The following is a 107006-nucleotide window of genomic DNA, read 5'->3' on the forward strand; positions in this document are numbered from 1 at the left end:
GATTTCTTATTTTCCACGCTGTTGATGTTCTAGCTGAGAGTTATAGTTACATTTAGAGTTTATTAGATTAAATAAATAAAAAAACATGCTGTATTTAGTTTAGAATTATTTATTTTTTGGTATTTTAGCTGAGAGTTAGTTACAGTTAGAGTTTATTAGATTAAATAAATAAAAAAACATGTTGTATTTAGTTTAGAATAATTTATGTTTTGGTATTTTAGCTGAGAGTTAGTTACAGTTAGAGTTTATTTGATTTAATAAATAAAAAAACTTGTATTTAGTTTAGAATTATTTATTGTTTAGTATTCTAGCTGAAAGTTATAGTTACAGTTAGAGTTTATTTGATTAAATGAATAAAAAAACTTGTTGTATTTAGTTTAGAATTATTTATTATTTGGTATTCTAGCTGAGAGTTATAGTTACAGTTTGAGTTTATTTGATTAAATAAATAAAAAACCATGTTGTATTTAGTTTAGAATTATTTATTATTTGGTGTTCTAGCTGAGAGTTATAGTTACATTTAGAGTTTATTAGATTAAATAAATAAAAAAACATGTTGTATTTAGTTTAGAATTATTTATTTTTTGGTATTTTAGCTGAGAGTTAGTTACAGTTAGAGTTTATTTGATTAAATAAATAAAAAAAACTTGTTGTATTTAGTTTAGAATTATTTATTATTTGGTATTCTAGCTTAGAGTTATAGTTACAGTTTGAGTTTATTTGATTAAATAAATAAAAAAAAACATGTTGTATTTAGTTTAGAATTATTTATTATTTGGTATTCTAGCTGAGAGTTATAGTTACAGTTAGAGTTTATTTGATTAAATAAATAAAAAAACTTGTTGTATTTAGTTTAGAATTATTTATTTTTTGGTATTTTAGCTGAGAGTTAGTTACAGTTAGAGTTTATTTGATTAAATAAATAAAAAAACTTGTTGTATTTAGTTTAGAATTATTTATTATTTGGTATTCTAGCTTAGAGTTATAGTTACAGTTTGAGTTTATTTGATTAAATAAATAAAAAAAAACATGTTGTATTTAGTTTAGAATTATTTATTATTTGGTATTCTAGCTTAGAGTTATAGTTACAGTTTGAGTTTATTTGATTAAATAAATAAAAAAAAACATGTTGTATTTAGTTTAGAATTATTTATTATTTGGTATTCTAGCTGAGAGTTATAGTTACATTTAGAGTTTATTAGATTAAATAAATAAAAAAACATGTTGTATTTAGTTTAGAATTATTTATTTTTTGGTATTTTAGCTGAGAGTTAGTTACAGTTAGAGTTTATTTGATTAAATAAATAAAAAAAACTTGTTGTATTTAGTTTAGAATTATTTATTATTTGGTATTCTAGCTTAGAGTTATAGTTACAGTTTGAGTTTATTTGATTAAATAAATAAAAAAAAACATGTTGTATTTAGTTTAGAATTATTTATTATTTGGTATTCTAGCTGAGAGTTATAGTTACAGTTAGAGTTTATTTGATTAAATAAATAAAAAAACTTGTTGTATTTAGTTTAGAATTATTTATTTTTTGGTATTTTAGCTGAGAGTTAGTTACAGTTAGAGTTTATTTGATTAAATAAATAAAAAAAACTTGTTGTATTTAGTTTAGAATTATTTATTATTTGGTATTCTAGCTTAGAGTTATAGTTACAGTTTGAGTTTATTTGATTAAATAAATAAAAAAAAACATGTTGTATTTAGTTTAGAATTATTTATTATTTGGTATTCTAGCTGAGAGTTATAGTTACAGTTAGAGTTTATTTGATTAAATAAATAAAAAAACTTGTTGTATTTAGTTTAGAATTATTTATTTTTTGGTATTTTAGCTGAGAGTTACAGTTACAGTTAGAGTTTATTACACATACCAATTAAAGTTATATCAATTAAAGCTTTAGCTCATTCACCTAATTAAAAGACTGAAAGAACCAAATTGCATACTTTAAGCACATTATTACTGAGTGTAAGCAATGTCAAAATTAAACACAAAATAAAGCAGATTTGCTTAAGAACACTAAAATCTATCAACATTTGTTTAAAAAAATATAGAACTTACAAAAACATACATCCACAATATATCAACAAAGAACAATATGTAACCCAAGAAATTCACAAATATATCAAATAGCAAGAGGAAATATTTACTTTAGGTCTGTGCTGATTCTGCTTATTATTATTGAGTTTTACTACTTTTAACCAAAACTAACCTGTTTGTATATTTTAGTTTACACATTATTATATGAAGAATAACGCTTTCTGTGTTGGCTTGTTTACTATTAAATTTTTTACACTACAAGATCTAAAATAGTCAGTGCATACATTAGTTTAAAAATAGTATAACCCAAAGGACATTATTTTCTATAAGAAATCATAAGCATAAGAGTAATTGATCAACTTGATAAACATAAAGTGATAAACATTTGCCTTAATTTATATAAATAATAATTGTAGATGTTATTATCTACTAGACAATAATTTATATTAAAAACTAACCTTTATATTTCTCTCATTTAATTATGTAATTGTTTAACTGTGTTGATATATTTGCTTTTAGTTTATGATTCAAAATTTAAACATCAATTCTTGAGGTTTAACTATCTCATCATTTCTAAAAGTATGAAGGGTAAACAGTCTAACTCACCATACCTAATCAAAATAAAAGCACATTATTAATTTGCATATTTTTAATTCTATGGTTAATTTTTATTTAAACCAAGAAGCAATCTTTTGCTTGAAATGTAATGTATAAATATCAACAACAACAACAAAAAAAAAAAGAAATTAAAAGGAAATAATAAAAAAAGGAACTGATGCACGTCTTTTTTTTATTAGATAAGTTGCAATAAGTCTTTCTCTAATTTTCTTCATGGTGGGCCTTAGATAAAAATATTTTGTCTTCCAGCTGACAAATGCTCTCATGTAACTTAAACTCAACTCAACAATTAAACTAAACTCACCAATTCCAAGTCGTCTGCTGCAGCATGGGCCCTCAGTGGCTGGTGAATTGTAACTCCGATAAAGGTCAATTTTTTTCAGCTAACCGTTATTGCAATAATATAGATCTTCCCATATTTACGAATGGTAATGTACCCAATAAGTCATTTACCTTTCGACTTCTAGGATTAACTTTTACTTCTTGGATCTTTCTTGGAAATCATATATCAAATCAATTGCAAAATTAGCATCAGCTAAGGTTGAATCTCTATCCTAAAAAAAAAACTCTATTCTAAACTACAACTCTCAATTAATGCAAAATAAGTAAATAATTAAAAACAATAAGTTTTGTTTTTATTTAATCTAATAAACTCTAACTGTAACTATAACTCTCAGCTAAAATACCAAATAATAAATAATTCTAAACTAAATACAGCAAGTTTTTTCATTTATTTAATCAAACAAACTGTAACTATAACTCTCAGCTAGAATACCAAATAATAAATAATTCTAAACTAAATACAACAATTTTTTTTATTTACATAATCTAATAAACTGTACCTGTAACTATAACTGTCAGTTAAAATGCCAAATTAATAATTCTAAACTATAACTGCTAGACTAATAAAAAAAGTAAACAATTTAAAGAAAACAAAATGCATATGCCAAATAATCTATAAAATAACATTTGAAAATCAGTAAAAAATTATCTAAATAATAATATGCTTAAAATTTGACACATAAAACAAACATAAATTATAACAGAATATCTAACACTAAAAAATCAATTTTTTTTACCTAAGCTATTACAAATCAATTAGATAATTAAACTTTGGCATCAATTCTTAAATATATTTTAAACATCAAATCTATACTTATATATCATATTGCATCATTTATGTAATTTTTAGTGATGTACCAATAAAAAAGGTTGAATGTGGCTATTAATAGAGTTTAATGTAGGTATATAAAGGTGATATATCAATATTAGGTATATAATTTGCCTAAATAAATTGTCTATGCACCAGTAGTAGTTTGGCCTTTTAGCTTATGTTGATGCATTGGGCAATGCCAATTAATCAGCTTAACTATTGGCCAATTAATAAACCATGAAAGATGAAACATAATAATAATATAAGTAATGCATATGTTAGATGAAACAAATGCATTACTTATCCTTGTAATTTTAATTTATAACCAGCTATAGTTATGAACTGAATCCAAGACAATAACCCTTCTGTTGCAGACTGTCTTAGGTTTAGAACTTCTTTAAATATATTTAAGTATTTTTTTTTGATTTTCTTGCTGATCGACCTGATTCCAATTCGTCAAGTTCATCATCATTATAAGCTTGATGTAGCTTTAAACTTATAATAAATTCATATATGTTCGGAGATATTCGACTATTCATTTCATTATGAAAAGCATTATGCCAACCTGCGCAATAAAATAATAGTATTATGTTTAAAGCTTATAGGCAACTATTAAATATCCTCAATTAATAATTATCGCTATTGAAGCAATTTTTATAAAATACATTTTACCTTTAACATGATTTGTAGTTCTGAGACCATCATTTTCAAAATGATTCCATATATTATATGGAAAAAATGCATTTGGAGAGAGCCAAGTATAATAAAAATATAGCAATAAGTCTGCAATTCCAGTAATATTAGGTGCACTATGATTAATTTCTTCCCAAAGTTCTTCATAAATATTAGAGTCTGCAAGTGGTAATGCAGCAAGACGATGAACAAGCTTTTTCACATCTTGATTGTCATAAAAACTTGATAAATCTAAATTTTGTACCTTATATAACAGATAAGTTTTCATATTATTGATTAACAAATACAAACAATATATGATATTAAGATATAATGAAAAAGTTTAAATGCTATTCTAATAAATAATTAAGTAACAAAAACCTTTTTCAATACTGCCTGCCCAAAATGAAAAAAACATCCACGAACTGTCACTCTTGGGAAAGTTATACTTAATGCAGATACAACTGCTGATTCAAAATCAATTAAAAAACATGAAGCTTCACTTTCCATATCATTTTCTATAAATAAGTAAACTTTTATTAAGTATATACCAAATTAAAAAAAGTAATTTTATAATGATATTTAATATGTTAAAACTTGTAATAAATGCAAATTTTTTTATTTTCTTTTAAACATCTTCGCTTCCAACAAGACTGCAAGCAACCACTTATTAAAGTTGGAAGTTATTGGAAGAGAAAATATGAAGATTGTATAGCAAGATAATGATTAACAGACGACTTAAAGGATTGCAAATTATATGAATCAAGAAAGCAAGATGAAGAAAGCGAATTTCAAAGAACTGATATTCGAGGAAAAAAACTAGATGAATAGGAGTTTTTGAAGCACTTAGGAACAGTCACAGAAAAATGATGAGACTTAATTGAATGACAAGTAAAACAAGAATGAATTTTAGTTAATGGCACAAGAGACGCTAGCAACTTAGTGCAGTGCCCATTATAGTACTTGTAGAAAAGAGAAAGAGAAGCAACATTACAACGATGTGATAATGGTTGGAGGTTGGCTGCATGAGCAGATCCAACTATGTTTACAATACGTTTTTGCACCTTGTCTAAAAGAGAAAGGGCATCATTAGAAGATCCGCCCCAGATATGGCAACAGTATTCCATACAAGGCCGGATTTGAGATTTATAGAGAAAGAATCAGGAGTAAAAAAGTGTTGAGTTTTTGATAAAGAGATGCAACCTTAACAGATGCTAATTTTGCAACTGATTTGATATATGGTTTCCAAGAAAGATTGGAAATAAGAGTTAATCCTAGAGGATGAAGAGTAGATGACTCATCGAGTACATCACCGTTCATAAATATAGAAAGTACTAAAATATTGCGATAACGATTAGTGAAAAAAATTGAGTTTTATCTGTATTGAAGTTCACCAGCAACTGTGAGCCCCATGCTGTAGCAGAAGTGAGATCCTTTTCAAGCTCAAATGCCCCCTCCAAGCAATCAGAGAGTGTTGGTTTCTTATCACGATAAGAATAAATGGTAGTATCATCAGCAAACAATGCCACCTTAGATGTGAGAATATCTGGAAGATCATTAATGTAAATTAAAAATAGTATAGGGCCAAGGATAGTACTTTGAGGAACCCCTGAAGTTACAGAATAAGAAGAAGAGTGCTGTCCATCGAGGAAAACTTTTATACTACTATTGGAAAGGAAGGATTTAATAATCTTAAAGATGTTGCCAGATACACTATAAGAAGAAAGCTTATGGAGAAGACCAGCATGCCACACTTAATCTAAAGCTTTTGAAATGTCATGAGTGATGGCCTTAACCTCTCCACCTTTATCTAATGCACGATAAAATCTATCAGTTATTACTGCTAGCAAATCAGCTGTAGAACGAGAAGATCGAAATCCATATTGATGGTCAGAAAGTAAGTTATTAGATTCAAGATGAGAAATTAAGTGTTTGTTAATTAAAAATTCAAAAACCTTGCTTATGAAGAAGACTAACGGGACGGTAGTTTGACGAATCAGATCGCTCTCCAGAATTTTTGAAGATAGGGATAACAGATGCTGCTTTCCAGCAGGCTGGTAAACAAGACTCTGATAAGCACATGTTGAATAGTTTTGAGAGTATAGATGACAGCTCTGGAGAACACTTCTGCAAGACAATAACAGGTATTTTGTAAAGATTTACCCTTATTATTAATACTATTAAAGATTCTCCAGAAGTCTGAGAATAGCGGGCTTTGGCATTAGACAAAACCTTTTTCTAGCAGTAATAAACAGAAATCTGTTTTTTGGAGAGTTGTTTTGCTGATAAATATGGAAGTAACGGTTTGGATTGGCAATTGCAGAAGCATAGTGCGAGGAAAACCATGGGGGAGAGTGAGGCTTGACCTGGAATCGTTGAGAGGGAACTAAAAATTTCATGCCAGCCTGAATCCACGAAGTTATGTAAGATGCGCATTTGTCGACAGGAAGACAAAAGATTTCTAACCAAGAGCCATCACGAAGAAAATCAAGGAAAGAATCCCAGTCAGCTTTACTGTAGTTGTAAGAGGTACGATAATAGGGGGATTCAGGTAATGAAGAAGAATGAGATATTAGCTTTAGAGAGATCAAACTATGATCAGAAGCACCTAAGGGTGAATGTGGAGAAACTGAGCACTGACTAGGATCAGAAAAAAGACATAAGTCGAGTAGAGAAGGTAAATGATTCGAGTTGTCTGGAAAGCGAGTTGGAAAGTTGACTATTTGAGTTAGGGATTGGGAAAGGCAAAAGTTGTGGGCTTTAATACCCGTAGAATCATCGACACTAGAGCCAAGCCACTCAGAGTGGTGAGCATTAAAGTCACCGACAACAACTATATTAGCTGATGGATAAAGAGAGAGGGCTCGGTCAAAATGATCAGAAATAACATCAAAAAAAGTGCAGTCTAGAGATGAAGGAGAGCGATATAGAACAAAGAGAAAGGCGTTAGAGTGAAGTGGTGCTAAACGAAGGCACGTAAAAGAATATTCTGAGGATTCAAACCTAGTTTCATGACAAATGGGTGAATTCTTACGAATGTAAATGCCCAGGCCAAGCATGTGACTATTGGAGTCTTTACGAATCAGAGGAAGATAACCATCAACACTAAGATCACAAGATGAGACAGCTGAACTCAAATTAGTCTCACAAAGAGCAAGTAGGTCTGGTGAACTTTGCAAGAGATAAGACTCAACAGAAGAAAAATAACTTGGAAGACCACAAATATTAGTGAATGACAGGTTTAGAGAACTTGGTGATGATGATGGTTTTTTGTGTTTTATAGTTTTTGGTACTTTATTCATTTTAAAATTTAATTGAAAAACTTGACTCAAAGCATGGATAGTACTCAGAACACTGTTTAATAGCCCAAGCAATTGCCTCATTACTATTAATAAACCCTAAGCCGTAACAAAGGGCCTCCGCAATGCACACCAAAAGTAAAAACAAGGACACCATCCATGCACAACATGGCACTGTTAATACTTAGATACTTTTTAGCTGTTGATGGAATCAGCCTCTCTGAGAGCTACCGCAGAGTTCCAGAAACCTGACTACCAGCTGGGCTCAGAACCATAAAACTGAGTTTTAGAGCTGTACCCTCATTAAGAGATAATAGAATGAGTTGCCTAGTCATACAAACAGAGACACTAGCAAAACCTATGCATTGAGTCAATAAAATCCAGCATTCAACATCCTAAACTGGAAACAATGTATTAAAAATACATCTGTGCCAGCCTAATAGATGAAGGGGTGCGAGGCTGGTCAACAAATAGAATCTATTAACCCCTTAAGTCTTTGCTTAGGAGGCCTTCTACAAGACAGTAGCCAGATGCATTTAACATCTGCCCAAGATAAGTATTTTTATTGAGACACCATCTCTAGCCTTTACTCAACCAAGAGCCCAAGGCAGAAGATGTTTTAAGTCGGAGTTTGCGTCTCCTAGCCTTTGCCTAAAAGGCGTATTCTACAAAGGCAGCAGGACATGAAGCAGATTGTACTGGGTTACATGTTACCAGTAGCAGGATAACCTGATCTGACCTGTAATGCCTGACCGTAATGCCTCCACAATAATGAAATAAAATTTACAAGTACTTACCCATAATTATTTCTTTTATTAGGTTAAACAACCTCACATAAGTTATTGTCTTTTTATCCGGCAACAAACAGTACAATACAAGAAACATCTGATCGGACATAAAGCAATGAATTGTATAAAGTTGAGCAAACAAATCTGGCGATGATTTAAATGTACCATCCATATACCATGTTTTTGAACGACATAAGCGTTCAAGGAAAACTACAGTTCCAAATATAAGAATTTTATCATCAGATCCATTATTTGTCAATAAAAAAATATTACTGTTGGAAGTCAATTCCCATTCTAACTCAAGAATTAAATCTTTTCTATGAGTTGGTTGAGGTGGAACTACTTCTCTTTTTCCCTTTTTGATAATTTCTTTTGTAGCTTGATAACGTGGGAAATTTGCTACAACTTCTTGACGTAAATCTAAACTTGAGCCGCAAGCATCATCAAGCATAATTTTTCTGTTTTCCTTAAAAATCTAAAAAGAGGAGTATATGTATATATATATATATATATATATATATATATATATATATATATATATATATATATATATATATATATATATATATATTATATAAGCTTACCTTCTTACTCTTTTATGGTATTATCTACTCAAAATAAATATTAGTTTGACAATTAAAGCATGCTAAAGAAATGTGTTACAGCAAATGCTTCATAACACCAAAAATATTTTAACCAAATAAAATATTGGTTGCCAAAAATTTTGAGTAATTGACTTTAATGGATATTTTAGATTGTGTACGTACAATAAATCTATGAGTCTCCAGAAAAAATATTATTTTTAACTTTTCTAATTAAAAAATATTGTTTTCAAAAAATTTTAAAAATACATTTTTATATAATATTTTATATAACAGGGGTGTTACTCAGTCACCCTGCTGGATTCTGTCTTACTTGAGTCGTCCATTATGATAATACGTAGTCTGATAATAAGTTTAGTATTAAACAGTAAATGTTTATTAACTAGTTAATAAACACTTACTGTAAATAAGAAACTGTCTGGTTGTCCTGTCACGCTGTTAAAAAGTATTTTTTTCAAAATTTTAGTTGCCCTTTGAGAAAAAAGTACATGAAGATCATGAAGGTACACCCCTGTATACTATCTTGTTCTTAGAATTTTTACACATCTTTATTTATTTTGTTATCCTGTCAACCCTTCTAAATTACTTTCTTACTTCACTGAAGCGAGTTCGTCCTCTGATGTAAATTAATAAAAGAACAAAAAAATATAAGGTTGAAAGTATGCAAACAATGTAAATAGGCAGAAGTATACAAAAATGGTGAGCAAGAAATATATATATTTTTGAAGATATATTTTTTGGTTTACTCGAGTTTTACTTCTTTTATGTAAATTACCTTCTCTACAGCAAAGGAGCATCACCTAGCCCATATTTAATAAATATATATACTTATAATATATTAATGTAACTATATATTTATAAATATATAAAAATGATATAAAGATCCATCATTTTTAGAGATTTTATGAACTCAAAAACTACTAAAGATATAACTAGTCAGGCATATATTAATACTTTTTAAAATATTTAATAATTGAATAAGTTAAATATAATTTTGTATTGTTAAGTAATTTCAGAAAGTACAAAAAAACAAAGTCAAACAACATTACCTGTTAATTTATATGTTGCAGTAAATTGTACAATACAATAAAAATACAATGCTAATACACAGCATAAAAATTACTTTAGAAAAAAAATATTTAAAGAAGTTACTCACTAATAACAAAAGATTACTACTTTTTGTTATAAATAGCCAATGCATATCTAAAGTTAATTGCTGTATTTCCTGATTATGGAAATCTTTGTACAGCTTCTACAAATTTATGTGTCAAGAAACCAAAAATCAATTGTGCCTATTAATTTTAAATTTATTGACACAACCAAATGTATATAAATGTATAAATAAAGCATATGATCAATATTTAAAAAGTGTATATATATATATATATATATATATATATATATATATATATATATATATATATATATATATATATATATATATATATATATATATATATATATATATAGATCTATAGTTTGTTGTCTTTGGGAAGAGCGGAAGGAAAAAACTGATTCTTACGCCAACACATACGTCACTTTTAATTACTTTTGACTTTTGTTCAACATTTGCATGTTGGACGAAAGTAAAAACCATTAATTTAATTACAAATAAATCGTTTTTTAAAAAAACCACAAAAACGCAAATTTAATTGACCAGAATGTTTTTAAAAACATTCTGAATGTTTTTAACAATATAAACAATGTTTTTATTTTTATTTTTTTTAACAAAATGTTTTTATTTTTAATTTTTTTAATAAAATGTTTTTATTTTTATTTTTTTACTGTAAATCATGCGCGGAGTGTTGCTACATCGACTATCTTATAGCCTGACTCGCAAGGGAGTGCTGCTACATCGACTGACAAGTAGCCTGACCCGCAAGGGAGTGCTGCTACATCTACTATCTTTTAGCCTGACCTGCAAGGGAGTGCTGCTACATCGACTGAGGGTTTGGTTAGGGCAAGCAGTCTATCAATTAATAAAAAAAAATTATTCTGGTCTTGCATTTTAATTTTTACTTTTTGTCAACAAAATAAGGAAAAAACTTTCGGACAACATCTTAGGGTTCTATATATATATATATATATATATATATATATATATATATATATATATATATATATATATATATATATATATATATATATATATATATATATACCCTCAGTTGATGTAGCAACACTCCCTTGTGGGTCAGGCTAAAAGATAGTAGATGTAGCAGCACTCCCTTGCGGGTCAGGCTATTTGTCAGTCGATGTAGCAGCACTCCCTTGCGAGTCAGGCTTTTTGTCAGTCGATGTAGCAGTACTCCCTTGCGAGTCAGGCTATAAGATAGTCGATGTAGCAACACTCTGCGCATGATTTACAGTAAAAAAAATAAAAATAAAAACATTGCTTATATTGTTAAAAACATTCAGAATGTTTTTAAAACATTCTGGTCAATTAAATTTGCGTTTTTGTGGTTTTTTTAAAAAACGATTTATTTGTAATTAAATTAATGGTTTTTACTTTCGTCCAACACGCAAATGTTGGACGAAAGTCAAAAGTAATTAAAAGTGACGTATGTGTTGGCGTAAGAATCACTTTTTTCCTTCCGCTCTTCCCAAAGACAACCAACTATAGATCTATATATATATATATATATATATATATATATATATATATATATATATATATATATATATATATATAACACAAATATTGTATGTGTGTGCATAAGATTTAATTCAGAATATGAAAAAATAAATACAACACAGTGAGATATAATACAAAATATAATTTACGATAATCTTCTTATAAATTTTGAAGATATTCTTATATCAGTTTATATTATTTACAAATTACATTTCTCTAGGTTGATTAAATAGTGTTTTATCAATAGATGGAACTGCATTAAAAAAACTTTAATTACTTGTGCAGAACTTATGCAAAATATTATAGAGCAAGTGTTTCTTATTCAATTTGAATAAATAATTTTTAATAAAAATTAAATGTAAATTTGCTACAAATTATATTAGAAAGTTAATTATAGTAATTTATAAAAAAATATAATAATTCAAAATTAAAAAATTTGGGCATAATAACAAAATGTATTCAAAGTAGTTTATTAGCCATTTTATATTGCTAATAATTTTTTAGAAAATTAAATTTGAATAAATAAACAAATCTGTCACAGACTGTTTTGAATATCATTTGGCTTTTTGCATAGCAGTGCAGCTGTTTTATTTTTGCAAGCCTATAATATTGAGTAGCACTTTATCAAATGAACTGAACAAGTATAAAAAAGAAAAAAGATACCTGTTTCAGATGTAAAGTCTTGAAATAAACTATTTCGCAGACCTCCGCATAACGTCAAGCCAGAACACAGAAATATCTTTAATATGGCATAATGATGGATCAAAATACCACACGTGTGAAAAAGCATATGTAGTCTGTTGCCTCTATAGCACCGTAGCAATCCTCTGGGCAACTCGTGTTGGTCTAAAAAGGTTACAAAACCTTTTGGATCACCTATGAATATCATAAAAAAGCTCATTTTGGCAATTGCAAGAAGAATGTGAAATAAAAACATGCACTAGTTATAATATTTTATTTTAACTTGAAATTTTATTCAGAAAACTAAATATATTTAAGTAAAAGAATGGTTTAGATTAGTTAGAGTACCTTTTGCATTCTTGTAGCGAAGTTTGTTCAGCTGTATAACAATGTTTGCTGCAATGCAGTCTCTTCCAAAAAGTTTCCCTTTTGAAGTCTCTAATGCTTTAAGTGAAGACTTACAAGAGCTGGTCATTGTGTCTAAGGGGTGAAGGTGACAGTTTAGTTCATTTAATGATTTCTGCCAAACAAGGTTTAACTTTGCGATTGTTGCATGGTTTGTTGCAACTCTGTCACTCATTGTATTTGTTATGTTTCCAATAATAGTGCTTCTTACGTCAGTATATTTGAGCTGATAGAAATCACTATATAACTTAGCAAGATTATCAATAGACTTTGTAAAATGACTCTGATAGTCATAAGCTGTACCGCCAGGAAGTTGATCAATAGCTACAACCATACATACTGATTCTGTTGTCAAGTGCACAGCATTTACATGAACACCCTCCTGGGTTGTTGCATCAAATTAACTTTTCCTTACGAGTAATAACTTGATTTAGATATTTAAATCTGTATGCTCTAGCCTTTGGCTTACCTTTTAAACCTTTAATATCCTCTTTATGCATTCTCTTCTTAATTGCCATTTCGTTTGCCAAAATGGTTAATCTTATTCTCATAACCTTTTTTCTGGGACTCAACTGGTCAGCTCTCAAACTGGGTAGTGGTTCATGAGAAGAGGTTTTTAAAGTAGGATGAGATAAAGGAGATAAGTGATAATTATATGATACAGATGAAACACTGATTTGTTGAGAAGAAAATGAAGAACATGTAGGAAAGTCGATTGAGGTTGCATTCGATTGCGATGTTTGTGCCACAGCAGATGCTGTTATTTGGTATGCAAAGAGCATGTTGCAGATGTCAACAAATGGTTTCGAATTTCGTGAAAAATGGTTTACAAAGACTTTCGATGTTCTAACTAGTTGCTGAATCTGACTTATACAAATTTTGATGTTAAAATACTTACCGATTAGTTCTACAGTTACTTTATATGAATCGTTGTTAGTTGCAAATATATGCAGAACATGTCCATTTCTACAGCCAATATTTAAATGAGCTGGTATTGGAAAATTACAAGCTAAATAAGGTGGCTATATGGTAAATTATGGGTATGGAAAAAGCTGAGAAAATGCTGTTTATGTTTTTAATGAATTTTATGCAGAATCATCGTAAAATAGTGTTATACAATTTTAATTTCAGCATTTTAAACTTTATTTGGCAGAATTTTGCCTTTTAACTAATTTTGGTGGGTGAAAAGAGTTACGTATCAAAAAAAAATTATTATATTACTACCTTAATTATACTTGTTAGTTTTTGTGTACATCATTTAACAATTTTAAAAAGAAAAAACCCAAATATCCTTAGTAGTAAAAGGCTATTAAAAATAAAGTTTGTATAACAGTTCTAATAAAATATATCATTATAATGAATAAAAAAATCAAAAATACTGAATTCTCCACTGTCAAAAACCGCCTCTCCCCCTAACACTATGTAACGGGAGTGGAAATACATACCTCCACAATTTTAAATATGTACCAACATGTCTTCAATATTAATGCACCTCCGGAACAGAAACAAAATTTTAAAAACGAATGAAAATCACTGGTAACTGTAAAAAAACAAACAGAATTTATAACAAAAAGCAACAGTAACAATAGCAGAAACAGTTTTATAAAGTGTAACAGTAAACTGGGAAACGTTAGTACGTGGACAGCTTTGAGGAAACTCAAAGCTGTCCACGTACTAACGTTGTGTCTGAACGTGACTTTGCTTCTTATGACCACAGGTTAAAAATGAAACCTAACATGACAACAGTAGCTGCAGCTGGTGTCACCATGTTTAACAATAATAAAACAGCTGATTGGATATATGGGAAATCCCAGGAAGAATTAGCAAGGCTAGTTTTACTAGCAAGGCGAAATAGAAAAGGATATATCAGAAAGTACAGAGAAAAAAAAGCAAACATATTGCAGTACAAAATCGATGAGATGGACAAGCGCAACTTAGAAAAGGAAATAAAGGAACAAAAGGCAAGCGAAGAAAAAGAGTTTTTGACAACAGAAATTGGGAGGGATGGTGGTTTAATTTTGTGTAAAGAGGATTTGGAGCAAATCTTAGGTACTGAAAATGAAATTGTAATGAAGTTGCAAAGACAAATTAGATTTCGAAAAAAAGTACTACAGCAAAAATTTCCAGAAAAGTGGCTACAGTTAGGAGAAAAAGTAAAAGGTGAAAATTACAAAAAATTTGGTATAGAGGCATTAAAAGCAAACCTGCTATCAATTTTTAAGTTTTTAAAAGATGCTCCAGAACAACGAGCAAATACAATAAAATGTTCAGTAATCAGACAGAATAATGAAAGACAAGAAATGTTGTTAACATTAAAACAAAAGGTCAGATTAGAGGGTGACACTAGATTAATAATGGAAACTAGAAAAAAAATAAGAGCAGGCGCATCAAAGGGAGGGGTTCCAAATTTTTTAGGAAAAAGAATTAAACATAAAATGGTAGATGAAGGTGGTAAGGATGTATGGTATTCAGGGCTCGTAGTAAGTGTTTTAGATGACAATGAATTTGATGACGAATGCGAGTTTGAGATACTATATGACAGATTTGAGGATAAATACGATATTGAGTTAGTCAAAGAGTGGATGATGAAATGTGTTGTGATAGAGGGAAAGGCTGATGGTTATGTGGAGGGCGAAGTTCGAAAAAAATAAAAATGTTGCTAATATTGTTTTTGACAATTGAAGTTGAATTTGACAATGTCAATTCAACTTCAATTTATTGCATTTATGTTTGTTATTATTATTATTCAATTTAATGTCTTTATGTTTGTAATCTGTTTGGTCATCTGGAGCGGTGTTTGCGCACCCACAATTCTTTATATGTATATTTGATTTCTGTTGGACCTCTGCAGCCATGGCAACATACTGGTAAGTCATGCTTTCTATTTTGCGCTGATGTACCGTTAATATATGTATCCTTGTGTTTAGGTGTTTGTGAGTCATTATATGTATATTTTTGTAGGTGCATCTACAAGTCATTATACGAATACCTGTCTTCTGTTCACCTCTGCAGCGGTGTTGATCTAGCGATAAGTAATTATTTGTATGTTTGTGTTTACGCACCCGTAAGTCACTATACGTACGTTTTTGTTTATGTACTGGTTAGTCATTATGTGTATGTTTGTGTTCTGTTGGACCTCTGGAGCGGTGTTGACGCACCCGTAAGTCACTATATGTATGTTTGTGTTTATGTACTAGTTAGTCATTATGTGTATGTTTGTGTTCTGTTGGACCTCTGGAGCGGTGTTGACGCACCCGTAAGTCACTATATGTATGTTTGTGTTTATGTACCAGTTAGTCATTATGTGTATGTTTGTCTTCTATCGGACCTCTGGAGCGTTATTTAGGTACAGGTAAGTCCTGCGAATTGTTGTTTTGATGTACCTTTGAGTCATTATATATACACATGTCTTCTGTTGGAACTGTGGCCTGAATTTCATGTGATAATACTGGTCATTATATGTAAGTTTCTGTTTATGTACCTGTAAGTCATTATATGTATGTCTGTGTTCTGTTGGAATTATATGTATGTCTGTGTTCTCTAGCACAGCATTCATGCACGCGTAAGTCATTATATTTATATTTATGTTTTGTTAAAGAAAAAAAAAGTTTTTACACCATGAAGGAACATATACAGTAAAAAGATGCTGAATGATTAGTCACACAAATAAGAATTTTTGTAGCACTTAGGGACAGTCACAGTAAAAGGACGAGACTTAATTGAATGATAAGTAATACGAGAATGAATTTTAGCAGATGGCATAAGAGACGCTAGCTCCTTAAAACAGCACCCTTTATAGTATTTGTAGAAAAGAGTAAGAGAAGCAACACTATGACAATGCGACAATAGTTGGTTACAGAGGCAGGTTTTGCTATTCTATAATTATTTGTATTTTTTATTTTTATTATTAAACTTGTGTCACCCTCTTATCTGAGGTTTTGTTAACAACATTTCTCTTTAATTTTTTATTTTTTTTTGAAATTTATTTGTCTTTGTAACTATTACAATTTCAGTCACATTAAAAGGATGAGACTTAATAGAATGATGAGTAACACAACAATGAATTTTAGTATATGGTACAAGAGACACTAGCTCTTTAGAGCAGTGTTTATTATAATATTTATAGAAAAGAGAAAGAGAAGCAACATTACAATGATGTGATAATGGTTGGAGGTTGGCTGCAAGAGCAGGTCCAACTATGTTTACAATGCATTTTTGAACCTTGTCTAAAAGAGAAAGGGCATTATTGGAAGATCCACCCCAGATAGGGCAACAGTATTCCATACTAGGAAGGATTTGAGATTTATAGAGATAAAGAATAAAATCCAGAGTAAGAAAGTGGCAAGCACAATAAAGAGATGCAACTTAGCAGATGCTAATTTTGCAGTGGATTTAATATATGATTTCCAAGAAAGATCGGAAGTAAGAGTTAATCTAGAAGATAAAGAGTAAATGACTCATGGAGTACATTACTGTTTATAAATATAGGAAGATCTAAATTATGGCGATAATGATTAGCTGAAAAAAATTAAGTTTTCTATAAGTTAAAATTCACCAGCCACTGTGAATCTCATGCTGTAGCAGAAGTGAGATCCTTTTCAAGCTCAAATGCCCCCTTCAAGCAATCAGGGAGTGTTGCGTTCTAATCAAGGCAGGAATAAATGGTAGCATTAGCTGTAAAACGAGGCGATTGAAATCCTTAGTGATGATCAGAAAGTAAGTTATTAGATTCAAGAGGAGAGCATAAGTGTTTGTTAATTAAAGACTCAAAAACCTTGCTTATAATTAGACCATTAGATATATCTACCTTCTTTAACAACGTCAATTACATGTTACAAATTAAAATTTCTTTATTTGATAGGTGAAATCACCAGATAATATAGGTAGTATCCAAATTGGAAACTGGGAGATTCTCTTAATTAAGTTGCGTTTTAATAAGAAAGTTTTTAGAACCATTTCCTAAAGGGATGTATGCAATAGAAGTTGGGGTAACAGAGCATGAAAATTCATCATTAGCAATCTTCAAAATTAAATCAGAAGATAAAAAACAGTAATTTGATTGGGAACAATTTCACTATTGTGGATAGAAGTAGGGGTAGAGCAAGCATCAGAAGGTAACTACTTTTAAAGTTGGAAGTTACTGGAAGAGCCAAGACGAAGTTTTTATAGCTAGATAACAATTAACAGACGACAGTAGAATTTGCCTAACCACCTCTATCTAATGCTATGTAGTACCATTCTGTAAGAACAGTTAGCAAGTCAGTTCTAAAACAAGATGATTGAAATCCATATGTTTCTTATGTCATATGCAAATAGAGCCACCTTTAAGCTTTTCAGTATGATCACTAGTTTTGGTTAAAAGTTAACCTATTACTTAGTGACACTAGTGTGAATTAAGAGCGTTTAGTGCCACAGGGTCTGTGTGTTTTGTGATTGTGATGTTATTGTTGTGATGTTATTGTTGTGATGTTTTGTGTTGATAGACAACTTGGCTTACCTTCTCGATGGTGTCTATTGTTAAAAATGATTATTAGTTTGTTTCGTTACTGAAACTTGCTACTTCTAATCATTCACTAAAAGCCAAGAAATAAGTTTTAGAATAAAAACATTTTTTTTGTTACTTTCATTTTTTTTATCTTAGGCATTTTCATTGGTTCACATAAACAATCTTAAAGAGTAAGTTTCTTATTTTATGCTTATTTAGTTTTAAATGTTTTTAATTTATATATTTTTAAAATGAATTAACAAAATATTTTTAACACGTTATTGTGTATCTGTGTTTTTAATAATAATATTTTTACATTTTTAGATATAATTTCTGCTGTTATACCTGCCTATTGCAGTTGTAAGTACTCCAAATTTCAGAAAGTTCGTTTGCTGTAAGTTATTTTCATTAAAAATTAAATTTTAACTTTATTGAAGAATCTTCTGTCTGTTAAATAGGTTATTCTGAATAATTTCGACAGATTTCAATGCCCTTTTGCAGTAGTTTACTGACCGGTCTGTAAATTAAACAATAATTTCAAAATGATGTATGATTTGGATTCCATGATTCCTTTATGCATATTTGTATGGTGTAATAATAATATAACCCCAAATTTTATTTTCAAAAACTAAGTAAATAAGTGAAAACCATCAGTCTGTAAAATAGATGATTGTGGTTAATCTCATCAGATGAATAAAAATGGGACCATTATGAAAAATTTCGAGTCAAATTTAATAACGGTTGAAAAATATCAAATATATTCAATGTTATATGCCCAAAATATATGTCCAGTTGGTATGTGCAGCCTATTTGCAGTAATTTACTGACTGGTCTGTAATTTATACAATAATTTTAAAATGATGTACTATTTGGATTCCATGCTTCCTTTATGCATATTTGTATGGTGTTATTATAATATAACCCAAAATTTTATTTTCTAAAACTAAGTAAATAAGTGAAAACCCTCAGTCTGTAAATTAAATGATTCTGGTAAATCTCGTCAATTGAACAGAAAAATTTTGGGGTATTTTATTTTCTTGTACTTGTTGGATCACTATGGAAAATTTAAAGTCAAATGTAATAATGGTTTAAAAGTTATTCCAAAGTCAATATGACACCAAAACTAAGTAAATAAGTTAAAACACACAGTCTGTAAAATAGACAAATCTGGACAATCCCGACTGAATTAAATAAAAATATTTTGGTATTTTATTTTCTTATAGTTGGTGAATCAATATGGAAAATTTCAAGTCAAATGTAATAACGGTTCAAGAGTTATTCAAGACTCAATATGACACCAAAACTAAGTAAATAAGTAAAAACCCTCAGTCTGTAAAATAGATAGTTCTGGGCAATCCCGACAGAATTAAAAAAAAAATTTTTTTGTATTTTATTTTCTTATAATTGTTGAATCAATATGGAAAATTTCAAGTCAAATGTAATAATGGTTCAAAAGTAATTCAAAAGTCAATATGATCCAAAAATACTCTCTTTTTCGGTGCCATATCACTGCAAATTTTCCATACTTAAGCCATATACCTTTCGTCAAAAAATCATCAATTTTTGCTTAAATCAAAAATTCTATAACTTTGGATCCGCTTAACTTCAAAGATCGAATGACCCCTCATTTTTTAAGTCAGGTCAAGCTCTATACAATGATATAAATTATATATGCTTTTTTGAATTATTAAAAAATCGTCTGGAATGGCTACCACTGGGTCGAAAAATACGGTATTTGGTCATGAATATTTTTTAATGAAATTTGGCAGGCACATAGAAAATAGATCTATACAGTTGACTGGAAAACTTCAAATATGTACCAACATGCCTTCGATATCAATGCAGTGCCAGAACAGGAACGAAATTTTAAATAGTAATAAAAAAACTGAAAAATTTATTACACGTAAAAAAAAACCATAATTTATTCAAGATAAAACATTCTACTTTTTTAATAAAGTCTAAGCTGATATAAAATTCTGAAAAAAAAGACAAATAAATACATCACCGACTTCGAACACGCTGTGAAAAAAAAGGTCACAATTTTTTACTTTGAAATCGGTGCCGTAAAAAGCCAGATACGCACGTACATTATCTGTGTTTTGCAGTAAAATTGAGTAAACTATAAATGAAGTAAAAGTTCGCTAAGACCCTTTTTATCTTATTTTAATAATGTTATTACGAAATTAGATTTAATATTATACTGATATACGTCAAAAATAAGGATACAACATTAAATTTAAAAGAAAATATTAACAAATTAACGGTTGTTATATAAAATACACTAGGCAGATAAGATCCGCAGCCATTTTAATAGTTCAAAGTTTTTTGAAATATTTAACGCATGCGTGCCTACCCATAGCGCTTGTAAACAACCGTGATATATATATATATATATATATATATATATATATATATATATATATATATATATATATATATATATATATATATATATATATATATCATATATTGATATATATATCATATATTATATATCATATATATATATCATATATATATATATATATATATATATATATATATATATATATATATATATATATATATATATATATATATATATATATATATATATATATATATATATATATATATATAAATCATGGATTTCTTATTTTTACCTTTTATTTACGAAATCTTGCCGCTTTTACTCCATCTGTCTAACTTTCAAAAAAGTTTAGTATTTTATATATTTAGCTTTAAAACAAAACTTCATCACTTTACAGTCTTGAATGCCACTAAAAACACATACCAAATATTTACAGATTGAAAAATATTGGTAAAATATATTTCATTCACAAGTTTATCTTAATTTATATTCTTAGTTCTTGACAAACTAGCTTAAGGTATTTTAAGTATGTTTAAAATACTTTGCTATTAAACGTAAACTCTGCATTTACTTTAATCCAAAGTAGCGGTTTTAAGATAAAAAATTTCTGTCTTTAATTAGTCGTTTATTCTACTTCAAGTCATTTCTAACTTTATATAAAGGCATATAAACAGCGCGCCATTTGTATTTTATTTAATTACCCCACCCTATCCATTGATAAAAATTATGGTTTTTGCCTTTTGATTTTGATAAAGATTTTGGTTATAGCAGCCGAGTAGTAGTGGTTAGAGTTTCGGCTTCAGAACTGGAAGTTCTGAAGCCAGAACCTGAGCGCTGTTTTTATTATCTATTGCTATAAAATAATAAACTTTTACAAACAATAATAATCATTTTAAATGGTAGCAAACTTTTAATCTTTTTTTTATTAGCCTAACTTATAACAAGTGGTTGCGAAAAGCGTGAAAACTATTTTTAGCGCAAAATCAAAAAAGCTCCCGTCGAGATAAAAAAGTTCGCTTTGTACGAATTTTCATTGAACTTTCTCACCGCGTTGTCAGTAATAATAATTATCCACTGAGGGTGAGAACTATTGCTTAGTTTTTTGTTATTGTTGAAAATTTTAATTACAACGATAAATTTTTCAAAAAAAAAAAAATTTTTTTATTAACAAATAATAAAAAATAAATAAATATTATAACCATAGAAATTTGTTTCAAAAACTAAATAGTAACAAATTTAATTTAACAAATAAGATCGAAAGTATTTATTATTTAATCAAAGGACATTTCACAGATGAAATTAAAATGAAATATTATAGATTGGAAAGTATGCTTTGTCTGCTTTCATGCTTTTCAAGTGTTAAATACGTCAAACAAGCTTTTAGACTTGTTAATTTTATAAACCAGTTTTCTCCCAGAATGCTATACCAATGAAGTCACGCCTCCTATTTTATCACACAATATAAAAGTCATTTTAATGATTCCATATATAAAAAATTAAGTTGAAAAGTACATTTATATTGTTGGAGAATCCAATAAAAAAGAAAAGAAACTTACTTAAAAATTAAAGTATACTTTATTTTGTGAAATGGCAGACTCTGTTGAAACAAAAACGGTAAGTTTGTTTTGCATGGAATTTTTATTAAATTGGTTTTAAATTACAAATCTCTTACTTTACTTCTTGTTATCAAAGTACGAATCTATTATTACATTGATTTCTTAAACAATACTAAATCATATTACTTGATCATTTAAAACGGTTATGTATAATAAATAAACCGTCTAAAAATTATAGATTTTTGATTATTTAAGTTATTGTTATTATTATTGTTGTTGTTGTTGTTGTGTTGTTGTTGTCATTATAAGAACATGACAATTTTTTATTGATTAAATACTAGAAGGTTATATATAACTAGAAACCCCTTCAATACAGTACATTAAATGTGAAAGGTTATCAAAATTTCGCAAAAAGTTTTGATAATATTTTATCAATTCTTATATAAGTTGAACCAGGCTTCTCCATGAATGGTGGGCTATCACTTACACCTGTGTAAGTCAGTTTACATGAATGAAATAAAACCCATGCAAGATGCAGCTTTTTTATTTTAAAGAGTTAAATTTATTACTTTTTTATTTAAATTTGTTAATTTTTTTTTTTTTAATTTTCAAATTAGAAAAAAAATTTCACAAATAAAAGGAGCAACAAATGACCTTTTTTTGGAAAAAAACAAAACAGGAAGTAACGCGAAACAAAATAAATTTTATAAAATAATCTATTGTTTTAATAAAAAAGTGATCTAAATAAATGCTAAACGAGAGTTAAAAAAACTTGGTCAAGTGTTTGTTCTTTTTAATAGTTTTTCTAGAAAACATTATAATAATTGAATAAATAAGTATCAGAAAAATAAACATTACTAAACCCTAATCAATTATCATAATCATTTCATTTTCTCCATGAGCTTATTTATCAAAATATCAAAGCCAAAATAAAAGCCGAATGCCCACACAAGCACTATCAGAGTGAGTGGCTCGCATTGCTGCCTAATATGTTCAAGACAGGCATTTCACCCCTTGCGCACTTATCTACTCCTGCCAATACCTGCTGAAATTTTTTTGTGAAATTATTTTTTAATATAAACAATAAATATGAAAAAACTAGGATACACAACAATCTAAAAAAAATCTTAAAACCAGTATAATCACATCAGAAAATTTTTTTTTTACGAAATATTGAGATTTACCTTAAAATAATTTAGGACATTTTTTTGGGTATTTTGCTGCTTGAGCACAAAGTAAATAATAATATTTCTGGAATTTTTTTTTGTAATCATATTTTTTTTATATTTGCCCTAAATTTGGCTTTTGTGTATTCGCGTTTTGAAAATTTTATTTTTGAACACCCCTAATATATAGGGTATATAAATATTCATTCTAACATTATTACATATTGTGTATATAAATCAGTGTTTCACAGAATGTGAAGCACTAATCTATAAATAGATGTGCGATTGCACACAATTATATGACCATGCAAAAAATAATGTATTGATGATTTGAACAAGGCTTTTGACATGTTTTCAAATTTTAAAAATGCGCTAAAAAAACTTTCTTAAATTTATCTAAAAAAACTTTAAAAAAGAAAAAAAAATCTTAATGGAAGAGAAAATAAAAAATATACTTAACTAAAGCAAAAACACAAAAATATGTATATACATATATATATATATATATATATATATATATATATATATATATATATATATATATATATATATATATATATATATATATATATATATATATATATATATATATATATATATATATATTATATATATATATATATATATATATATATATATATATATATATATATATATATATATATATATATATATATATATATATATATATATATAGAACTCTTATATGTTGTCCGAAAGTTTCTTCAATATTTTGTTGACAAAAAGTAAAAATTAAAATGCAAGACCGGAATTTTTTTTATTATTAATTGATAGACTGCCTGCCCCAACCAAACCCTCAGTCAATGTAGCAGCACTCCATTGCGAGTCAGGCTATTTATCAGTCGATATAGCAGCACTCCCTTGCGAGTCAGGCTATTTGTCAGTCGATGTAGCAGCACTCCCTTGCAAGTCAGGCTATTTGTCAGTCAATGTAGCAGCACTCCCTTGCGAATCAGGCTATTTATCAGTCGATATAGCAGCACTCCCTTGCAAGTCAGGCTATTTGTCAGTTGATGTAGCAGCACTCCCTTGCGAGTCAGGCTATAAGGTAGTCGATGTAGCAACACTCCGCGCATGATTTACAGTAAAAAAAATAAAAATAAAAACACTTTATTAAAAAAAATAAAAATAAAAAAATTTTATTAAAAAAAATAAAAATAAAAACATTGTTTATATTGTTAAAAACATTCAGAATGTTTTAAAAACATTCAGAATGTTTTTAAAAACATTCTGGTCAATTAAATTTGCGTTTTTGTGGTTTTTTTAAAAACAATTAATTTGTAATTAAATTAATGGTTTTGACTTTCATCCAACACCCAAATTTTGGACGAAAGTAATTAAAAGTAATTAAAAGTGACATATATGTTGGCGTAAAAATCACTTTTTTCCTTCCGTGCTTCCCAAATGCAACAAACTATATATATATATATATATATATATATATATATATATATATATATATATATATATATATATATATATATATATATATATATATATATATATATATATATATATATATATATATATATATAGTTCTATAGTTTGTTGGCTTTAGGAAGAGCGGAAGGAAAAAAGTGATTCTTACGCCAACACATACGTCACTTTTAATTACTTTTGACTTTCGTCCAACATTTCCGTGTTGGACGAAAGTAAAAACCATTAATTTAATTACAAATTAATCGTTTTTTAAAAAAACCACAAAAACGCAAATTTAATTGACCAGAATGTTTTTAAAAACATTCTGAATGTTTTTATAACATTTTGAATGTTTTTAACAATATAAACAATGTTTTTATTTTATTTTTTTTAATAAAATGTTTTTATTTTTATTTTTTTTAATAAAATGTTTTTATTTTTATTTTTTTTACTGTAAATCATGCGCGGAGTGTTGCTACATCGACTATCTTATAGCCTGACTCGCAAGGGAGTGCTGCTACATCGACTGACAAATAGCCTGACTCGCAAGGGAGTGCTACTACATCGACTGACAAATAGCCTGACTCGCAAGGGAGTGCTGCTACATCGACTGACAAATAGCCTGACCTGCAAGAGAGTGCTGCTACATCGACTGAGGGTTTGGTTGGGGCAGGCAGTCTATCATTATTAAAAAAAAAAAATTCCGGTCTTGCATTTTAATTTTTACTTTTTGTCAACAAAATATCGAAAAAACTTTCGGACAACATCTAAGGGTTCTATATATATATATATATATATATATATATATATATATATATATATATATATATATATATATATATATATATATATATATATATATATCTTTATTAATGTTTACATTAGTAAATGTTAACAAACAAAGAACAATTTACTTTTAATGATTATTTAAAATATACTCACACTTGATTTAAATTATAGTGTTTTTTTTACTTATTAAAAAATATCAGTTTCCATGTAAATGTAAACAAGTAAATAATTAAGCATTAAAAAACCATTTCATTCTTTGTTTTAACATTTGTACTTTTTTTTTTTTTTAAATTTGTTTCAAAAGATTAACATTTATATATTCAAAAGATTAACATAGTTATATAAATAAAAAAAAAACAGTTTATTATTAATTTTAATATTAAGACTTGTTATAAAAATTCATTAGAAGTGTTTTGTTAAATCATTAAAAAGTGTTTCGATAATATAAAAGCATTAAAGATCAAACTTATTTAATTGTAACAGCTTACTAAAACATTTGTACTTTTTTTTTTCAACGAAATTTCATTTATCTTTTCAAATGTATTAACTTTAATTATTCTTATATTAAAATTTGTTAAAGAGACTTATGTTGTCATAGAAAGTCATCGTTTATAAAAACAAAAAAATTTGTTTTTTTTTCTAATTATTTTTTAAAAAATAATTATATTATTTATTATAAAAAATACATATATAAACAATTTATAAATTAAAAAAATTATATACAATTGTCAATTATTCTTAAAAAAACACATCAGTAAGTTGTTACTTTATTTAAAAGCGTTTCGCTAATATAAAATGTTTGTTAAGAAGTTTTAATGTAATTTATCTCACCTAAGGTATAATTCAAAATATTTTTCATTCCGTGCGTTATTAAATTTTTTTTTGCTTTTTGGAATAGCAGCGGTCAAATCGTCAAAGCAAAATATGTGGTATTTTGTCATATAATGACGTGTGATCACACGTCATTATATGACGTGTGATCACACGTCTTATAATGACATGTGATCACACGTCTTTATAAGACGTGTGATCACACGGCATATCTTCATTACCACGCGTCATATCATCGTTATCTTCCTGTGAAAAACTGTAGATATACTTTGTAACATTTTTTTGCTTACCTAATTCCTTACAGGTTTTTTGCAAATAGAAAAAAACAAAGAATCCGATCTTCTTGTTCTACAGCTGATTTGCTAACAGTAATAACCGATAGGTTTTATTGTGCAATAGAGGTGGAGAGTTTAAGGCTATTGCTTGACATTTCTAAAGCTTTTGATAAAGTTTGGCAAGCTTTCTTCTGACGGTGTATCTGGTAACATCTTTAAGATTATTGATTTCTTCCTTTCCAATATTAGTATCAAAGTTGTCCTTGATGGACTGCACTCTTCTTCATATCCTGTAACTTCAGGGGTTCCTCAAGGTTCTATCCTTGGCCCTATACTCTTTTTAATTTATATTAATGATCTTCCAGATATTCTCATATCTAAGGTGGTATTGTTTAAATTATTTATCACCCTAAGGCTGAGAAGGCCATTACAGTTGAGGAGACTAGTTTTTTTTTGTAATTACAACTCTATCTTAACTCTATAACTCCAGACAAACCTCGACAAACAAGGCCGCTGCGTGGAGAAACAAGTTGAGTGCCGTACTACCAGGGATGTGGTGGGGATCAGAACTTCTTGCTTACGAAGCAAGCATTCTACCACTACACCACTACCTACCACTACACCACCATATCATATCTCATCCACTACTAAGTTCATGTCTGAAGGTGTTTTTCAGGGTTCAACTCTGGGTCACTTTCTTTTTCTTATCTACATAAATGTGTTAAGTACTCAAAAGCGTATCATTTTGCTGATGACACCAACCTCCTGATAGTACATAATTCTTTAAAAAAGCTAAATAAGTACCTAAATTATTACCTGGCATTACTGGTTCAGTGGTTGCAATCAAACAAAATATCTTTGAATGTCAAAAAAACTGAATTAGTTCTATTTAAACCTCAAGGCAAAAAAATTACTAAAAAACTTAATTTTAGAATTAGTGATAAAAAACTAAATATTGTAGATAAAATAAGGCATTTTGTGAATTATGAAACCCTTGTGAATATTTGGCATGCTACTTTTAATTCCCATCTATGCTATGGTTGTCAGATATGGGGACAAAGTTCATTCATTTAGAAAAAAAAACCTTATAAATCTCCAGAATAAATCATTAAGAATAATTCACTTTCAACCTAACAGTTTTAGTTCTGACAAACTATATAATTTTTCTAAAATTTTAAAGCTTGACAAACTTTAGTAGTAAATATATATAGATTATACTGTTTTATATTACTGTATTTAATATCATTATTACAATTTGTATTATTATTATTATTATTATTATTATTGTTATTATTATTATTATTATTATTATTATTATTATTATTATTATTATTATTATTATTATTATTGTTATACTATAATTTATATCATCATAGGTCTTTACACATTATCAGTTAACTGTTTGTAAATGTTCCGCACAATTGTATATATATATACAGTTATTATTAAAGTGAAAATATATTGATTTGATTTTATTTGATGTAGTTTATTTATGAACATCTTATGTTTACGAATATCTTATTGGTAACCAAAATCTATAAATTATTTATAATCTTTATTAAAAATATTACATTAAATACATAAGAAAAATATATATGTATATATATATATAAATAAATAGATAAGTTGTGATGAAAAAACAAAAGATTCTATCAAGAATAACAATGTTTTAAGAAACAAATTATAAGGAAATTAAATTAAAAAATAAATTATAAGGAAATATAATCTTTTTCAAATACCAAATTTAGATTCCATCAGTAATTTAGGTTTTATTGTTTAAATGATTTTTAAGACGGTTTAAAGTTAAATTTAATTACATGGTACTTTAAATTATGCTAATGTCACAGCTTAACTTTTAACGATGTAACTATCAAGGTTGTGTAAAAGGAAAATTTTGGTTTTGCAATAAAATCTCATAACAAGGCCTGACAACGGACTTTTAATCAATGTTTTGATCAATATATCTGACAACGGACTTTTAATCAATGTTTTGATCAATATATCTGACAACGAACCTTTGATCAATGTTTTGATCAATATATCTGACAACAAACTTTTGATTAATGTTTTGATCAACATATCTGACAACAAACTTTTGATCAATGTTTTGATCAATATATCTGACAACAAACTTTTGATTAATGTTTTGATCAATATATCTGACAACGAACTTTTGATCAATGTTTTGATCAATATTTCTGACAACAAACTTTTGATCAATGTTTTGATTAATATATCTGACAACAAACTTTTGATTAATGTTTTGAATTTAAATCTGAATTTAAATCTAGATATCTTACTAGTTATTAGTTTTTTTGTTTTAATTTTTTTTGTTTTAATTTAGGGCTCATATTCTGGAGGTGTTGATGTTGTTAAAAATAAACATGAAAAAAAGAATCAAAAAATCAATTTGGATGACTTGAAGAAAGAATTAGAAATGGTAATAAATAAAATAATAAATCTGATGTTTTGATTATAGCATTTGATAAACAAAGAAAATACTACATTTAAAACAAAGTTTTTTTTTTCATTTTTATTCTTATTTTAGTTTGAACATAAAATAGAATTGGCAGAACTGCTTAAATCCCTAGAAACCAATGTTGATACTGGGCTAACCGCTTCAGTTGCTGCTCGCAATTTGGAGCGTGATGGTCCGAATGCTTTAACTCATCAGAAGCAAACATCTGAATGGGTTAAATTTTTAAAACAAATGTTTGGAGGTTTTGCCATGTTGTTATGGGTAGGTGCACTTCTGTGTGTTTTTGCTTATATTATACGGTCAACAAGAGAGGAAAGTCCAGCAAAAGATGAGCTATACCTGGGCATTGCTTTAACTGTTACAGTTATTCTGAGTGGATTTTTTTCATATTATCAGGTAAATAATCAATTTAAGTATATATTTTTAAGTATATATATTTTTGGTAGTAGTTATAGAAGTTTTTAGTTTTTGTCATTGAATTCATAAAAACATTATCTAAAAGCTGTTATCAATTTTTTTATTTGAAGCAATAAACATGTTACCTTCATAATTATTAAATGGTAAAAACATTTTTTTAACCCTGTAAACTTTTTTTGCATTGAAAAAAATGTTAAAATAACTTTCAATTCATAGGATTTTTTCTAAATTCATATCATTAAAATAATAATTAATCTTTAACTTTGTGTTAATAAAGTTTGCATTTTTTATTTCCACTTTTCTTATCTTCTCCACTTTTTTCTATCGTATTTAACCCTATCAGTACCAGTCACCTGCTATGCGGGTTATGATATTTTTTAGTAAATGTGACCATGCTAAAAACAACATTTAATTACATAGCTAGGGCTTAAAAAAATATAGTTTTACGTAGCTAGGGCTTAAAAAAAATAGTTTGGCTGCCGTTTTTCTGACAAACAAAACAAGTTCTCATTTTTTAAATTCTGACAAATATTTTTTATTTATAGCTTTTTAATTGATGATAACATTTCAATTACAATAGTTTTATTGTATTTTGTCTGGTAACAAAAGGGTTAACAAAAAATTTATAATTTTCACATGTTATATTTTTCATACAAATTACATGGACAGGTGACTTTTACACAGGTGGACAGGTGACTGTTACATGGACAAATTATAAATCTGCTTCTGTACAATTGTCTACTAATATAATACTCTTTTGCACATTTACGTTGTTGCCAGATGCATGATGGGTATTATTTTGTAATAGAGTGAATTGTAAAAACCTTTTCTCTAAAATTATATTTCACATGTCTGTTGCTGTGTATCTACTAAAATTTGTAATTGTCATATTTAATTTTTATAGTTAATTTTTGTTTATTATTATTATTTCGATAAGTAATGACAGTAAAAGATTTATGGCATAACAAATTTTCATCGTTGAAATTTTTGTTGTTTTTACTATTATGATATCTTGTTACACTTAAACATAGGGGGTTACTCCTCTTTGTTTAGTTAAACAAATTTTAATCTCGTTTATGACCATAAAATTTAATCTTGTTTATGATCATAAAATTTAATCTTGTTTATGGCCATAAACTGTTTTACTATTCCCTACTTTGGTTATTTTTGACTATAAAAAATTTTGTTTAAAAAATTTTAACATGAAAAAATTTATAAATAAACTGTGTTTAGGAGGCAAAAAGCTCTAGGATTATGGATAGTTTTAAAAAAATGATTCCACAGGAAGCTGTTGTGTTGCGTGATGGTAAAAAAGTTACTATTAATGCTGTTGATTGTGTAGTTGGTGACATCACTTTTGTGAAATTTGGTGACAGAATTCCTGCTGATATTAGAATTATTGATTGCCGTGGGTTAAAGGTAAGCAAACAAATTTTTATGTTTATAAATTGATAAAAATTTTATTATATACATGTGTGTGTATTGTATATATACAAATGTGTTTTTTTTTGGTATACATATATACACGTATGCTTATGTATGTATGTATGTATGTATGTATGTATGTATGTATGTATGTATGTATGTATGTATGTATGTATGTATGTATGTATGTATGTATGTATGTATGTATGTATGCATTTATGTATGTATGTATGTATCAGTCACTCCTCAGGTTACAATGCCTACTTCATATTAGTTATTGTTAAAATAGTAAAAACTATTTATATAGTTTAAAACTAATATTTTATTCTTACTACGACTAAAAAGTAAACTTTTTATGATTTTTTTGTAAAACAATTTTACACTTACAAAAAATATTATGTCAAAAAAAAAAAAGTATATCTTACATTACATGATTTTTATATAAAGGCTCTTTAAATGATTTTTATGTAAGGTTCATTAAATGATTATTATGTGAAAATAAATTATTAAATGGTTCATAGGTTGATAATTCATCTCTTACTGGAGAGTCAGAACCTCAATCTAGAGGAACTGAGTGCTCGTCTGATAACCCTATTGAAACAAAGAATCTTGCTTTTTTTTCAACTAATGCTGTTGAAGGTACTGCCACTGGGGTAGTTGTTAGAACTGGTGATAAAACTGTTATGGGACGAATCGCTATTCTTGCATCTGGATTAGAAAGTGGTCAAACTCCTATAGCTATAGAAATTGAGCATTTTATTCATATTATCACTGGTGTTGCAGTTTTTATTGGTATATCTTTCCTTATCATATCACTTGCAATGGGTTATCATTGGTTAGAGGCTGTTGTTTTCTTGATTGGAATTATTGTTGCAAATGTTCCAGAGGGTTTGCTTGCTACTGTTACGGTAATTCTTTAATTAATTTTTAATTAGTTAAAGTTCATATTTAAATAGTTTTACATGTTTTTATCACTATTAGGTATGTTTAACATTAACTGCTAAAAAAATGGCTAAAAAAAATTGCCTTGTAAAGCATTTGGAGGCTGTTGAAACACTGGGAAGCACCTCTGTTATTTGTTCTGATAAAACTGGTACATTGACTCAAAATCGTATGACTGTTGCTCACATGTGGTTTGATAAAATGATTGTTGAAGCTGACACAACAGAAGATCAATCTGGTGTGGCACATGAAAAAGGATCATCTACATGGATGGCTCTTGCACAGATTGGAGCATTATGTAATCATGCTGAGTTTAAACCCAATCAGGATAATATTTCTATTCTTAGGTAATTTGTTAGTTTTGATTTTTTTAAATCTTTTTTAGGTTTTATTGACATTAAACTGATCTAGTTATTAAACTTGATTAATTAAACCTTTCATAGAAACCATATATACAATCGATTGCTAAATTAGCATCTGCTAAGGTTGCTTTTTTTTTGTACTCGCCATTTTCTCTCTCCTAATTCCATTCCCTACCTCTACAAATCTCTTATTCATCCCTGTATGGAATACTGTTGTCATATTTGGACTGGTTCTTCTAACGATGCTCTTTTTCTTCTAAACAAGGTCCAAAAATGCATTGTAAACGTAGTTGGACCCTGTTTATCTACTAAGCTTGAGCCTCTTTCCCATTGTCGTAAAGTTGCATCTTTTTCTCTTTTCTACAAATACTATCATGGTTGCTGCTCAAAGGAGCTATCGTCTCTAGTTCCATCAACTAAAACTTATTTCTGCTTGAGTTGTCATTTATTAAGTTCTCATTCTTTTACTGTATCTGACCCTGCATGTTCCAAAAACTTTTATTCGTCTAATTTTTTTCCCTGCATCAACTCTTTGGAACTTTTTCCCCTCTTCATGTTTTCATGACTCATAAAACCTTCAACTTTTTAAGTCTTCTGTCAACCGTTTCCTTGCTCTTTAATTCTATTCTTTTTTTCTAGTAAATCCCAACTTAATAGCTGTTACTTGCAGTCTTGTTGGGAGTTAATCAGAATAAAAAAAAAAAAAAATACTGGATCATCATAATGATTATCATCATTTAGTGGTAAGGATCTATGATTTGTTTTATTTGTTTAACATTATTTTTCTTTTTTTAAACACAGATATTTCTTCTTTTTAGAATTGCATTTAACCAATCTATTATGCATTTTAAAATTAAAAGCAATAAATAAATGTTTTGATGTCGTTATATTGGTTAAATCATTTTTTGCAAACGAAATGCTATTATTTGCTTGCTCAGCAGATTATTATTATTTGCTTGCTCAGCAAATTATTATTATTTGCTTGCTCAGCAGATTATTATTATTTGCTTGCTCAGCAGATGCTGTAGTCACTTGCAGACAATTATATCAAAGCAATTCTTAAATTTTAGATGCATGTGCTTTTTATTATGCAATTGGATCACCATCAACATTAGGCTTCTAAACATAGCTGCGACTATCCTTGCTAAATATTCCATTACATGCTTTAAAATTTGTCAATTTATTAGTATCTTGACTGCTTCAACTAATATCTTGACTGCTTCAACTAATATCTTGACTGCTTCAAGAGAGTAATAAACTAAAAACTTTAAATGCAAGAAAAAAACTTTAAGTAGTTAATTTTTTTACCTGTAATTTTATGTAAAATTTAATTTTTTTTTTTTTTTTACAAAATGGTTGATATATGCTTGTGTTGTTAAAATTTGTTATTAACACTTGTGTTATTTAAACAGTTTTAATGTACGCTTTGTAAATATTTTTAATGTTAATTTTATTTATTGTAAAATACAAGGTAGAATAAAAGCCTTAAACAATAGATAATTACTTAAACAATAGATAATTACTTAAACAATAGATAATTACTTAAACAATAGATAATTACTAAACAATAGATAATTACTTAAACAATAGATAATTACTTAAACAATAGATAATTACTTAAACAATAGATAATTACTTAAACAATAGATAATTACTTAAACAATAGATAATTACTTAAACAATAGATAATTACTTAAACAATAGATAATTACTTAAACAATAGATAATTACTTAAACAATAGATAATTACTTAAACAATAAATAATTACTTAAACAATAATAATTACTTAAACAATAGATAATTACTTAAACAATAGATAATTACTTAAACAATAGATAATTACTTAAACAATAGATAATTACTAAACAATAGATAATTACTTAAACAATAGATAATTACTTAAACAATAGATAATTACTTAAACAATAGATAATTACTTAAACAATAGATAATTACTTAAACAATAGATAATTACTGTAAAAAAGTAAAATTTATTATTATTGAACAATATATAAGTATAGTAGTGCTAGAGGTTAAACCAAAGCATGACATGCATAAATATGGGAAATATATTTTATATATTAGCTAGCTTATTTTAAAAGTACATTCTTCGAAAATAATCATTTTATAGAAAGCAAACAATGAAATATTTTAGAATCATGCTTAAGCTTAGTTTAAAGAAAAGTTTTTTAAAGTAAAATTGGTTGTTGCTGTATTTCAATAAATATTCACATTTTGCATTAATTTTTTTTCTCTTTTTTAAATATCTATAGAGTTCAAACCAAAAAAGTTTTTAGCTAAGTAGATAAATAGTCTTTTTATCACCTGTGCTAAAGTTTTTTCTCTTGTTTGATGCAATGTTTTCATCAATATTCTGAACCATTTGATTGAGTAGGTATTGCCATAGAATTATTATTTATACAAGACCATTATTTGATTGACATTTCTTATTAAAGTAAAATCATGTTCATCTTTTTGCAACTTTGGTGAAAATGAACTTGCTTAAATTATTTAACTTATTCAAAATATAAAATGTATTCTTATTGTTTTTATTTCTTTTCTCATTTTAGAAGAGACTGTATTGGTGATGCCTCAGAAATAGCCATTCTGAAATTTATTGAAAGTTCTGTTGGTAATGTCATGGATAAAAGAGCTAAAAATAAATTAGTAGCAGAAATTCCTTTTAACTCAACTGATAAATTTCAAGCTTCTGTACATGAGTTGGCTGATGATAAAAGATATCTTCTAGTAATGAAAGGTGCACCTGAAAGAATATTGGACAGATGTTCAACAATTCTTTTAAATGGAAATGAGTATCCCATAGATTTAGAAATTAAACGGTCTTATAATCATGCATATGAAGAATTAGGTTTCCAAATGTTTATTAACTATATGTTAGAGTCTTGCCAAATAAATATTTATTAACTATTTGTTAGAGTCTTGCTATTTTTATTATATAATACTTTTTAATTTAAATAAATGTGTCTTAGGCTTTATCCATATTTTTTATTTATAGGTGGTCTTGGTGAAAGAGTTTTAGGTTTTTGTCATTATTACTTACCTGTTGATCAATATCCTAAAGGATTTTTGTTTAAGACTGATGAGGAACAGAATTTTCCACTAGAAGGGCTATGTTTTGTTGGTTTGTTAAGTATGATTGATCCTCCAAGAGCTGCTGTCCCTGATGCTGTTAGCAAATGTCGAAGTGCTGGTCAGTTTTTATTAAACAAATTAATCTTCTTGCTAATTATTATTTTTTATTGTTAAAGTAACTTTTTTAAAAATTTTGTAAATAAAAAATATGTTTAGGGGTGCGCTGAGACCCTTGAACATTCAATGTTAGGTACCAGTAATTTTATGGTGTTAAGTTGCTTCAAGTTTGAGTAGATTGTTTTTAAGAAAATATGAGTTAACTCAAAAATAAAAAAATTTAAAGTTAATTTGTATTTATTTTATTTGAAAAGCAAGTTTGAAAAATCAACATATATAAACCACTTTAAATATGCCATTTTTTTGTAGAATTACAAAGAAATTTTTTTTTTTTAAACATCTTTACTTCCAACAAGGCTGCAAGCAGCCACTAATTAAAGTTGGAAGTTACTCGAAGAGAAAAGATGAAGATTGTAGAGCAAGATAATGATTGATGGACGACTTAAAGGATTGCAAATTACATGAATCAGGAATGCAAGATGAAGGAAGCAAATTCCAAATAACTGATGTTCGAGGAAAAAAACTAGACAAATAAGAGTTTTTGGAGCACTTAAGAACAGTCACAGAAAAAGGTTGACGAGTAACACGAGAATAAATTTTAGTAGATGGTACAAGAGACACTAGCTCTTTAGAGCAGTGCCCATTATAGTATTTGTAGAAAAGAGAAAGAGAAGCAACATTACGACAATGTGATAATGGTTGGAGGTTGGCTGCAAGAGCAAGTCCAACTATGTTTATAATGCATTTTTGCTCCTTGTCTAAAAAAGAAAGGGCGTCATTAGAAGATCCGCCCCAAATATGGCAGCAGTATTCCATACAAGGCCGGATTTGAGATTTATAGAGATAGAGAATAGAATCCTAAGTAAGAAAGTGTCGAGCTTGATAAAGAGATGCAACCTTAGCAGATGCTAATTTTGCAACAGATTTGATATATGGTTTCCAAGAAAGATCGAAAGTAAGAGTTAATCCTAGAAGATGAAGAGAAAAAAAGTGTGAAATCACTGGTGTCTATTTAATGTTGAGTCTAAAACTATACAAAAAGTTCAAATCATTTTATAAAAGCTGTTGTTTTAAATTATACTGCATAAAAAATGAAAAAGATTTTAATTCATCAATCATTTTTTTAAAATTTTTGTTTTCGAAAAATATTTTTTAATTAAAATGAAAAACTTTAAAAAAATTAAAAACTTTTTTATTAAAAACTTTTTTTTTTGATTATATTATGGATGCAGTATGTAACACTTTTTTTTTTCAATTAAAAAATAGAAGATTATATTTAAAAAAAAAAAAAAAAAGTATACTTTTTATACAAAAAGACAAAAGTCTAAGGAGCTAGCGTCTCTTGTGCCATCTACTAAAATTCATTCTCGTGTTACTCGTCATTCAATTAAGTGTCATCCTTTTTCTGTGACTGTTCCTAAGTGCTCCAAAAACGCTTATTCGTCTAGTTTTTTTCCTCGAACATCAGTTCTTTGGAATTCGCTTCCTTCATCTTGCTTTCCTGATTCATATAATTTGCAATCTTTTAAATCGTCCGTCAATCGTTATCTTGCTCTACAATCTTCATCTTTTCTCTTACAGTAACTTCCAACTTTAATTAGTGGCTGCTTGCAGCCTTGTTGGAAGCAAAGATGTTTAAAAAAAAAAAAAAAAAAAAAAAGTAAGTTTTAAGGTATCAAGTTCATTATGATTTTTTTGATTGTCCATTTAATTTTAAACAACAAACAAAGTATTCTTTGAAACTCGGGTTTTATTGGTTTATACAATATCGACTTTGAAGAAATGCATATCTTCTATTTTTTTGTATTAAAATTGGTTTACTCAGATAGAAAAATAATAGAGTATATTTGATATAGCATAGGCGATTTATTTTACCATATAAAGCAAAAACTTTTTATGAAACAAAATAAAGTGAATAGCTATTATTTTCCTTTTTGAGTTTGTTGTTGTATTTGAATTATAATCTCATTAATTAAATTTTTTATATATAGTTTCTTTCCTAAGTAGCAATTTTATGCAATAATATTTTGCACTCTTTATGTTAATTTAAATTCCATATGTGAATTCAAATTTATTTAATTTTAAATTTCATTAACAGTTTATTTATTATTAACAGGTATAAAAGTCATCATGGTAACTGGTGATCATCCAATTACAGCAAAAGCAATTGCAAAAGGTGTTGGAATTATTTCAGAAGGTAATGAATGTGCAGAAGATATAGCGCAACGATTGAATATAAATGTAGAAGATGTAAAAAAAGGGGATGCTAAAGCTTGTGTTATTCATGGATGTATGTTTTCCAATATTTTAAAGTTGTATTTATCTGCTGTTCTTTTTATGTTTCAATTTTTTTTTAAGTTTCAGTTTAGTTTTGAATATAGGGAATATTTTAAATAAAGGTTTAAATTTTTTTTTGAAGCTAAACTTAAAGATATATCACAAAACGACTTGGATGAAATTTTAAGAACTCATACTGAAATCGTATTTGCACGAACATCACCACAGCAAAAATTAATTATTGTTGAAGGATGTCAGAGAGTAGGTTCTATTGTTGCGGTAACTGGTGATGGTGTTAATGATTCACCTGCATTAAAAAAAGCTGACATAGGTATATGATGCTTCAATGCTTTAGGATACGAAATCTTAAGGTTTTTATTTTTATTTTTATTATAAAAAACATTCCTTTTTTTCAAGGCGTTGCTATGGGAATTGCTGGATCAGATGTTTCTAAACAAGCTGCTGATATGATATTATTAGATGATAATTTTGCTTCTATTGTTACTGGTGTTGAAGAAGGTCGCCTTATTTTTGACAACCTTAAAAAATCTATTGTCTATACTTTAACAAGTAATATTCCTGAAATTACACCTTTCCTAATGTATATTTTGTTTGGTATTCCCTTGCCATTGGGAACAGTCACTATACTTTGCATTGACCTTGGCACTGATTTAATCCCAGCTATTTCATTAGCTTATGAAAAAGCTGAAAGTGATATCATGAAGCGCAAACCAAGGGATCCTTCACATGACAAGCTTGTTAATGAGCGGCTTATCAGTGTTGCTTATGGTATGATTGGTATGGCTCAAGTAAGTTTTTTTTTCTATAAATAACAATATTTTTATCACAATAAATAATATTGTTATATCTATTGCACAGCCATTTTGTTTATAATTTGTGTAAACATCATAGTTTATAATTATTAATAATTAATGAAAGTTTGTTCTGAGTATTTGTGATGTGACATCACAAATTATCGCAATGAAATTGCAAATGACAGAGGTGTTACTTTAACAGTATAAAGGGAAAAGAAAAAAAAAAAAATTAATAACAACATTTTTATTTATAATTTGTTTTTACATTATAATTCATACTTATTTAAAATTAAAGAAAGTTTGTTCATTGAAAAAAAAAAGAACAAACAGATAAATCATTTAAAAGTTTTAAGTTTGTTAAAAAATGGTTTAAATAACAATATAAAAGTATATAAAATCCATGTAATGTATCTAAGAAAGCAATTTCCTAAAATATTTTATGTGCTTTAACTAAAAAAAACAAAAAACGAGCGCTTAATCAATGTAACTTTACTCATTGCATGTTCTCCTTTCTAGTATGACATCATCACTGTGTATTAAGTGTCGTTATTTTGACTGAGGGCTTTGGAGAGCAGTCATTTATTTTTTGCAGTTTTTTTTTCCTTTCTTCTTTTTCTGAAAAAATTAAAGCGCACTTTTCAAGAATTAAAACGTATAAATTATATTAGGAAATATATATATATATATATATATATATATATATATATATATATATATATATATATATATATATATATATATATATATATATATATATGTATATATATATATATGTATATATATATATATATATGTATATATATATATATATGTATATATATACATATATATATATATATATACATATATATATATATATATATATATTATATATATATATATATATATATATATATATATATATATATATATATATATATATAGATATATGTATATATATATATATATATGTATATATATATATATATATATATATATATACATATATATGATTTATAACAATATATAGACTAAAAAATGAAAATAAATAAATAAAAAAACAAGGGAAAAAAAACGAACAAAAATGAATTGGTAATTGCTCTTCCTCCATATTGATTTTTTATAAGCGTTATGGGGATGATATTATCACCATTTTTATGGAGATGATGTTGTCGCTATTTTAAGTTTGAAGCTCAGGAATTTTTTACACATCTTAATAAACAACATAAAAAATTAAAATTTACTATGGAAAAAGAACAAGATAACCAAGTTGCATTTTCAGATGATCTTATCAATAAGTCTGTTTCACTTTCCACCTCAATTTATCACAAATAAACATATACTAGTCTTTTTTTAAAATTTTCCAGTTTTGTTCCCTATTGTTATAAAATTAATCTTTTACGTTGTTTGATTAATAGAACATATATAATCAACAGCACATGGCTAGGATTTAAAAAATCTATCTAATGTTTTAAAAAATAACCAATATCCACCAAAAATAATTGATAATGAAATTAAATTTTTTGTTGATAAAAAGTTAAATCCATCTGTTATAAATTGTGTTGGTAACCCTAATATAAGATATTATAAACTTCCATTTATAGGATTTTACTCAAATTTTACTAAATCTAAAGTTTTAATTAATTTAATTTTCACTACCAACAAATTACAAAATAGTTTATGTATAAAAGATCCACTTCCTAAGCTGCTCAAATCCAATATTGTTTTTGTTTACAAATTTTCTTGTGCTGGATGTAATGCCAGTTATATTGGAGGAACCTCCAGACACTTAAAAACAAAGATTCATCTTACAAGTGACAAACAATCTAATGTTTACAAGCAATTAATTTCATCTGTTAATTATAATAAGTAACTCTAATTGTTTTAAAGTTTCTGCTCCTAACAAAAACAAATTGAAAATTAAAGAAGCACTCCATATTAAATGGGAATTGATGAATGGATATTAGATTATAAAATAAATTTGTCAATCTAGTTTTTTTTATTTACTTATTATTTTTTATGCTATTTACGTTATCATAATTTGTATTATAATTTTTATTGGTTTGTAATAATTCCATTTGGCTGTTAATATTTCTCTGTAATGTCTTCAAGTTTTGATTTTATATTTATATCCAGAGTTTTAAATTGTAATTTTATTTTTTGAAAATGTAGTATGATAACTATGAAACATGTCGAGATAAAAAAATATTGTGTATGTTAACTATGAAACATTAAAGATTAAATAATATATATATATATATATATATATATATATATATATATATATATATATATATATATATATATATATATATATATATATATATATATATATATATATATACATCAGGGTTTACATTAGCCCTGTGGAATTGGGAGAATATGGGAATACTGTCAATTGCAGTATTCCCATATTCTCATAAAATCAAAATTTCCAATTTGAAGATAAAAAAATTGAATGCTCCAAACAAAAGTTTGCCAAATTAAATTTTAATAATAATTCTAATAAAAATTACTGAAAATTAATTATTATTAAATATTAATAGAAAAATAGCATGAGAATTTCTAATTTTCTAATTGTGTCAAACTTGAAATAAAACCAACAATATTGGTATAACTACGCAATTGCATAACTGTAAAAATGTCTCTTGAAAAAAACTTCTTGAAAATTGTGATTTTCCCAGAGATTTTTGGGATTTTCTTGGCAACTTGCTTGTATAATTCACTTCTCAATGTTTGCAAGTAATTCTTTGCAATGCATTCTGACATCAGCAAATATTTTATAAAAAAGTTAATCTAAAAAATTAACTAATATTTCTTTAAAAGTTTTGCCTGTTTTGGCTGAAAATTCAAATAACTTATTAAGTTTTAATGCAAACTCTATTTTAAGTAGTATGTGTGCTTTTTCAGCAAAATTTATTCATAATATTGAGAAGCCATTTATATTATTGTAAGTTCTTAGTTGTTGTTTTTCTTTTTTTGTTTGGTATTTTATATCAACTGAATTAGGTGATCGCATTGACTATAATCTTTTTTTACTCATCTACTATCATTTCTTGACTAATATTTTTAAAATTAATATATGTTAAATACAAAAAAAGTTTAATGATTATTACTAACTAGAAATTCATTTAATGACTCAGTGTAGTTAGAGGGATTTATAAATTATTCAAATTCTTTTACTTGGAATTAGCATGATTTTGTCTGCGTATTATCTCTAAACAAGAGCTTTAGATGGTATAATTTTTTTTGCTTCAAGTTTTTAAAATGTTTAAAGAAACTTTTCTCTTTTTTTATATAATTTTCAAAACTTATTTATTAACTTAATTTTAATGAAAATGTTTTAAAAAAGTGCCTTAATCTACAATAGATAGCTCAAGAAATTTATAATTAAGAAAAATTGCCAATAAATGATCGGAAGAGATCAGATTATTAAACTATGATGTTCAATCCACTTAAACAGCATATTTATTTAAAATATTATTTAAATTTGGACAAGCAATCCTGATTTTAGGGAAAAAAATTAAAAAAAAAAGGATCTTCTGTCTGTTTGTTTTTTTGCTACAAACATTTTTGTGTTACGGCAAAAAATAAATTTTTTATTTGTCTTTTCATAATCCACAGACATGATCATTTAACGGAAATATGTCGTAGTCAGAAAAATATGACAGGCACAAAACATTTTAAAATCATCTTAACTACACCAAAGAGGATATATCTTTACTGCTTGCTTGTATTTAAAACATAAATTAAATACCTGTATTAAATGTTAATTAAATACGTTTAACAGCAAGAATGTTTTTTTTATTACAACAAACTGGTACTAAAAATTTAAAACACAAGAAAACTAGACTCTGCTTGCTTGAACTTAAAGTGTAAAATTAAATTTAAATATTTGAATGAACCATAGTCATAACATTTTATGACTATAAATTAAAAAAAAATTGTTGTTATTCTTCGTTGCAAAGATTGCGTGCAATCGCTTTTGATCAATATCTGTTGTAATTAAATATTTGTTGTTGTTTATTTATATGACATTATTTTTAAAATATACTGTACCTAGCTTAATAGCAAGCTACAGGTTAATGGAAACAAATTCAAAGACCTTCTTTTCTCAAATACAAAACAAAAAGTTCTCAAATTTTTCTATCACCTTTGGCAGATGTGGTTGTGACAAAAATATCCTTGACAAACCAATAAAAAGATGATCCAGTCTAAAGGTGACTATAATCAAACTTAACCAACTTTATAATAATGCCAAACTCCTCCTTATGCTTTCTGGAGCTTGACACAGTACTTTAATGAGGTCCTTTAGTTTCTCTCAAGTCAATGCTCCCATAAAATGGGAGATGTGTACCTCTAGGATGTCTCTTGCAGAAAAACCATAGAAGTGGAATGTTGAAAATGAAACTAAGGATAACAATAGTTTCAGAATGTATTTTAGTTTGGGCGCTGTAGTGTCACAGTAAACAGCAAATGCAACAGCACAGTAAACAATATCAAATCATTCCAGAAGATTGAATCTATCAGCTAAATCTAATTGTCAAAAGAGTATAAGTTAACTTTAAATCTGAAACCTAGCCCATACCATTAAACCAAGCCTGTATACTAATTCTAACTTTACCGTTTGCCTTTTCCATCCTCCTAAGAACTTTTGTTGTGTAAATTTTTTGCTATTAACTATTTATTTAATATTGTATGTGCTGTATTTATTATTATTTATATGTATGTTTTGTAATTTTTATTAGATGAATGTCTTTAATTATGTATGATAGTATACTATTTATTATTACTGTTATTATTATTTTCACTTTTATCTATTACTATATATTATTGTTATTAATATCAGTTGTTTACTTTAGATTAGTTTATTACTATTTATAAATGATCTTGAATTGTAACAACTTCTGTATTCAGAAATATATATTGATTGATTGATAACAATAATTTTTCTTGCAGACTGTCTCTGACTGTTGGCTGTGTATTGTAATTGTACAATCTCTGGAAGAAAGTATAAGACTTGGACTGTAAATCGAAAAAAAACCCTGGATAAAGAAAAAGAGATGTAGAGTACTCATCTAAAATGGAAACTTTTTTCCATTGTACTAAAGTTCAGAAGTAGAAAAGTAAAAGTCCAGAACCGGAATGTCAAAGAAAATAGTGAAAGTCATATATCGGCTTGTTTAGCATTTGCACAGCGACACAGTGTGATTGGTTGTGTTGATAAGGAACAGAAGAAAGCAATCTTAAAGAAATCTAAGTATTGGTTTTTTTTTCTTTGCTGGACGGTGGATGTGGTTAAGTTTTCAACTGAGTGTAGACATAAAGATAGATTTGATTCAGTACAGAATGGTGGCTCTATGAGTATCCTTTAGCTATTAGCTCTTTATGATCTTTTTTTTTTCTGCACATATTGATAAGCATGGCAACCCAGGTCACGGCAAAAGATCATAATTTATTCTACTGTCTGTGATAAACTCATTAATTTGATGGGTCAAAAAGTACTTATGTTTATTGTTGATGAAATACAAAAAGCAAAGTATTCACTCATCAATGGACAATCTTGGCAAAAGCGCTAACCAAAAATAAGACACGAGTGCCTAAAAAATCATACACACGTTAGTCAACACATGCTGATGCAACAAATGCTTTGTGAAAAAGTTACAAGAATATTCAATCTGCTCTAGGTACCATTGCAACTGATGAACGTGCAAAAAGTAAAACAATTGATTACCGCATTTTGCCCAATGATGATTTGGTAGAAATTTTTTCGAATGTTGCAGCAGCTTTAAGAATTTACCTCAGCCTAATGGTGGCAAATTATGCAAGAGAAAGAAGTTTCTCCTGTACAATTTGCCAGAAGTTTTCTCACAATTAAAGTGTGTAAAAAATGAATGTGGTACTAAAATTAATCAAGAGTGGCTCGCCATGCTTTTTTGATGTGTATTTAATTTGAAGTGACCAGACAACTCTTATTTGTGTCATTGCTGAACAATTTGCCAGACAAAAATCATGAAAATGTCACTTTAGTTTTTAAATACATGACTGAAATATTAAATGGCACATGCCTAACACTTTTTCTTTAGACGAAATGGCCCCCAAATGATTTGTGCCTCTGGCCCCAGGTACTCTTAATCCGTCCCTGGTGATAACTTTGATGAGGTGGTATCAAAAAGTTTAATAATAAATGAAGAAAGGCAAATATAAAATTATCAGTTTTGATATTATTATATCAAATATGAAATTATTAGTTTTTGTAAGGTTTTGTTTAGATTTTTAAAATTTAATAGCATGATAAACTTTAAAATTAGATTAAATTAAATGAAAACTTTATGACATCCATTTTTTCAGCGTGGAAACATTGCCTGCATCTAAAAATGTAAAGACCTTATTTTTTTATCAAAAATGAAAATTGCTAAAATTGAGGTCAGAAAACATTTCTTGTGTTACATATAAGCTCAGTGGACATTAAGAAAAAACATGCATGCAAAAAAAATTTTCTTAAAATATTTTTGTATATTTATATAAATATATATATTTATATATATATATATATATATATATATATATATATATATATATATATATATATATATATATATATATATGTATATATATATATATATCTATACATATATATATATATATATATATATATATATATATGTATATTTATATATATATGTGTGTATATATATATATATATATATATATATATATATATATATATATATATATATATATATATATATATATATATATATGTATATATTTATATATATATGTATATATATATATATATATATATATATATATATATATATATATATATATATATATATATATATATATATATATATATATATATTTACATTTATATGTATGTATATAGATTGATTTTTTTATCTTTATAAATTTACACGTTTAAATGTTGTAGGCTTGCGGCGGTTTTTTTACATATTTTGTAATCATGGCTGAAAATGGTTTTATGCCATCAGACTTGTTTGGAATAAGGATTAGGTGGGATGATATGAATGTTAACACTTTACCAGATTCTTATGGAAACGAATGGACCTACCATCAGCGTAAGGAATTAGAGTTAACATGTCAAACAGCTTTCTTTACTACCATTGTTGTTGTTCAATGGGGAACGCTTATCGCCAGTAAAACTAGAAAACTTTCACTGTTTAGTCAAGGAATGGGGTAAAAAAATTTTTTTTATTTATTAAAATTTGAGCACGTGACTCATTTTGTCTATACATAATATATTATTTAGAAATTGGTTTTTAAATTTTGGCTTGTTTTTTGAAACTGCTCTTGCGATTTTTCTTCAATATACTCCTGGTATAAATATGGGACTTCGTTTACGTCCTATGAATTTCTCTTGGTGGTTTACTGGGCTTCCTTACACATTCTTAATCATTATTAGTGACGAAATTAGAAGATATATTTTAAGAAGATATCCTAAAGGTTTGTTCTTTAATTTATTAAATTTTTTTCATCAAGTTAATCAAATTTTAAAAGGAACTTAAAATTAATTTCATATAATTAAACAATTGTGTGCTTTATTCATTTAGGTTGGGTGGAGCAAGAAACCTACTATTAATCGACTACACTGCATGACTACATGACCACAGCTCATAATAAGTATGACCACAGCTCATCATAAGTAAAAAATTGTTAAGTATTTATTGATTATTAGGGCGATTTATAGTCCATGCAGAATTTAATGTGTAAAAAAAAGTTTTTTGTTACATTTATTCAGTTGGTCAAACTATTTATGTAATATTTGCACGATTATGCGACAGCTTGTTCAAATTATCTACCCTTTAAACTCTTTTTTAACTATTTATTTATTTTTGTATGTTTTTAAACTTTTTATTAATACTGAATTTTATGAATACTGCGCGTTTTAGAATTTTTACATCACGATGATTTTACTTCGGTTAAAATGGATAAAAATAGTATTCAATTTTTTACTATCGTTTATTCTTGTTTTTATTATCGTTAATGTCTACGAGTATCAACTAACTAAGAGAGCATATCTTGACCTGCTTACTTTCAATCTTTAAAATTTAACAACAAATCAAGTTCATTGATTCGTTTAATTTTATGTATTGTAGTCTACTAAAGAATTTTATCCACTAATCAATACGAATATTGTTTTGCTTATAAAATTTTAATAAAAAACATAAAAATCATGTAACCAAAAGAAAAAGCGCAGGCACATCGAGCATAGCTAAAGCTTTTAGTTTCATGAATACCTGCAACCAGGTTTTTAATTGCAAAATCCTAAAGTTTTTAAAAACTTCTGGTTAAATCCTTGAAAGTTTTTTTATACCGAGTATAGAATCCCCCTATCATCGTACCTCTTGAAATTACGTTAAAACTGACTGGGACTTTTTCTGTGATTTTCTATTTGATGGCCTTTGAGTAGAAATCTTTCGTCTGCCTGCTAACAAATGTGCTTCTTGCATAACTTCTTGGATTCAGGCTGGCATGGAATCTTTCATTCCCTCTCGACGATTTCAAGTCAAGCCTCTTCTCCATAGTTTTCCTCACATTGTACTGCTGCAATTGCCAATCAAAACCATTACTTCCATAACTATCAGCAAAACAATTCTCCAAAAACAGATGTCTGTTTACTATTAGTAGAAACCATTGAAAAATGATTTCCTGCTTAGTCTCATCTACAGCTTGTGGTCCGGACAACATACATGTTATGGTCTTGCAGAAGTGTTCTCCGAAGCTGTCGTCTATACTTTCAAAACTAGTTAACAAGTGTTTATCAGAGTCTTGTTTTCCAGCCTGCTGGAAAACAGCATCTGTTATCCCCTTTTCAATAATTCCGGAGACCGACCTGATTTGTCTAACTACCGTCCCATTAGTCTTCTTCCTATCATAAGCAAGTTTTTGAATCTTTAATTAACAAACACTTAATCTCTAATAACTTACTTTCTGATCATCAATATGGATTTTGATCTTCTTGTTCTACAGCTGATTTGCTAACAGTAATAACTGATAGGTTTTATTATGCATTAGATAAAGGTGGAGAGGTTAGAGAGAGTTAAGGCTTTTGACATTTTTATAATATTATTGTAAAAATGCGATATTTGATATATTAAAATGAATATTGTAAAGTAAAAAAAATTTTCTACGTGTTGTAGATCATAGATAAACCTAGAGATTGTTGACAAGCATTTAGATTTTGCTACTGTCTTAAAAATTTAAACTTCTCTTTTTTGACAGAAATCAAATCTTTTTTCGTTAAACGTCTATCTTTTAATACGTCCTTGATTTAACACAATCGGACACTTTTTAAACTTCGCTCTACTACAGTGAACCGTCGTTGAAGAAAACCAAATTTAATATGATTTTGATGTCATTAAGCATATAGTTTACAATCTTTCTTTATTGTATCATACGCATCGTTAGTATAAATAATAATTATAATCAATGATTATCAAGTAAGGATCCTTGACGAACATTACTAAAAACAGTATTCCACGATAAAATATTGTCCTTTGTCTCCTATTAGTTAAAAGTCAAAGCGACAATCCATTGTAAATAAGATCAAAAGAAAATTTTCAAATTTTTGTCTTAAACATTCTTTTAATGATATCTATTGTTTAGCTTTTAATTTTTTAACTTTTTGCTATTCGATTTACTGGAAAACATTTTTTGCCATTTTATCAGAATAAAAAAAATGAGAATTATGTGGTTTTGCAAGTCCACTCCTCATATATGGTCTGGACCACAAGATATATTAGGATTTAATAGTTTTAATTTTTTTTAGCACAAGCTATATTCGATGTAGTTAAGGATGGTTTTTAAGAAATTTTTACGAAAAAAGTGTTTTTAAAATCTCAACATTATCGCTTATTTTTATAATATTTATCATATAAAAACCTGTTGCCGTTCGAAAAAAACATAAACAATATTAAAAAAGACAACTGGAGAAAAAAATGTTATAACTTTTTCACAAAAGTTTTTCGTGTTATTGTTATTAAAAGCTCTATACTTTATTTTCGCCTAAATTAAAATAAAACACATCATCTTGCTGCATAAGACCACATTTTAAATTTTGAAATAATACTAATTTATTCTATAATGAAAATCGCTAGATTATTTAAATTGAACGCATATATATATGTAATTTAAATTGAACACATATATAAATATATATATATATATATATATATATATATATATATATATATATATATATATATATATATATATGCGTTCAATTTAAATTTGCATGTACTAATACCATTAGCTGTATATATATTTTGTATGTATTTTATTGCAAATTTATTCTTGTTTTCAATTTAAAAAAAAACAATTAAAATTCAACGACTTAAAATGAAAATAAACAAATTTAAGCAAGAGCATCTCCGTGAAAGTATGTATGGATTTTACATGGACAATAAGCAAAATGGTAAATATTACACTTATTGTTATTTTAAAGCAGAAAAAATGCTAAAAGCAACCATATACCGTATAATTGAACGCGCAGAAAATGGAATCGGAAATCAAAGAGTTAAAGGAAGTGGTCGAGTTGCAAAAAAAAAATGACGAAAAAAAACATTACCAAGCTGAAGACCATGTTTGACCACAAGATGTCTTACAAAGACAAGCAGCTAAGCTTGTGTGCGATCAGTCTTTTATATGCAAAACATTGAAGAAACACACAGATATTAAATGCAAAAAAAACAACAAAGATTTCATTAAGAACAGAGTCACAAAAACGCAAAATAAGAACCAGATGCAGTTGATTATACGAAAAACATAAAAATCACGGATGATGAATCTTATTTCACTTTGAAGCATAGCACCATTAACAGAAACCAAAATTTCTACTCAAGTAAAACACCGCCAAGCGTAAAATATGATTCAGTTGAAAAATATGAGCAAAAAGTGTTGGTCTGGATTTGCGTTTCGGCTAAAGGTATTTCTATACCTTTTTTGTACCTTCTAAGCAATCACTCAATAAAGAATTATGCCTGAGCGAGTGCATAAAAAAAGACTACCAGTCATTGAAATTTAAGGGATATTTTACTATGCGCTATTAGTCATTAACATAGGAAAAAATCATAAAACTGATGGAGACATTTTCTGTCATTACATTTCTACTTATTTATTAAAAGACAGTAATAAACATGCTTTTTTACTTTGATTGTAGGTTTATTTAAGACAATAGTTACTGTACTAAGATTAATCGCTCATGAGAGTTGTCTTTTTTCTGTCAGGATTTTTCTGTCTAACTTAAATGTGAACTTTTATTATTATGTATTTCTTCATTTTCATAGCACTTGTTCTTTTTTCTGTTGTTTTTGTGTTTAAGTTTTTGTGTTTAAGTTGGACTTTAATTTGTTTAAAAAAAATATTTCTTAAGGACTTGTGGTGCCCCCAAACGCTTCGTGCCCAAGGCAATTGCCTTGTTTGCCTAATGGTTAATCCAGGCCTGGTGGTGGTAGACGTATGCATCTAGAGAAGAGCGAATAAATAAATTTAATGAAATGTTCTTGTATAATTATGTGTTTGTGAATAAAGTTTTAATGAAAGTATATTATAACACACTAAAAGAGAACGAAAGCCGCACTATACTTTTACAGGAAAATTTAATCTTTTTTTAGAATTAGAATTTCTATTTATTTCGTCATTTTACACATTTTACAATGTTATCTATAAATTTAAACAAATATATATAATTACAAGCTGACTGGGGCAAGTAGAAGTCAAAATGACTTATCATCAAGCCCCTTTGTGAAATACAAAAAAAAAATACAATTAAATTTTACATCTTCCAATATTACATAAAAGAGTGAAATTAATAAGTTCTTTATGAATTACAAAACTTTTTAATTCATAAAAAAACTTTTATAAGTATTTTGTTATTATTAAAATTTGTGAAAGCTTTATCTTTATTGTAATGCAAAAAATGTTTTATGATTTTATGAAAATTTTTCAAAAATGTTTAGGTATGTAACTTGCATATTTCTTATATTTTTAACGCATACTTTGAAAAAGGAAGTCAAAAATCGAACTCAATAAATATTAAATAAATATAAAAAAAGGTGTAAACAAAGGAATTCAATAAATGTAATAAAGGTTTATTGGTTAATCGGAATTAGAATAATTTACTTACAAATCTTAATCGGTGTATTGATAAAGTGAAATTAAGCAAAATTAAAGAATTTCTTACTTTTTGCTTCTGGCATACGTGAAGCAACTACAGTGTATAAATTAACTCCAACGTAATTACTTTACTGTAGTTAATTCACTAGCTAATAAGACACTAATTTTTGCAATAAAAAAATCAATTTTTTGTGTCTGACTTTGACACAAACAACTACTTTAACTGTGACTACTATTTGGGTGAGGCGGTCTTACTTTTCTTACGTCTTAGGGATGTCCATATAGTGTGTACGCTCGGATGCGTGAATCTGCAAGTAGCATATATGAGATGAGGGGAAGGGGTATATTATAAAAGTAAGGCGACACTAAATTAAAAATATTATCATAAAATGTTGGGTATATAAGTTAAAAGCATAGTTACTTTTAGGGAAATAGAGGGTAATCAAATAAGTTTATAGCAAAATGCGGGGCGGGGGTGCGAGAGAGAGTGGAAATAAAAGCGTACTTACTTTATGGACGACCCCTTATGTCTTACTTTTTGTGGCGAGAAGTCAAAATTGTCATTTATGGAATAGCCCTTATAAAAAAAAAACATCGTTAGTTTTTAAAACAAATTGTAATAACAAAAACTGTTGAAGCGTTATTTCTCATTTTGCTAACTTCTATTGAAAATTTCATAACTTTTAAGAAAAGTTTTGACAACTTAGGGTATTTATATGTAAATATAACAACATAGGGTGTAAAGTAGGGCTTGCCAAAACCCAAAAAATTTTTAATAGTTTAAGCATAAAATAGTCCGAGATTGTCAAATACAATCCCAGGACTGTTTTATCCAAATCCTTAAAAAGTACCGACTGCTTTTTTAACAGAAAAAAAGTCCTCAAAATTCAAATCACAACCCCTTAAATGTTCGACTAGCATTATTATATTATTTCATAGAAAAATATTTTTAATTACAAAAGTTATGACCATGCAAATTTTTCTCCCCCCCCCCCCCCCAAAAAAAATGAGGGGGTGTAAACTTTGCATCATAACTTTTGTAACTTACAATATTTTTCTACGATATTTAAAATTTGTTGATAAATTTTAAATTTAGTTGACGGTAGTAAAGTTGAAAACTTTACTATATTAGTGTCCTCATGTTTGGGCAAGGAGGGGGAAATGTTTTAGCGCTTTTTTGTTCCCCGGCCTCCGCTATCCCAAATTTTTGCAAAGCCTCCTCATTAGGCATAGGTATAAACATAATTAAGTTTAGAGTTTGCATAGCGTGTGAAAGTGTCCTATGTAAAACATCAAAAAATCCTGCGGGCGCCCATGTTCTCAAGTGAATATTGTATATTATAAATAACGGAAATACCGTGAACGGGAGTGACTATAAACTATCATTTTTTAAAAAGTAGCTTCGTAGAAAGCTATCCAATGTCTTGTCTCCTAATCGTACTTTATTATACTCTTTCAGCTTCAACACTTATTGGACGAATGGTCATCAAATAGTCAAAAACTATTTGAATGTACTTCTTGTCTGTTTGTTTTTAAGAAAAAGATGATGTTTTTCCTTCATAGAAAAATCTGCATTTGGTTTAACAGTAGTGAGGTCGTTATTTAAATCCAAATATGATTCATTTAGGTGTCTTTGAATACTTTCACCAGATTCCGCATTATTGTACAAAATATTTTCTACAATGTCAACAATAATTTTAATAATTACAGCTTTAAGGCTGATATTAAAAATGCCATAATTTTCTTTAACAGAAATAATAACACTAGAGTCTGTTATATAGTGTAACACGTATGAAAACATCATTCTTCTTTCTTTAATACAACTTATTAATTCATTTTTTAGTGCAATACTTAAAAAAGTGTTTTGGTTACTTAACTCATCTTGCATAAATTTTAATGTAAGATCGACTACGTATAAATTAACCTTTTTTTTTTAATTTTTACATTTATTTTTGTTCCATAGTATACATTTACGTGATTAAATAATAAAGATTCGTTAAGATTGAATATACATATAAATATAAAAATCACAAACATAAATAATAAACAAACTTCTGTAATAAGAACAGTACTTTTTTTTAAAGTCATTTAAGTTTTCAAAGTCATTAATAATTTGATTAAGTAATAAAAACTTATTCCAGATATGAGGTGAACGATAAGTAATTTTAAATTGCTCAAACTAAGTTTTGCATGAAGGCTCTAAAAGCTACTTGTGCGCAACAGGTATTTATACTCTTTCTTTTGTTTATAAAGACTATAGAAAATCGAAGGAGTTTTTTGCATTTTGCTATTATACATTAGACTTAAAACTTTATATATATTTAGTTCAAACAATGTTAGTAAAGACATCTGTTCAAAATGAGGCTATGTGAGTTCTTTTTTATTTTTAAAATTAATAACTCGTATAGCATGCTTCTGTTTACGATAGAGAGGTTCTAGTTTGCTTTGATAGATACTACCCCATGCTGTATTCCCGTTATTTAAATAACTTTGAACAAAGCTATAGTAGATTTGTTTGAGTAGCGGCTTTTTCAATAAATGGCGCGATCGGTATATTATTCCAATACTTTTAGATATTTTACTACCTAAATAGGCGATATGTCTATTCCAATTTAGATTTTCGTCAATAAAAACATTTAAAAATTTAGTAACATAATCCCTACTTATTTCTCTATTTTCAATAAACAATTTTGGAAGAGAAGATTCGTCTTCTTTTTTTCATAAGAAGGATGATATAAAGAAAACTTCGTTTTACTTGAGTTAATAGAAAGTTTATTTGCCCTAAACCATCCAAAATATTTTTCTAATTCTTGATTCATTTCTACGCGCAGTTTGTTTATAATTTTTCCGGAGATAAAAAAGTTGCTTTAATTTGCAAACATTATTGTTGAAATTCTTTTTGATGCCCGATAGAGATTGTTAACATAGATTAAAAAAAGCAACCTTTTCAGCGAAGTGTGTTTCAATGGCCAACCAAATAGATTGCAAGCTTGATATTATATTTGAAAGTAATTTTACTTTACTTTCATTAAAACCAATGTCAATTTTTAAACCTCAGACTTTTTCGAACAGTATCTTTAAGTTTTAAAAACCTTTCCAGCATGCTTAATAAACTACTCCATCTAGTTTTACAATCTAAAATTAAAGAAAGTTCTTTTCCGACGGTTTCTTTAAGGTATTTTTGCAGTAGTTTATCATTTTTAGTTGGCGGTTTTTTGAAAAGTTTTACAACTTTCCAAATTTTTGTAATTAAAGAATTTAGCTCTGCGTTTTGTAGAACAAGTTGGGTAGGGTCGTGATCTTCGTGGTTTTCTTCGAAATTTTTGAGTTCAATTTCCGAATAATCAGAATCAGATTCAACATTAAGTAATACATTACCATCATGTTCATTAATATCTTGCGCATCTGTTGAACTAATATTATAAAGTACTTTTATGATTGCCAATTGTAGGCCATGCACGATACATCACTGATGGTTTTTATTAAGTAACTTTACCGTTCTCTTGTTAACGGCAGCTCCGTCTGATGTTATGCACACAATATTTGACAAAGCTATATTAAACTCTTTAATCTTCTTTTCAATTAGTTCTGCGCATACCTCAGCAGGTGCGGATCCATGAATCCGAGTCACTTTTATATTTTTATTTTTAATCTATTGTCAAGAAAATAAATAACTTATTTAATATTTATAGTACGTTCTTAATTAGATAAAAATATTTAGCAATTAGAAATGAAAACAACACTTACATAGCAAAAAGCTTAATTTAACCGGTAAATTGCAAAAATTTACCGGTAAAAAAACTTGAACCAAATTTAAGTATTTACCGATTAACCAATAACCAGTATTACAATCGCTACTATGAACGCTTTTTGAACATTTTTGCAGCATGGAAAAAAACTGTTTGCCCAATCGCTACTATTTGTTTTGTAACAGAACATTATTTTCAGCTTCCAGTAAAAGTCGTAAGTCTTATCAAGACTATGAAGTAAATACCTTAGTTTTCTGGTTTTATACGAGTATATACGTATTTCCAAAACGGGGTGAGAATGAGCAGCCGATTTGGGGTCAACTGCTTTGAATATTCTTGCTTTTTTTCAATGCGTTTCTAATGGCCACGACGAACAATAACAAATTCAGACCCTGGATTATCTGTGATATTGGTCTCATCATAGTTGTAGATATTTTCTGTAGGTATCCTTCAACTCTTGGTATAAAGTATCAAAATATTTGTTAAGAGATTCTTCGTTTACCACAGCTCTACTATATTTACCAGTTTCAGCAACCTTATTTGGAAAATGGGTCCTATTGTTAGAAAAATTGAAACTATAGAATACAGTTGGAACCAGCGACAGATTTAACTAAGACAAAGCGGCTTAACTAAAAAAGAACAACAAGCTTTACAACAGGCGTCCAGGAGAAATTCTATTTTAACTTGTTTAAAACTACAAGGCAGCCCATTTACTAGTGGATCAGATGTCAGTGAATATATTAAAAAAGAGCAAGGTTTGATAAAATGCCAAAAACGATTGAAAAATGAAGTAATTTATTTTAGAGATACAAGTAGGTCATTGCCGCGGAAATCAACTCTATTTAAAATATGTCTATAGAAGTCTTATGTCTATAGAAGAATATACTTCTAATTTGAAGGTTTTACTTGGAAAGTCATCACAGCAATCCACAATCACCTACGATGACTTCCACAAAGTTATTTCGCACTTTCAAAAGTTAATTTTGGAAAAAACCTGTAAAAACATGGAGAATATTGTAGTTTTGCGCATTTGTCAAGTATCGAGTTAATTAGATTTTATTAACGTGTTTAACTAATTAATTAGCTTAGTCTGCATTTGCAACACTTATTGTTTTACACTTTATTATTTTGGTAAAAAATCTTTATCAAAAACTTGATTACTCTTAATAAAAAATAACTCTATTCACCTGGCCACCATTAAAACAAAATGAGAAGAGAGACCTCTTTATTAGTGTCAAAATGTATTCGACATATGTGACAACAGACACTTTTCCTTTGAACATTGTGGGGACACCAGACCTTTTATATTGATTTAACTTTGTTTCACATTGTGGTAGGACAACAGTCTATACCTCTGTAGATACTGAAAAAAAGGTCTCATACATAACTCATTTTCACAAAAAACTGGATAACCGACTTTTGTCTACTGAGGTACAGATATTAGGATTTAAAGTTTATTTTAGTTTAAAGTTTTGGTTTAGTTTATAGTTATTTTAATAACTATAAATAATAATAAAAAAAACTAAAAAAAAAAGCCTAAAGCATTTTACTTTAAAATCTTACAATGTAAGAAGGTGAAAGAAAATTTGGTTATTTAGATGCTCCTAGAGGACCTAACAGTTTTGACGCAGAACATTTAAAGAATTTCAAAAACATTTTTTTAGGTTCCTCATTGGATTAATTCAAGTATTCTATAAGTAATGAGCATAATACACTTTTCAAAGTAAATCAGAACGGATGCTAAACTCAAACAACAGTTGCATTCTGCCCAAAAGGTATTTTGACACTACTGAATTTTTAATTTCTACTTGAAGACCGAAAGTGTTGAATAATATATAATTTGAAGACCAAAAGTGTGGAATAATACTAACTAATGAACTTAAAGTCATAGCAACGCATAGACCAAAATGAGAAAAAATTTATTGATGAGCGACTTAGTTTATAGTTTTTTCTCATGTTTTATGAGTTGCAACTGATAAAATTACTAGTAACTTTATCACTATTTTGTTAGAATTTACTTTGGTCCTGCGCTTTCACAACATTTTAAATAAAGTTAGCCTCAAGGTTAACATAAAAAGAAACTAAAGATTCATCTTTAAAAACCAAAAAACATAGGTTTGTTGACTTGGTGCAATCGCAGAGTACTTAAGAATTATCCACAGCAGCAGAAATAGCACATCGTGTGTTGGATCAAGGAAATGTAGCTACTTCAAGTAGAAAAAGTACAGAAACACTAGAACAAAGATAATCTACTAATGTAGTTTGTAGTGCAAACAGTCGACAAAGTAATACTTTAACTGACACGCATTCTGAGCAAAAATATATTACCTTTGATGCTAATCCCAAAATAATGAATAGTGAGTTAAAAGACACGGTTGATATAAAAGAAAACTGTAATTTTGGTTTTTCTAATTTGCATGCTTAAATCAGTACTTTAGTGTGCTTGCTACATACTAGCTATTGTTTGAAAATAAAAAAAGGCAGCTAGAAGCTATGAAGATAAATGTTTTAAATAACATTCAAAAAACATCAAACAGAAGTTTAAAAAACTAAAGAGGCATTGTTGACAGATTAAAACTTGGCTAAGGCAATACAAAGGATGCACACAGCAAAGCAACACAGCTCGCAAGTTTTTTCTAAATTCAAAATAAATGGAAATTACAGGGTTAGACGTCAAATTAATTTTAAAAAATTTAGTGTTTATTAAGATCGCTATCTTCTGGCCGTGAAATTAATAGTGTCAAGTTTGAAGAACTTTGTTCTGAAACTAGTACTTTGTATCTAGGTTTATATTCGTGGTACTACCATTAGTGACCGCTTATCTCATAATAAGATTAATAATTATGAAATAAATGTTATGTTGGTATTTTTACACACATACCATTTAATATACATATTAAATGCAACGTTGAGCCAACGTAAAATACAATGCTGTGAAAACTGAAAAATACAACGTTGAATCAGCGTAAAATATTACATACCGCCAACTTAAAATACAACATTTTGCCAACGTTAAAATTATGTTGTTAGAGATGTCACGTTTGTAACCAAAATTTATAAAAACAACGTTGGCAACCAATGTTGTGCCAACGTAACTCGTAGCATTTTTCTAACGTTTTACCAACGTATAAGTGTTAGCTGTGTAGTTTGTGCGTAAAACTTAGAAAATAAAAATACGGAAAAAAAAAACTGCCAAAAAGTGAAAATGTTTAGTAAAAATAAACCAATTGTTTATCTAGTTATGGATTGCACCACGCCCAAAGACATTTCCAAGATATTTTACCTCTAAGTAATGCTTAGACTGTCATTAAATGTTTACATATAAAATGACTGGTTGTGTTACGAGGAAGCTTAACAGTGGTTTAAAGAGTTCAGATTGAACTCTTCAGTTAATCAAGGCTTTTAAGGACCAATTTTCTTAGAACCCAGTAAGGTCAACGAGGAAAATAGCTGAACAGATCTTAGTAAGTAAGCACCTAATCAGAAACGTAGTCAGAAAGGATTCTAAAGCAAAGTCAAAAGCCAGTATAAAGAAACAACTAAAACTTTCAAAAAAAAAAAAAGATCTGAAAGATCAAAGAAACTGAGTCTCCTGAAAAAGATATTTACAACGATGCTTTTTTCAGATGAGAAATTATTTACTGTTTATTCTGTGTCAAACAGCAGAACCAATAGTTTCATTAGTCATAAACCAGTCCAAGCAGTCCCAGAGGCCATGAGACCTAGAGGTGGCTCCAGGAGAATCTTCCAAAATACTGATCAAAAGAGTTATGGCTACCTGCATTCCCAGACTTGGCACCTCTTGACTACTCTACTTGGGCGTATCAGCATTTCCATAACAGTATCAACTCCCTAAAAACAGCTATATAGAAGAAGTGTAACATTATATTCAAGGACTATATGTAAGCCACCTGTTTCAGATAAAGAGTCAACTTGAAACTGTGATTGATGATGAGGGAGAACATATTGAATAAAAATGTAGTAAATGTCTTTCTTAACACTTTAGCCTCAAAACGTAGTATATATTGTTAGATCAAGCTAATAAAAGAAACTAGTACATTTAGGAGAAAAATTGCCAATGGTCGTCCAGTAAAAATAGCAACAAAAAGTAACATTAGAAAACTAAAAAACATGTTCAGTCATAGATCAGGGCGTTCTCAAAGAGCAGCCGCCAGAAAATGCTCTTAACCGTATGTTAACAAGTTGTTAAAAATGATTACTAACATCAAGTATAGAAAAAAAAAAAATTAAAAAAGAGCAAAAAAAGCTAGCTCGACCCAAATGCAGACAAATTTTACAGCATTATGGAAATCGTAATTTTTTTTATTGAAGATGAATCAATAAAAAAAATCGAAATGCCAGGCAATCACGTTATCTACAACTTATGCAGAAAGTTTAAACGCGCTTGTTTTTTTAAAAGTTAAGGTAAGTTTAGAGTGGCACAAAGTGAAAACACGAGGCAGGGTCCAGGTTTTATTTCTTTTTTACTTAGCCAGTTATTAATTAAAAAAAAACAACACAAGTTTGAAAAAAAAAAACACAAAATCTTTTCTGAAATTAAATAAAAAACTCAAATAATCAAAAGATTACTTAGAAAAAAGTGCAACAAAGTTTAAACGCACCTACAACTTCTTTTAATCGAAATATATTAATACGGGATATGACCCCCGTAATAGTATAAAAAGCGGGTTCTGGCTCATTTTTTTTTATTTTTTTTTATTTTTTTGAGTGAGCTAGAAAGTATGATACATTTCAACCATTTTTCAACATGTATATTATGAGATCTCTTCAACTAGAATGACATGGTATTCATTATAATTATATAATAATAATTAAAAGGTGAAACCTAAGCCTAAGCGTAAATGAAATCTACTTTGCATTAGGTCTTTCAAACCCATAAGAAGTAGTTCGAACTTAACTACGCATAATAGTAAATTACTCCTATTAAAGTAAACTTATCAATTTTTTATTATCAACCCATGAGTTGAACGAATCAGGATACCCATACTACTTTACTAATGATTTGTTTTTAAGTTTGCGAATAACTTTTTCAATCCTAAATATATCCTGATACGTTTTTTGCATCTCTTGTTCATAAAAAGTACCTTGTATTTCTTCACCATTATAGTCAGTTATTTTATACGTTGGTGGATCTGTGAACTGAACTTGTGACACTGTAAAAACTTCTTCAGTCCATCTCGGTGTGTATCCTTTTTCAAACGTTCCTTTCTTTTTAGTTATCCTGACTTTGATCGTACATTTCTATTTAGATTGAACCAAACACTATTTTCATTCTTTTTAGCGCTAGCTTCAACTGGAGTTTAATGGAAGAATGCTTTGTGTTGTTGTATTTATTTACCATTTCATTCAAGACGTCAATATATTTTCTAGTAGAATTAGCTGAAAAGTACTTAAACATTTTATCTTTCATTGTTCTATTCCAACGTTCAACTACACAACTTTTTTCTTCATTTTCAGTTAAGTATAACTCAACACCTAGAGCTTTAACATACTTATTATAAAATTCTAAGCCTTTATCTACCCATATTTTTTGACATTTTCTTTCGTGGAAGATTTTATTTAAAGCATTAGCAACATCAACTCCAGTTTTACTCTTCAGTGGAACAATCCATCCATACTTTGAAAAAACATCTATCACCGTTAATAAGTATTTTATACCGTCATTGAATTTGGAGAAAGATTGCATGTCAACTAAATCAGCAGCCCATATTTCATCGATTCCATTTACAATCACTTTTCTTTTTCTGAAATGTTTTACAACTGGTTTATGAAGTTCGTTTGCAAGTTCGTCAGTCCATGTTACTTCGCATGGGTCTGAAAGACCTACTTCTTTACCCTTTTCTTTTTCTTTGATCGTTTGTAGTTTTTTATGAGTAATTTTAACACCCAAACCAAATTTTTCTTTAGATGCTATAATAGGTTTTATAATACCTCGTTCAATTCTTTCACGTATTGTTGGATTTTTTATAGAATTCATTTCTTCGATCATAGTTTTATCAGCTAAATTTATTTTTGCAGTACCATTGAAGTATTTATAAGCAAGATCATGATGATAAGCTGCATTATCAACTCTATCTATATGTTTACTCCATTCTTTATATGCGTCAGTAGAAGTTAATCGTTCATCTAAATTAGTACCAGGACCAGCAAAGTTCATTCCAGGTAAATGCATTTCACCAGGGAACTTTGCCCATGGTAATTTTATTTTTTTAGTTATTTAATTAATTGAACTCACTAAATCTCCTCCTTTTTTTGATGATACAAATTGAGTTTTTGTTGTTCCACAAATAGCGCAAGTTCCACGTTGCATATTTCTATTGTTTTTACTCACAACATTTTGCAAGTTTGGTGTATTTGTTTTGTTTCTACATTTGACACAGTACATTTTTATATATATAAAAATTTTTATATAAAAAAAAAAGTCTTATATATAAAAATGGATATTATAAATTTGTCATGGAATGTGAATAGCAATAAGAGAAATAATAATAAGTTGTTTCCTAGGAGTATAAGAGGAATTATTGTCGGGTTGTGGAAAAACTACTTTATTATTGAATTTACTTTTGAGACCTGGTTGGTTAGACTATAATAATTTACAAGTTTTTGGAAAATCTCTTTTTCAACCAGAATACAAAATATTAAAGCAATCTTTTAAAAAAAAATTGCCAAAAGAAATTATTCTTGAGCTATTTAAGCTACAAGATCAAATAAAAAAATCAAATGAAAATCCAGATTTTGTAATTAAAGAAGTTTCAAAAAACTTAAATGAGAAAACAGATATGGAGTGTAAGTTTTTTGAAACGGAAGAAGATGTGCCAGATCCTAAAGATCTAGATATTCGTAGGAATAATTTGATGATATTTGATGATTTACATTTAACAAAGCAAAACAAGTGTGAAAAATATTATATACGAGGAAGACATAGTAATGTAGATTGTTTCTATCTTGCACAAAATTATTTTATGTTACCTAGGCAAACTATACAAGAAAATACAAATTTTATTTGCTTATTTCCTCAAGATTCAAAGAATTTAAATCACATATATAATGATCATGTTTCAAGTGATATGGGAAAAGATGAGTTTAAAAATTTTTGTAAAAAAGCATGGTCAGAACCTCATGGATTTGTTGTCATAGATTTATCTTCTAAAATAGATAATGGAAAATATAGAAGTGGATTAGATAATTTTTATTTTCCATCTAAAGTTTAAAATAATTTTTTTGTATATAAAAAATTCAAATTAAAAGAGTAACGGCTACAAATTTTTTAGGGGTTTTTATTGATGAAAATCTGACATGGAAAAAACACATTGAAAACTTATCCTCTAAAATTTCCAAAAGTATAGGAATACTATTTAAAATAAGAAGCATGCTAAATAAACATACTTTAATTCAGCTTTACCACTCTTTTATTCATTGCCATCTAAACTATGCTAATGCGGCTTGGGCAGTGGCGGATTAAGACTTTTCGGGGCCCGGGGCTATTTAAAAGTAGGAGGCCCCGTACCATTAACAACGACAAAAATGAGTAAAACAAAGATTTTCTTGAAAACGCTATCACTGATATTTATCTATATACAAATTTTATACTTATTTTATTGAATTAAGTTGAGTGATTTTTTTTTGCTTTTCTTCCCCGCAAACTCTGCAATCACATCGCTGAAATTTAAAGTTTCTAATAATTTTGACTCAATAGTTAATCTTGCTATATTAATTAAACGACTATGGACCATTGTTGATCGGTGCATGTTCTTAACTCTTTTAAGAGTAGAGAATGATCTCTCAGCCTCGCAATTTGTTATGGGAATAGTTAGAAACAAGCGATATGCTATATAAACATTTGGAAATACATCAATAATATCGGTTTCAACAATCCAATTTAAAACATCCAGAGGAATCAATGTGTTTTCAGTCTCAGATTCATCACTTTTTGAAAATATTTAACCGAATAATATCTGTACTGGTTTTTGAACATCCGCTTCGAAGATTCAAAATTAGAGTCTTTACTTTGAAAAAAAGCATACCCCTTGTTTAAATACTTCATTCGTTCATTTTCCTTTAATTGTAATGGCCATAAAGCAGGGTCTTCGCGTAGAATGGTATCTAGGAAAAAAAATCATAATAAATAAGCCTAATAAAAAAATAATAAGTGACAATTTATAGAATAAAAATATTAACTGCCTAAAAAGTAAATTGTTTGTTTAGCAGATGTTAGAGGTGTCATTAAAGATAGTAAATATTGGAGTACCTGAGTCAAGCTCATTGTTATGCATTGTAGATTCAACACTTTCAACTTCTTCAATTTCATTTGAAGGACCTTGGCAGGCTACCTCATTTTCCGTGTTATTGTTTTCATCTTTTCTTTCATTGTTTTTATTATTATCTACAGTTTGTGGAAATTGCATTATAGTTTGGTTTGATGAAAAAAATTTTGTCATTTTTGGAAGTTTAGCTACCATTTCCGCTCTCTCTTTCTTCAATCTTCTTTTACAAGCTCCACTTTCATATTTTCTTAGCATTTTAATTATAACTGTATAACCTGAAAAGTGTTAAACTGTTCTTTTTTTCTCTTTCACGAATTTAGCGCTTCAGCTATTAAATGCATTCACACAAGAACTCTTTTGTGCGGAAGTACAAAAGAATTGTAGAATTGCAATCGTTAATGCATTTTCAATAACAATATAATTATTCAAGTCATTAATAATTATCCGAAGAGAATTGTTTTTGTAGCAATTTGTACAAATGTTACATTCAATTATTGCTATAAGGCACTGCTACCAATCTAGTAATTTTTTTTTGTAGAAGTAGTTGCGCTCCATCGTTGTCAAAGACCGGAAAAATATATAATGCAGCGTTTTTGTTGACAGTTATTTTATTTTTGTGCTTTTGTTTTCAGACAATTTAGTAAATTTAACTTTGGCTCTTTTAAGTTAATAAAAGATTTAATTTTCAGAGTTAATAAAAAATTATCTACTTTGAATCAGGGCCCTTAAAATTGTGGGGCCCGGGGCTATAGCCCCTAGCCCCCCCCCCCCCACCTTGATCCGCCACTGGGCTTGGGGTAGTGTAAGTAAAACTAAATTAGAACCACTTTATCGCCAACAGAAACATGTTGCACGACTTATTAATTTTAAACATCGATTTTATCATGCTAAGCCTCTTTTAAACGAAATGAATATTCTTAATATATATCAACTTAATATTTTTAATGTATTGTGTTTTATGTTTAAATGTAAGTCTCGCACATTTCCAATTTCTTTTCACAATTTATATTCTTTAAAAGTTAAAAATAAATACAATTTGCGTAATGAAAATTTTATTCTTCAACCAGTTTTCAAAACTAATTTTGGTAAATTTTGTATTTCATTTAGAGGAGCATTTTTATGGAACAAAATAGTGTTAAAACTTTTTGATTTCTCTCATGAATGGAACTTTTTCTTATTTAAAAGAAAATTGAAAGAAATTCTTTTCTCAGTTGAAAACATTCTGATATATTTTTAAGTTTGTTTTGTTTTTTATTAATACTCTTAGGAAATATTTTATCGTAATTTATATATACGAAATCTTTTATCTTAACTTAAAGTATATATATTAACTTAAAAATATATATATATATATATATATATATATATATATATATATATATATATATATATATATATATATATATATATATATATATATATATATATATATATATATATATATATATATATATATATATATATACGTATATATGTATGTGTATTTGTGCGTATTATTTGTATGTGTATATATATATATATATTGATGTGTAAGTATATTTATTTACATGTTTGTATGTTTAAATATGTATAAATAATTATATTTGTATTTATGTGTGAATATTTGTCTATGAATTATTTAAGGATTATTTATTATTTAAAATCTGTTTAGGCGGTTCTCGATGACAAGATCTTATGATCTTCTGCGAGTATCCGCGTTCTTGTTGTAACGTTAACAAAATTGTAATTCTGACTATAGGTATTTTATTCATTCTTATATTGTAAAACTTATTTTGAATAAATAAAAATAACAAAAAAAAAAAAAAAAAAAAAAAAAAAATGTATATAATATTGAATGATAAAAGTAGTCATATAAAAGAGAAGTTTGTTCCTATTATACAACTAAGTGAAGATAAAGATTATGAAATGGCATTAGTTGGTCTTACTACATTCTACAGTTTTCCAAATGTTGATTCTTCAAATAACAATTTTAGATATAGTTCAGATAATGAAGCGACTTGGATAGATATAAACATTCTAGAAGGTAGTTATGAGATTGATGATATAAATAAGTATATTGTGGAAAAAATTACTGAAAATAGTAAAATTATTAATGGAGTTAAAACTCGCAGTCCAGTGCATAATGTCCAAATTTTCCACAATTAAAACATGTTAATGTTATCGTCTTTTTCTTCGCTTCGTCAATGTCCATTGCTACAATATATGTTCGCAGTTGAAAGATAAACCGTTGATGGTTGCCATCAAATACTGGTGGCATAATGGCAAAAATAGCTTGTTGCATTCTTGTTCTATTAAAGTTGATGAATTAAAATTATAACATATACGTGGTATAAGTCACGTAGATAAACGTGGAAAAAGTCACGTAGATAAACGTGATGAAAGTCACGCATTCATTTATGGTTTTTAATGACTATTGTTGTTTTATAATTGTCTTGGGAATTAGAACTTTATATTTATATACGATTTTATGTTATGAAGAAAAGGGTTGAAAAACGCTTAGATAGTTGTTTTTAATATATATATATGTAAACGAATACAAGAATGCAACAATAACACTAAAAATAATTTCAAAGATGAAGACTAAATTGGTTGATCAAGATGGAAATCTGATAAATTTACGAGGAGAAAAATTAGCTATTAGATTTCATATAAGAGAAAAAAAATAATCTAACTATAACAAAATGAGTAAATATACTAATATTAAAATAAATCTTTCACAAAACCAAATAGAAAAATTTAAAAATGCAATTGAATGTGGTATTGAAGCTAGTACTAAGTTATCGCATTCAGATTTAAATGATGAGCATGTATTAGCTGTAACAACAACACAATTGAATAGAATTAGAAAAGCATATGAAAAAGGTACTAGTGTATCAATTATTTTAAGTAAAACACAACTAGTACACAATTCTAAAATAGAGGGTGGATTTATTGGTGCACTTTTACCGTTTCTTGGTACTTTAGCATCAAGAGTTATACCACCACTTTCAGGAGTAGGTTCAGCAGCTGGGTCAGCTATGGTTGATAAAATTGCTGGAAATGGTATTGTGTACATGAAAAAGAAGGGGCAAGGAGTTAAATTAACATGTGCAGGATCTGGTTTATATTTGAGACCATGGAGTAAAGGAAGTTCTGTAGGTGATGGTCTGTACTTACGTGCTGAAAATGGTTATACATCAACAGGATAAGGTTTATTATTAGGACCAAATTCTCCATTTGCTAATATTCCATTTTTAAATAGGATTCTTTGATTTTCAAATTATATATAATAAAATTTATATATAATAAAATGTCAAATAGCATGCCAGTGCATAAATTTATAAACAAATATAAACAACCGGAACCATTTCCTATAGTTTTTAAACCACATAAAAATTTACAGCATCCTGCATTATTAATAAATGGAAGATATGATGTATTTGCACAACACGACATTGCAATAAAATCTCTATCACATCAATATATTCTTTTAAAGTTTGGTGTAGTAGTTAATAAAGGTGTTGCGTTAGTTTCATTAAAACATGAACTTAAATTAAAAATGTTAAGTTTACAAGATTGTATAATAGCAGAGTCTGTTGATGATATTATAGTAACAATTGTAAATAAATCTTATTCTGATGTGTTAATAAAAAAAGGAGATTTTTTTGTTCTGTTAATCTATTGTGTTAATTTTTTAATTTTTTTTTATTAAAAATGGAATACAATAATAAAATGTACAATAACATTTATTCAGCTATACCTACTGAGAATAACAATATTTACCCTGTTACTAATTCACCTGAAGAAAAATCATATTGGTTACAAAAAATTGGCGAGATTCAAAAAGAAATAGAGCGTGAGAGAGAAAAGAGAATAACGCTGAGTAAAAAATATCATAGAGCTGTAAAAATAATTTCTGCAATTGATAATGCATTACTAGCAAGCACTATGGCACTTGGAACTATTGGAATTGGTTTTTTATTAACAATCATTGCAGCACCAGTAGTTATTGCATGTGAAGGTGCAACATTAGGAGCAGGTGTGTTGTCAATAATAGGCGGACAAGTTAATAAAAAAATGAATTTAAAAGCAGAAAAGCATAAAAAGATTAAAGTGCTTGCTGATTCAAAACTAAATACAATAAGCAATTATATTTCTAGAGCTTTAGTAGATGGGCATAGAGATGACAAGGAATTTGAGTTAATACTTGGTGAACTTGAAAAATTTCTGACAATAATGGAGCAAATTAGAATAAAAGTTAAAAATTGATGAACAAACAAAGTTGTCACTAATCGACCAAGGGAGAGAAGAAGCTATTAAAGTAATTCAAAGTAGGTTTAATAAAAAAATAGTCACTTAACATTTTATTGACAAATAATAAGATATGCAACATTTATATCCGTTCTTTTTAGAATGTAGTAAACGTGAAAGAGGTTTGAATAAAAAAAAATATTCGGAACTTCATGGATTTGGAAAAGGAGGTTTTATTGTTGATTCAGGAAGTCACTCCATATTTATCACTGATTGTGGAAACTTTCAGATACCATCAACTTATAGTGATGATGAGAGAAATAAACTTTATAAACTTATTTGGAATGAAGATTTTTATTGTGTAGAAAGAGACATTTAAGAATCACTTAAACAATGAAATAATGTTAAAAAACAGGATAAATTAAGAATTATAGATAAATATGTACTTCAATTAGAGTGTGATTTCAAAGAAAAAAACTAATAAAAAGTATTTTATCAATGGCACTTATATTAAGATTATTAGAAACAAATGATATCATTTATAAAGACTTTAAGATTAAAAAGAATTGTGGAACGTTTAATATTGATTATTTAAATAGTTTGCTAAAACGTAAAACGTAACGTAAAACGTAAAACGTAACGTAAAACATTAAACACAACATAAAAGTTTATGTTGTATTTTTAATCTTTTTTATATAAAAACAAAATGTCATTTTTAAAAATTACAGACACTGAAAAGAGAGATCAAATTGTAAAAGAATTATCAGAGAGTAAAAAAAGAATACAGCAGAATGATCTAAGTGAAAAGATTGGAGATTCTAATTTGCAGATAGACTTATCAAAATTGTACAAACCATTAATTGATAGTCAAATAAAGGAGGATATATCTAAATTGCAAGATCAAGCTAATCAATTTGATCTTACGTTTTCAAATGCATATCCTCAAATACTTACTTATGGATCTAAAGAAGTACTTCTTATGGATCCGAAGGATCTAATGCCTTCTGATGAATTTTTAAAGTTGGGAAAAATTGCAACAGGCTATCGTAGGATGTATACTTATAGTAAAAAGTCTACAGACACTACATTTGGAATACATTCTAAAGAGGGTAAATTTTTATAGGAAAAGTTCCAATATTAATTAATAATGATGATATAGATATAGATGGAATAAAATACATAGGTACTCCTGGTCTTTGGGAATTACTAACAAAGTCTTATCCTAATAAAGGAGTATATAATGAAGATGATCTTCACAATTATCGAGATATAATAATACAAACAGATGCAATTACTACTGAAAACCCATACAAACCAAAGTCTTCTCGTAGTGTAAAATACAGAGAAATAATATCGCCTATTTGGAAGGACATAAAAGATAATAGGAATCAAGAGGAAAAGGAATTGGAGGTAGAGTAAAAACTATAATTCTTCCTAGTGACCCTGATGCATTAGTTGATCGGCTTTATTTGTGTATAGCTGCATGAAAAGCAGGTAACACTGGAGCAAGAAATGAAGGTGTTGCAATTTGTGATGAATTATTAGGACAAGGTGAAATCGATAGTTCACAGTATAAAGTAATACAAAATCTTTTATAACTATATAAAAAAAATATATTGTACATAAAAAAATGCTAGTTATTAATAATAGGAGATATATAAAGAAACATGTTGTTGGAGGAAGTGGTATATTTGACAGTTTAATAAATTTATTTAGACAAGCAGCATCATCAAATGAAACAAGAGTGTCATCAGCTATGTTGAAAAAGATGGCTGCTACTGATTTAGGAAAAAATGCAATAACTGCTGCTAAATCAGCAGGAAAAGAACTTTCAAAATCAGCGATTGAAGCTGCTAAATATGCTACAGTTGAAAAAGGAAAACAATTAATTGATAAAGCGTCATCAAAAATAGCGTCACAACCTGTTAATAATAAAATTGATGAATTAATTTCAAGTTTTGGAGTATCTGAAAGACCTACTTCGCATGGAAAAAATGACGAAGAAGAGGTAATAACAAATATAAATAAATTGATGATGGGGTCTGTAAAAAAAGCTCCATGCAAAGGTCGCCCATGCAAAGTATCAAATAAAAATGCTGTAAGAATAGAAGATTTAGTTAAAATGGGACGCGGCCTTCGACTTGCGTAAATTTAGCTTTCGTAAATTTTTTTATATCGTTTTTAAAAATCGTCAATCGAAAAATTTTTTTTTTATATTGTATATAAAAAAATAAAATGACAACTTTTGAAGTATTTAATTTTACAGAACCGATAGAGATAGATAATGGAATTGACAGATATGAAGAACATATATATGAACCCATTAATGGCACAAATCTAAATAGTCCTGGAGAAATAAGAATCAGCATTAATGAACAAGATTTGTTAGCACTTCCATTTAAAGCGTATCTCTTATTTGAAGGGCAACTTGTTAAAGCTGATGGAACAGCTTATGCTAATGCAGATGCAGCTTATGCTAATGCAGATGCAGCTTATGCTAATGCAGATGCAGTATTTAATCGAATAACATACCAATTATCAAACAAAGAGATAGAAGCTGTTTATAATCCAGGTCAAGCAACTACAATGTTAGGAATGCTTAATTATGCAAATGACTTTCAATTAGCACAAGGACTAAATCAATTGTGGTATAAAGATACCACATCAACAGCAGTACTTGTTGATAACACAGGGTTTGCAACAAGACAAGCATACCTAATTCAGAAACGAACTACAAAAGGGTCATTTTCATTTTGCGTACCTTTAAGACACATTTTTGGATTCTGTGATGATTACGACAATGTTATTTATGGTCTTAAACATACAATAACTCTTGTAAGACAAAGTGATGATAATGCAATTTTTAGACTTGCTGGTGCAGCTGCAGGAAAAGTTATTCTTAATAGAATACAACTTCTGATGCCAAATTTGATACCATCATGTGAAGAAAAAAAAAGACTTATTGATGAAATTTAAAATAAAGTGACCATTCCAGTAAGTTTTAGAAATCGTCAGTGTTATATTGCAAATGTTCAACAAGTTACTTTATTTAATTGGGAATTGCCCTTACATACACCTCCTGAAAATCCTAGATACGTTATTGTCGGAATTCAAACAAATAGAGCTAACGGTGACCAAACTGTCAATGCTTCAATATTTGATCATTGTGACTTGAAAAATATGTTCAATATGGTTAATAATACCAGATATCCTACTGAAGATTATGATTTGTCATTTCCAAATCAGAAAATTTCAAGAATTTATAGGGAAGCATCTATGTTTAAAGAAAAATTTTATGGGATGACCGAATTGATCGCAAACAGCAACATAAGTCCTTCTGACTATAGAGATTTATACCCAATCTTTGTTTTTGATATTAGTAAACAATCAGAAACATTAAAATCATCATCAATACCAGTACAAATTAGAGCAACATTTAATACAGCTGTACCAGCAAATACTCAAGCATATGCTCTTGTATTATCTGATAAGATAATGAAACTTAAAGCAAATGATATTAAATTTAATAAGTAAATTTTTGAAAATTAAATTTTTTTTGAAAATTATTTAAACATTTTTTTTTATATAATAAAAAATGTATTATACAAAGAAAAGTTTAAAAAGTTTATTAAAAGAAAATAACATTTCAAAAACATCTGACAATATCGCTACATTGATAATGATTGCAATGGAAAATGGGTTATTAGATAAAGAATCTATTATGGCTGAAGTGAAAAAAGTAACTGAGAAAAAATCAGTTGGAAGACCTAGAATACATCCAGTAAAAATATATATATAATCCAAATGCGATTGAGATATTAAAAGCTAATTTAGATAAAGTAGATTGGACTTGTTTGTCTAAAAATCCAAATGCGATTGAGATATTAAAAGCTAATTTAGATAAAGTAAATTGGCGATGGTTATCTGAAAATCCAAATGCAAATGACATTTTAAAAAAGAATTTAGATAAAGTAGATTGGGATATGTTATCTGCAAATTCAAATGCCATTGAAATATTAAAAAAGAATTTAGATAAAGTAAATTGGAATTGGTTATCATATAATCCAAATATCTTCACATATGACTATGAAAAAGCTCTCAAATTATTCCTTAAAGAACCAGAAAATTATATTGAGATAAAAGCGAGAAAAATGTGGAATTTTTAATTGAAATTCAATTAAAAATTTATCTTTTAATGCAATTGCAATATTATATTCTGAAAAATTAAAAAAAAAAAATTCTATATGATAAGAAAAAATATTTTGAAAAATGATATATATAATCTTGACATATAAAAATGGCAAAAATAACAGTGAAAGAATTTAAAAAAATCGCTATAGAGCGAGGAATTAAAAATTATTCTAGAATGAGAAGAAGCAAATTAGAAGAAGCGTTATCGCACACACCTGTTGAGCGCACACTAACGCAATCTACATCAGTGAGTAACACACCGATTGAACAAAGACCATCGCAATCTACAACAGGTTGGCTTATGTCATATGTACCTGATACAATTAAAAATACAGTGAATACATCTACAAATTGGCTTATGTCATATGTGCCTAACACAATTAAAAATACAGTAAATACATTGACAGCAAAAAAAGAATCAACTAAAAAAAGTAAATTTAATTCTATTGCCGATTGGATTGGGTCATACGAAAATTTTAGAATCCTTATCATCTTTTCAACAGTTAGGATCAGGTTGGAGATTTGTTTCTGTTGAAAAGATGGATATCGATTTTATTGAGTATAATCCTATTAAAGCTACATCATATATTCCATTTGATAAAAATTTAGCAACTAAAAAAGCAATAATTAATACAAAGAATGAAGATAATCAATGTTTTAAGTGGTGCATCACAAGAGCATTAAATCCAACAGCTAAAAATTCTGAAACAGTAGATAAAGAGCTTAAAAATCAAGCTGAAAAAATAAACTGGGATAAAATAGATTTTCCTGTATCATAATCAAATCACACAATTTGAGAAGAACAATCAAGATATCAGTGTCAATGTATATGGTTATGAAAATTCAGAAGTTCATATTTTGCACGTATCAAAGAATAATAATCGCAAACATTTAATAGATTTTCTATTAATCTCAAATGGCGAAACCAATCATTACTGTTTAATAAAAAACTTAAGCATATTACTTTCATCACAAACATCAAATAAACGTTGCAAAAAACACTATTGTAGAAATTGTTTGTTAAGATTTAATTCTGAAGAATCTTTATCTAATCATAAACCGTATTGTAAAACACATGATTCAGTACGTATCGAACTTCCACCACCAAATTCAACAATGCAATTTACTAATCACAATAAATCAATGAGAGTTCTGTTTGTAGTATATGCCGACTTTGAAAGTTTTATAAAACAAATTGACACTTGTGAACCCGATCCGAATGAATCTTATACTAAACAATATCAAAAACATATTCCAAGTTCATTCTGTTATTATATTAAATGTTTTGATAAAAGTTTTTATCAAAGCAGACCAGTCACATATACTGCAAGTAGTGAAACAGATGATGTTGCACAAATTTTTGTTGATAGTTTACAAGAAGATATTAAGAAAATTTGTTATATGATTAAATTTCCAAAGAATATGATATTTACTTCTGAAAGCAAGCATGATTTTAATGCAGCAACTGAATGTCACATTTGCGGAAAAGATTTGGATAATGATAAAGTACGTGACCACTGCCATATTACAGGAAAATATAGAGGTGTGCTCATCAAAGTTGTAATTTAAATTATGAAATTCCAAAATTCTTTCCAGTACTATTTTACAATTTATCTGGTTTTGATTCTCACTTATTTATAAGGAAATTATCAGGAGGGAAATTGAGTTGCATACCAAACAATGAAGAAAAGGTATATTAGTTTTTCTAGAGAAATTAAAGTCGATGAGTATATTAAAGAAGGTAAGAAGTTTGAAGTTAAACGTGAGCTTCTTTTTTTAGATAGTTATAGATTTATGCCTTCTAGTTTAGATGCTTTATCAAAGAATTTAGCAAAAGACCAGTGCAAAAATATTGGAAAATTATATTCAGGGAAACAATTAGATTTATTACTAAAAAAAGGCGTATACCCCTATGATTGGGTAGACTCTGTTGATAAATTTAATGAAACCCAATTACCAGCAAAAGAATTATTTTTTTCAAAATTGAACGATGAAGATAAAAGTGATGAAGATTACTTACATGCACAAACTGAATGGAATGAGTTTCATTGCAAAATATTTAGAGATTATCATGACTTGTACAACGTTTTAGATGTGCTTTTACTAGCTGACGTCTTTGAAAATTTTAGAGATGTTTGTATGAATTGTTATAAATTAGATCCTGCTTGGTATTATACATCACCAGGATTAGCTTGGGATGCAGCATTGAAGAAAACAAAAGTAAAATTAGAACTGTAGATTACGATATGATCCTAATGATAAAGAAAGGAATAAGAGGTGGAATCATTATGATATCCAATAGGTTAGGATGACGAATATGACAAAAGCAAAGAATCAACATTCATACAATATCTAGACGCTAATAATCTATATGGATGGGCAATGAGTAAACCACTTCCAACACATGGTTTTAAATGGATGGACGAAAATGAAATAGAAAACTGGAAATCAATTACATGTATACTAGAAGTAGATTTAGATTACCCTGAACATCTACATGATGAACATAATGATTATCCACTTGCACTTGAAAGATTAAATACCGATAAAGTTGAAAAATTAGTCCCCAACTTGAATAATAAGAGAAAGTATATAGTACATTATGAAAATCTAAAATTATATGAATTATTAGGATTAAAATTACTAAAATTCACAGAGGGATAAAATTTGAAGAAAGAGCATGGCTCAATGAATACATTGAACTAAATACAAACCTTAGAACTAAAGCAACGAATGATTTTGAAAAAGACTTTTTAAACTCATTAACAACTCAGTATTTGGAAAAACAATGGAGAACATTGAGAACAGAGTTGATATTAGATTAATAACAGACAGAAATGAAGCTATTAAACTAGCATCAAAACCAAACTTTGAAAGTAGAACAATATTTGATGAAAACTTAATTGCAATACATATGAAAAGAACAAAGTTAAAATATGCTAAACCAATTTACTTAGGAATGTGTATATTGGATTTGAACAAAACTCTAATGTATGAATTTCATTATAAATACATAAAGAAAAAATATGCTGATCGAGCAAAACTATTATTCACAGATACAAATTCTTTAGGATACGAAATTAAAACAGAAGACTTTTATTCCGATATTTCTAAAGATATTGAAAGCAAATTTGATACAAGTGAACTTAACCCAAAACACCCAGCAATTAATAATGTAGGATTTAAAGTTGGTCTTAATAAGAAAGTAATAGGAATGTTTAAAGATGAGGCTGGAGGAGCACAAATTGAAGAATTTGTAGGACTCAGATCAAAGTTGTATTCTTACAATGTACACGGAAAAGATAACAAAAATGTAAAGGAGTAAAGAAAAACGTTGTTAAAAAGTATATAACACATGAAGATTACAAAGATTGTTTATTAAATAAAAGAGATCTTATTAGGAAAATGAATGTAATAAGATCATATTCACATGAAATTTACACAGAAGAGATCAATAAAACAGCATTAAGCGCAGAAGACGATAAAAGAGTTATTTTAGAAGATGGAATACACACATTAGCATATGGACACTACAAACTAAACGAAAATAAGACAATAGGACAATTAGGAAAAGAGGTAAAGGAGCCCAAGGGGTAGGGGAGCCTAAAAATTATTTTTTGAGAAAAAAATAATTTATAAATAAAAATGGAAAATATTTATAAACTTGTCAATGTTGAAGGAATAATTCTACCTAATGAACCAATAACAAATTTTCAATTGATCAACGCAGCAAAAGTATTAAAAATAAAAAATTTAAAGGTGTATTTGTAAGAGATCAATTACCAAAAAATGCACAAAGAAAAGAATGTGGAATATTAAATACAGGAGATTCGAGTACGCAAGGATTTCACTGGATTTGCTGGTACAAAGATAGAGATAAAAAACTAAGTTTTGACTCTTATGGGCTACCACCTTCTGTTGAAATTGTTAATTATTTAAAAAGTCCTGTTTATTATAAAAGTCAAAGAATTCAATTTGGAAATACTTCATTCTGTGGACACTTGTGTCTCTATGTTTTAAAAAAACTAGATGAAGGATATGATTTTCAGAATATTATTAATAATCTATGGTAATTTTCTTCTTTATATATAAAATGCCTGTTGATAAACTCGGACGTACAACAATTTATTCAATTACAAGTCGAGTAGTTTCAAATGGATTAACAGCATCTCAAGCTGATAGTATGTTTATTAAAAGAAATGGACAAAATAATGCAACTAGTAATATTGACATGAATACAAACAAATTAATAAATGTAGCAGAACCTACAATTCCAAATGATGCTGCTACAAAGTATTATGTTGACACAATAATACTTAATCCTAGCAGTTTAGAAATAGTACCAAATTCAAGTTTAACATGCATGGGAGTAAAATCCCAGACTCTTGAACCAAGTACTGATGGAACAGCAGTTTTTAATCAAAATAGTGGTCCTGGTATTCTCAGAAAACTATGGTTAGAATTTAAAGGAACAAACCCTAATGGAAGTGTATCAAGTAACGTATTTATTAGGATATATGCAGATCATACGCTTTGCATAGGAAGTATAGCTTGTGATTTATTATTCGCTCCACTTGGTGGACCATTTTATACTAACACTTTACAAGGTTGTAATATGCATTCTAATATTGAATTAGGGGGATACTTTACACTTGATTTACCATTTAAAAATAATCTAAAAATTGAATTAAACAATAAAACTAGAAATCCACTTACATATTCGTTGCAATCTTTTATTACAATAAGTTCAACGCAACAAGCAAATATTTCATTAATACCCCCATTTATTTCAGATCTTAAACTATACTCATCCACATTTAGATATTTGAACACAACTTATGGTAATGAATATATATTATTGAACACTGCAAGTAATAGAAATGGTGTTTATTTAAAATATATTAGAATGCATGTTATCGGTAAATCTGGAAATTGGTGGGAATCAAGAGTACGGATGTATGACGGAATCGATTCTCCTAAAAATAATGACTCAGTTATTCAACCTTGGACACCCCATAACTATAGTAATTTATTATTTCCTGGATACGAAAATAATAGCAGATGTATATATTGCTCATCTGGTTTAGTAGATTTTTATTTATCTTCATGGAATGGAATTAATATTACTTCATTTGCCAATAGATCATCTGGACTATTGTGTCAATCAAAGCCAAAAATTGATTCTACAACTACTATTTCTTTTTACAGAAATTTTGGTAAAAATGACTCCATGCCTAGCGTTACTAATGGTTGAAGATTAGTAGTAACAATAAACTCTGGTGATGAGCAAGTTGGGAAATCTGGAAGTTTTTCTGAGTTAAAAGGAGTAATTAACTTTTATGCGTAGCTAAGTTCGAAGAACTACTTCTTATGAGTCTGAAAGACCTAATGCAAAGTAGATTTCATTTACGCTTAGGCTTAGATTTCACCTTATAATTATAATGAATACCATGTCATTCTAGTTGAAGAGATCTCATAATATACATGTTGAAAAATGGTTGAAATGTATCATACTTTCTAGCTCACACAAAAAAATCAAAAAAAATCAAAAAAATGAGCCAGAACCCGCTTTTTATACTACTCCCCGTTGTTTTAATACATGCTTGTATTCGCCTTGGCATTGATTCAATTAAGTTTTCAATCATCTTGATTGGTATTTCTAGCCACAGTTTGGTCAGTTCTTGTTTGAGCATTTTGTGACTAGTTAGTTGCTTTTTTGTTAGTTGATAATCCGTCCAGCTCCATAGATTATCGATCGGCGTAAAGTCTGGTGATCGTGCTGGCCAAGGCATAAGCCGAATTTTACTTTTAAGAAAATAATCAGTGATTTAATGTGATGTATGGCATGGAGCACTGTCTTGTTGAAATAACCAGTTTTGATCAGCCTAGAACAAATCGCGACTAGGGGTAAACGCGTTTTCCAAAATATCGCGATACTCATACTGGTTTAATCTTCAATCGTATATTTTATGATAGCCAACGCCAGAGCCTGATATACATCCCCATATGTCGACGGAACCACCAGCTTTTTAAATACGGCTTAGTACCCGAGAAAAAAATCCGGCCAATACTACTAGGAACCTGTTTAACTTCCTGCTAATCCTGCTAATACGGCTAATCCTGGTAAGTTTTCGCTTAATACGGCTAAACTTAATAAGTTTCCCATTAGTCATGGCTAATGAAATTCACGTTTATAAATTTCCTGCTAATCCTAGTAAGTTCCTACTAAGTACTTACCAGGATTAAACGAAATACTAAGTAAGTTCCTAGTAATTTTCAAAAATAAAAGTTCGTCTTATTTGTTATACGCCATATTTTATTTATTCACACGGAAGTCAAGGCAACTCTAAAACAGCTTTTTCAGATTCAATAGTTGACTAATTAATTTTTGTAATTCTATAGTATGAAAGCTCAAGAACATCTGAAAACGAATGCATGGCTTGCAATTTATTTATTGGTTTGTTTGCTAATGTTTTATAATGTGTTTTTTAATGTTAATTTTAACTCAAGCATTTTCTGTATCTTTCTAGCATCTTTTGTAATACAAATTCTAGCATTTTCTGATTCATAGTGATATGTATGGTGACTTGTTTTTTATTTCTGTTTTTTTTTTGTCCTTATTTATGATTTTTTATTGTTTACAATGTCACTCTTATTTTTTACTGAACAGACTAAATATATATTGACATTAAAAATTGATCAATATTAAAATCGCTGTCTTACAGAATATATTGTTCTGGTAAATATAGTACTATTTTTATATTGATCTCTTGTTAAAACAAACTATAAAACTATTGAATACTGTTATAGTTTGTATAAAATTAAAGATTCTCATTTTGTGCAGTTGTGGATTCGTGACGCCAAAACAATTGAAGCTGCTAGAAAAACCATTCCAAGAAAAGCTGCTATAATAGCTCCACAGATAAAGTATTACTATATTAAGTATTGTTGCATACATGGTGGAAAGAAATTTACAAATAAAGGCTATGGAAAACGTCAAACTTCGTAAGTACTTTTTTTATTTTATAATTTTGTTACTATTAATAAAGAATTTATTATAAATAAAGGTTTAAAAAATAAATTGATAACTTATTTATGCATAGGAAATAAACAATGTTCTAATTTAAATGCCTTATTTCATCAAAGGATAGCATATTTATTTCATGAAAAAATAACCGATTTTGAACATGTTTATTATAGAACTTATAAAAAAGAGTGTCCATCCTTCTTAAGTTTTAAAGTATCAGAAGATGGGCAAACATTAATTTTGCAAGATTTAAACAATGAACATAATCATGAAGTATCTGAAGTAAGTTATAATTACTTATAACATTTATGATAAAATGTCCTCAAAATATGTGAATTAAATTCTTGAAATATCCTGCAATTTTTGAAAAATTTTGTGACTGACATTTTCTGGAAAGGTATTGTGGTTAGAAACCATATTAGATTATATGTCGTAGGTATTTTTTGATTATAACGAATAAAATAATTGCTTTTAAAAATAGATTTTGTATAAGCACTTACCAAATCAAAGAAGACTCACTAATTATGCTATTGCAAAAGCAGAAAACTTGTTACGCTTAAAAGCTAACAAAAAGCTACTTCAACGTGAATTGTCAAAGGAGACTGGCAAAATGATAACTCTTCGTGACTTATCAAATATTGCTGCTTCTGCACACAAAAGTGATACACGAAATAATTTAACAAGTTTTGTTAAGACTTTAAAAGAAAAATACAGTAAGAAAGTCATAAAACATTTTTTGTAAAGAATTATAGTTATCATTGTTTTCATTTTATGATTTTCATATTGTTACATATATAAATATACATATATATATATATATATATATATATATATATATATATATATATATATAATATACATATATATATATATATGTGTATATATATATATATATGTTTATATATATATATATGTATATATATATATATATATATATATATATATATATATATATATATATATAGTATATATATATATATATATATGTATATATATATATATATATATATATATATATATATATATATATATATATATATATATATATATATATATATATATATATATATATATATATATATATATATATATATATATATATACATTTACGTATATATAAATATATATGCATAAATATATATATACAAATATGTTTATATATATATATATATATATATATATATGCGTTTTAGATGCTAATGTAGATGTTTTAACAGATGCAGAAGATAATTTACAAGGGTTTTTCTTCCAAGATACTTCAATGCATAATGCTTACAATGCATTACCTGAATTTTTATGCATGGATGCAACTTATAAATTATTAGAAATTTGTCTGCCAGTATATATTCTGCTATGTGAAGATGGAGCTGGTAAGTTTGGATTCCTTATTTATATAACTTTAGTTACTAATTTTGAATTTGGTTACTGCTGTGCTTTTTTTGTTAGATTTTTGAAATGTGCTTGTTACTAGAAGTATTTTTTATAGGTGAAAGTGAAATAGCTGCTGTAGGTTTGCTTACACGTGAAGATGCTGCATCTCTGGGGTATGATTTATTAACTATATCTGACTTTGATGTGTTTACTTTATAGCAGATGAAATCAATATTAAATAAAACAATCTGACAATATTAGGTGTCCTTGAGTCACACACACACACACACACACACACACACACACACACACACACACACACACACACACACACACACACACAAAATTCTTACAACAAAAAAAATGCATATACATAGAAAAAAGATTGTTTAAAAGTTATGAAATCTTTTGTACATAATTTTTAGTTGGTTCATTGAAAGATTTAATCAGGCCTTCCCAGGAGAGGCGTGCGGTCGGTCGCTTTGAGTGACCACGCATATATATATATTTTTTGAGAGTTTGGCCACGGTTTTTTAGCATATATTAATGACGCATTTTTAAAAAGGCGCTGAAAAAACCTAACTAAATTGTCGTATTATTTTATTATTTTTATTCATAATTTATTCCTATTATTAATATAAAAATATGAACATAAAAATGAAATATATATATTTATACTTATTTATAAAAATTTTTTTTTTCTTATTACAATTTTTTTTTTTATGTCTAGTAAACATTAAAAAAAAAATTTATTTATTTATATTTATTTATATTATAATTATTTATAATATATTTTTAGGTGTTGATATTTTCAGCAACCATATTTGAGACAAGTCGAAAAAATAAACAGAAAATGTGACCGAAAACTTTTTTAATCAATTTTGAAAAATATGCTCTACCGACGCGGGATGCGAACCCGGGTCTCCGCGGCGCTTTGTAATGTCTTAACCGAATGAGCTAAACATTCATATACTTATCAAGAACCTTGTAGATAATAATTCTTCTAGAACTTAGAAGTTATTTTTTGTAAAAAGACATACTTATGCGAAAAAATTTAAAATTCAAAAAAAAAAAATGTAAAATAAAAAAATAAAAATTTGTTATAAGAAAAAAAAATTCAAAAAAAATATATATATATATTATTTTTATGTTATTATTTCCTTATTAATGAAAAGAATAAATTATTTAAAAAATTACAAAATAATACAACGAATTTAATTTGATTTTTTCAGCGTCTTTTTAAAAATGCGTTATTTTTAATATATGCTAAAAAAGCGTGGCCGAGTTATCCAAAAAAAAAAATATATCCGCGTTCACTCAAGGCGTGCGACCGCACGCCTCTCCTGGGAAGGCCTGTTTAATAGTTATAATATTTCTTGGCCAAAGACAAGTCTATTCATGACAGATAAAGACTTGACATAGAGAGATGTATTGCGTGGTGCTTTTCCAGGGGTTTCTCTATTACTCTGTTTATTTCATACCCTGCGGTAATAATCATTGTTTATATATGATTAGTTATTTGATTAAGGAATATTTTCTTGTTCAGATTTGAGTTAGGATTTATTTTAAATTTGTTCAATTATTTACAGAATCTTACATATTTTGAGTTTTCTGAGATGCCAACATTATCTTGTATTTCAGAACTTTTAGTCGTGAAATTACAACTGTCAAACTTGGGATAACTAGTGGGGAACGAATTTCATCTCTAGAGTTTATTCAGAAATTAGCTTATGCAACCTCAGAGGAAAATTATGACGAATTGTTTAGACTATTTGTTTCATCAGCTCCTTCCACTGTTATAGATTATTATAACAACAATTGGCATAATATTCGTGATGAGTGGGTTTTTGGTTTGAAATTTGTCAGTGGAAACTTCATGAATAGCACCAATAACCGCCTGGAAAATTTCAACGGAAAGTTAAAAGAAGTTATTGAATGTAATAGCTCCTTAGAAGACTTTCTTGATAAATTCTATGTTGTTTTAACATCTATGCGTAATGAAAGGGATCATAAGACAATTTTCCAAATGCAAAAAGTTTCTGTTGATGTATTTGATCCCAATTCTGCTGAGGCAGCTTATAAAAAAGTTTTGACATTGTATGCTGCTCGACATGTTCTAAAGCAGATGAGCTTGCTTAAAGAAGTTACATTATTACCAGGAGAACATGGCCAATTCATAGCGAACAGCCATGAAGGTGTTCATACAGTAACTTCAAATTTTTGTTCTTGTATGTTTCGAAAGTCAATGAGTTTACCATGTTGTCACATATTTGCAGCTCGCCAGATGCTTGGGATAATTTTGTTTGATACTGAGTTGTGTTCTGAGAGGTGGAAATTACAGTACTATCGTCAACATCAAAGAGCCTTTGGTACCCCAGTCATGGTTGAAAAGTCTGCAACTGTAGATTTTCATGTTACTCCAAATATAAAAGTGTATTCTCAGCATGAGAAGTTTAAACTTGCTGTGCAAGAGACATCACTTCCTGCTACTCTTGTATCTGAATCTACAGGTCAGACACTTGAACAACGCCTGAGTCTTTTGCGAGCTTTAAGTAAAGGTTGGGCAAAGGGAAAGGTCATGGTAGTTAATGAACTTATTGAAGAAGATGATTTAGTAACATCTAAAAAAATATCTAAACAAACAGGAGCATCATCATTACCAGTAAAATTAGTTGTTTTCGATGCTATTAGTTTAACAACGTTTTCTGCAGTTGGAACCGTTAATTCAATTGACTCACCTATTAGTATTGATGTATCAACCATATCAGCTAGTATTTGTTCAACAAATACTTCTAAAATGAGTGCATCTAACAATGTTTCCTACACAGATTCAATAAATTCATTGAGATGTACAGCAAATAACAACTTTTTATCAGAGCAAGCTGAAATTGCAGAAAAAGCACCAAATCAGCAAGAAGAGTTGGACATCTGGGAGGAGTGATCCAGATGCAGGTTAAATTATAGATTTGTTGCGATGTTCTTGTAACTATGTGTTTAGAATAATATATGTAAAACAAGAAGTAAATTATTTCTAGACTTCAAGAACCATATTTTATTGTAGATTCTCGCTTGGCATGGATTCATATGCCTAAACATGTTATACACTGCGGGCGTCCTAAAGGTTCTTTCAACTCCGACAGATGAAGCAACTGTAGTAAGTTCAAGAACTTTCAGTAATTCCTTATTCACACAATCATTATGAGATTTCCACCAATCACATGGCCTAATAGTTTGATCAATGTTATCATGGAACATAAACTTTTGAAATGGTGCTGCTTCTGCTTTAAAGTTAACCAAAAGTGGAAGAAAATCTGAATTCTTTGTAGGTGCAAAGTCCATTATAATTTCTATTTCTTTATCAGTTAATTCTTTACCTCTGTATTTAGGATTAACAATATTAGCCAAGAAATGAGCTGGGGTCATTGTCTGTCGTACTCTTTTGGATAAATTCTTCTTAGCATCTTGGCTAATCTTTGGACTTAATTCCCTCTGAAGATTTTTCCATATCACTACACTGTCACCAATAGTACTAGTGTCCTGCTGCATCAAGTCTAATGCAACAGCAATTGGTTTAAGCATTTGTAACAGTTCTTCTGCACTTTATTTTACACCAAGGTTATTTATAATAGTTTTAATAATCTTTTAAATTATTGTCCTGTTTTCTTCATAAATTGTTAACAGAATCGGCCAGTGTTTTAGATAGGATTCAAGACAATCAGCCAATGTGTTCCATCTGACATCTTGGGGCATTATAAGTCATAGCCCCTCTTTTGCTTTGTATGTAGCAGCAGCAAAATTGTTGTTTCTAAAATGTTTAACAACTTGAACAATCTGCTTCTTGATGTTTGCTGCGTTATCAGTTACTGCACTGTGAACTTTACAATCAAATTGTTTTTCGCATTTGTTAATGAATTAATAGCAATGTCAACCAAATTGTCAGAAGTATGTGAATGGCCGGAAGTATGAATTGTATCTGCAAGATAGATATCTGAATTTATTGTTGTTACTGTTGCACAAACTATTGGTTCATTATGAACATTGCTCCATCCATCAATACTCATGGTCACAGACTGATCACGTAGCAAACCTGAACAGCTAGTTAAACTGTTCTGGTGAACAGTATCTAGAAGTTTTCTACTAATATTGATTTTATTAGGAGGGTTATATCCCGGGCTTAAAAAATGGATCATCTTGATCAACTTTGGATGGTCAACCATTCTGAAAGGCGAGTTAGTAGCATAAATTATTTTTGCTACCTGCTCATCAGTAGCTTCTTTTTCAGATTTAGTGGTTTTATTAAGGTATGAATCCAATTTAGTTGTCACTGTCTTGCCACTGCTTGGTCTTGTCTCTGCTTTTTTATTTTAACACAAAAAACTTGTTTATCTACATCAGATTGACTAGATTCAGTTTTCTTAACAGAGCATTGATTAGTTTGTGGTTCTTCAGTTGCCTGGTTGATATTTTCTAAGGGTTTTTTGACAAATAATAATGCTTTTGTCATCTTGAACATCTTTCAGAAAATTACATTTACCAGCACTCTTGTGGTTTCTCATTCGAGCAACCAAACTTTGCATTTGTACACCCCAGCTTTTACGTTAAGCTTTACTACCCTTTTTCCCAAACTTTGCAGGTATTTCTTCAAACCATGTCCAAACTGCATCTCCTTTTCTACCGGCATGAGACATTTTTGTTTCTAGTTATATTATTTTTATTTTCAACTGAAAAATAACAACCAGTTATATATGAATACTGTAATTAAAAAAAAATTTGATTATACTCTTATATAAAAGGAATATATTTATATTTATTATATAAATAGTAACAAAAACAGAGATTAATGTAATTAGTCAATAAGTTAAAACATGAAAAAAAAATTTAATTAGACGGTGTAAAAATCTTACAATAAATTTAAAAATTTAATGATTTATATGACTACTATATATTTTATAATGCATCATCTGACTATTACAACTAATAGTAGTTTATGCAACTAATAGTAGTTATATTTAGCTAGTGCAATTTACTATAACTTGATTAATCATCAAATAATCATTAAAAATAATTAAAATCAAAAAACTCAATTTAAATCATGATTTTTATTCGTCTGATTTAAATCATGACTTAAATCGATTTAAATCAACTGATTTAAATCAATCGATTTAAATCAAAACAACACTGAATTGTCATAACAACAATTGATTACTATCATCCTCAAAAATTGCAAAATTGATTATAAAAATTGAGTATAAATAACAAAATTTTCTTTTGTTATTTATAATATGATTTTAGTTTTAAAATACAATTTTACTTTTGCTAATATTGCCTTGATTTTTCCCTATTTACCTTATCCACCATTCATCTTCTAGGTTTAAGTTTTACTTCCGATCTTTCTAGGAAACCGCATTGAAATAATATTTTCACTATTTGGTCTTTTGCATTCAAACATTAGAAATAGACTCGGAATTGTGAAAGCAGGCAAATTGGTTTTCCTATTCAAACTATTTAATCAAATAGCATTAGAATCAATGAGTTTAATTGATTGAATCTTTGAAAATTTGTGAATAATCAACATTAAAAAAGATTTTTTCAATGTTTTAAATTAATTTAGTAATGATTACATTTTATTTTAAAAAATTATTTTATTAAAAGTTTATTTTTCCAAAATGTAATTTAAATCAAAAAAATCAGATTTAAATCAAAAAAACCTGATTTTAATCAAAAAAATCGATTTTTTTGATTTTTTTAAAAAAAATCGAGAATTTATCAACCCTGCGACAATTAGAAGTTGGTTATTATTGGCTTGAAAAATTAAGCAATTAGTAATTGCTTTGAATAAACTAAATCATCATAACATCATCATCATCATATCATCATCATCATCATCATCTTACAATCATCATCACCATCAGCGTATTAGTGTCCTACATGCAGATACCCAATCATCTGTAACTTTACTATCTTATATCAAATTGCATATTATTGATGTATAAACTGCTCTTTTTTTTACCCCAATAAATCTTTTTAGAATATTTATTACCTGGCAATGTACTATCAGTAATTTCAAGTACCATCGCATTGGGAAGTAGTGACATTTACTAAAAACCCTCTATCTCCTGAGAGTTATATTATTGGGGGTAAAATAAAGAGCTGTTATACATTATTAATGCAATCCATAAACTAATACAAATCTTAGAAAATTATAAGAAAAAAAAATGTAAGGAATTGCTCAACTAATAAATACTAAACTAATAATTATATGCCACTAAAGTAAAAAAAAAAGTAGTGACATTTACTGATACCCATATCTCCTGAAGCTTTCAACATCTTTAGCAATACATCAAGGGTCCAACACTTTGTGTTAAATAGAAATTTTCGATGACTGTTGGCTAATGATCAATAAAATAAACTTCAAATCATGAAAGTTTTACTTTATTAAAACCATATTTCAACAGCCAGCAAACTAATTCAAGTTGATGATAATGATAAAACTAAAGAAAAATAAGAATATAACAAAAAAACTTGTAAAAATAATATAATCAGAACATAATACATTCAGTACCTAACTAAACTTTGAGAAAAAAATGGTACAGTAAATACACATTTTTCAGCCTTTGTATTGGTAAACCTAAAAAACTAATCATATAGCAAAACATTTAGGAATGTTGTTACTAGTCACTGAAAAAAAGCCGTAAAACTACTTCAATTTACCAATTAAATCTAACCAATAATTTAATTAATAGATAATTTCAACAAATAATTCAGAAATAAGATTTCCAATCATTCAAATTCCATTACATTCATAAATTATTATTACTACTCTGCAAAAACTCTAAACTAATTATTTAGAAGCCAGATTATTAATGCAATCCATAAACTAATAAAAATCAGAGCAAATTATAATAAGAATAGAAATTGTAACTAATAAATCCTAAACTAATAATTATACCACTTAAGTCATGAAAAAAAGACCACTAAACTCTATATAAAACTACACAGATTATAATATGCTTGACTCATACTTTAAACTAACCATTTGCAGCTGATGAAAAGTAAAAAAGAACTCTAAACAAACTCTAAAAGTAAACTGATTATTATATGCTTGACTCGTACTTTTTATTAATTATTTGCAGCTGATGTACAATAAAAAAGAACTCTAAACAAACTCTAAAACTAAACTGAGAATTAAATGATTGGCTAAAAGTTTTTACTAACTATTAGCAGCTGATGTAAAGTACAAAAAAACTTTAAACAAGATCTATCTTTTGGTGATTTGTTTGTGGTATTAAATGTCAACGGGCCTATTAGTATTGAGAATATTACAAATTTTGAAAATATTAAAAGAATTGAAAAAATAAAAAATAATAACACTTAATAAAAATAATAATACATTTAATAACAGTTGGGAACATAATTAAACACAATTTGGCAACCCAAAAAGTATTAAAACTGCATACAAATATTGCTACGTAACCATTTGCAAAAATGGTTGTAAAACATTTAAAACAGATCAGATACAAAATATAATAATAAAGTAAAACATTTAATACCAAATAAAATAAAATAAATTATAATTGCACATCATTCTTAAAACAATTTAGCAAAAACGACAAAACCAGTATTTTGATTTAATAAACCAAGCCTCTTTCTTGCCAACACATTTTTTGTGAAACCACAAAAGGCAGGAATCACATGCTATTGAGCACCGAACGTCATTGCCCACGGATGTACTTTTTTGGCACACTGCACAAGGCCAAATTCGTTGGTGAGACTTGATATCAATTATTTCGTGGAGCACTTTCCACCCATCTGAAGTAAAATATGATTGCAGAGACAAAAGAGATCCAAGTGCACTTTCATCAAGAATTGCTGAAGAAATACAATTCACTCTTTTTTCTATACAACTACTCTGTATAAGAATACATAACTAGTATTATTAGATTGGCAGGAAGCAAAACGTTTGCTCGTACATTAAATTTAGGAAATATCAATAAATAAAATAAACTACAAGTTGTAGTCTACAAAATAGGTTATACATACTAGCATGTCTTTTAAACGGATGAAGTTTCAAAAAAGTACTGGCCCTTCATGCAACTGACGTTGTCGTTTTTTTGGTAGACCAACACTGGTTAAAGTGGAACCGTTAGGACGCCCGCAGTGTATAACATGTTTAGGCATATGAATCCATGCCAAGCGAGAATCTACAATAAAATATGGTTCTTGAAGTCTAGAAATAATTTACTTCTTGTTTTACATATATTATTCTAAACACATAGTTACAAGAACATCGCAACAAATCTATAATTTAACCTGCATCTGGATCACTCCTCCCAGATGTCCAACTCTTCTTGCTGATTTGGTGCTTTTTCTGCAATTTCAGCTTGCTCTGATAAAAAGTTGTTATTTGCTGTACATCTCAATGAATTTATTGAATCTGTGTAGGAAACATTGTTAGATGCACTCATTTTAGAAGTATTTGTTGAACAAATACTAGCTGATATGGTTGATACATCAATACTAATAGGTGAGTCAATTGAATTAACGGTTCCAACTGCAGAAAACGTTGTTAAACTAATAGCATCGAAAACAACTAATTTTACTGGTAATGATGATGCTCCTGTTTGTTTAGATATTTTTTTAGATGTTACTAAATCATCTTCTTCAATAAGTTCATTAACTACCATGACCTTTCCCTTTGCCCAACCTTTACTTAAAGCTCGCAAAAGACTCAGGCGTTGTTCAAGTGTCTGACCTGTAGATTCAGATACAAGAGTAGCAGGAAGTGATGTCTCTTGCACAGCAAGTTTAAACTTCTCATGCTGAGAATACACTTTTATATTTGGAGTAACATGAAAATCTACAGTTGCAGACTTTTCAACCATGACTGGGGTACCAAAGGCTCTTTGATGTTGACGATAGTACTGTAATTTCCACCTCTCAGAACACAACTCAGTATCAAACAAAATTATCCCAAGCATCTGGCGAGCTGCAAATATGTGACAACATGGTAAACTCATTGACTTTCGAAACATACAAGAACAAAAATTTGAAGTTACTGTATGAACACCTTCATGGCTGTTCGCTATGAATTGGCCATGTTCTCCTGGTAATAATGTAACTTCTTTAAGCAAGCTCATCTGCTTTAGAACATGTCGAGCAGCATACAATGTCAAAACTTTTTTATAAGCTGCCTCAGCAGAATTGGGATCAAATACATCAACAGAAACTTTTTGCATTTGGAAAATTGTCTTATGATCCCTTTCATTACGCATAGATGTTAAAACAACATAGAATTTATCAAGAAAGTCTTCTAAGGAGCTATTACATTCAATAACTTCTTTTAACTTTCCGTTGAAATTTTCCAGGCGGTTATTGGTGCTATTCATGAAGTTTCCACTGACAAATTTCAAACCAAAAACCCACTCATCACGAATATTATGCCAATTGTTGTTATAATAATCTATAACAGTGGAAGGAGCTGATGAAACAAATAGTCTAAACAATTCGTCATAATTTTCCTCTGAGGTTGCATAAGCTAATTTCTGAATAAACTCTAGAGATGAAATTCGTTCCCCACTAGTTATCCCAAGTTTGACAGTTGTAATTTCACGACTAAAAGTTCTGAAATACAAGATAATGTTGGCATCTCAGAAAACTCAAAATATGTAAGATTCTGTAAATAATTGAACAAATTTAAAATAAATCCTAACTCAAATCTGAACAAGAAAATATTCCTTAATCAAATAACTAATCATATATAAACAATGATTATTACCGCAGGGTATGAAATAAACAGAGTAATAGAGAAACCCCTGGAAAAGCACCACGCAATACATCTCTCTATGTCAAGTCTTTATCTGTCATGAATAGACTTGTCTTTGGCCAAGAAATATTATAACTATTAAACAGGCCTTCCCAGGAGAGGCGTGCGGTCGCACGCCTTGAGTGAACGCGGATATATTTTTTTTTTTGGATAACTCGGCCACGCTTTTTTAGCATATATTAAAAATAACGCATTTTTAAAAAGACGCTGAAAAAATCAAATTAAATTCGTTGTATTATTTTGTAATTTTTTAAATAATTTATTCTTTTCATTAATAAGGAAATAATAACATAAAAATAATATATATATATATTTTTTTTGAATTTTTTTTTCTTATAACAAATTTTTATTTTTTTATTTTACATTTTTTTTTTTTGAATTTTAAATTTTTTCGCATAAGTATGTCTTTTTACAAAAAATAACTTCTAAGTTCTAGAAGAATTATTATCTACAAGGTTCTTGATAAGTATATGAATGTTTAGCTCATTCGGTTAAGACATTACAAAGCGCCGCGGAGACCCGGGTTCGCATCCCGCGTCGGTAGAGCATATTTTTCAAAATTGATTAAAAAAGTTTTCGGTCACATTTTCTGTTTATTTTTTCGACTTGTCTCAAATATGGTTGCTGAAAATATCAACACCTAAAAATATATTATAAATAATTATAATATAAATAAATATAAATAAATAAATTTTTTTTTTAATGTTTACTAGACATAAAAAAAAAAATTGTAATAAGAAAAAAAAAATTTTTATAAATAAGTATAAATATATATATTTCATTTTTATGTTCATATTTTTATATTAATAATAGGAATAAATTATGAATAAAAATAATAAAATAATACGACAATTTAGTTAGGTTTTTTCAGCGCCTTTTTAAAAATGCGTCATTAATATATGCTAAAAAACCGTGGCCAAACTCTCAAAAAATATATATATATGCGTGGTCACTCAAAGCGACCGACCGCACGCCTCTCCTGGGAAGGCCTGATTAAATCTTTCAATGAACCAACTAAAAATTATGTACAAAAGATTTCATAACTTTTAAACAATCTTTTTTCTATGTATATGCATTTTTTTTGTTGTAAGAATTTTGTGTGTGTGTGTGTGTGTGTGTGTGTGTGTGTGTGTGTGTGTGTGTGTGTGTGTGTGTGTGTGTGTGTGTGTGTGTGTGTGACTCAAGGACACCTAATATTGTCAGATTGTTTTATTTAATATTGATTTCATCTGCTATAAAGTAAACACATCAAAGTCAGATATAGTTAATAAATCATACCCCAGAGATGCAGCATCTTCACGTGTAAGCAAACCTACAGCAGCTATTTCACTTTCACCTATAAAAAATACTTCTAGTAACAAGCACATTTCAAAAATCTAACAAAAAAAGCACAGCAGTAACCAAATTCAAAATTAGTAACTAAAGTTATATAAATAAGGAATCCAAACTTACCAGCTCCATCTTCACATAGCAGAATATATACTGGCAGACAAATTTCTAATAATTTATAAGTTGCATCCATGCATAAAAATTCAGGTAATGCATTGTAAGCATTATGCATTGAAGTATCTTGGAAGAAAAACCCTTGTAAATTATCTTCTGCATCTGTTAAAACATCTACATTAGCATCTAAAACGCATATATATATATATATATATATATATAAACATATTTGTATATATATATTTATGCATATATATTTATATATACGTAAATGTATATATATATATATATATATATATATATATATATATATATATATATATATATATATATATATATATATATATATATATATATATATATATATACATATATATATATATATATACATATATATATATATATATATATATATATATATATATATATATATATATATATATATATATATACATATATATATATATAAACATATATATATATATATACACATATATATATATATATATGTATATTATATATATATATATATATATATATATATATATATATATATATATATATATATATATATATATATATATATATATATATATATATATATATATATATGTATATATATATATGTAACAATATGAAAATCATAAAATGAAAACAATGATAACTATAATTCTTTACAAAAAATGTTTTATGACTTTCTTACTGTATTTTTCTTTTAAAGTCTTAACAAAACTTGTTAAATTATTTCGTGTATCACTTTTGTGTGCAGAAGCAGCAATATTTGATAAGTCACGAAGAGTTATCATTTTGCCAGTCTCCTTTGACAATTCACGTTGAAGTAGCTTTTTGTTAGCTTTTAAGCGTAACAAGTTTTCTGCTTTTGCAATAGCATAATTAGTAAGTCTTCTTTGATTTGGTAAGTGCTTATACAAAATCTATTTTTAAAAGCAATTATTTTATTCGTTATAATCAAAAAATACCTACGACATATAATCTAATATGGTTTCTAACCACAATACCTTTCCAGAAAATGTCAGTCACAAAATTTTTCAAAAATTGCAGGATATTTCAAGAATTTAATTCACATATTTTGAGGACATTTTATCATAAATGTTATAAGTAATTATAACTTACTTCAGATACTTCATGATTATGTTCATTGTTTAAATCTTGCAAAATTAATGTTTGCCCATCTTCTGATACTTTAAAACTTAAGAAGGATGGACACTCTTTTTTATAAGTTCTATAATAAACATGTTCAAAATCGGTTATTTTTTCATGAAATAAATATGCTATCCTTTGATGAAATAAGGCATTTAAATTAGAACATTGTTTATTTCCTATGCATAAATAAGTTATCAATTTATTTTTTAAACCTTTATTTATAATAAATTCTTTATTAATAGTAACAAAATTATAAAATAAAAAAAGTACTTACGAAGTTTGACGTTTTCCATAGCCTTTATTTGTAAATTTCTTTCCACCATGTATGCAACAATACTTAATATAGTAATACTTTATCTGTGGAGCTATTATAGCAGCTTTTCTTGGAATGGTTTTTCTAGCAGCTTCAATTGTTTTGGCGTCACGAATCCACAACTGCACAAAATGAGAATCTTCATATTTCTTAATAACTGATTTTAAATCTTCAAATGATAAAAAAGTATCTTTGCATGCCAAACAAGTTGACATCTTTTAAGTATGAATGAAATGAAATTTTTCAAATATTTTTCCAATTATTGGAATTTAAAATATATGAAATCGGAATTTGTTTTGACACGTGCCTTTTCAAACCAATAAACGGGCTTTCGGCACTATAAGCAAATTTCGTTTAAGTGCCGACTTTCGGCACTGTCGCTGGAATTTTGGTCCGCGAAAATTTTTATCCTGGACCAAAGTTTTCGATGAAATTTTTAGTTCGGCCGGATCAATTTTTTTGATAATTTTGGTCCGCTTTGAAAAAAACGATCCGTGATAATATTTTACAAATTGCGCACAAATTTTGCAGTTTTGATATCGGACCAAATTATTAATTAAAATTTTTGATCCGTGTGAAAAAGTGTATAATATTAAATTTGATATAAATTTTTTTTACAGGTTTTTGAAATCAATTATTTAAAAAAACAGCGGTTGTCCTATTTATAACTTTTCATAACTAAAATTTACGGACATTGATTTATGCTTTTTCACTCTCTCAGCACTTAATGATATTTGCATATCTTTGTACTTCTTGATTTTGATGGCTTTGCCTAGTTGCATAAAATTTGCGTCTTGGACTAAATTTAGACTACACCATCATCATAGTATAGCAGAGCTTGATCTGATTATTAAATTTGTCTGGAAAACCGTCAATATTCAGAACAAACTATAATAGACTTAAAACCAAACCTTAGGGTACATCGATAGTAACCATGGAAAACTATGCTTTGATCCATGCACATAGCATTCTCATTGATTCCTTGGCTTTCCGGAATCAAAGCTTCTTATTGATTGCATAGCTTTCCAGAACTTTGTAAAAGGTAAAAGGAAACTCTGAATATTATTTCAGAAAATGAATTTTAGTTTTAATATTTTTATTTTTTCTGTTTAAAAAAATATCTTTTTAGAAATGCATTATACTAACTTTTATTTTTAATAAAAAGTAAAAATATTACATAAAATATTACACCGAGTAATAATTTAAACTAATGGGTCAATGAAAATTTTATTATATATACTTTGGGGGACGTTTTAGAGACGGTTGGGAAATCCTGCTCTAGGTGTACCTAAAATTATTTGGGTTGCCACTATTGAGAAAGTTTAGAGTATCTTTTGGTGCACTTTTCTTTGAAAGTTAAAGAATATGCTGAATGCCCAGCATATGCTTCAGACATGTCTGAAAACTTGTGCTTAGATTTAAAAAACTATTTTAGTGTATAGTGACAAGTAGGCTCATTACAATTTAATGTAGTTTAGGTTAGTGCAAACTTGAGAGGACTGACAGAACCTTTTTTTAATGGCTATTTTATAAGGAGACGCTAAGAAGTGCATATTATAAAGTCTTATTACAGACCTCTGCAAAAATAATGCCAAAATTGTGGGGGAAGAGGGGTCATCAACTCCCTAAATGGTACTATAAAAATGTTCATGGTACGGGCCTGATAATAGATTATTTTACATATTGAAAAAATCAGTTAGTCCGTAGGTCGATGCCTAATGTAAATTGTTAGTGTATTCTACAAAGTTATATAATTCTACTTGTTTAAATGTAACAGCCCAATCAAAATTGTAAATATTTAATTCGTACTTGTGCGTGTTTTGTATAATTTAGGGTACTTTTAGCGGCTGATGTTTTAAATACGTATCTTTTAAACGTATGACAGGGTTCGTAGACAATTTTTCATATAAATTTCCCTGATTTTTTAAAAATCAGTCAATTTTCCTGACTATTTTTAACACGGAATAACATTTAAATAAGCCATCGGCTATATTGGATATGTTATAAATGACATTTTAGGATTGTCAAAACAAATAATTACAATAAAAGCCTTATCTTAACTGTATGGTATCAGTTAGAGAAAAAAACACCATAATTATAAAATAAGTCACTTTCTCTATTAAAATTCCCTATCTAATTAAAAATTAATAATTCCCTGACTATTGCCAAAATAAACCAATTTTCTAGGTTTTCCAAGTTTACTACGAACCCGTGTTAATACGTATTATAGGACTTTTTATGTATTATGTACGTAACTTTTCTAGAAAAACTTCGTGCATATATATCGGTATTTGCTTTTTTTTTGTCTTACATTTATTTTACTTAAGTATTCATAGGGTTTGTATTACATAAGTAGACTTGGATTGGACGTAAGCTTTGCTTTTAAATTTATAAGCCATATGCAATTATAAAATTTTTTATTTTTAGATTTTATTTCAAAATTATTTCAATAATTGGTTATTTATCCAAATTCTTCATTCATCCATATTATCCATTTATTGTTGTATCAATACATGTTTTTAGCTTAGCAAATAAATGTACTTAAAAAAACACTTTAAAAAAACAAAGGGGATCTACTAATGGTAACCCCAAGATGTACCTGTATGTACTACATTCGAATCATTTTGAAAACATTTTAAATCTGAAAATATATTAGGCAAATAATTAAAATAATATCATCATAAGTTAAAAAAATCTCATTATTAACATCACAAGTACAATATATTAAAACAAAAAAGCGTTAAATTGATCTGCAATGTTACCAGTTAACAAAGTATTTTTACCTTATGTTAAATTTCTTTTCTTTAACTATTGGCTAATGATCAATATAGTATATTTCAAATCATTAAAATTTAAACAAAATTGAAACCATATTTCAACAGGTCATCATTCAATGAAATTATTTCAATGAATAAAAATATTTCAACAAAAGGTAGTACTGAAGAAAAAGAAATTTAATTAAAAGTAAATATCATAATCATATTTAAAACATATTTTAAACCTAAACAAATAAAAAATCATAGTGTATGAAAAATTATATAATGGCAGTCTTAAAAGACTGCCATAATGAATACTTTGAAACTAGATTTGGAAACTTTGTTTTATTTAATTCTGATTAAAAATTAACATCTCTTGTTCTAGCAAAACGTGAAACAAATAGTTGTCAATGAAAGAAGTAGTTGTAAACGACGTAGTGACAAGTAGTGACATAGGCCTAAGACCGCAGCCCTGTTAAAATAAAAGATTACCATGGGTTGGTAACCAGGACTATGAAAAAATTTATTAATTTATATATATATATATATATATATATATATATATATATATATATATATATATATATATATATATATATATATATATATATATATATATATATATATATATACATATATTATAGATATGATCATATCGCGCAACTTATATTGCTTTGTTCTTTAACATACAACACATATTTGTCCATGAGAGTAGCAGGTTTCTTTTAGACACCTACCAAATCAAGAAACATTTAAACTTAAAATTTATTGATTGTCATTAAATATGCCAATCAGAAAACAGATTACATTTTAGTACCAATTGTAAATAAAATTCTGATAGCTGCAACTAAATCCAGGAACAAATACCCATTTACCACCAGAAGAAGCGATGCATCATTGTTACTATTTGAAAAGTGCAAACTTTTATCTCAATTTCTAAGTAACATATAAAAACTACACAACCAATTTTAAATTTTAAATAATTAGATATACCTGAAGGAGTTGAACTGTTCAAAAAATGAACAAGAAAGTTATTATTTTTTATTATAGTTGCCAGTGTTAACTTGATCATCACTTAGATAAACTTTGATATTTCCCAGCAAATTTTCCATCATCAAGGAAATGAAAAAAGAAGCATAAAAATAGGTTTTTATATTTATAAACAAAATAAAATAAAAATTAATACAAAGTATATAATCCTTACAATCAACAAATATAATCCTAACAACCGACAAATTAAAAAAAAAATTACTAATTGAAGAGAATGAATTAAACAAACTAAGATATAAAATTTTACTTTATTTATTTATATATACTTTATATATTTAAAATATTTTATATGTACTTTACTTATTTATAACTTATTAGAAATATAAAAATATTTCAATTTTAATAAGTTTAAATAAAGTGATATAATAAATAAATTTACTAACTATCCGCTCTTCTTTCTGTTGACACTCTCACTAAAAAACCAAAACTTTTAACTCTATCTTGTTAGCACTCTCACTAAAAAACTAAAACTTATAACTCTAACTTATTGGCACTCTCATAAAAAAGCAAAACTTTTAACTCTAACTTATTGGCACTCTCACAAAAAAGCAAAACTTTTAACTCTAACTTGTTAGCACTCTCATTAAAAAGCAAAACTTTTAACTCTAACTTGTTGGAACTCTCACTAAAAAGCAAAACTTTTAACTCTAACTTATTGACACTTTCACTAAAAAACTTTTGAAAAACTCATTGTTTCTATCTTGTGCTCATTCTTTTGTTTAGTAATCACCATAAATCTTCTTATTGGACTTGGCCTTACATGACTATTTGAAAAAAATAAACCAATTATACTAATACGAGTTTTCGTGCCATAAGTTTTTCATATGATTTATTCAAAATTATCTGGACAAATCACTTTGGATCTATTGGAATATTTTAGTAAGAACTTTTTTTTATAATAATTATTTTATCTCAATCTATCTGGTACATTAATTCAAACCTTTCTATATTTTAGTTAAACCATAATAAAACTATTATATATAATAGTTTATATGTAAGTATAGTTACCGTTCTTTATAAGATTTTTTAAATTATTTAGAAAAATTGGGTCTCTACTTAAAATAGGTTGCCAAACCAAGGTATAAACTGATAATTGATCAAGGCTGCTGTGCACTATTTGACTGACTATCTAACATAAAATACATAAATAGCAAAGAACAACAACTTATATAACAATATATATATATATATATATATATATATATATATATATATATATATATATATATATATATATATATATATATATATATATATATATATATTGTTGTTATATAACAATATATGGTAATATTAGACCAAAATAAAGTTATTTACAACCGCAAAACCATAAAAGATTATTGCATATCACTGTTTTTGGCGCTTCAACACATTTTATATGAAACCATTCCTTGCATAACCCACATTGTATCATTGGTTTTTCATTGCTTGGCATTTTGCAATTGCAATATATATCTAAAAACTCAACCTTTGAAATTTGTTGTGAAACTCTCCGCAGCTTAGATGGAAACTGTGTCAACTCTAATTTTTCAAATGACTTTAACAAATGTTTTCTCATATCTTCCTGTGTGTACTTTACAATGGATGGATCTCTGCCAAAGCAAAGTTCACAAGCATTTGCAAGTGCAAAAAGTCCACAGTCATCTGATCCTAACTGATACTGAACATTTACATATTCAATTTTAATTTTGTTAGTGGTAGAGCACAAAAGATCAGCAATTGTGTTCTTCAGCAACAATGTTAACTTATTATGCAAACTGTCATAAACCCTGACAGTCCCCTGTGTACAGCCTAGTGTTGCTATAGTGATCCAATGCATTCCGTTGTAATTCAGACACTGAATAAACTCTTTATCTTTTTGAACCTCTAAACTATTTGTGACCTGTAAAATGGGATCTTGAAACCCTGATAAATGAGGAAAAGCATCTTTAAGCATTTGCATTCCAGTATAAATGATTGTGTCATTTAGCCATCCACCATTAATCAAAATATTTTTATCATCTACTGAAAGTATCATTTTTCTAGTTTGGAAAAGACCAATAGAACTGTCTCTTCTTCTGTATTTGCTTCTTCTTCAAGACAAATAAGTTCTGCTTGAAAAGCTTTTTGCCTGTTTACACATTCTACTTGGGTGGCAATGACTTTTGCATACCACACCGAACTGTTTGCAAGGGCATCGTTTTGTAGCACACCTATTTTTGCATGAACAAACCAAATTAATTTGATAGATTTCATCTATTTTTACTTCTGAATATGTATCATCAACATTGGAACAATTTATATTTTCTTTGGAGCACTCATGAGCATAGTTTAATGCATCTACTGAAGGTGAGCCATTACCAGAGATACTTGATTTTTGAGGAGTTTTAATCATTTAAATCCTCATAATTATCATTTTTTGGTTCATTTTCTGATATTGAGTCTGATGATTCAATAAAGACTGAGGAATCCGGAGAAATCACTTCATCATTAAAACATTGATCAAAACTTTCTTTATCAGAAGAGCTATAATCAACCAAATATGTTTTGCAATTTTGTAAAGTAGGGTCTGAAGGTTTATAAATTTTGAGATGACTGCCAGTAGCACGAATTGTAACACCTTTATTATCTTGAAGTTTGTATACTCCATGAGGAAGGCAACTAAGTATTTTATATGGGCCTACAAATCTATCATTTAATTTGCCTCCTTTAGTTTTTTTACGTCTATGATTTAATTTTAGTACTAATAAATTGATTATAAAGACTCCAGGTTTTGAGTTCTTTTTGACATAATTTTTTTTTTGCCTTACTTGAGCTTTTAAAATATTTTGTTCAGCTTTTTCCAACACTAACTTATATTCACTTTGTGCCATGTCAGGCTCCTTTAATTTAAAATAATTTGAACTTAATTTTTCCAAAGATTCTGTCTGGAAATCTACATCAATTGGAAGATATGCTTGTCGACCATACATCAGTTGAAATGGTGTGAACTTTGTAGAGTCATGACAAGATGTATTGTACGCAAATGCACAGGTATCTGGAAAAATACTCCATTGTTCTTTTTTAGAGGATACATATTTGACTAGCATATTCTGCAAAGTTTGATTAAATCGTTCATCAAGTCCATTAGCCTTAAATCAAAAAAAAAATTGTATTTTACTTTAAATAATTTAAACTAATTGACCTAATTGACTAAATAACTTGAGATATTAATATCGTATTTCTTTATTAACCTATTTAAGAACTTTTTTAAATTTAACTTAATTGTGGGTGATATGGTGTTGTGAGCCTTTTCTTTATACCAAGCAACAATTAAGTGTATTATTAAGTTCATTACAAAATTCAGTACCATTATCTGACAGCAAAACTCTTGGCACTCCCAACCTCATAAAAACCTGAATGATAGACTTATTATAAAAGTACTATATATATGCACTCCATGATGTTACATAAATGCTAATAAACATTAGAGATATATAAATCATAAGAAAATATGATTTATTTAATAAGGTAAAATCAAGATTCTAAAATCAATTAACTATATCCAAGAATAATAACAACAGTCCTTTATCAGATACACCAAGTATTTCTAATCTCTTTTCAAGATCATCACTTTTGATTTCTTTAGAAAGATATAAGATTATAATATTATTTTATCTTAAAGTTTTTTCTTTTTTGTTTAAGATATGATCAGAAAGTATGAAAGAAAGTGGTGGTGAAATGAAGTGGCTAAAATCGGGGAAGAAAAGTATGCATGTCTGGAATTTTAAGGTTGTTTGGAAATATAGAATATAAAAAATGCAAACAATTAGGACCCAATAACTTGATACACAGAAAGGTAGCATTTAGCAAGGATGCTAGAACAATAACAAAAATAAAAATGCAATACCTTAAATAGACATCTTGCGACTGTAACAGCCATTTTGACTTTAGTGGGTATTACTTCAACCCACTTTGAAAAATAGTCACTAATAGTTAAAATATATTTACAACCATCTTCACTAATTGGACTGAGTGAGCCAACAAAATCTATGCCAACCATATACCATGGAGCCTTCACCTTTATTGGGTGCATCTCTGGTTTCCCACAGTTTAACTTTCTATTCATTCTCTGGCATACATCACATGATATAAGCTTAAACAGAATTTAAAATGGTATAGCAATACCTTATTATAATTATTAGAAAAAATCATAATTTTCTGATAATGCATAATACAAAAAATATATTACTAACTCATGGACACTTTTTACCATTCCGTGCCACATGAAACTCTTTTATCCTGCCCAATGTTCTTGTTTTACCCATGTTGCCAGAAGTAGGATGGACATGGCAAGCAACTAATATTTTTCTCCTTTCATCATGATTTATGATGTATCGCAGAAGAAGTTCCTTTTAAAAAAACATCACATACAAGTATTAATTTAATATCTTTATATAATTTATTTTAATATACTAATTTATGATAATAAAATGATCTCATAATTATTCCTTTTTTAAACTACAAGTCAAACCATTTACAATTGCTTGTCTTTTTATAACTTATTTTATTATATTTAGTTATTAAAATTATGCCATCTATAAGCTATGGCAAAAATACTGAAAAAAATAATAATTAATTAAATTTGTAAAGCAGAAATAAAAAACTAAAATTCTAAACTATTTTTTTGAGTTATATTGCCATGTTATATGTATGTTAATTTATAATTCATTTCCTTATTTAAAATTTAGCATGCAGCAATTTCAAATTTACGCTAAATTTGATGATTTAGGCTAAATAATGAATATTTTATTCTGCTAAATTTTAGCAGATTAAAATATTCATTAACATTATCACTAATATATATTTTAAAATCTTAAAAAAAATAAAAATTATGTACAAATAATAGGTGATAATATTTATTTTAGAATAAATAATTGTTATAAATAAATGTTGATAATCCAAGCATCGAATTATCAATATTTGTATATTACCTTGTTACCAATATTTATGTATTACAGAATTAACTCGATAAAAAAAAGACAAGAAAGAAGACCTAGTCTTTCTTTTACTTAAAAACTTTACTTTTTTTTTTAAAAAAAAAGACCTTGTCTTTCTTTTACCGAGTTAACTCTGTTACGTAACTAGTTACCTTGTCTTTCTTTTTATACTTATATAGTAATTCCCCTCCTTCAGAAATTATAAACTTTAAAGTCTTTTTTCTAATTATTCTTTTTTCGCCATTAAAACTTCCATCAGGGTATTTCTTATTAGTTAAATAAGTAAAAACTTTTTTAACGAGCTCGTCTTCCATGATAATTTAAAAATATATACACACACTCAGCGTATTTATTATGCATGATCTGTAGTCAACAGCTCTTTTTACATCTTTTCCTTCAAATGAAAGTTCAATAATGGATTCAATTTCTGTTTTTGCTTTTTTATCGAAATGGTGGGGTAGTTCTCTAAGAAGATTTTTTATATGGTTAAAAACATCATGAAGAGGTTCCATTAGTAATTCATATTTTGATAAACCATTTTTTGGTAAACTGATATCAGGCTGATAAAATATAAGACTTAGAACTCTTTGAATACCATGCATGGTTTTTGTTAATTTTAAGTCCAATATATTTGTTTTGATTCATTTTTGGTAAAATATACATTTCGCTGATTCAATTCAACTATTTTTTTTTTTTTTGTTAAATATGAATAAAGTTTTTTTACTTTGTCGTTACTTTTTTTCCTTGACTGTTCCGTAAGAAGGACTTTTTCTTGTCAATCTTGTAAATTCATGCAAGCTCTATCTAATGAACCGGAATAATTAGAATGCTCAACAACATTAATGTCACAAATCCAGCATACATAATTACCTCCTTTTTGCTGACCTGCTTCAAATTGAGCTGAAGGACCATCACCTTTAAAAAATCTCATTTCATCATAAATTTCAATTTCACTAATCTTAATAGGGTCTTTCATTTCGATAATATCATTCATTCTTTGTTCTGAATAAACAAGCATTTCATCAGTAGCTGAACATCTCCCAAAGATATACCATATAGGAGCTTCAACAACCGCTTGAATATTTATGGTTTTATTATACTTTTGTTGATATTCTTCAGATGTATAATTAATTGCAGGATCAAATAAAGTTGAAATTGTCATTAAGACGTGACTAAGATTGCATATAGTTGAAGTATCATGCCATAACATAAGATGTCTTTTTCGTTCAAGTTTTTTTAATTTAATTTTCAAGTTATTGATTTCTTCGTCTTGGTCATTTTCTTCCATTTCATTAATCCTTTTTAGATAGTTAATAATTGTTGTACGCAACATTTTTTCATACTCTTCATCAGTTATAACCCTCATATAAATCCAATGATTTTTTGTTGTTATCTCTAATTACTTTTAGTGGATATACTCTGCCATCTATAGAAAATGTTTCAGTTTGTATTTCATTGTTTCTTACAACAAGTTTGGAGAAAGTTTGTGGAGCAATAAGCTCTCCTAATGAATATTTATTTTCTGATACAAGCAAATTCAGTTTTGCTGCAACCTGAGCATTTGTTTCTTCTTGGGGAAAGGAAACATTCAAATCTGTTAGCCTAAACAAAATAAAAATTCCAAGTTGGTATATGCATAGATACTTAATTACATTTTTTGTGACAATACTTGTAAAAGTTCTTGTTTTTAATTTTAATTACTAGGTAAACTATTCAAAATATTTATTTGTGAATTTGTAAAATTTTACGTTTGTTTTCAATTAACTAAAATAAAATAGGAATATTAAAAAATAAAAAAAACATCTGTAAAATATAAAAATTTAAAAATGTAATAAAATATTTAAATTATTATAAAAATATATAATATATTTATTAATATATATATATTTAAATTATTATTTCTTATTAATATATATATATTTAAATTATTATAAAACTTGAAAAATTAAACTTCAAACAATTAAAGCAGATAAACAAATATAAATAATTGTAAATATAACTTCACCACCTTTTTTTTCTTCGAATTATAACCGGACTTTTTTCTCCACTTCTTCTTTTCAGCTCAGATAAACTTGTTAGATTGACATCGTTCTCCTTTAGAAATTCTTTAACAATCTGCCCACCATTTTTTGGCATCTTACTTTCACTATCAATGATATTATATTTTCTTGCAAGATCAGAGTAGTTAATTTTTTCCCCAGTTTGATAAACCTTTACCTCCTCAAGACATGAATTCAGTTGGTCTTTATATGCATGTGATGATCCAATATGCTTTTTAGGTTTTTTTACACCCTATTGTAAAAAAAAAATACATTTAAATTTGTAACTTTATATTTACATTTTCATTTACATTTATATAATGAAAGAAAAAATTAAGTTTTTATAAAAATTGAATCATCAAATGAAGAACTTATATAAGAATAAATTATTTGTATGTATTTATTTGTCCCCCCCCCCCCCCACACACACACACACACACACACACTTACACACGCACACACACACACACACAATAAATATAAAAAATGTTTACTGTATCTACTTTTTCTTTTAATTCATAAGATCGCTGCTCTGCTTGTTTAAATGTTTCCATACTAGTAATAAGACGATGGTTATTTCTTGTCCTAAGTGAAATGTTTTTGCCATATGTTCTAAATATTTAATAATATATAAAAAATATCATGTCAAAAATTGTTGGTGGTATTAACATTTTAAAAATATTCATATCTACCTTATAACTGATGTTTCTTTCCATTGATTTTCAATATCTATCACAGTGTTTTTACTTATATGCTTTCTTTGCTTGGACATTTCTTCTGTGGACTTATTTTTTATTTTTAGTATTTTTGAATGAGTTTTTGTAAAAGTAGTTTGAAAAATGTTTTGATAGTCTTTATCCAACTGTGTTACAATTGTATTTGTAATGTCATTTAACATAAGCTCTTTATCATAAAGTTTATGTTTTAGAAGACCTTTTTTGACTGCAATAGATTGATATGATTTGCTGCGATTCGGGAATTGAGATAAGTAATACTTAAACTTAATTTCATTTTGACATCCAAGACAATCTTTTATTCTATGATCTGTTTTTTGTTTTACAGTTAAACAACCCCATCTTTCCAACGAAAATTCTTGCATGACCTCTGTTTTAATTGATGGAGAAGTTTTTCCTAAAAGGCGAATATTTTTTAAGATTTGCTTGTATTTTGAAACAAATAAACTATATGACAGTACAAAGTTATTATTATTTTCAATTTGAAACTGGTTTTGGAACTGGTTATACTGATACTTATACTTTCTTGAAGTGTATATTTGTGTACCTTCGTCGGATTCCCTGTCTATCTTTATGTTGAAAGCATTATAGGCGGCTATTTTCGCAAACCCACAAGTTAGAGGATGTAATATAGATGCCATTGTAAAATTCTATGTATATTGACTAAGTATCTTGATGAATTATTGTAAATCACATATACTATGTTACAATTAGGTAATGTTACGGGCGATATATTTTTAATAAAAATTCCGGTATATTTTAAAATGTTAACTTTAGCAGTATACCGATTCCATTATAACAATTTGCAGACTTATGGAATCTCAAGTTATTGAATCCTATTTTTAAGTTTAGTCTTCGCTAGATGGGGAAATAACTTTACTTATTGCAAAGACATTCAAATGATACAAAATTTATCTAGAAAATAGAAGAAAAAGAGCTACAACTGCTAGCATTTCAGTTTTTTGAGTAGTCTCACTTAATAAGTAGAGAGCATCATAATTTTTAGTGAAAAAATCACGTTTTTTAAGAAATTATTGGATTTAAACACATGGTAAAAGTTCTAGCTCTTTTGATCGACAATGATAATTAAATTTTAGATACTTTGTAGTTTAATTGAAGACATTTTGACGCAAACAGACTGAGCGAAATTGCATTAAAGTTCAAATTTCGACTTTATTAAAACTATAATTTCTGTAAATTAAAAAAATATTTATATAATTTTTTTTTTTTTAACATAAGCAGAAATAGTTTTATTAAAAAAATATAAAGTTTCATTTATTTCATTTCATTTACCGCATAAGCAAAAGATAGTCAAAGTTAAGAATTTTTGAGAAATTGTTAATGTAAATTTTACTGACTCGCCTTAACTACACTAAGCATGCAAACTAAATTTTTTTTTACGGACCAATTTTTTCTAGCTCAGACCAATTTTTTCAGAAAAAAATTATCCGGGCCGATATATATTTACTGAGAAATTTAGTCCAGGGTCATTTTTATCGGCGGACCAAAATTATCGTGACAGCACTCTATCCACGCCCTATAAAATTAGAGTATAGTTTTATATTTATTTAACGTTAGGATTTTTGTGATACATGTCATTATATATATATATATATATATATATATATATATATATATATATATATATATATATATATATATATATATATATATATATATATATATATATATTATAAAAAATTTCGGACCTCTTACATCAACATCTGCTATGGTGTTTGAAAATGTGGATTGCCAACTAAAAAGGTCTGTTTCAGGAACTAAAAGCCATGGAAGACAAATGGCTGAAGAATTTTTTAATTTCAGATGAAAGACCACTTAACAACTTTTTCTTTGAATCCATTTGTTTTAGTCGCAGCACAAAATATATCGGATAAGTTGCGGAAGATGGATTTAAATGAGTTAAATATTGACCTAAATCTTTATCAGTTTTATAACCGTTTTAGTGTTACTGATAGAACTTTTCATGCTTATCATTATGGTAAAAAATTAAAATCAGCTTCGTATTATGCATATCTAATAGAATTTAATGTGTTTGTGAAAATTTTGTTCATTGCGCATTACCAAAAGACAAATCTTGTGTATATGTCAATTATATAAAAATGTAAATAAGTTTCATTATCATATGGATTCTTTTAATATTCTTAACAAAATCAGGTATATTTTGTCAAACATATCTCCTTATATGTTGTTGAAAAAGTGCAGGTTAGCTGTTTTTGATTCAAGCAAATTTACTCGCTATGCTCTTGTAAAAAAAACTAAGAAAATATTTTATGGTGTTGTTATTCAAAATAATTATGAACATAATTAGGTTTTATTTTTATTTTTTAAATTTTAAAAATTTGAATTTGTATTCTGTTTTTTGTATTACGTTATATTTGCTTTAGAATATTCTTTTTTTAAGTTGTTTTTTCTGTTTACAATAATTTGTTTTATTAATGAATAAAACATCAAACTCAATTTATAACTGTGACAAGAGTTTGTTGTTAACAATGATCTAATTGATATATTTTTTTTTTTCTATTTTGACTTTAAGTAGTGTTTTTTTTTAGTAGTTAAATAGGTTTGTTGAGAAAAAAAAAAAAAAAATTTTTTGCGGATAACAGATGGATACGATAAATATCTATTAAATATTTTTATTTTTGATACAATTATTAACTGTTTTTGGATAACTGTAAATAAAGTTTTCCTATTATTTTAATTAGATTAATTGAAAAATTTATAATTCAAACATGAATTTTTATTTTAAACATTTTTGTTTTTTAATTACATTTACATTTTTTGATTTAAATAATATCAAATAAAGAAAAGATAACGAAAAGCTATTCAAAATTTCACAATTCCAAAATAAGGTTAAATAAGTTCTTTTATTAAATGTATTTTATTACAATTATATCAAGTTATAATAATATTTTAAAATAGTTCATTATAAATACAGGTATGGTCGAATGAAAGACAAAGACAATTGAATAATTCTGACTGGAATTTAATTGGCACATTGTAAAAAATGTTCATACCTA

The 107006-nt window shown here is 27.7% G+C and overlaps 5 protein-coding genes across 7 annotated transcripts; 3 read left to right on the top strand and 2 right to left on the bottom strand.

The window, feature by feature from the left end:
* The first annotated feature begins 21803 nt into the window (after window positions 1-21803).
* LOC136071946 (sodium/potassium-transporting ATPase subunit alpha-like) lies at window positions 21804-46673 on the top strand. The gene is made up of 14 exons (XM_065797857.1): window positions 21804-22344; window positions 29132-29227; window positions 29336-29662; window positions 30917-31102; window positions 31630-32016; window positions 32090-32397; window positions 34984-35282; window positions 35430-35624; window positions 37740-37913; window positions 38043-38231; window positions 38318-38709; window positions 45632-45897; window positions 45971-46164; window positions 46272-46673. Exons 1-14 carry the CDS (start codon window positions 22318-22320, stop codon window positions 46298-46300), a joined length of 3069 nt encoding a protein of 1022 aa, XP_065653929.1. The 5' UTR covers window positions 21804-22317; the 3' UTR covers window positions 46301-46673.
* A 22661-nt stretch (window positions 46674-69334) lies between these two features.
* On the top strand, window positions 69335-70075 carry LOC136080314 (uncharacterized). Its single transcript, XM_065796932.1, has one exon. It carries the CDS (start codon window positions 69335-69337, stop codon window positions 70073-70075), a length of 741 nt encoding a protein of 246 aa, XP_065653004.1.
* An 11014-nt stretch (window positions 70076-81089) lies between these two features.
* On the top strand, window positions 81090-82629 carry LOC136080315 (uncharacterized). The gene is made up of 2 exons (XM_065796933.1): window positions 81090-81175; window positions 81330-82629. The coding sequence occupies exon 2, from the start codon at window positions 81565-81567 to the stop codon at window positions 82627-82629; it is 1065 nt and encodes a 354-aa protein (XP_065653005.1). The 5' UTR covers window positions 81090-81175; window positions 81330-81564.
* Window positions 82630-88009: 5380 nt separating this feature from the next.
* LOC136080316 (uncharacterized) lies at window positions 88010-89549 on the bottom strand. The gene is made up of 2 exons (XM_065796934.1): window positions 89464-89549; window positions 88010-89309 (listed from the first exon to the last, which is right to left on the bottom strand). Exon 2 carries the CDS (start codon window positions 89072-89074, stop codon window positions 88010-88012), a length of 1065 nt encoding a protein of 354 aa, XP_065653006.1. The 5' UTR covers window positions 89075-89309; window positions 89464-89549.
* Window positions 89550-97540: 7991 nt separating this feature from the next.
* LOC136080770 (uncharacterized) lies at window positions 97541-104709 on the bottom strand. 3 transcript variants are annotated; one of them, XM_065797861.1, is made up of 8 exons: window positions 104516-104709; window positions 103927-104365; window positions 103729-103846; window positions 103204-103487; window positions 101348-102797; window positions 100452-100607; window positions 100106-100351; window positions 97541-99347 (listed from the first exon to the last, which is right to left on the bottom strand). In XM_065797861.1, the coding sequence occupies exons 1-5, from the start codon at window positions 104607-104609 to the stop codon at window positions 102545-102547; spliced, it is 1188 nt and encodes a 395-aa protein (XP_065653933.1). In that variant the 5' UTR covers window positions 104610-104709; the 3' UTR covers window positions 97541-99347; window positions 100106-100351; window positions 100452-100607; window positions 101348-102544. The 3 variants fall into 3 exon arrangements, with proteins under 3 accessions (XP_065653933.1, XP_065653932.1, XP_065653930.1); XM_065797860.1 differs by having other exon boundaries at window positions 103738-103846; window positions 103927-104709; XM_065797858.1 differs by having other exon boundaries at window positions 103927-104709.
* Window positions 104710-107006: the final 2297 nt, after the last annotated feature.

The sequence above is a fragment of the Hydra vulgaris genome, chromosome 05, assembly GCF_038396675.1.
Source record: "Hydra vulgaris chromosome 05, alternate assembly HydraT2T_AEP".
Taxonomy (NCBI): domain Eukaryota; kingdom Metazoa; phylum Cnidaria; class Hydrozoa; order Anthoathecata; family Hydridae; genus Hydra; species Hydra vulgaris.

What these genes read in the sequence shown, in the direction of transcription:
- LOC136071946 (XM_065797857.1), top strand. Translation starts at nt 22,318, where the DNA reads ATGGCAGACTCTGTTGAAACAAAAACG. An exon ending in ACTCTGTTGAAACAAAAACG is followed by an intron (nt 22,345 to 29,131) that starts GTAAGTTTGTTT and finishes GTTTTAATTTAG; the next exon opens with GGCTCATATTCTGGAGGTGT. An exon ending in TGAAGAAAGAATTAGAAATG is followed by an intron (nt 29,228 to 29,335) that starts GTAATAAATAAA and finishes TTCTTATTTTAG; the next exon opens with TTTGAACATAAAATAGAATT.
- LOC136080314 (XM_065796932.1), top strand. Translation starts at nt 69,335, where the DNA reads ATGACAACTTTTGAAGTATTTAATTTTACAGAACCGATAGAGATAGAT.
- LOC136080315 (XM_065796933.1), top strand. Translation starts at nt 81,565, where the DNA reads ATGAATAGCACCAATAACCGCCTGGAAAATTTCAACGGAAAGTTAAAA.
- LOC136080316 (XM_065796934.1), bottom strand. Translation starts at nt 89,074, where the DNA reads ATGAATAGCACCAATAACCGCCTGGAAAATTTCAACGGAAAGTTAAAA.
- LOC136080770 (XM_065797858.1), bottom strand. Translation starts at nt 104,609, where the DNA reads ATGGCATCTATATTACATCCTCTAACTTGTGGGTTTGCGAAAATAGCC. An exon ending in AAAGAAACATCAGTTATAAG is followed by an intron (nt 103,847 to 103,926) that starts GTAGATATGAAT and finishes TTAAATATTTAG; the next exon opens with AACATATGGCAAAAACATTT. An exon ending in ATAATTCGAAGAAAAAAAAG is followed by an intron (nt 102,798 to 103,203) that starts GTGGTGAAGTTA and finishes TATTTTGTTTAG; the next exon opens with GCTAACAGATTTGAATGTTT.